The following is a 144,179-nucleotide window of genomic DNA, read 5'->3' as shown; positions in this document are numbered from 1 at the left end:
CTGACACCTGCGGGCATGATCTTCAAATTGTGTAGCTGTGGTGAAGCATATGCGGCACCAGTGCTTAATTTGTAAAATATTAAGTGTCAGGGCTCTGACCAGGAGGCAACTGCAGCTTGCACGACCCGTCGCCCTTGTCATTGCTGCCAAAACAACTACTAACCATCTCTCTCGTATGTAAATGCGACAGTTCAGATTATTCCAGGTCTCCAAAGCTAAAGGAGAAGCTGGGGAGACAGGTATTAGCAATTTTAATGTATATTGTGGTCCTAAACTACTGATGTTCTGCTTATCTCTAAATTATACGAGCAGGGCCACCATGTGGTGGACTGTTCTAAGTATGGTGTTGACATTTAGGTGCCAGTGCCGAGCACCGGAAACCAATTAAGTACGGGTGCTGAGCACCGGAAAGCACCGGCTCAAATTAAGCACTGTGTGGCACTCTCAGGCAAATGGCAGGAGTGTGTAAATGAAGCCAGAGGAAGAACAAATGCCATGCTCAGTTCCTGTATGTTCCGATGCCTATTTGGGGAGAGAAGGTTTATCAAGGTATTTTATTTGAGACAAACTGAACGAGGTAAAATCCCGGCACTGCCATTTGGGGGTTAATCAAACTAACAACACGCTAACATGGCTGCCAATGACAATTAAATTCAGTGAAGAATGGCTGCAGTCCTGTGTCGCTGCCAATGATGTGATATTGTAGTAATGATTGTGACTTTTAAAGATTGTGAATCATGTGTGCTATTTCATTTCAAATCTACTAACGCGGGAGAAGGCACCATTGCCGAAATACATCTGCTTATATTAAAGAAATCTTTTATGGTTACCCAGTGAGTGCTCCACATTTTCCTGGACAATGCAGATTACATGAGTCCTAGCCTCACGCTTTTCAGATGCACCCGCCCTGAGTTCGGCACTACAGGTGGGACCTGTTTCAAATATATATATATATATATATATATATATATATATATATATATATATGAGAGGAACTTCGGCTACTGCTTTCACATTCCCAGGAAAAGACGAACACAGACCCAAAACAATTCAGTGCAAGGTGATATTTATTCCATAAATGCACCTCGAACCACCATGACGCGTTTCGGCCTCGACACAGAGGCCTTGATCACATATATATATATATATATATATATATATATATATATTCACTGAAAAAACTATAGGTTTCACACACGTTATAGTTAGGAATTAGCATTTAAAATACCTTGCAAATTCACTGAAAAAACCATAGGTTTCACACACGTTATAGTTAGGAATTAGCATTTCAAAAACCTTGCAAATTCACTGAAAAAACCATACATGTAATATGTAATATGTGACGTCATCAGCAGTGGATTGCGGGCGCGCAAGTTATAGTTAGCTGAACTAACTATAACAGGGGAATTTTAATGGTTTTTCATGAGTGAAATGTCCAGCTAACTATAACATGTGTTAAACCTATGGTTTTTTCAGTGAATTTGCAAGGTTTTTGAAATGCTAATTCCTAACTATAACGTGTGTGAAACCTATGGTTTTTTCAGTGAATTTGCAAGGTTTTTTAAATGCTAATTCCTAACTATAACGTGTGTGAAACCTATGGTTTTTTCAGTGAATTTGCAAGGTTTTTTAAATGCTAATTCCTAACTATAACGTGTGTGAAACCTATGTTTTTTTAAGTGAATTTGCAAGGTTTTTTAAATGCTAATTTCTAACTATAACGTGTGTGAAACCTATGTTTTTTTAGTGAATTTGTAAGGTTTTTTAAATGCTAATTTATGTATGTATTATTATATTTTTTATATACTTATTTTACAATAAACTACCTATGTATATAGTCATAGATTGACTGTATCCTGTAATATGGAATGGCTCAGCTCTTTTTTTTTTATTTGGATAAAGTTGAACAGCATAGTTAATATCTTCTATAAACTTATAAACAGTTTAAAATGTTTTTTTTTAAGTGTTTTTCACGGTGCGCACACCCCGCGATTTTTTGAAAAAAAATAAAATGTTTTTTTTACCCTTCAGGGTCCTTCAGGGACCCCCTGACAAAGGCTAGGGGGTCAGGAACTCTCTACCCTGCCACCTTTTCACGTTCTCCACCTTTCTTTTTCACTGTCACACACAAAATGGCGTCCGACACTTCCTGATTTCGACCAATTGGAATGTTGACTGACATCTAACCACCAATCAGAATTACGCTCGCAGACATTTGGTGCGCGCACCGTGCGCGCACGGTGCGTGCATATAGATATTTATGTACTTTTAACTGCAATTTTCTCAGGAACTACTGAACAGGTTGACACCATATATGCAAAAGGCACATGCCTGACCTGAGGACTACCTCTTTGCCAAATTTCAAGTAATTCTGTTCAGCCGTTCGGGTTGTACCTTCGACTAAAGGTCCTATGGGAAAATGCATGGGGAAAACGTGTTTTGGGACCCCCCTTTTTTCTCAGCCCCCGCTTGACGGATCACCCCGAGACGTTCAGGGTAGGAGCTGAGCGGGACACTGTAGTTTGCTATGGCAGGGCGGGAGCTGAGCGGCTTTCGCCCTGCCATAGCAAACTTGGTTTGGATTTTGAAAGAGAGAGCAGGGAAACTTGCTCTCTCTTTCAAAATGCAAACCAAATAGCTTTTTCACACGGGGAGCTGCATCTTAGCAGCTTCCCATGTGGAAAAGCAATGCTGGCTCCCGAGGGATGCGGGGAGCCGGCGGGACCGTGGGGGGATTGGGAACCCCTCCACAGTCCCCAACAGAGGGGGCCAGCCCCGGGGGATGGGGTCCCCAGGGCTACAAGTGGCCCGGGAGGGGGACCACACGGCCCCCCTCCCCAAAATTTGAGTTAAAAAAAAAACCAAAGGCCGGTCCCGGGAGATGGGGTCCCCGGGCCATAAGTGGCTTGAGGAGGGGGGCAATGCAGCCCCCCTCCAAAAATGTATAATAGGGAGGGGGGGAGGCCTGAGGTGACATGTGTGCAAACACGCCCTGTGGCGCGTTTTAAGTTGAAGAATTAATACCTCTGCAATCCTGAGGGTCCCTGGGGGCCAACTAGCCCACCAGGTACATCCAGTAAGCACCACGGAGCTGCGTTGCAGAGTGTTGTAAAAAGGGGCATGGCCTCTGAACATTTCTCTGAAACGCAGCTCTCTGGCACATACTGGAGGTACCTGGTGGGCTAGTTGGCCCCCAGGGACACTCAGGATTGAGGAGGAATTAATTCTCCAACTTAAAACGCGCCACAGGGCGTGTTTGCAGACATGTCACCTCAGGCCATGCCCCCTTCCTTCACCATTGTGCAAACAACCCCTGCCGCGAGTTGTAAGTTGGGGAATTAATTCTCTTTCAATACTGAGGGTTCCTGAGGGTCAACTAGCCCAACAGGTATCTCCAGAATGCGCCAGGGAGCTGCGTTGCAGACAGGTGTTCAGAGGCCACGCCCCTTTTGACACATCTCTGCAACGCAGCTCTGTGGCGCTTACTGGAGGTACCTAGTGGGCTAGTTTGAACCTAGTGACCCTTAGGATTCAAGGGGACTTAATCTCTCAACTTAGAACGGCCACAGGGTGCGTTTAGACAGTGGTGAGGAGAGGGGATGGGGCCTGAGGTGATATGTGTGAAAACACACCCTGTGGCGCGTTTTAAGTTGGGGAAATAATTCCCCTTCAATCCTGAGGGACCCTGAGGGCCACTTAGCCCACCAGGTGCTTCCAGTAAGCGCCACTGCGCTGCGTTGCAGAGAGGTGGTGGAGGCCGTGCCCCTTTTTACACCTCTCTGCAATGGTGCTTACTGGAGGTACCTAGTGGGCTAATTTGCCCCTAGGGACCCTCAGGATTCAAAGGGACTTCATCTCCCAACTTAAAACGACCACAGGGAATGTTCACACAGTGGGGAAGGGAGGGGATGGGGCCTGAGGTCCCGTGTGCAAACACACCCTATGGCGCGTTTTAAGTTGGGGAAATAACTCCCCTTCAATCCTGAGGGGCCATGGGGGCCAACTAGTCCACCAGGTGCTTCCAATAAGCGCCACTGTGCTGCGTTGCAGAGAGGTCGTCCAGGCCGTGCCACTTTTTACACCTCTCTGCAACGCAGCTCTGTGGCGCTAACTGAAGAGACCTGGTGGACGAGTTGTACCCAAGGGACACTCAGGATTCAAGGGGACTTTATCCACCAAATTAAAACGGCCACAGGGCGTGTTTGCACACATCAGCTCAGCCCCCCCTCCCTTCACCAGTGTGCAAACGCGCCCAGTGGTGTATTTTAAGAGGTAGTTTTAATCCCCCTGCCCTATTATATGCTAGGGGCTTACAGAGGAGGTCATGCTAATAACAGGGGTACCCCAACGCATAGTGTTCCCTAGCGTATGTAGATGTTTTAACTGTATTCTAAGTGTCTTTTAGCATAGCACTGGCTCTAGGACTGGCTAGTCAGAGTCAGTTACCACCAGTACCCATCTGAAAAAGTTGAGGGTACAGGATGATTTTGAAACTTTTTCTGCTCTTTCTGCTCCTCTGTTTGTTCTTTCTGCATGTCTCCCTTCTTCCTGCACTTTTCTTCGTCTTTGAGGACTTCTGTTGCTTCTTTCTGCATTTCTTTTTGTTCTTTATGTGTGTTTTTCTTCTTTCTTCACATGTCCTACCTCTGTAAGCATAGTTAGAAACTAGCATTTAAAACACCTTAGAAATTAACTGAAAAAAACATAGGTTTCAGGCACGTTATAGTTACAAATTAGCATTTAAAAAACCATTGAAATTCACTGAAAAAACCATAGGTTTCAGGCACGTTATAGTTAAGAATTAGCATTTAAAAACCTTAGAAATTCACTGAAAAACCATAGGTTTCAGGGGCGCTATACTTAGTTGGACATTTCACTCGTACAAAACCATTGAAATTCCCCCGTTATAGTTAGTTCAGCTAACTATAACTTGCGCGCCCGCAATGCACTGCTGATGACGTCACATATTACATCACTCATGACATGGTCAGTGACATCACTCATGACATCACTGATGACATCTCAAATGACATCACTGATGACATCACTGATGACATCATCCTTGTGATAGAGTGGCAGACCTCCTCTCACCCTAATATAACCTTTGATACACATACTCAAAAATAGAAACTAACATTTTCAAAACAATGGACATACCAATACCACTTACAACACACCTATTTAGTAATTCCAAGATCTACACATACATCCACTCATTCACCAACAGTCCCTATACAGTCACTCAGACATGTACTTACTCATCATATGTACTCATACACCTATACATCCTGTTACACACCGCCACTCATCCATAGTGTTACTTACACACATAGTCACTCATGCTAATAAAGAATCAAACATCCATTTACTTGCACATACAGTTATACACACACCTCCACACTTAGGGCCAGATGCATCAAAGATTTTTGCCCATTCCGTGTCTATGGGAAAATGTGTTCATGCATATGGCCCTTACTTCTACAGAAACTTACACATACTTACTCTCTTAAACAATCACTTATAGAAACATCTACTTATTTGTACAGGAACTCTTCCACTCTCTCACTCTCACACATACTCACTTATATACACCAATTCTCACATAAACTAGTTTAAAACATATGTAGTTACTCATAAAGACACTATTGACACAGTCATTCACTCACTAACACACCCATACACACACTCATCCACCTATACAGTCCTGCACACATGCTGTCTTCAACATATACAAACAGTGAGTCACTCATTCAGGCATCTATGCACTACGTAATACCCTCCACAGAACCATACAGACACTCAGACATTCATACTGATACTCAAAAAACCAAATAATAATAACCCATATAGACACTCATGTAGCTACTCACCAACCCATGCAGCCACTTATACACAAAGTGAGAGACTGATACAGATATTTACATATTTAAACATTACTCACTAACCCATGTATTCACTAAGATACACTTAATCAGTCAGTTATACAATCAATTTTTCAAAAACAAAATCATCCATTTAGACACTTATATACCTATTTATTCTTTCATCAACCTTAAGATATACATATATAAAACATATTTCATTTTCAGAAAAACACTCATTCACTGGATGATGTCATCAGTGATGTCATTTGAGATGTCATCAGTGATGTCATGAGTGATGTCAATGACCATGTCATGAGTGATGTAATATGTGACGTCATCAGCAGTGCATTGCGGGCGCGCGAGTTCTAGTTAGCGGAACTAACTATAACGGGGGAATTTCAATGGTTTTGTACGAGTGAAATGTCCAACTAACTATAACACCCCTGAAACCTATGTTTTTTTTAGTGCATATATATATATATATATATATATATATATGTGTGTGTGTGGGCGTGTGTGACCCACACTGTGGGGTCCGGTCCGGTCCTCATAGCATGGGTAAATCATGAAAAAACCTGACAAACACTTACTTTGTGAGGACCGGTGCGTTATGATGACCAGTCCCCGTAGTGTGTTTAGGTACTTTTGAGCGAGTGTATCAAAAAACTAAAAGTGCAGTTAGGTTTGCTTCAGTCTGCTTTATAACCTTCCCTACTATCAAAGCGCGCGTGGAGAATAGTAATTACACACTTCATTACGATCAATGGCCGGTCCTCATAGTGATATATAAACAATGTCTGTGTGTGTGTGTTCGTGTGTGTATATATATATCCATCAACAAAGAAGACTTCTTGGACACACTATCCAATACAGCTCCATCACTTGGCAGTGATGTCAATACGATGGAAAAGAATGTATTTGAATGGCTATACAATGCCAGTAATAAGCATGCACCCTTAAAAAAAATTAAAGTAGCACGTCGTGCGGATGTACAAAGATAGTTCTCCAATGAACTCAAGATCCAGAAACTGGCCTTGCGCCAATTGGAGAGGCAGTGGCATCTGGAGTATTCTCCTGAGAAAAACCTACTCTATATTACTGCCTGGAAAGATTACAAGAAGAGCATTCTCACTGTCAAAGATGCCCACTTTTCATCATGCATTCTTAACTTCAATAAAAACTCTAAAAAAATGTTCACCATAATTGATGAACTATCTAACCCTGAGCGAATTCTTCTGAAAGCCATGCCGTCCCAAGCATTATGCAATTCATTAAATGACAATTTTATTGATATAATCACTACTATTAAGGCCTGTATTCCCAATCACCCGTTCACCCCTGACCCTTCTGCTGTGCATAGAAACAACAGCATTTACAGTTGCTTCCCCACTATCAGCAATGAGACTTTCCAAGATTTACTAGTGAAAGTCAAATCAGGTGTCCCGCCTGACTGCTGTCCTCCTCATACACTTAAGGACTGCCTCGCAATTCATTCTGGCCCTGCACTTGCCCTCCTGAATGAGTCACTTTTATCTGTCATAGCCCCTTCGGCTTTTAAGAAAGCCGTAGTGGTACCCCTCTTGAAAAAATCGGGAGCTGATCCTGCGCTCCTATCTAACTATCGTCCGATTTCCTTGCTCCCTTTTTTGGCAAAGGTACTAGAGGGCCACGTAGCTAAATGCCTTTCAAACTTTTTAGAGGAGTCGAAATATCTGGATTCTCATCAGGCCGGTTTCCGGCCAGCCCATTCAACTGAATCCGTGATCCTCGCTGTCATGGATACTCTACGGTACAACGCTGATAGAAGCTCCCCTCAGGCACTGGTTTTATTGGATCTCTCCGCCGCCTTTGACACGGTCGACCATACCATCCTGGCCGACCGTGTCAAACAGGCGGGTGTTCAAGGGTCGGCGGCTCGTTGGCTTACTTCCTTTCTGGAGGATCGTTCACAGGCTGTCCGTCAAGGACATTTCTTGGCGCCCCCACACAATACTACCTGTGGTGTCCCACAGGGCTCAGCTCTCTCTCCCCACCTATTTAATCTTTATATGGCGCCCCTGATTCAGTTTCTTAAAGACAGGAAGGTGTCGGTTTTTAACTATGCAGATGACCTCCAACTTGTCTTTAAGATTGACAACCTGCACAGCTCTGTCACCGATTTCCAGGCCACCATGTTGCATATCCAAAGTTGGATGGATCATAACCAACTTAAATTAAATCCTGGTAAGACAGAGATCGTTCTCACTGGGGATAGCCATAAGTTCTGGGGCTCACACTATTGGCCATCTGAGCTTGGATCCCCTCCCCTCCCCTCCGCGTCGGCTAAAACATTAGGAGTCTCCCTCGACAGTGACCTTTCATTGAAAACTCAGGTTGGCGAGGTTGTGTCCAAGTGTTTTTTTTAAATGCGTAAGATTAGGAAAATACATCGCTTTCTCACTCAGGATGCACTGATTCAGGTAATAATAGCCACTGTTCTATCTCACCTGGATTATGCCAACTCTGTGTATTTAGGCATGCCACATTACCTGCTTAAAGGACTGCAGATGGCTCAGAACCATGCAGCCCGATTGGTCTTTCGACAACCTAGATGGCAACCAGCAACCCCTTTGCTGAGGAAACTGCACTGGCTCCCCATTTCCCAGCACTGTGCTTTTAAAACGGGGTGCCTCATTTTTAAATTCCTGCACGGCATCAGCCCTTCGTTTATTAACAGTCTGAAACTCAGGCCCACCCCCACGTGCAACCTAAGGTCTGCGCATCTCTCACTTCTCTCCACCCCGGTGTTCAAACGGGTACGTCAAGGAGGCCGCAGATTTGCTACCCTCGCCCCCAAACTGTGGAACTCCCTCCTGTTGGAAATACGGTCTTGCACAGACCTTTTGCAATTCAGGAAATCCCCGAAAACCTGGCAATTTGCACAAAGTTAGATTCTATGTTCCTGTTCGACAGCATTTGGAGCCTTTTAGCGCCATGAAGCCACCCGGCGTATGTGCACTCTACAAATTCTTATTAACATTAACATACACACACATATTATACACATATATATGTGTGTATATATATATGTGTGTGTGTGCTTATATATATATATATACCTGGCTAGGAGTGCAGCCCTCTTTACAATTGGGGGCGGGGTCTATTTGCAGTGCTGGCTGTCCCCTGCCGGGGTTCCTGCTGGCACAAGCATTGGCTGCGCATGGGGAAGGGCGGGGGAAACGGGTCACGGCAGCGGTTGGTTCCATGGAGAAGCGGGATGGGCGAGGTAATAGAGCGCTGTACATTACTTGAGCACCAGTTACTTAAGCACAACTTACTTTAAACAAGGTAATGTTATCTTTAGGGCCTAGCAATATACTGATTTGCCCAGAGTCACAGGATGTTGAGCCTACACTGGAAATCGAATCTTCATGGCTGCCACTGCACCTAGTTTTTTCCCCCACCTACCCCACATTGTACTGTTTGTTTACGTTTAGATTTCCTTTCCAGGGAAGCATAAGGCATAATCCTTCCTCCTTCTTTGTCATACGTTCTCCTGCTGTCCCCCACGCTCCTTTATTCAATTTGCTAAAGTCACTTTAGTAATGTAATTACATCTGATATTTGATTTTTTCTGCTGCTTGTACGTACTTTGTATAAATGTGTCGCTTTGTATCAAGGGGGTCTGGCTAGTGGTGCAGTCCTCTGTGTGATTGGGGGCGGGGTCATATTCGCAGTGCTGGTTGTCCTCTGCCATGGTTCCTGCTGCCACGTTGTCCTCTGCCCCTCGATAAGGGAAGCATTTTCCACGCATTACATTTACAACGATACACTTACCTCGTAAACGTCTTCACAACGTTTAATGCTTCAACGACCATCTTCACCACGCAAGCAACGTCATCACGGAACAACGTCATCCTAATCCGAAAAAAAGCATCAGTCCGTTTTCAGTGCCGGCGGAGACCTGCAGAAAAATGAAAAAAAAGAAGAAAGGGGGCTTGGGGGGGTCTCCCCCCCCCCAAAAAAGAAAAAGCGGAGTAAAGGTAAAATCGCGGTAACGGCAAAGCGTGGAAAACACATTCCGTTGTAACGCATGCGTGGTAAAGGCATGCGTTGCAACGGAATGCGTAGTAACGACATATATTCCTCGATAAGAGATATGAATCACCTATGATGTATTTTTATGATTTTTCTTGTTAATTAAAAGCATTGAATGTGGATGGCTGAGACTGCAGCTAGCATCGTCGGTGCCCTGATGGCTGATCTAACAGCACCATCTGTCACTGACACTGAGGAGCTTTGAGTGCCCCGCTGCTGCTCCTGCGAAGTGTATCTTTCATGTGTCCGCCTCCCGCATGTTTCATACACCACACCCACCCCGCACAAACTAAAACTGTCTCTTCTGCCCTCTGTACTGCACTTTCAGTCTCTTTCCACTGTTTTCCAACCTTTCTCATCTTCAGTTTGTCTTCTTTTCTCTCCTTTTTCTGTCCCTTTTCTTTAGTCCGGATGTCTCACCATTTCCTCTATCTTCTTGTCTGTCTCTTTTCCAACTGCCTCATCCCTTTTCCTCTGTTATCCTGTCTGCCCCTTTCCTTTCTCCTCCTGTCTGTCCTTTTCTCACATTCATTATTTTTTCTGTACTCATGTCTGCCCTTCTATTCTGACCCACTGCCCGTTCCTTCAATGCTGCCCTCCTCCCCATCCCTTTCATCTCATCCTTCTGGTTACTCCGTGTTTAATGCGCATTCGTTGGTATTTCTACGCCTAAAATGGAATAAAAGAGAAATGCATTTCGATCATTACAAACGCAAACATATAAACAGTAGCTCTCCCTGCCTGTTGCCTGGTCAATTGGCCCATAACAACTATATTTCTCCAGACCATGTTTTGTTCTATTTTCTCATTTCTACTTATGTTGTTTGGACAGCTATAGGTGTTTGGTGTGTCCAGGAGTTGAGTGTTTGTGCTCGGTTGAGAGGCTGGGCAGAGAAAGCCAGCTTAACACAGATGTTACCTCTACACATCTTTATTCCTGTAACTGCCCCTCACACATGGACGATTCTGGCCTGGAGTAACTAGGGTATGGGTTCCACTACCAAGCTATATGCCATACATTCCATACTTCTTAGGCGCAATGCACACATCATATTCCAGCCACTATAAATGCGCAAAAGATGTGGTATTTTATATGTGCGAATAGGTCTCTGTGACAATGTCTGTATGCATGCATAGTTCTTAGACCCTTTTTCCGTGCGCATCTGCAGTAGACAGCACGGTGGCCACCTAGCAGACGAGAGCTTCTTACAGGTAAGCACACGGTACATGCTGACAGCGGACTGGATGCTTACATAACGATGCATCGACAACAGAGGCCAGCGCCGGTGAGTACTGCGATGCGGCAAAGCTGGAGAGGGTGAGTATCCCCATTGGCCAATTTTAGATAGATAAAAAGTCAGTTAGCGCAGGTGCTAGTTCTCAGAAAGATGTGGAAAGGCTCTGAAATGTTTACGTTTCTCATCCTTTCACCTCTGCACAACGCATCTCAGCTACTCTTCTGGTTAAACTTGGTAACACACTCCACACACATACACTCCACATCATGCCACATAATTCCAACCAGCAAAATGTCACTCACACTTCCACGCCACTCAATTAAACTCTCCACATTTCCATTCCACATCACATAATTTGTCAACAAACCACATAATTCAACTCAACAACACAAGTACACAACACACCACATACATCCAATCCACACCACAGAATTCTACATCATGCCACAAAATTCAACACACAATATAATTAAATTCCACTACATGCCACTCTACAACACAAAATACCATTCCACAGAATTACACTCCGAGGTGCACAATCCCATGCCACATTATTCCAGTACACTCAATAAACCACATAATGCCACTACAAACCATGCCACATAATTCCACTACAGAAATCCACCCCACACCACACAATTCCACAACTAACAATTCCAATCAAATCCACACAATCCCACTCCACACCAAATACACCCAGTCTACTCTAAACCAAAACACATAGGTAAAAGAGATTGTCATTTACAACGCCAATAGCTCTAACTCTCCCAACTGTGAGACCCATAGCATTACAAATGCTTGTTTCGCATGCAATATTTTACTCTTGGCAGCCAGACATTGATCTTTCATTCAGGGGGATGGTTGTATCGCTTCACTGACACAGCAGGCAGGACAGGACACGCACGTGGATTTTACACATCCTCCAAATCTGGCTCAACGGGAAAATGTGCCATAATCGTTTTTAGCACAAATGTCTAAAATACAGGGATAGCGGTGTTAGTTTGTTGAAAAAAACTGCGTTGCCTATACCTCGAGTTTTGCTAAGCGGTCTCCTAAACTCTTGACTGATTTTGCAAGTGTCCTGACCACTAGAAACCTGTCACCGGCTCTTGTTTCAGCGGATACACACCACAGAACACAATGAAATGGATTTCCGGGCTGCAAGATACAAGAGATCATTCAAGGTTCAGCTTGAGGAAATAACGAATCACTTCTGTCACCAGAGGACAACTTTCCGACTTACGCACTTGGTCGTCATTAAAAGCAAGCATCCACAATATGTCAGGAAGGATGACGCAGGCATGAACTTTTATTGTTCTTTTGGACCATTATGTAGATGCACAGGAATTATTGCTTCAAATCTGTCCGCCAAGCGTGATATGTAGTTTAGAAAGCACTGGCTAAGTCATTATGGTTCGAATCGGCAAGCCTTCGTTTTTCTTTCTTTTCTTTCAAACATATGCAAATGGCATTAAAAGTATAATAAAAAGTAATTAAAATTTAAAAATCAACACTATCAAAAGGTGGTACGCATATCTTTGCAAAAAAAGCTAATAAAAAATGTCCCATCACTAAAATGCTCCTTTGCAATATTTAATAAAAAGTGAAATGAAAGTCGAAATTGGCCTACCAGCCCTGATGTTGAAATGGATGACTTTTTAAGTGCATGTTTACACCTGCAAGAGCAAAATGCTCTCATTCACAGTGAGGAGAATCAGTGGCTTGGGGGCTAACCCACTGCCCAAAGCTGTAGACTGTGGAGGGCGGAAGCTAGGCGCAGCCTGCATAGCTAAGAGCGGTGGGGTGGGGAGGGGGAAGTTGACAGACGACAGGATAGGTACGATTAAATTGAAAAAAAAAACACTTACCTTGCGCTCGCCGCATCACCAACTCAGCAAGCGCAAGGTGAGCAGTTTTATTCATTTTTTTATCCAATTTTACCTATCCCGTTGTCTGTCAACTCCCCTCGCCACCACCCCACCCACCCCACCGCTCTTACCTGTGCTGGCCACGTCTGGTGGAAGTTAATAGTGAATTACACATGAAACAATGACAAACCAAAGGTTTAAGATTAGTTGTAGTTAGGGAAACTTATATTTTTTATTTCTTTACAAAGCCAACTTAAACTATAAAAATCATAGAAACTCAAAAGTTATAATTGGAACTTAAAGTTAGAGTTTGCGCCCCCCCCCCAAAACTTACTATGACTTGCGCACCTCCGTACAGAGTGTTCCCAGTGCCCTAGCTAGATTAAATTAACTATATCTTGGCCTACTGTCATGCACAGTCTTCTCCTGAATGATGTCATTTGAGATGGCATGAGTGTTATGAATGCTATGAGTGATGTAATATGAAAGGGTATAAGCAGTGCAATGGAAACGCATGAGTTATAGTTCATTTAGTTTAACTAGCTAGTTGATAACACTCTGTACAGAGTTCGAGTTATAGTAAGTTTTCAGCAGGGTGCAAATTCTAACTTTAAGTAGTAACTATAACTTATGAATTTCTAACGTTGGTGCAGTTTAAGTTGGTTTTGCATAGACATAATAAAATAAGCTTTCCTATCTATAACTAATTTTATCCGCCACGTGAGGCTGTGGGGAATTGGCTAAAGGGTCTGGCCGAAGACCAGGCTTTGCAGCCAACACCTCCCCATACAGCCAACCCCACACTGGCCACGGGGACCCCATCTCCCAGGGGAGTGGAGCCTTGTGACCCCCCCTCCAAGCCTTGTTGGACCATGGGGACCCGATCCCCCAGGGCCACTCTTTTATCCTCAACCCCAGGGCCCGCTTGCTTGTTTCCGGGGGGGGGGGGGGTGCACACACCCTCCTCCCTGGGCTGATTGTGGCCCTGGGGGCTGCATCCCCTGGGGCCAGCGTGCTTGTTTGGGGTGAAGTTATATAGGAAAAACAACGGTTCCTGTGGAATAATATATTATGAGGTTATGATACATAAGCACAATCACAATATAGAGGGTTAGATAATGGCAGAGCGCGAAGGAACCACTAATACACCGATTACTGTGTAGTATATTTTATGGATTTTTTAAACAATAAAGTTAGGAGTAAACATTATACATCAAAACAACATTTGTGCATAGTGTTCCAAGTGACAAAGGGAACCTAAACCTAAGTGACAATGTGAACATTACATACAAGGTTTCCACAGTTTGTACAAGTCGACCATTATCATAATAATTCCATGTGAACAGCAGCTATATACAGTGATATGTGCTGGGGAAATGGTTCGCTTCTTCTGTATGTCAACGGCGTTTTGACCCTCAACACAATGTGGGGTCTCTTCAGGACTATTGATGAAGGGACATCTGAATATATGGTTGCGCAGCCTTGTGAAAATGATGTGCCACACGTGAAGAAAAGAGGAAAAAGGTTTACTCACATGAAGACCCGTCCGGGTACTCAAAGTGAGGACAGGCTGTCAATCCAATGGGGTATGTAGGTGGGCCAGAGGGGCTCAATTAATTATACGCAACAGCCTTAGCATTGTAGAATCCCTTTGTGGATTAGCAGTGACAATGCACTGAGAGTATTTCTCGGTACAAGAATGGAAAAGTGGGACAGCGCTCTGCGTGTAGATTCAGAAAAAGCAGCGTCAGTCAGCTTGATCGGGTAAACTATTACCCTGATTCCTTAGTGAGTAGGGTTCCCCTGTTTTTCATGAACTGTTTGGGGTGAAGGGCATGCAATCCTCCTGCTTGGGCCGTGTGGGAGCCGGCCTCGTGGCGTGGTCCTGTTCCCCCTCGCTAAGCCGCACGAGGTCCCATGCACCTCGGGGCTCCTCCATTTTGGATTATACGTCACTCCACGTGACCACCTGCGCGACCCCGCTTCACCCGGCCTCTGTCCCAGCGAGGCCCGACATCGAGACGCCAACCCCTGGCCCGGGGGATACCACGTGAACCCTTCCCACTCCCGGCGGAGGGCAGAATTGATGGGACCCCCAACCGTCCTTCCACACCTAGGTGCGATCACCCCACAGCTCTCTGGGGCCTGGCGCCTCTCCTGCTGGGCGTCTGGCCACTCCCTACCCGGCCTCTCCGCCCCCTCCGGGCGCAAGGGTCCGGACATCAAAGGGCTCCAGTCCTATATCTGGGGCGACCGACAACAGGACAACAGTTGTATCCCGGAGTCAAGAGCCCTGCTGATTGGATCGCGGCTGACCCTACGGAAGAAGACTCATCCTGAACCCACACTCTGAGCCCTGCTGATGACGTCGCGGCTCCACCGCGCTTAAAGACGTTCACGAACCTTTGGGGCCCTGCTGACGCTGTCGCGGCCTGACCTTGTTGAACCTTACTACCAGAGCCCAGTTGACCTCGTCGCGGCTCGACCGAAGCGGATCTACCACCGGAGCCCTGCTGACTGCGTCGCGGCTCGACCCAAGCGGAACTACCACCCGAGCCCTGCAGACGCCGTCGCGGCTCCCCTCGTCCGAGCCGCTCTGAGACCAGCACCCAAGGTCTGGCGCAGAGCCCTCACGTACCTGGTTGGTACTAAGACGGTCCCGCTACCCTATCCCTCTAACAGACATTGAGACTCTTACTGGATCCCTCGATCCCTCTGTAAATATTGAACGTACTACTGCTGATAAAGAACCAAGTCAAGCAACTGATATTGAGTCCTGTGTGGTGGTGTTACTGGGCCTAGTACGATCATAGGAGAAAGACCTCCCCGAAGGAGGCTTCTCAGCGGCGCTCGGCTATAACTTTGCGGTAGGAAGGTGCCCCGGAATAGTCTCCCCGACTCCCCGGTGGTCCTCCCTCCAACATTTGGTGGCCAGCGACGGGATCCGAGCCAGACGCAATCGTACAGGCAAGTAACGCACCCACTACCTAACCAGACGGAAAAAGAAAAGGGAACCATGGAAGGCCAAGAGGCAACCGTGGCCGCAACCTTCCAGCCGGAAAGGTTGGAAGAATACACCCACAAAGAACTGAAACAATTCTGCAAGGACAAAGGGATCCCAACCACGGGATTGGGCACCAAGGAAGAAATGCAGAAAGCCCTGAAAGCCTGGACAGAACCCGAGACCACTCCGCCCCGAGCCGAAGGAACCTCGGCCCGGGACGGAAACCTGCCGACCCCAACCCCGACAGATGGGGGGCGAACCGTCCCAGAAACCAGCCTTTCCCACGAAGAAATGCGAGAACGGGAGAGGGTCCGGACACACGAAATGGACCTCGCCCGACTCCGGCTGGACGGTGAGCTCCTACTGGCGGAGAAGAAAATAGCCTTGGAGCAACTACGGCTGCAGGAGGAAATCGAGGAAAAGAAGCGGCATCGGGAACTAGAGGAGAGACGGCTAACCCTCGACCACGAGAGGAGCCTCAAGGAACTTGAACTAAAATCTAAAACGGGGGAGACCAGCACCCCCGGAGCCCGGGACGCTCTGCCACTGACCGAGCCAAAGGTTCACATCCCCAAGGATGTCGTCAAGGAGTACTATAAAAATGACGACATCCAGCAATGGTTCTGAGCGTACGAAGTAGCCATGACCTCCCATCGGGTACCCCGGAAGGATTGGGGTGCCGGCCTATGGGGGAGGTTCCTCAGCGAGGGCCGGGATACCCTGCTGCAACTCCCCGACGCGGTGATGACCTCATACGACCACATGAAAGAAGCCCTACTCACAGGCTACGGACTATCAGCCGAGATGTACCGGCAGCACTTCCGGGACTGCAAGAAGCTCCCCGGTACCACGTGGGTCGAATACGTGGACTTCTTCAGCCGAGCATTGGAAGGATGGATAAAAGGAAGCAAGGTCACCTCATACAATGAACTGTTCGACCTCATTGTCTGGGAGCACCTCGCCAACAACTGCTTTGTTGAACTAAGGCAACACCTCCTGGACAGTAAACTGACCGAGCCCCGGAAGCTCGCCGCCGAAGCGGACCGATGGGTCAACACCCGGGTCCCCCGGAACCCAGTGGGGGACTACCAACGGAGTACCACGGGACCTCCCCGCCAGCGAGGCGGAGGAGGGGGGTCCCACCGCAGTCGAGAATTCCCGGCCGGGCCACCCAGAAGCCCGCCACGAGGCCAAGCCACCAACCACACATCCCCGACCATGGGCCGAAGGGGGACCCCTATCGCACGGCCTGGACCACGACCGACAGTGACCTGCTTCGGCTGCCAGCAGACCGGCCACTATGCGAGCGACCCGGCCTGCCCCGTGAACAGACGGAACGGGACCGCTGGGCCCCCTCCCCGGCAAATAGCCGCCGCAGCCCTGGTGGAGGGAGAAGACGAGGAGGAAAACCACGACGACGGGTCCCCCGAGTGGGAACCAGCTGCCATGTCGCTTGTATGCCTGGGCTCCCGAGAAATGGTGCCCCGATCTGCCATCCCAAGCAACACCCAGAAGTACCAACAGTGGGTCACCATCAATGGGCGACGGGCCGAGGCCCTCCGGGACACTGGGGCCAGTGTGACCGCTGTCCGCTGCCACCTGGTGACCCCCGAACAAATCCTGCCGCATGTCCTGTGCCCTGTCCGGACCGCGGACAATACCGAGAGCATGTGCCGGATGGCCAGGATCCCCTTCGAGTGGGGAGGAGTGTCCGGCACCCTAAAAGTAACTGTCCGTGACGACGCCCCCGTAGACTGCCTCCTGGGGAATGACCTAGAGAGCTCCCCCTGGGCCCAGGTGGAACGCCGAGAGCATCTGGGGATGCTAGGACTGCCCGAGTGGGCCTGCGCCACCACCCGGTCCATGACCGCCCAACCAGCCGCTGCCACGGCCCCCGACAAGCCGACGGGCCCCGAACTATCCCCCTCCTCCGGCACGGAGGAACCTGACGAGGAGGCCGGGCCATCCGAACTTTCTCCCGACGAGGCCGCCTCCCTCGGCGAGATCCCCGAGCTGGCCCAGTGGCGCCACGACGGGGGCCCCACCCGCGAACAATTCCAGCAAGAGCAGAAGGCCTGCCCGTCACTCGAGGGGGCCCGACAGCAAGCGGCCGCCCAGGCTGCGGGGGACCCCACGGGAACCCACTGGGTCTATTGGGACAATGACTTATTATGCAGCGATCAGAAAGTCGCCGAACTAGGGGCCAGCCGTGTGTTGGTGGTCCCCCTCCGATTTCGAGAGTTCCTCCTGAACCTGGCACATGACGTGCCCCTCGCCGGACACCTCGGGCGGGACAAGACTTACAGCCGCCTAGTGACCCATTTCTATTGGCCCCGGATGAGAAGAGACGTGGACCATCACTGCCGGTCCTGCCCGACCTGCCAAGCTAGTGGGAAGACTGGGGGTCGAGTGAAAGCCCCCCTGCAACCATTTCCAACCGTCAACACCCCGTTCGAACGAGTGGGGATCGACATCGTGGGGCCCCTCGACCCCCGAACCGCCCTGGGACACCGCTTCATCCTGGTACTGGTCGACCACGCCACCCGATACCCCGAGGCCATCCCACTCCGCACCGTGACAGCTCCAGTGGTGGGCCGGGCCCTGATGGGCATCTTCTCCAGGGTGGGGTTCCCCCGAGAAGTGGTGAGCGACAGGGGTACGAACTTTATCTCAAAGTACATGAGATCCCTCTGGCAACAATGTGGGGTCACCTATAAATTCACCACCCCTTACCACCCCCAGGGGAACGGACTGGTCGAGCGGTTCAACAGAGCCCTGAAGGGGATGATCAAGGGCCTGGAAGAGCCCCTGAGGAGGAGATGGGATGTCCTGCTGCCCTGCCTCCTGTTCGCCTATCGAGAGGTACCACAGAAATCCCTTGGCTTCAGCCCCTTCGAACTATTGTATGGGCACCCCGTCCGAGGGCCCCTCAGCCTGGTCAAAGAGGGCTGGGAGGCGCAAGTCCAAGATGCCCCTCCCGATGTCTACCGGTACCTCCTGACCCTGCGGAACCAGACTCGGAAGTTCCGGGCCCTGGCAGAAGCCAACCTCGAAGCCAGCCAAGAAGACATGAAACGCTGGTATGACGAAAATGCCTCAACCATCGAGTTCGAGCCGGGCCAGCAAGTCTGGGTCATGTCACCCGTGGACCCCTGCGCCCTGCAGGACAAGTGGACCGGGCCCTTCAAGGTAGTTGAGAGGAAGAGCCCCGTCACGTACCTGGTTGACATGGAGTCCCCGAGGAACCCCCTCCGGGTCCTGCACGCCAACCGGCTCAAGCCCCACTTTGCCCGAACTGAACTAAGCCTGCTGCTGGCTACCGACGATGGGGGCGAGAGTGACTCCGAGCCCCTACCAGACCTCCTGGGGTCCTCGGGCCAAGACGGCTCCTTGGAGGGCGTCCGCCTCTCCGCCACCCTGACCCCAGAACAGCGCCATGACTGCCAGAAGCTGCTGCAACCCTTCGCTGCCCTCTTCTCTCTCACGCCCGGGGTGACCCCCTGGTGCGTCCACGACGTGGACACTGGGGACAGCCCCCCTGTGCGACACCGCGCTTACAGAGTACCTGACCGGGTCCGAGCCTGCATACAGACCGAGGTCGCCAAGATGCTCGCCCTCGGAGTCATCGAGCCTTCCGACAGCCCGTGGGCCAGCCCGGTGGTCTTGGTGCCGAAGGCCCCCGCCCCCGGCACCCCCCCCGGAACTCAGATTTTGTGTCGACTACCGGGGCCTGAACGCAGTCACCAAGACCGATGCCCACCCCTTGCCACGAGCAGACGAGCTGATCGATCGCTTAGGGGCCGCCGGCTACCTGAGCACCTTTGATCTCACCGCTGGGTACTGGCAGATCAAGCTCACTCCCGGCGCCCAGGAACGATCCGCCTTTTCCACCCCCGATGGGCACTACCACTTTCGGGTAATGCCCTTCGGAATGAAGAACGCCCCAGCGACCTTTCAGAGGCTAGTGAACAAGGTCCTGGCCGGACTAGAAGCCTTCAACGCGGCCTACCTCGACGACATTGCAGTCTTCAGCGACCACTGGGCCGTGCACCTAGGACACCTCGGGGAAGTCCTGGCCGCTCTCCAAAGAGCCGGGCTCACCATTAAGGCCAGTAAATGCCAGATCGGTCAAGGATCTGTGACCTATCTGGGCCACCAGGTGGGGAGTGGCCAGGTGGCGCCCCTCCAGTTAAAGGTCGACGCCATCCAGGCGTGGGAGCCCCCCGCAACCCAGACCGCTGTCCGGGCCTTCCTAGGCCTCACAGGCTACTACCGACGATTCATCAAGGATTATGGCAGCATTGTGGGCCCCCTCACGGAGCTCACTTCCAAGAAACAGCCCAAGGCGGTGCACTGGACGCCCCGCTGTCAGACCGCTTTTGAGGCCCTCAAGGCGGCCATGTGCGCTGCCCCTGTGCTACAGGCCCCTGACTACAGCAAGGAATTTGTAGTCCAGACCGATGCCTCGGAGTACGGGGCCGGGGCGGTCCTCTCCCAGATGGACGCCAAGGGCCTCGACCGACCTGTGGCCTTTATCAGCTGCCGACTGCTGCAGCGAGAACAGAGGTGGAGCACCATCGAGCGGGAGGCCTTCGCCGTGGTATGGGCTCTCAAGAAGCTCCGGCCCTACCTTTTCGGCACCCACTTCAGAGTCCAAACTGACCACCGGCCCTTGCGGTGGCTCATGCAAATGCGGGGCGAGAACCCCAAGCTGTTGCGATGGTCCATCTCGCTGCAAGGGATGGACTTCACTGTGGAACACAGGCCCGGCAACGACCACGCCAATGCTGACGGCCTGTCCCAATTCTTCCGCCTCGGCGAGGAGAACCCCCAAGGACATGGGTGACTCTCCCTGCCTTCAGCTGGGGGGGACGCATGTGGGAGCCGGCCTCGTGGCGTGGTCCTGTTCCCCCTCGCTAAGCCGCACGAGGTCCCATGCACCTCGGGGCTCCTCCATTTTGGATTATACGTCACTCCACGTGACCACCTGCGCGACCCCGCTTCACCCGGCCTCTGTCCCAGCGAGGCCCGACATCGAGACGCCAACCCCTGGCCCAGGGGATACCACGTGAACCCTTCCCACTCCCGGCGGAGGGCAGTATCGATGGGACCCCCAACCGTCCTTCCACACCTAGGTGCGATCACCCCACAGCTCTCTGGGGCCTGGCGCCTCTCCTGCTGGGCGTCTGGCCGCTCCCTACCCGGCCTCTCCGACCCCTCCGGGCGCAAGGGTCCGGACATCAAAGGGCTCCAGTCCTATATCTGGGGCGACCCGACAACAGGACAACAGTTGTATCCCGGAGTCAAGAGCCCTGCTGATCGGATCGCGGCTGACCCTACGGAAGAAGACTCATCCTGAACCCACACTCTGAGCCCTGCTGACGACGTCGCGGCTCCACCGTGCTTAAAGACCTTCACAAACCTTTGGGGCCCTGCTGACGCTGTCGCGGCCTGACCTTGTTGAACCTTACTACCAGAGCCCAGCTGACCTCGTCGCGGCTCGACCGAAGCGGATCTACCACCAGAGCCCTGCTGACTGCGTCGCGGCTCGACCCAAGCGGAACTACCACCCGAGCCCTGCAGACGCCGTCGCGGCTCCCCTCGTCCGAGCCGCTCTGAGACCAGCACCCAAGGTCTGGCGCAGAGCCCTCCCGTACCTGGTTGGTACTAAGACGGTCCCGCTACCCTATCCCTCTAACAGACATTGAGACTCTTACTGGATCCCTCGATCCCTCTGTAAATATTGAACGTACTACTGCTGATAAAGAACCAAGTCAAGCAACTGATATTGAGTCCTGTGTGGTGGTGTTACTGGGCCTAGTACGATCATAGGAGAAAGACCTCCCCGAAGGAGGCTTCTCAGCGGCGCTCGGCTATAACTTTGCGGTAGGAAGGTGCCCCGGAATAGTCTCCCCGACTCCCCGGTGGTCCTCCCTCCAACAGGCCGATTTTACCCCAGGACCCCATCCCGTAGAGCCGGCGAAATCTTTATGGGGGGGCACACAGCCTCCCTCACCACGCCGATTCGGGCCCCGGGGACCCCATCCTTCCGGGTCCAGTACCATATTGAAGGGAGAGAGAGGCACACAGCCCCCCTCCGGGCCAATTTTAGGGGCACGTGGCCCACCTACTGGGCCGATTTTGACCCTGGGGACCCATCACCCAGGGCCCAGCATAATAAAAGTTGGATGCCTTGTTGCCCACTCAGGGCATCCACCACACTGCTGTTGGGGGCCGCGGGAGGAGTACCTATGGCCCCTGAAGCCGACCCCCCGCATCCAGCGGGAGTCGGCATTGCTCCCGTCCACAGGGAACAGCTAATAATGCTGCTCCCTGCGGGCAGGAGAAATATTTAGTTTTCTCTCACTGCCTACATCACCGCGAGCAGGGAAACAGATCTAAACTCCACTCCCGGTGGGTGGGAGCATTTTTCAAGCACCTGCCAGCTCGGAGTCCAGTTGGTGTTTGCTTCCTCTTGGTGCGAGATTTAAAAATGCTTCTGCTAAGCAAGAGTAAACACAGGTTTTCTTGCCCTCACTGATGTGGCCAGGGAAACCACTATGTCCTGGCGGTGAGCTCCCCGAGACATAGTGGCTGAGGTGGTCCCGGGCCATTCATTGTTTAAGGAGGGGGGCCACATGGTCCCCCTTCCCATAAATAATAAGATCGGCCCAGGGGGAGGGCTCCTCGGGGCCTGTAATGGCTTAGAGGGGGGGGATGTGCATCCCCTCCCCCCATAAAAATTGTTTTTGGCCCAGGGGGAGCCTCTGTAGGCTTGGGGAGGGGGCCTACAGAGCACCCTCTTTATAAACAAAGCACCAGGGGTAGGCTCCCTTGGGTTTATAGTGAACAAAAGCAATCCGGCCACCATTTTGTTTTAGTTTATTACTGATCTCGTAAGAGTCTTGCGGGATTGCGCCATTTCTTTTTTTCTTTTTTGGCCCCAGTGGAGGGCCCTCTGTGTTTCCACTATGGAGCATAGGTCATCAGGATATCCCTAACCTGCCACCATATATCTTTTTTTTTTTACAACTTCGGTACAAGGGACTAGGTCCCCAAATTCTGTAATTGCTGTCAGCAACATGGTTCTCATGTTGCTGCCAGCCAATCAAAGTCTGACTCCAGTGGGAGCAAGACAGCCCAAGGCAAATAAAGCTACCTGGGCCAATCAGAATGCTCTATTTTTAAATTGGTGCTCCCGTGAGAGTCTCGGAGGCTCTGGCGAGCCCAACTGTCAAAATATGCAATTATTTTTTATCCTTAATTTCTCAAAAATGACTTAAATGAATTACATCAAATCACAAAAAGCGCAATCTGATCAAGATCTAGCTTCCTGCTGAATTTGGTGTAATTCCAATCAGCAGTTTTTGCTTTAAACAGTATTAAAGAAGCCTATGGAAAATGCATGGGAATTTTCAATTTTGGGGCTTTTTTCTTGGCGTCCACTTGATGGATCAATCTGAAACTTTTCAGAAAAGGAGCTGGGGCGAATGACCTTTTTTTAAAAAAAAAGTTTTGTGAAGATTTGTCAAATGGGGCCAACGTTATTAGCAAACTAAAAAATGCTCTTTTTTAAGGAAAAGCAGACCTAACTATAAATAGTTAGTGGTGACCGCCACTAGGTAATATATAAATGTGAGAACCCAGGGCTTTTTGTAGTGTCCCCTACACTTTTTGCCCCCATTTTCACTACAAGATGTTGGTTTTCTGATTCTGATTGTGCCCTGGGCTCTGCTAACCAGACCCAGGGCCTGAGCTCTGTGTAAAAGACACATGGTAGTTAGGTATAAAAGCAGTTGGTACTGACAACCTACCTGTAAGTCCCTAGTATACGGTAGGGCATGTAGGTTTAGAGGCTTTGTAGATTTAATGAACTTAAGCGTGCACTGCTGCGTTGCCTACTGTCATTTGAAAGGTTAGTCCTGCCTTGTGTCATGCACACACCTGGTTCCAACTGCCGAGACAATACTAGAGCTGATGCTGGACCTCCTCTCCCTGCAGGGCCTGACCCATTCAAGGAATAGATTCCCCTTAACAAAGCGCGGCCCTTGGGGGGAAAGTGGGTTGGGACAAAATAAGGAAAGAGAGACTTGCGTACTGGTGCAGGTCAGCAACTGTGGAGGCCCTTTGAGTCTGCTAGTTAGATGTGCACATGACCATGACCTCTGATTTTCTTAAGATGCAATTCACTAGAAATAACAAGAAGAGCAATTTACCATCAATAGATTCATGTTGGAGGGAGCCCTTTTCATCCCACACCCCAGGAAGTGGTGCTGAAGAAGCCCAGGTAGCCCAAATCCAAAACTTGGAATTTAACACACTTACTGCCAAAAAGTGTTCTGAGAAACGAGAGGAGACCAGGTCCTACTTGCTTGCCAATCTGCTTATTTTGCATTGTCGGTCTGCCTGACTTTGCAGCAGCTGTAGCTACTTTCTTCTCAGCAGCAGCAATTCCTGTTCAGCTGCTGCTCAAAGAAGGGGTATCCAGCCTCGTGGACCCTAGTCAACTAGAGCCTGCAGCTTCGCCTCACTGAAGATTATTGATTTCCATAAACGAAACTAAGTCCGAACATAGAAATCTTGAATATGATATCCTCCAGCAGCTCCCCAACGATGACCCTCCTGCTCAGATACCACTGGCTCTCTTGGACCACTGAACCTTACCTTGTCAGACATTTTTGTCAAAAATACTTCTAACTCAGAAGGTAGCAGAGACTGAGCCCAATCCACTTCATGTATCTGAACCATGCTCCACATCAGTCGGCCAAACATTTCGACTTCGTCCTGGTATCGCATGACTAGATGTCTGCGGTTGGCGCTTTTATCTTTAAAGCATATAGTTTTCACTTTAAACTTTAAATTTTCATAGCCCCAGTTCTACTGATTGGATTTTTTGTTGTTTAGGTTTCAAATAATTTAATAAAATGTGATCTGTTTTTCTAAACTAGTGTGGTATTTTACTTATGTTGTGTTTTGACTTTATTACTGTTTAAGTAATGCATAAATACTTTACACATTGCCTCTAGGTCAAGCCTGACTAATGGTGAGCCAATCTACCAATATGTTAAGCAAAGGTTGATTTAGTGAGTTTTTGTGGTTCAACCTGACAAGCATTGTGTGCGTTGCTTGAGTAGGGATTCACCTCCCTCAAACAACTACCCAATTTCTCACAGTGGGCCTCTGTCTAGAGTGGCACAATTGGTGAAAAACAATGGATTAGAACGCTACCCTGAGATATTGCCACTGGGTAGACTATTTGCAAGCATTTATCCCATCACCTATTGAGTGTTTTTTATCTCTGGAAACCTGAGACTCCTGCAGCATACTAACCCTAATAGTGCCAATACTTTTGAAATCACTAAATTAGTAATTTTGCACCCTTCAAGGACTACTTGTGTGGGCACAGATTTACTATTTTTTTGGAAAACCAGTCACTATACATTTAAGTATCTGCTCCAAAAATTAACAAGTTAAAAGTTCTTAGGGAAATGAGAATGGCGAGAAAAATAAACACAAACATAGCAAACCCCACTCAAGGCCCTCAGACCCAACTACCAAGAAAAAAATACATGTAGAGGGTGCCACACCCCAAAACACCTATTGAACCTAGGCCCCTCGCTTGTCCCACCTGGGCCTGGTAGTTCCCCCTGGGAGCTCATGACTATGGTGACGTACAACACAACGGCCTGGAGTCTCTGCAATGAGATCACTTTTTTAAATGTATTTTTTACACCGAAATGAGAAAAACAGTCACCCAGGCCCTCATCACCAGCAGGCTGGACTACGTAAACGCCCTCTACGCAGGAACATCGGCCAAGCTCCTGAGATGGCTGCAACGCATCCAGAACTCCTCGGCACGCCTGATCCTCGACATCCCCCGCCGCAGCCACATCACCCCCCACCTGAGAGACCTGCACGGGCTCCCCGTCAACAAGAGGGTCACCCTCAAGCTCCTCCTCCACGCGCACAAAGCTCTCCACAACACCGGCCCAGCATACCTCAACAGACGGCTCAGCTTCTACACCCCCACCCGCCAGCTCTGCTCCGCAGGCCTCGCCCTCGCCACAGTCCATCGCATCCAAAGGACGACCGCCGGTGGCAGATCCTTCTCCCACCTCGCCGCCAAGACCTGGAACACCCTCCCCACAAAACTACGGCAGACACGAGAACTACTGGCCTTCAGAAGACTCCTCAAGACCTGGCTCCTCGATCAGTAGCAGCACCCCTCCCCCCACCCAGCGCCTTGAGACCCTAACTGGTGTGTAGTGCGCTTTATAAGTGATTGATTGATTGACTCTCTTTTTGATCTCTGCTATTAGAATCCTTAATGGTAGCGTTGACAAATGAGTGCATGTAGGCAGGGCTCCACATTTTCAGTCCTCCCCTTCTCCAAATCATTTTATCAAGTGACTGATGGCCCCAAGTACAAAGCCCAAGTTGCAACTAGAGATGGCCACTCAAGCAAATTAATAGGGCGAGCCAACCCGAGGGTATTGTGTGGCTCTAAGAGCCAAGCCAAGAAAATATTTCACATGTAATTGTGCAACAAACATAATAGAAAAATTTGAAACTGACTCTTCAAAATTCCCAAAAATGTATTTCTTTCACATACGGAAGCACTTCACCTTAGTACATCAAATTATATCACTGGGTAGACAGACATTTATTAAAAGTGATAGTTTGTAAACATGAACCTAGAAACATTAATATCTATCTCCCCAACAGCAATGCCATTAGTGAACTAAGAGTCAGGTCAGTAGTCATGTAAACTGTAAATGTGGCCTAGATTCTTAAAATACATGAAGCAACATTATAGTTTATTAAATCAAACATAGCGTAACGGGTGCTTGTAAAGCGCACATCCTGAACACAAATTTATAAAAACGCTCTCATATGTGATCATAAACAAAAAGGAGGCTCTGCGAAATTAAAGGCAAGATGTGCTATGATTTTTCATCAGGGTTGTGTCACGTTTTTGTTGCAGCCCCATTCAAAATAATTTTTGGTGTTTATTGAGCCACGCAAAGCCACTATGTATGGCTTAGTGAAATACAAAGTAATGTGACGCAGTCCATAGCACTGCCTTGCATTATTTTGTGTCAGATAGGCGTTACATCGATTCACACATGCATTTGATGTAAACCCAGATTAAAAAAGACTTTTAAATAGGGTTTGTGCCAACATGGTGCGCCAAATCGCGAGAGGGATAACAAGGAGAAATATCTTTATTTCTCCTTTTCACTTCCTCTTTCCATTAATGCTGTATTGTGCATAAAAAGAGGAATATGCCTCTGGGGATAGTTTTGCGCAGGAAGGTATGACTGTCTGCACAAAATAATCCTGCCTATAACTCAGGCACTCTTGCACCACGGTGCATGGGCAGCTGCATTGGTGCTAAGCAGCCTTAAGTGCACCAGGTCTGGGAGAGAGCTGAAGAGTGCTATATCTTTATAGAGGAAAGCAAACACAAGGAGATGATGGACGAAGCGCTGAAACTTATCAGACACTCACCCCCATTCACAGATCTGGGTTGAATCCCATCATCATTCTTGAGCTCACTTCGCCACCCCAGTTAAGACACAGCTATATGCAAATCAGTCTTGACCGTGTCTCTCATGGGAACAACCTAGGCCAAACTGCCAAGCCAGGTCTTCCCTGGACCAGAAACAAGCATCCTGGGATCGGTTTCGGGGTAACACCCCCTCATCAGCCAGGCTAGCTTGAATCCAGTAGCAAAGGGAGCGTATTTTTGCGATTTCCTATTTGGGAATCATAAACACCCATGTACTAATGTGTTTTTGACACAATTTTTGATTCCCAGTGGGTCGCAAATAGACCTACCTCATTAATAATCATGAGGTAGGTCTTGGTTTGCGACCCATTGGGATTCGCTATTCTCACAGGGATGGTGGCCTGCTGGGGTCAGCAGACCACCATGTCTGTGATTGCTTTTCAATAAAGCATTTTTTTTGTGCAGCCTGTTTTCCTTAAAGAAAAGCGAGAAGTATTTAAAAAATAAAAATGAAAAGTTGGTGGTAAAATGCAAATGTTTTCTGACCGCATTTCGGTCACAAAACATTCACACATAACACTGCGAGTCAGTATTAGGAAGGAACGCTGTAAACATGCACCACCTAATACCAAATTGCAGTGGCGTAGCTAGGAGGGGCTGGGGTGGCGGTCCGCCCCTGGTAGCACAAGGTTTGGGGACGGCAGCATGCCCCCGCCATCACCTGCCGTGCCACGGCAAACAGAGAAAATACTCGCCAACACCCCCCGCTCTTCACTGCTGTTGCTGTAGTGCGGCAAACGCAGAGACCACCTCGGGTGCCCACAGGGCTAGCTACGCCACTGCCGAATTGCAAACCCTATTTACAATTCGGTAATATGTTACCGAATCGCAAATAGGGTTTGGTACATGTAAAAAATTATTTTTTCGTTCGCAAATGGTCCGATTCTGCGAATTAGGCCATTGCGACTGAAAATTCTCTTTGTACATCTTACCCTAATATACTAAGGATTCCAATACTTTTTTTAATTTCAACAAGATGTTATTGAAGAATTACAATAAATTGAAAATATGGTTGTGTAGTGCAAATAAGTCGAGTGTACACTACAGATGTATTAGTGATAAATCTGACCAATATTAGAAAGATCTAGCAGATATTGACCCTTAACTTTATTACACGTCATGACAGCACAGAAGGTCACAGCTCTGGTCCTCATATCTCACAACCCTGCCATGCCTTTTTTTAAATAATTCCTTTATTAACAGCTGGCTGTGCATAGACAATCGATGCAACAATTATCATCAACGATCGTGCATAGTGGGTAGAGTTGCAAGATAGGCACTTATAGTGGAATACAGTACAATGAGGCATATAGAGCACAATACCAGAGCATGTCCAGTATGTAGTGGGCTAAACTCCATAACTCTTAGTCTATGACACTGTAGTTATATTAGCAATGACCATTCGCTTGTAATGCACGTTGACCATGAGTTGAAACTTGCTGGATTACAAGGTGGCTCTCTAAGTGAGGGGGGAGCGTTCCATGTCAGTAGTGTGGACCATATCCCTACGGAGAAGAAAAGCAGTGAAGGAGTCCCAGATGTCACGAGGTTGATCTTGTGGTGGCATTAAGTCCCAGTACACAGAGAGCTGTTCATGACAATATATACGACAACAGTCTGCCAATTTTGGGGTGAGGGGGGCCTGCGGCCTGCCCCAGTGAATTGTCACTCTGCACTAGGCCAGAAGGAGCGTCAGGGCGGTCAATCTGAGAAATTCGCATGGTATGTCCTACACAAAGCCGAGTAGCCCAGTGATCAGGGATAAAGGAATGGACACACTAACAACGTCCTCTAATGTGCAAAAAACTTCAGTCCAGAGAACGGCAACCGCCTGATACATGAAATCTGCCTGGGGTGCATGGCAGCGCTGGCAGTGAGAGTCAGGGATGTGCCCCATTCGTACTAATTGTCTAGGTGTATGGTTTAGTCGATGCAGGAAATTGAAGTGTATGAGGTGGAGCCGATAGATGGGGTACAGCATTTCCAATTGCCCATAACAAAAGGACCAATGGGCGTCAGTCAGGGGAGCGTCGAGATCCGTGTTCTAGGCCTCCCTGACCCTAAGAAAATACGCTGGAACAGAGTGTTGCTTGTGTAGGTAAAGGTGTGTGATCAACTAAAGTTGTAATGTAGTAGTGTAGACAGATTCCAGTGTGGTGAGTGTCTGCGGGGGTGGGGAAGGTATCGTGAATAGCCCAGCAGGTGGCACGCAGATAGAAATTTAATACAGTGTCAAGCGCCACCGGGGCAGATGTGGTGATGGCAGCTGGGGGGCAAGGAAGTGGTTGTGGGGGGGGAGATCTGCAAATGTGTGAATGCCTAGTCTACTCGCACGGCCAATCGCGCCTTTATCATATAGGGGCGGTAATGAAAGGTGATTACCTACCGGGGATGAAGGGACATATAACAGTGGGATAGTGGTTTGTAAGGGAGGTATAGAGCCGTGGCAAAAGGTCAAGGGGAAGATTTGTCGAAGTCGATTGCAACGTGTGGCTGAAATGGTGCAGGATGAATCCAGTAGTGTAAAAATTGGGTCTGAGCGCACAGGGCATAGAGATACATGTCTAAGGCTCCCATCCCCCCCTGTGATTCCGGAATGTAAATAGTTCATATGTGATCCATGGCTGACGGTCAGCCCAGATTAGGGAGATCAAGTTAGATAACAGGCGCTTAAAGAAGATGACAGTGAGGGGGATTGGGATATTCACGAATAAATAAAGGAACTTGGGTAACACAATCATTTTTCAGCCTGCCATTGATAGGGGCAATTTAGACCATAGCGGAAAGTGATCTTCCAGCCAGTCCATAGTTCCCCCATAGTTGGCATGTCATAGCACCTCTGTATCCCCGCTAATCCAGATATCCAGATATATAATTGGACCAGTAGCCCATTTCAACGAATATGCTTTAGAGAAGGGAAGAGTTGCTTCCGTCAGAGGAAGCAGCGCCGACTTGGTCCACTTTACTTGTATGCTGGAGTAGCCACCAAATCACACCACACATATGAAAGGTACCAGGTTGACCCAGGGGTCACACATATAGAGAGTAATATCGTCTGCATATAGTGATATAACGAGACCACAGGACATGATCCCTATGCCGCTGTCCATGTGATGTTGCCAGAGTCGTTCAGCAAGAGGCTCCATAACCATTGCAAACAGTAGAGGGAAAAGTGGACACCCCTGTCTCGTTGATGAGCCCATTGAGGCGCACTCGAGCAGCCAGGAGGGTATGCAAGAGTTGGATTTGTGCGATGAACCTGGTGCCAAGACCCAGCCTTGTAGCAGTGGAAAGAGATATGCTCACTCCAACGAATTGAACGCCTTTGTGGCATCTAGTCGTGCAGTTGCGGCTGCAGTTTGTGGATGCAAATACTGCATTACTGCTAACAAGTGTCGGAGATAATGGGGCATCGACATCCCAGCGATAAAACCAGACTGGTCAGGTCGTACCATCACAGGCAGCAAAAATTGCAATCGGTTAGCCAAAATCTTGACAAAGATCTTGTTGTCAGTGTCTAAGAAACAAGCGGCTGTACGAATTGCACTGATCAGCCGGCTTGTCAGGTTTGAGAAGTGTGACTATGACGGCCTCTCTCAGAGAAGGTGGAAAGATATCCTGGTCCATGTCAAGATGTCTGGGGGCCAGGAGCTGAGAATACTCTTTGTAAAATGCCGCAGTAAGCCCATCAAGGCCCGGGGCCTTGTCCGAGGACAAGCCAGTGATTACCTGATGTATTTCTGCCACAGTGATGAGGGAATCCAAAAATTCCTGATGAGTGTCAGATAGCCAAACTAATTGGATGGTATCCAGGCACAACTGGAGATTTATGGCATCCACTACTGGGGCGGCATAGTAGAGGCGGGTAAAGAAGTCAGACATGGTATGCAGGAGATCGGATGAGTCTGGAGGTCCGATATATAGGCTGAGGCATCAGGCTTCACAAGCAGTTGAGCTAGGGTCCTGCCAGGGTGGTCTCCCTCCCCATATCTACGCGCCCGGGCCTCCCTGCTCAAGAAGTTCGTAGCACGCATCACATCTTCCTGGTAATCAGACTTTGTGTTATGGATACCAGCCATAGTGACCAGATCATTGGAGTGAAAGAGGTCTGATTCCAGAGCTCCAGTATCAGTTTTCAGTCTAGCAAGTATCCCACGGATAGCTCTGAGGATACCATTTTGCATGGCCATGCATATGCACCATATAACCACTTTGAAGGCTTTTCGGAGGTTGGAAGGGGAACTAACAGAGGCCGTATTCAGTTCAAAATACTCCAGGATGGGCGGACGGATCTCCTCCCTGAAGACTGTGTCTTGTAGAGCACCCTGTGACAACCGCTAAGCGAAGGCGCAAGGAAGAGTGAGTGGCATTTGTAGGACCAGTTGCAAAGGGGCATGGTCGGAGAGGGTGTGAGGGAGGTGAGTGACAGACATTGGCAACTTCTGTGCATCTTTAGTGGTTAGCCAATACTCAATTCTAGACCATGTGTTGTGGTGTACGGAGAGGCAAGTGCCCTCTTGGCTTGCGCCATGCGTGGCATGCCAGATGTCCGTAAGATGGTTGACTGAGAGTAATGTGTGTAGTGTTTTGGCTGCTTGGGGGTGAGGACGACGAGAGCTGACGGACCTGTCAAGTGAGTCATCTAGTGGGACATTAAAGTCACTGCCCCATAGTTTCGTCCGTGGACCAATATTTGTAATTAGATGCAGTATCTTGGCAAAGTAGTCCGGGTCATCAGTGTTGGGCCCATAGATTGCAGTAATTATTGGTACCTCTACCAAGGTACTAGTAAACGGAGATAAGAGTGATTTTAAGGTTCAGGTGTGGGTAGAGGTAAAGGATGGTAAGGATGATTTTAGGGTGTATGAATGGGTAGAGGTAAAGAGAGGTAAGGATTATTTAAGGTTTCAGGGCTGGGTAGTGGTAAAGCAAGGAGAAGGGTGGTTTTAGAATTTTGTGGTGGGCTGAGATAAAGAGAGATAAGGCTGATTTTAGTGTTCAGGGGTGGGTAGAGGTAAAGGGAGGTACGAGAGATTGTATGTTTCAGGGATAGAAGTAAAGGGAGATATGGGTGACTTTAGGGGCATATCTGAGCTCCTATATTGCTAATGCCGCGCTCCGTCACTTTCAAAACGCAGGGATGCACCGTATTTACAATAATATGGCGCACCCCTGCTTTTCTAACTGTGCTGGCACATTATTCAGCTGCCTAGAGCCAACACAGGCACCCTTTCACCATAATGCAAGGGGCCTGCCTTGAGGAAATTATTGTTTATGTGTAGGAAGGTGTCTCTTACTGCACATAAACAATCCAGAATGGTGATTTGTAACGTCTTAAGTGTGCTGCATTGTGCAGCACACATAAAAGTTGCAAATCGTCATTTTTTTAAATTATTGTTTATGTGTAGGAAAGGACATCTTCCTCCACAAAACAATCATTCATGGCACTTTGCTGTTTCTATGTGTGCTGCACAATGCAGCACACATAGAAACAGCAAAAACGAGGAGAAATAAAGCATTTCTCCTCATTTCGCCATGGTAAGACCAGGTTTTCCCTGGTCTTAATTTTGACACTGCCTCCAATTCATGCCACCCTTGTAAATAGGGAACAGTGTCAACATCAATGGGTGTTGTTGCGGAACGCTCACCACAACACCCATTGCACACCCCATTCGCAATAAAGCCCCCTTTCACGCTTATTTACAAGGTGGCGTTAAGCCACGTCAAGTGGCTAAACACCACCTTGTAAATAAGCCGAAGGGTTTATCGCCACAGGAACGTTACTAAAAGTGATGTTCCTGTGGCAATAGGGGCTTGTAGATATGCCCCTTAGTGTTTAGGGGTGGGTACAGGTAAAGGGAAGTAAGGGTGAATCTATGGTTCAGGGATGCATAGAGGTAAAGGGAGGTAAGGGTGATTTTAGGGTGCAAGGTGGGCAGAGGTAGAAGGAGGTAAAGGTGATGCTACAAGTTCTCACCAACCGATAATCAAGTTGTCTGGCAGCAAAAAAAAAAAATTAGGTTGTCTTGGAAGTAGAACAAAAAAATGGACCACAATTCAAGCGCAAGCCGCACGGAAGAGCACTAATCAAGAAATCAATCAGTACTTGGTACATGCTCCAGGGAAGAAAAAACCTGAGACAAACTGAGAGCCGATTACACGATGGGGCCTCCCTCTGTACACAGAGGTTGCGACTCCCTTATGCACTGCAAGGTAAATAAACAAAGTCAATTCTTTTCTCTTGATTTGTACAATTTTAAGTTTTTATCCATGCTTTTTCATTGTTTGTTTCATCCAACCTTAACATTTGTTATTGCTTCATAACAATGTGTGTGAAGAACAAAGGTTTATCTATGCCCAATGCATTTCGGGCGGACTGCCCTTCAGGGGCTGTATAACTGAAAAATAGAGGAGTGCATAAGGGAGTGCAACCTCTGTGTACAAAGAGAGGCGCCATTGTGTAATCTGCATTTCATCCTCATACTCAGGAGGGTTTACCCTACTGCACCACCTTCCTTTCTTACTACGTGGATACCATTGCTAACACAACAGGAGTGCCCTCCGCTGTCAAAAGTCCTAACAAACTGAGAGCCAACACACGCTAACACACTCACCCATGAAAAGCAGGAAATAAAGTTGACAATTAATCCAACGAATTTCAGGTAGTGGGCAGCCGCAAAACCCTTATTATTTTTTTTAACTAACAAAAGATTGTCTCAAGCAAGAGCATGTGCACTGTCTCAGGCAAAACCTAAACATTTGCCTTTGCTAAAACTATATCACATTTGTGTGGCGGAAAAAAGACTTCCAGTTTTCTCAAATTTGTTTTCTTTTTTAATGAAACCCATTCTATGATTTTAAATATGAAATTTCCCAGGCCAATGAATCAAAACCCTAAAACAAGCATTCCCCTAGACTGTGAGATGCTATCCTAAACCACATCAAACAAAATCCAGATCTTTTAGCATTTAGAAAAGACTTGACGACTCCCATTTTCAGATTACCTTTCCCAGAAACCGTGTCTCTTTTCTTACACTTTATGCTTTGGCGACTTTAAAGATTGTTGCATTTTTGCTCTTGTTATTTGTAAATCCCTATTCTGACCCACTGGCTAATTTTTTGCTCTGATAAATAAAAATAAATAAATACATGCATACATAAATTTTATAGGACTATTTTTCCAAAAGCCACCCTATTCTATGCGCACACATGGATTTCTCAAATGAAGAGTTGGAAGTTAGCCAAGCTCAGAAAAGACCCATCATCCATATTGTATAGTAGACCAACATATTTGTGCAGTTTTAAATTTGCACTATGTGTGCGCATATGCGTTGCAGGCAGAGCACCATGGCCCTTTGGTCTTAGTGAAGATCTAATACCCGGGTCTAATGCAGATTTGTAACGTTTGAAGATACCAGTTTACTCCAGATCGCAGGGGACGTAAGGATTCATTGCTTCCCGTTCAAGTATCGTACATTGGCTACCACTCCAGTGGTTGTCTGTACCATGGGCTCATCACTACAATTCCTACAGTGGTGGGGACGTTACTTCGTTTGTGTGTTGATGGTGGGCCCCTGCTCTTCTCCTTGCAGGGAGAGTCTGATTTGGGGGTACATTGGTGTTTGGGGTGTAATTTTACATATTGCCTATTACCAAAAGCTGGAGTATCTAGTGGCACTTGTGTGCACTTGTCTAAGCTGCAGAATCCAGAGTGGGCTAGGGACCAAATGTGACCACTTACACAACAAACAGCAGCCCACCTTCCTGGCCACTCCTGTCAGACATTTTGCAATATGGCACAACAATTATTTATACTTATGTTCATTGCATTAGTTCTGCACAACATTTAGTGAATTCACACTTTATCAACTATAATCCAGTCTTCAAAGGGTAATATGAAAGTTAAAAGACCCAAGAGGATAATGGATTCAAGGCTTTGCTGTACCACATTACTGTTAAGTTGTTAAATAAACACTGGTAGTATTTTTATGATGTAAAAATGTATGAGAATTTCAATAGATGCTTCAAGTAATGATGCCCTATGACACAGGTGCATATGAATTCACATGGGCAATTGAGTCAAGGGGCAGGAACCTGATGGAGGAGGGATTTGAGAAAATAAAACCTGCTCGGATTGAACCCTCAATAACATTTATTAACAGTGTGCTGTGAAAATATCAATAACAATGCTAAAATAAGGGGAAATGCTTTTGCACATGCCTGGACTTATGCATGTACTAATGCATGAAAAACTAGGCCGCATTTTGTTTTGCCTTTAAGAAAATAATGACTAATGCTGCTTTTGTGCACATTAATAATACAGTGCTAGGAATAATACGGGTTGTGTATGGGTTAGTGCAATGCTGGGATGGTGTGCAATAATAATGTTATGTGTTTTTTTTCTGTAGAAAAAGCAAGCATGGGCCTACTTTCCTGCATGCCAGTTTGGGGTTAATATTTGCTTGAAAATAAAAATGACAAAAAAGGCTTTTTTAAATAAGAAGAGAGAATACAAAGCTTCTGAGAGAAGTGACCTTTGTGATGTGCTGAATGACTGCCAAGCTACGGAACAGAAGTTTAATAAGCAAGTGGAAGCGTGCAACTTCCTTACGAGAATGGCAGAGGCTGACAAAGGAAGCACAGTGATTTGCAACATGCAATGACTGAAAAAAAATATGAAATACGATTGTGTGCAGAGTTTTTCATGGGACGAAACTGTCGTAATGCTGAAAGCATAAAACAAAGAACATTTATTAAAGAGATCAAGCTGAAAGTGGTGTGACAGAACACCCCCGTTCTTAGCCAATGAGAGTTGGAGTTTATACAAATATCGAAACAAATGTGGATTGGACATTCAGGGTTTAGGGTATTATTGGGGTGCCCTGCGGGGTGTAGTTAGGAGTAGGTGCTGGTGTTAGTTAGCGGGAGATCGTCGCAGTCGTCGGTTTGCTGTTTCTAGATAGAGGCCTACCTGTTTCCTGACTTAATCTTTGCCACTCGACTCTTCTCGAGGGCCCTACTGCCCTTTTTGGCCAAGAGGGTAGATTTCCTGATTCCTACTTGGGTTAGTATAGATGATATTTCGAATTTCCATAATCATTTGCAAATGTGTTTTCTCTCTGAAACTTTTCTCTTTTCGCCTATCCACTCCTTCAATGCATTGTTATTTCGTTATGAGTTTGTTTCTGTACTTTTGCTAATATATTTCACTGTGATAATCTATGATTTGCATGGTGTGGCAAGTACTTGATGAGCATTTTACTTCACATTATTTACAATAAATATTATAAAATTTACACTGAGTCTGTTGATTATTTTGTAGTTATAGATAGGTACATATGATTGTCAGCAACTTCTCAACTACATATAAATCCATCGCCACAAATAACACATGTTGTAAGGAGAAATGCAGGTTCTATTTAGTAATTGGTAAGTTGGGCTATCTACTTGCATCACACTGACACCCAGCGTGACACCCAGCGTGAAGGGATCAGTTGGGTAGTCATCATCATAAGTCTTTATTCGAATTAAAAATAATTCATACAAGACACAACAAATCACAAATATATAAAAAATCACAATCACTAATTCAATAAATACATTCCAATAAATAGATAAAAACATTTTTGATAAGAAAATATTAAACATACAGCAGACAAATGATGTGCAATACACATGAATTAAAAAGGGTAATTAAGGCAAAAGTGACAGCAGTACATTTAAAATCTTTAAGCCTGCCCAAATACATTCTCTAAAGAATGAAGGGTTTTTAATCTAAGTGACCATGCCCACCCCAAATATTTAGCTAGGCCTAATGAATGGACTGGTAAGGTGCTCGTGCATAAAATTCGAATAGCTACAGCAGAGCTCCTAGTACCCAACAATTTGCATAAAGGGGAGAGCCAGTGACGTCTAGGGGCGGCATATACAGGGCACACAAAAAGGAAATGGCCAGTGGTTTCTCTTTTGACTCCACAAGCAGGACAGGTACATGTACTTCCACCAAACCACCCAGAAGTTAAAGCCCTTAATGGGAGGGAGCCTGCTCTAAGTTGAAAGTAGAGTTTCCTATCCTTTGGTGATGTTATCAAATCCCAATAGGGTTCCAGAAGGGGTGTAACCTTTGCCTCTAGGAAGCGGCTAGTCATAGAAGGGGAAGTAGAGGCTGCCCACACCCTGTGATTTACCTTGTCCCAATAAAGTTTTTTCAAAAGCTTTTTTATAGGAAAGTCAGCAGCCGCTGGATCATTCCATAGGTTTTCCAGTCCCAAAGCATTTAATGATTCTCGGAGGTTCCTTAGCCACTTAATTTTGTGAAACTTATCAACCTGAATTACGTCCATGATACCCACTGCGTAAGATCGAAGCTCCGGAGTAGTCCATAATCTCCTCCAGTATAAAACTGGGCGGAGATTGGCCAAATCTTTGATGGACTTCCTGCCTAGGTCATAACGCAGTGGGACCATTGGCGTACTTTGTGGCAAGCCTGTAATGGAGCGGAAAAATTTATTTTCAACTACCGTGAGGGGTGTTAATGTATCAAAGCCCCATAACTCAGCTCCATACAGAACCGAGTTTAAGGCCTTTGCCTCGTAGACTTGTAACACTGGTTTAAGAGGTTTGGTAAGGGATTTTTTAAACTCTTTAACCAGCGTTCCCGATATTTGGGTAAGTTTCAATGTTGACATTTCCAGATGCCTATTCCACCGATTATTGTGGGACATGTGAATGCCTAAGTATGTAAAGTTAGTTACCTCCTCGAGAATTTGGCCATTCATCATAAGCTTACCAGCTCTATAGCTAGTGTGTGGGTTAAAGGTCATAAGCTTTGTCTTTGCCACGTTGACCTCCAGTCCATGGTCTTTACAAAAGTTTTCAAAAATTGCCAATGCTTTCTGCATGCCGCTCGGGGTTTTTGACACTATAAGAGTGTCGTCGGCAAACATTAATATTGGTGTGGTAACACCTGCCAGTTTTGGAGCATCAGTGTTGGTCTGGAGCATATAGTCCACTATTCCATTAATATACAAAGAGAATAGTGTTGGGGCCATTGCACATCCTTGGCGGACACCCCGCTCTACTGGGAACTCGGTGGTTGATTCCCCCAGGCCACCCCATTGAATTTTTGCAAAGTTGGACTCATGCAATCTTCTAATTAAGGTCAGGAGTTCCAGGGATAAACCTAGCTTTTCTAGGACCCTCCAGAGCTGTTCACGAGGGACGAGGTCAAAGGCAGCTCTTAAGTCCACAAAGGTGACATAGAGACTGCCTTTGCCCAGTTCGACAACTTTCCATAACAATTGCTTAAAGCGAAACACCTGGTCAATGGTGCTAATGGATTTGCGTAAACCCGCCTGAAGACTAGAAAGAATCTCATTCGCTTCAATCCAAATAAGTACCTCATTCAGAACCATCCTCCCAATGACTTTTTGGATTGTGTCAATTAGGCTGATGGGTCTGTAGTTCCCCGGGAGGCTTTTATCGCCCTTTTTATAGATTGGAATTATGACGGCGCCCCCCCAAGATGTAGGTACTGGCGCGCCTTCAGCCACGGCGTTCGCTATAAGAGCGATATACTTGCTCCATGGGTCTTTATTCTCTAGAAAGAGATCAGAAGGAATACCATCCAACCCAGGGGCCCGTCCTGCAGCTACACAGGACAGTGCAGCTAGAGAGTCTTCGGGGGTAAAGGGCCCGGACAGATAAAAGGCATAAGGCATTGTGCCCTGACTTATATAGTGGGGGTCACGCGCATATTGGGGCTTAAAATAGCCCAGCCAATCCTCTTGTGAGACATGATTTGAAGGATTTTCTGATAGACCTCCTCTGCCCCACTTCAGAACATTCCAAAACAGTCTAGCATCCCGGGAATCGCTGGCCTCCTTTAGGTCCTGCCAAAACATTTCTTCCCACTTTATTTTAGCTTGTGTGATGCTTTTCCTGTAAGCAAATCTTGCTAATTGAATAAGTGGGGTGCTACCACTGGATAAGGCTTTAGCCAGGGTGGATCTTGCATTTTTACAGTGTTTGTCATACCACCTTGGTTGCTTGGGCGGCTGCTTAGTACCCTGTCTTATTTACTTAAAGAAAAAGGGACGTAATCCCTCAAAAAACGACTCATGCAACCTAATTACTTGGTCTCGGGTTTGCGAGATATCCTCAAGATTTACAATAATTGCAGAGAGATTAGTATTAATCTGGGCTATTACTGAATCATTAGACTTTACTGATGCCCATTTTAGCCTTCGAAGGTCATTGGTTGGCACACTTGCGGGGGGGCCAAAATTGGTTCTTTTGTCAATGAACATGATTTGCCCCACCAGCTATGAGAGACACAAATGGGATTGTGATCGCTCTCCAATCTTTGCACCACCTCCATGTCTATGGGGAGGGACCACAGCCTCATGCAGCAGAGGACATAATCAATCCTACTGCTTGAGCGGCCGTTGTCGAAGGTAGGTGCTCCAAGCTTATCTCCTTTAACTCTTCCGTTCAATGCCCGGAGTCCAAATTCTAGGCAGAGTGCGTTGACCTGTGTTGCCACCATAGACCACCGTTTGATGGGAGGTAGCGCGAGGGCTGGAATGCCCCAGCGTAGGTCCTCATCGGGGTCAAGCCCCCATTCAGAATCGCTGTCTAGGAGGGGTTCGAAGGTGACATTAAAGTCCCCAGCTACAATCAGGTCCCTACTACTCGATTTAGATTCTATGAGTGCAGTAAGGGTTTCCAACACGCTTGGCTTCTTCCCCTTCGTGCCCCGAAGATAGATGTTATATATATCCACAGTCCTCTTGGGGCCGAACGTGAGCCTCACCAGTTGGATATCCTGGGACCCAGTATCAATCCCAGTAGCACGTGAGAACAAATCCTGGCGAGCCCATATAGTTAGTCCGCCAGAAGGGCGGCCTTTGGGGCCTTTGGTTGCTGGGACATGAAAATTCAGATAACCCGGCATGTACCGGGCCTCGAGGGACCATGTTTCCTGGAATAGGCAGACATCGTAATCATTAATAAATCTCACCCATTCAGGTGTGTCAATTTTGGTAGTAATGCTAGCCAGGTTCCAAGACAAAAGGGTGCCCAAGTTTTTACCCGGACATATGACATGGGGCTCAGCAAGGCTTCCAGATACATTTGCCCTCACTTCCGACATATGCGATGACGACAATGAGATCTCAGACGTGATTGCCAATCCATCCATTGTTAGATTATCAGTAGCCCCTGATACCATAGGAATTAAGGGGGTATTAGTACTATAAAATTGTCAATGACAAGTGGGTGAGGTGTAGAAGTAGTTTAGGTCGTGCACCTTAATTCCAGATCTAGGACCATAGGGATTGTTTTCCGTAATAAACCTTGAAAGGCGCACATCTTTGAAATTAACAATGACACAATTGCCCTGAGTATTTTTAGGTTGGGATCCTACCCATTGGACCCTTCTAACAAATAGAATTCGACCATTCAGTTCATTTGGAATTGGTCTATGAATGTTGAGCCAATGACTAACTTTGTTTTTTAATTGCTCATAAGATTCATTTTTGTTAGTGGGAAGTTCGGGAACACCCGTTAAAACTACAACATAGGGGAAGGATTCACGAGGGAGATGGAGTTGGATCGAGGATGGCCTGGAGTCATTACCTTGGGGAGCAACGTTTAGGCTGTGTAAGTTAGTGCTCGAACCACCTAAGTGCATAGTGTTTGTATTGGTGTCCTGTGTAGCTTTACTTAACCTACCCTCACGCCTCGGAGATTTACAGTTTTGTGTCATTCCCGCCTGCCGTAATGGCTGGTTGCTGTTTAAGGTTGAAGTATCTACAGCAATTGGAGCAGGGGCGGGGACAGGCGGTATAACAGATGTAGGTGGAACAGGACCAGCAGAACCAACAGAGTAATTAATTTTAGGTATGTCCTTGGTGCATAATTTAACGACATTCTTCAACGAGCAAAAATTATCCAGAATGGTTTGTTCCAATTTATCTACTTTAGATACAACCATTTCGATCCTTTCCATTAGAGGGGAAATTAAGGTGCGAACAATGCATTCTAACTGAAGAGCAAAGTTACTTGGATCAAATGGAGGTAACTCAAGTCTACCAGCATCCTCCATAGAAGTGCCGGGGCTAATATTTGGTAAATCAAGAGGAACAGTGTTTTTAGGTACTTTGGAAACTTTTGCTGGCCTAGAGCGATCCGTCATCCCCCCCCTTTTCCTTTTCTGTGCAACTAGTCTAGTGGATGTGGAAGATCTGGCCCCTGCTCTAGTCTGGGGGCGAGGGGTTTTAGGTGCAAGTATGGATACTACTTCCTCTACTGGCGATGCAGCCACTGAGTCAGTTGTGTCTAATGTGAATCGTGGTGCCTCCTCTCGTGGCTGCTCTCCGTTATTACTTGGTGAACTTGCATGAGCTAGGGGGCCCAGTGATGAACGCCTAATAAATGAGGGGTCTGTCGAGAGGCGTCTTTCAGTAATGGCAATTTCATGTTCCAAGACCGAGACAGCACGGGTGATGAATTGGTCCATGGTCCCTGCAATTGTGGAGGGAGCTACGGGACGTTTCCCCTTCCCTGCCATTTTCACAGAACCAAACGTGAAATAATAGACAGTGTGTAAGTAATAATCAAATGTCCAGGTTTTGGGACTGGCAGCGGCTTACTTCCAATGCCGGACGAAAAGGGTGTGGCCCAGCCCGGCCTCTTCCGGCCCCTGACGGCCACAGACGGTCCCGCCCTTGTCCCGGGCTTCTCCCGGCGCCGACCCGCGCGCGATCCCGCGACGCGGGGGGCGGGATCAGTTAAGTAGCGCCTCCGGGCGCGCAAAATGCGTTTGTTCCGCTTCCGGGTCACAAGGGGACCTGAGTATTGTAGTCCCGTCCCGTCGAGCACTCCCCCCACACAGCGGTCGCGATGTCGGGCGACGGCGGGGGGGAGAGACGTGAAAGCCAGTGGAAGAACAGGTAGCCCCAAGGATCAGAGGGCCACACAGGTAGGCAGCAGGGATCTGGCAAACGCAGTCAGTTGTCAGGAAACAGCCCCCGCTCTGCCGGGGGCGGGATCAGTTAAGTAGCGCCTCCGGGCGCGCAAAATGCGTTTGTTCCGCTTCCGGGTCGCAAGGGGACCTGTGTATTGTAGTCCCGTCCCGTCGAGCACTCCCCCCACACAGCGGTCGCGATGTCGGGCGACGGCGGGGGGGAGACGTGAAAGCCAGTGGAAGAACAGGTAGCCCCAAGGATCAGAGGGCCACACAGGTAGGCAGCAGGGATCTGGCAAACGCAGTCAGTTGTCAGGAAACAGCCCCCGCTCTGCCGGGGGCGGGATCAGTTAAGTAGCGCCTCCGGGCGCGCAAAATGCGTTTGTTCCGCTTCCGGGTCGCAAGGGGACCTGGGTATTGTAGTCCCGTCCCGTCGAGCACTCCCCCCACACAGCGGTCGCGATGTCGGGCGACGGCGGGGGGGAGACGTGAAAGCCAGTGGAAGAACAGGTAGCCCCAAGGATCAGAGGGCCACACAGGTAGGCAGCAGGGATCTGGCAAACGCAGTCAGTTGTCAGGAAACAGGGCTTTTGTTAAAGAAAATTTATCGATCCATGATCGCTGGATCAAGCCTGTATTCATTGATAAATAATGGAAAAATAGATAGTGAACAAGTCATTAGACCCTCTCAAATCTCTACAGTAAATCTAGATAGTTTTACAAGCAAAGCCTTATCAGTCTGTGGAAGTATTTATCACTAACTAAAACATCCAACTAGGACGATGGTATATTACCAGAATCAGACCTGCCAACTTTAAAAAGAATTTCACAGTGTGAGGAAGGGGTGGGGTCTCAGAGGGGGAAGGTCTTCATGCTGAGTACTGCCTCTGAGGCACTTCTGCCTCCTACCCTCACCAGCCTCCCCTATCCAAAGAAAAGTGAAAAAAAGCTTGCTGAGAGTTGCCACCAATGACCTGGGGTGTTTTTACATCCATTAATGGACATTGGATGTTTAAAGCCTCCAAAGAAGAGCTGAAACTTCACTCAGTGTAAGGGGTTCCAGCTTGCCTTCTCTGCTACAGTGTGATATCAGCTCTTTAGCAGGTGACTATGTGAAGGGAGCAGATATCGTGTGACACACAGTGGCATCGTGGGATTTGACAGGTCTGCAGAATATCGCTGGCAAAATATTGTACTGTAGCCTATATGTACGACAATGTTGTGAAGGAAAATATATGTAGACATATGTTTATCTACACTTACCTATAATTTACTTACCTTCATGTTATTGTGATCCTCAATATTCGTGCTACAATATTTTTGCAGAGTGATATTTTCCAACGATATTCTGACATACAACAAGATATGCGGATAGCACATTACAAAGCTTGGTGCTCAACCCAAGAATATGAGGAAGGTACACTAAAATAGAGCAAAAGGAAGGAATACAAAGTACCTTGTCGACATAGAATCCCCTCACACCTGACCTGAGGTCTGAGCATGTTTAATAAGCACAGATCAGTAAAAAGTAATATCATGAGATAAAACTACAAAGGTTTCTCCTTTCACCACAGTGAGCATCCAATGCTAATTCATTTCCCTCCAGCAACTGGAGCTTTTATAGGCTTTTACATACAGGCAGCATTGGAACGCCTGTGACAGAAACTCAAACAATCAGCTCTCTGCAGGCGTACCAAGTTCTGCAGGCATACCAAGTGCTGTAGGCATACCAAGTTCTGCAGGCGTACCAAGTTCTGCAGGCGTACCAAGAACAATGAAAAATCTCGCCGGAAGGTCAATTTTCCTCGCTCTGCAACTTGATGTTGACGAGCGTGGGCGAGGAGTGGAGTTTTTCAGACCTCTACGAACTCTGCAAACTCCATGAGTGGAGCAGAGTTTAACGCCCAAGTTCAGTTAATATTAAGGGAGGAAAAAATGTATGAGCCTGGCTTTTGCCTGCTTGTACCTGCAGATACCACCACAACCTCAGGTAGATGACTAGGTTCGCTTGATTAACGCATACAATGCATTACTCAACAAGTACCCTAAGCAATACACCAATAATTGCCGACTATGACACCGCAGGTACTGCAGTGCTAAATTCATGTTGGCTCTTGCTGCTGGTGGGAGAATTTCACCGGAAATAACGCTGGATGAAATTCAATTTCATATATCTATGGACCTGAAATTATTTAGCCTGGAGACATTGGACCTCCCTCTGATGCTGCACAGGTATGCGCTGCGGGCAACAGCACGGGCTCGACCGCACAGCACCCCTACAGCAGCAAGAAGGTAGCAGAATAAGATCCAGAACTGTTCAATGACATAACAAATTGTTTCTCAAATCCCAGACTGGTGCAGGTTATAATACTGTCAGCATAAACTCTGATTTGCTTTCTTGTGTTGTTTAGTTCATTTTTAGGTGCCTACAAGTAAAAAACATAATTTCAACATACACACTGTTTTTTAGTAACAGGTCTGCTTTCTTGCCCTTTTGTTACTGCTCAGTATTTACCTTATTTTGACTTATGAAGAGTGAGAATACAAATAAGAAAAGTACAACTCAAAGAAAAAACAGCACCCCCTTCTGTTTTTGGGCTAAGCAGTATCTCTCTTCCCCAGCCCTGCAAGGCTGGAGTCAGCATTACTTCTCTTCCTGACAGACATCCATGAAAAGGAGGGAAAGAACAGAGGCCTTGGCACGCCATTCATTTCCACCCAGTGACCTGCATGCACTCTGCAGGGCGAGGGAGGATCCGTGAACTGAGCACAGACCTCACTCGGCCGTGCCTGTCATGAAGCAGTGTCGCGCGCAGCCGGGTCCATCACGGAAGCAACTGTACATATCTGAGCACAAGGGCGGAGGGCTGCCAACCTCATCTTTAACACCCAGGACAAAGGCAACGAGACCCTCTTTGCTGGTGCCATCCGAGCAGAATGGCGTCGCCGCTCGGGCCAGTCCTGTTGTTTATTTCCGTTGGGATTGTCATTGCAGAGCAACGTTCTTTCCGTACTGAAGGTAGGCGACTTACTCTAAAGAGATTTCTAATGATATTTGAAGATTTGTATTTACTAAGCAGATAATTAGTTAAAATGGCTACGTGGGAGCATTTACGATTTTCAAAGCTATCATCCAATGCGGTTTTTTTTAAATCTAGAAAATTGATTTAATAGGGTGGTGTCAAAGTCTCTAAAAATCACCTAGGGGTTTAAAGTGGTAAATTAGTTAACTAATGGACAATAGCGATATATTTCGTAATGCAATGATCCTTTAATATCATTTTCACGAGTGTGCTTTTTGTTTTTACAAATTTTGTTTAAATTAGTTTTTATTTTTAACTGAAATAAAATATCTTCACATTTAAAATTTAATTCCAGCTGATGCTTGTTTGTGACGGTTGGTATACTTGGAGGCATTTCATATTACTTAAAAAAATAACATGAAGACAGATAGACAGATAGACAGATAGACAGACAGACAGACAGACAGCTAGCTAGATAGATAGATAGATAGATAGATAGACAGACAGACAGACAGACAGACAGACAGACAGACAGACAGATAGATAGATAGATAGATAGATAGATAGATAGATAGATAGATAGATAGATAGATAGATAGATAGATAGTGGCACCTGTATAATATTGGTCATTTTGTCCAATTTTGCCATCAGGGTATTCTGGTGACATCATTCACAAACCACGACGCTGAAAGCAGAGTTGTGTGCAAATATTACCAGAACCCTGAGATAGTAATATTATTATTATTGTTACTCAATATGTATATTTTATATTACATGTTTATTTTGGGGCACCTAGATTAAAAAGGCGTTTTTTTCCAAAGTGCAGCTAACAATGGAAACTGATTAGAATTGAAATGTTTCGTTTTTTTTTCATGAATACATTGTTAATAAAAAAAATGAATGAACATTGGTGAGGGCCAGTGCTTTCAATCAATTCTGTGTGTGGCTGAATGCTTTTTATCACGTAATTTTGGATTTTCATATGCCACATATTTTTGCCACATACTGTGCTTAAGTTCCAGATTTCGAAAAACTGCTGTTTCTAGCTCAAATGGATGACAGTAATACTGCTAGAGAATGTTCCACCTAGTTTGCATATTGCAGCGTAGTTGAGACAATCTTGCTGCTTTAGATTAACTTTTTGCATAAACCTAGTGGTCCTGACAATGGTCAAACTCTGCAATGTAGTTTGGTGTCTGTCATTTGTAAAGTAAACTCTTATTTTACAGGGAACTGTGACATATTTCCCATCTATGAGTCTTTATAGCATTACATTTTGGGCAATGGAAGCATGGGCCAGGTGTCAGACCTACCAGTCTTACTACCCTGTATAGCAACTAACAGGATGTCAAAAATGAATTACCAGAGTAAAAGGATAACAGTAGCCTGCCCCTGAACCTCTCAGAGGAGACATTAAACCTGTTCACGAAATATGTCCCGGATGCCTGAACATCCATAGGATTTCAGCAATTCAGGAAGCAGTAATAGGTTATGAATGGGAGAATCGTATTTTTAGACTTGTGGAAAATGTTTGGCACATACATTTTTTAAAGGGCCCAGTTCTAAGTCATAGGGGCATATTTACAAGGGATTATCACCACCAGAACGTCACTTTTTATGGCGTTCTGGCGGCGCTAAGCCCTTCATCTTATTTACAAGGCGGCGTTAAGTCACTTAACGTGGCTTAATCGCACCTTGTAAATAAGGCCCCTTTTCACGCAGCCCTTAGTGTGAACGTGGCAGGCAATGGTTGTTGCGGTGGGCGTTCCGCCGCAACAACCATTGCTTTCGACACCGCCCCCTATTTACAAGGGTGGCGTAAATATGGGGCAGCGCCAAAAATAAGATAAGAGAAAACCTGGTCCTAACCTGACGAAACGAGGAGAAATGATCAATTTCTTTTCGTTTTCGCTGTTTCTATGCGTGCTGCATTAGCCATTAGTGATTGTTCATGTGCAGGAAGGTATCCCTTTCTGCACATGAACAATCATTAGATAATGACGAGTTGTAACTTCTACGTGTGCTGCACCAAGGGAAGAGACGCCTTTCTGCACATGAAAAATCATTCCCTACAACGCAGACACCCTGGCACTATGGTGCAAGGGTGCCTGTGTTGGCACTAGGCAGCTAGATTTAACACCAGCGCTATGGGAAACGTCGGGGTGAGCTGCATTCTTGTGAATACGGTGCATCCCTACGTTTTTAAACTGACGGACCGCGGCATTAGCAATTTTGGAGCTACTCCGTCAGTTTATTGTAAATATGCCTCATAGTTTCATAAACAGAATCGTTTTGCGTACCTTACATCCATACTGGATGGATTAGGTGATTTGGTACAGCCGTAACATTTTTGAGTGCTGTTTCTCAGTCAGTAGTTAACCTTATAATACATATAATTTACCTGCACCAACCTAGGGAAGGATCAGATAGAATGCACTGGGGACTTGGCAATTTTGCTTCAAAGTTTCCACCAACCTTTTATCTGACCGATCAATGCAAATTGTAATTTTAATTTCAGGCAATTCATTCATGTCTTTCTATAGTCATGTCAGGCAGTGTTATTGGTGGTACTAAATTCTAGTGTAATCTATGTATCTCAGAAATGTTGGTGAAGAGTTTCACTGGCACTGTAGTAGTCAAGTGATATGTCTGCTCAGTATTTTCCAAACTGAGGGCCGCATTTATGGCCAAGTCACGCAGCGCAGCAAGTCACCTTGCTGCGCTGCATTGCATGACAAGGAAAGGGCAGGAATGCGCTGTATTTAAGTCAATATGGTACATTACTGCCTTTTCCTTTGCGCTCCCCTGTTTGACTGCCTAGCACAAACACAGGCACCCTTGCACCATGGTGCAAGCGTGTCTGTTGTAAGGAGGATTGTTTTTGTGCAGGGAGGGGGACCTTCCTGCACAAAAACAATCCCCTAAGGCTGTTTCTTCTTTCTACGTGTGCTGCAGAATGGAAAGGAAAATACAAGGAGAAATAGACATATTTATCCTCATTACACCTCACCTGGTGAGGCATAGGTTTGTTGGCGCCTTCCCAGGTCTAACACTTTTGGTAAATCTGGGAATGCGTCAAAATCCATAGATGTTGCGTGGTGCAAGAGAGACTCAAAGGGGTTCATAAATTTGCTCCTGAGTCCAAATGAAGGAGAATGGTAATACCCTAAACTTTTTTTATTATAAAATGCTTTTCTATTCAGACAACAAGTCAGAAACAATACACACATGCAGTGCTTAATCTGACCCGGTGGGTGCCGTTGGGGGGTCACTGACAATCATTTTTGGGGACCTGAGCTTATTTTTTCACATGAGACGTTTACCAAAAGCAACAGAGACAAAAATGCACAAAGCGGGAAGACCATCAAAAAGGGTGAAAACAGGAACTGACAAGTGAGAGTTAAAGGAGTAGGAAGTGTTAGGTAGTGAATAAAAGAGGTGTGAGGTCGATTTCAGACTACCCAATCTTGGTATTCAGTGTGCCACATTTAATTGCACAGGCTTCGGGCTTCTAAGCAGAGCTGTGGGCACCGGCACTTATAATTTTAAAAATTAAGCACTGCACATATAAGCTAAGATAAGTAGGTAAAAAGCAATATAACATTTACATAAATAAGCATGATATCTTAATCTTATGAAACAGTAGAACATATTAGATGATATTTACTTCTAAAGAGCCAGATATTTCTTCAAAGGGAGCCAATCCCGGTAGGATTTATTAACCTGAGACAACTGGCCTTTTCCATGTGACACAAAGTGCTGAAAGTCAATCAGAGTGTCAATCCATTGACTCTAGCTTGATACATAAGTGTGCCACAATTGTGGTCACAAAAACCAAAGCAGCAGCCTTTTGATATTTGCATTGACTAATCATCCCAGCCTAATAGATCATAAACTGGGAGCTATGTCACCATTACATATCCGAAGCAAACAATTACACATGTTGTCCCAGGAACACCTTGGGCCCTACTGAGAGTTTAGTAGGTGGGATACTCTGTAACAAACGTGGTGTATGTCCTGCCCATCGTATTACAAGTGCCTTACGGAATAAGACACTTGTAATATGGCAGACGGTACATGTGTTTCATTTTGTCGGAGTATCCTTCCCCCAAAGCCTAAATAAGGCCCTAAGTAACAGGCTGAATGCAGGCACATGTACACTGTTACGTCATTGGAAAAACAACCAGGACACCATGAATCAGCCCTACCAACCCTAAACCTGCATGTGTAGAGACACACATGCAAACCAGGTACTACACATCACAAATTGGAGACGAACTGGAAGAGAACCAGGCATAGGCCCAATGGCAGTATTGAGAGACACAAGCAAAATGCTACTTTTGTTTTTTTGTTGTTGTTGCATATTTATATAGCGCGAACTCGACCCGAAGGTATTGGAGCGCTTTACATAGCACCGTATTTACATTACACATTCAGGCACGGGGAGATAAAGTGATTTGCCCAGAATCACAGGATGGGGACGCGACCTCGAGGCTCGAACCCTGGTTTCCTGCACCAGAGGCGGCAGAGCAGCCGACGGACCACATCCTCTCCCCTACTCTTCAAAGGCTGAAGAACTAAACATGTTGTACGACAGTACATGGGTTGTAACAATAACAAGAAAGTGAGTGGTGGCTGATGTGTACAATGGGACGTCTTAGCACTTTGTGGCACTGCACTGTCAGTATGTCCCTTCTGACTGATCAGTTGTACTGAACTACACAAAAAGTAATGGATGGAGAGCTTGAACTAATCTCACTGGTAATTACTAGGGCGCATGCCAGTCCATTGTTATTTTGCACACCATGTCACTTCAGTTTAGACCCAGACATATGCAAATCATTCTTGACCCTGCTGTTATGATCATCACTTTATGCTAGCATTATTTTAAAGTGTAAAGATACACTCACACTTTAGTTTTAATCGAAGATTGGCCATATCTGGATTCTCAGTGATGTGTCACTAAGCTTCCATGAATTTTGCCAAATGTTATCTTGCGAAATTAATAAATATGGTGTCCTCCTTACGATCTGCCCGTTGTAGGCAGGGCATGTTTTTAAAATATAGTCCTCCAGACTTCTTCTGCAATTCGGGTCTCAGAGGAAGACTCTTTTTTATGGCGGAAGAACACTGAGGACCTCATCCCAAAACACAGATCAGTCTAGACTAAGGCTTCAGAGGGGAGATGGCAGCCTTTGTGTTGAAGTGGAGGGGAATGGGGCTGGCAGTAGGGTTGTTCACTAAATGAACCCACCTGGAAATATGGTAGTTCTTTAGAAGACAGTTCAAATTATGTGCATGGTGTATTTCTTCACTGACATGAGAGAACTCAATTGAAACTTGGAAAAGGCAAAACATACTTTCTGTATTTGCAACTGTAGTCCAAAACCTCTACTGGAAATAAGAGAGGAAGTCAGATACACTGGCATGTGCTCTCTGTACTGCCCTTGACATTCCTATTTGTTAAAGCATTTTGGGCCCTCCTGTGAGGCTAAAAACAGAGGCAAGGAGGACAAAGGTATTTTAAATTGGAAACAGAAGGATTCCTCACAGGTAACAGTCTGCAGTTCATGAAGAGAAGGAACCACTGAAGACTGAGACAAGTGATGTGAGAGTCCGATGTGGTTTCTGCAAAGCCTTCTGAAGAGAAAACGTGGCCATCAACAAAAGGGGGAGCTGGTGTGAAGGCAGGCTTAGTCCACGATGAAGTGAGAGTAACACCATAACGCATCATCCTTACCAAAACTATGCGACACCATCGAATACCATCTTGCACACTATTGCCCTGTTAGACCATTCCATTGACCTGTAAGAAGCTGGCAGAGCTTCACATTCTACTAACTTCCTCTGAGCCATGTGAGAGATAATGGATTCTGATCTTATCCTAGAAATGTAATGACCCATGTACTGCAAAATTTATGTCTTATATTTTGGTTAAATAATTGTTTTGAGGCTGTCTTATTTATTCGTTTCATTATAGTATTGGTGCATACATTGAAACACGATTCATGTTCTGGAAAATTCATGCTCATGTTGGCATATATGTGTCTCTTGCATACTGGAAAATCAAGGATCCATTTGCTAAAGAACACGTGTTTGATGCTATGGCAAAATCATTGCTAACAAGCTAGCAACTGTGTCCCTACAACTCTGTAAACCTATTCATCACATTCCAGGAAATCAATGGGTTGCTTCTAAGCACCCTCCTGTCTCGAATATGACACTTTACAATGCACGCGTTACAACGCGTCATTAGAACTAATTTTTTACATCGCAAAATCCATTACAACGCATGTTGTTACAATGCATGTTGTTACAATGCATAATCCATTACAAAGCAATTACTATTCTAACTCCACCGGGACGTTACTTTGGGGAATGCGTTGTAATGGATTTCAGTTTTAAAGTTTCAAGTGAAAATAACAGCAAAAGTACAAAGCGACAACCTTTTTTTTTTCTGGTCACGCCGGGCCGCGACAGAGTCAGAAGTTCAGACCAACTGCGATGGAGCACGGGCTTCATACAGGTTCCTTGATGTGAATCTGTGTGTCACTCGGCATTGGTTCCAATCAGGAGCTGTGCGTTCCTGCGATGCTAAGTCCTGTGCCGAATTGCATCTCGATTGCATTGATTCTGATCAGGAGCTTCTTGGACTGCAATGCAATGTACTGCATCAAGTTGCATCGTGCTCTGTCAGTTTCGATCAGGAGCTGTGAGGGCTGCATTGCACATCCTGCACCGAGCTGCATCCTGATGTGTCAGATATGATTGTACCCACAGTTAGGTAGAGAGGAGTACACTCTGATCTCACCCAAGGTTCCAAGACCTGAGGGCACCACTTGGGTATCAGGGCTCACTCCAGGCAGAGGTCAGTAACAAGAACTCGGGCAGCTCCAGTTACAGGTCCAGTGTAGCAGGTCAGCTGGGCAGTTGCAGGGAGGTCTCTAAAGCTCAGTGTGTTCCTGTAGCTCACACTGAAGGTCCCTGTAGCTCACACTGAAGGTCAGCCAACTGACCTTTGTAGTCACTTTGGGTAGCCCGGAATAAAGACAAGCCGGTCCAATCTTCCTTCTTAGACGGCAAGGCAGTCCTTCAAGCAGCAGGGCAGTTCTTTTTCTGTAACCTCCACAGGTCCCGGATTGTTCTGAAGAGTGTAACGGGATGTTCAATATTTAGACCTAGTGCCAGCCTTTGTGTGGGGCTACTCCCGGTTCTGCACCCACATCTGGCACTGGAAAGTCCATCTCCTTCTGCTATCAATGCTCCAAACTGTCTGAGGGTGATGAAAGGCAGGCAGGCCTGGAGGCAGATTCATTTGGGTGTGCAAGAAACAAAACCCTTTGAAATGTAGGAGGGGCTTGTAGGAAAGTTCCCCTGTTTTGCATGGTTACCTGCCCACTTTTTGCCTGACATATGATGCAACCTGACTTGATGTGCCCTGGGCCCTTGCCAATCAGGTTCCCAGGTCCTGTGTTCTTTCCCAAAATGGTACCTTTGTACCCACAATTGGCACATCTCTGACCACAGGTAAGCCCCTTGTAAAAGGTACCATGGGTACCAAGGGTACTGTGACCAGGGACTGCCTCTAAGGGCAGCAGCACCTATTGTGCCACCATTAGAGACACTGTGCTATAACACCCAAACCCTGCCATTGCAGGCTGCATGTTTTGGTGCAGAGAAAAAGAAAAAGTCAACATGGCACAGATCCCTTTTGTGCCACACCTGCAACCCACTGCCTAAGGCCTAGGTTAGTCACCCCTCTAGCAGGGTGCACTAGCCCCTTTGTTGAGGGTACAGTGGCATGATCCCTGTAACCTTATGGTGTCTAAGTGTCTTCTTAGACATTGTAAGTGTAGTAAAGTCATAAAGATTATATGGTCTGGGAGTTGGTCATTACAAACTGCACAGCTCCATAATGGCTTTACTAAAACCTTGGTAGTTTGTTAGCAAACGTCTCAGCACATTAAACCCACACTGATGCAAGTGTGGGATTTAATGTAAAATGCACTCAGATGGTATCTTAGAGATGCCCCCTGAAAAACGACCAGCCCTGGTGTGGTTCCTGAATAGCTGCCTGCCTTTTGCCACCACCAGGCAGGTTTCTGGGCCCCTGGTTAGAGACTCTCCGCTCTCTGGATCTGGAATCAAAGCCCATCCTGGGCATTGGTGTCATGCCTGCTCCCCCAGGATGGGCTGGGTCCACGAAGGGGAAGCTTCAAAAGCCTGCCGCCTTTGAAAGCTGTCCCTGCCTTTAGCTGCCCCTAGCAACTGCCTCCCGACGCTTCTGTCTCCACTTTGGGCAGGAAAATCAGCGGATAAATCAAGCTAGGAGGAGAGTTGTGCCCACCTTTGCAAACCCCACCCCTCAGGTTGGGGATACAAGGTGAAGCACACATCTCAGTCCCCTCCATCTTCAAGATGGGGTACTCAACCAATTTGGAAGAGGGTCATGCCCTCTCCCACTGGAGGGTGGCATAATACGGGGTGTACCCATTCCAAGGAAGGGACCCATTGGTCCTGACATGCACACTCATTTTAATGCCCCTAAGTGTAGTATTTAGACATGCATCCTCAGATTCTAGGTATAAAGAGGAAGGACCGAAGAGCCATGCTGACCCAGGAAGAAGAGGACACCTACTGCCTTGGCCCCAGCCCTACAGGCCTGTACAGCCTTCAACCTGCCAACAGCAAGAACACGGCGAGTCCAGCAGCCAGCAACCCCCAGAACCCGGAGGACCTGCCCTGCACTCATCTAACAGACTCTATCTCCCATGAGCACCGGATCTGCTCAAGCCAAGGCTCACCCACAGAATCCGGATCCAAGCAGCTCCGCAATTCTACACCACTCTGCACCTGATGCCCACGGTCCAAGTTCGAGTAACCCAACACCACAAGGAGGTCTCCCTTGTGATCCTCACCTGGGATCTGGTGATCCCTGGCCTCCCTCAAGCCTCAAGCTGACCCCTGCGGCCTCATCTGAAGGGTCCCCCTGACCGTGACCGGAACTGGAAAGGAAACCCTATGCCAAAAGACACCTCTGCACACAACCAAAGGTGTCCAGGAATCCCCCACAAACCCAACTTACCTCTCCAGCCAGTGGTCGCCTTCAGGAAGTCTCCCTGCCCGAGCCTACCGCTACTTTGCAGAATCTTAGGTCTCCATTGGAAATCACAGGGTCCCCGACGTCTTCTTGGCACACTGCCGCCCCTGTGCCGCTGGTGGTGCTGATCCTTTGCCAATCGTTGACCTCTGAAGTGCTGACCTGAACCCCAGGAGCTTTGCTCCCACACCCGAGTGGCCTGCTCGTAAGCAGTCCCTGATCGAAGGCCCACTTAGCCCCCTTGACTAACATTGGGCTCCTGCACTCTGCACCCAGCCGCCCCAGTGCCACTGGTGGGGCAAATTGAGTGCCGCCCTAGACCTTGGGGAACCATTGTCCTAACCCCCAAAACTCCCACTCAGAGGTCCAGTACTTACCTGTAAAACCAATAACCATTTTTCTCCCATAGGAACCAATGTTATGAGTTTTTGTTCCAAAAATGCTCTGTGTTGAACTACTGTTTTGTATGGAAGAAAAGTAACTGTACCTTAAAACTTAAAAGTCTTACCTGGTATTGTGAGATACCCAGTGTTGCATCTAGGCATTCCACCCTAAGTAGTCAATGGAATCTGAAAGTAATCAAAATGTATTCCAAAAGTAATTACTGTATAATTTAAACAGCTTTTTGAACCAATACAAGCCTGTAGCAATTGCAAATCCATCCTCAATTGCATTTCTCTGTAAAGTTTTACAATTGAAAGTACATTTTACTTACCTGTACCAAGTCCTGCTTGGTTATAAAAATAAAACATATGTATACCTTTTTTATACTTACATAATTGGTCCAGCCCAAACTGCCAAGCTCTCCCTGGACCAGAAACAAGCACCCTGGGACCGGTTTCGGGGCATCAGTCCCCATCAGCCAGGCTAGCTTAAATCCAGTGGCAGAGTGAGCACTTACTAAATGTCATAAGGGGCGTGGCCAGGAGCGTCAAGATGGCGGTCGCACTTTAGAAGTGCTCCGGACCCCTCCGTCATCCGCTCCTTAATCCGCCACCATCGTTGAGTGTCCTCCTCGAAATCCGGCTGCTTGGCTGTCCTGGGCCCCGGATCCCTTCCTGGAAGCAGTGTGGATGGCATCTGGATGCCGCAGGCAGCCCTTGCAAAGGAGCCCCGACTGGCGGCGACTCCATGATGGTGGCCCCGGCCGGAGCGGTCTCCCGGCTCTTCCTGACGCCCCGAGCTCAGGGGTTGCTCGCTGTGTTGTGTGTAGAGGGGTGACCCCGGGGGACTGCTGGTGCTGCCCCGGCTGGATACTGCGGTACCGACCTTCACTCAGCTGTGGATCGCACCCGGCTGGGCTGGGAGTGCTGAGAGCGGCCTGGGGAGGCCCGCCCGCCACACAGTCATAGGCTGACGTGCCAGAGGGCTGGAAAGTGGGATCAGCCGTTGATCGGGCAGTGAGAGGGATGATCTTCTGCCCAACACCCCTCTGGAGCTCCAAGCTGCTGGAGCCCAGACTTGCCCTAGTTTGTTGATCAGACGCCGGGCCCTGGAATCTGGGCCTGCGGCATGGGGGTGGTGCGGCCGGACCGGCCCACCTTCCGGGTGCCGCGACGAGTGCGGGGAGCCCTCCCGCCACATCGCACTGGGGACCGCGTGCAGAAGAGACCCCGTGCTGGGTGCTGGCCTCCCCTAAGATGGATCCGGGCACCTGATTGGGGGATGAGACCCTGAGGAGCCTGCTGCGTAGACCTAACAGTGAGCCAGGAGGCCATCCCTCTACCATGGGGCCTGATTTCATGGAGGTGAGGAGCTAGGGTGCTGCCTGGGTCTGACCCGCCTGTGGTGCTTGGTCGTGGTCCCTGGGGTGGGTGGGGTTCGGCCATCGGCTCAGTTGGCAAAGGGATCCGGGCCGGCCGCAGCCACATGGAGCAGCTCTTGCAGCACACGCTCTCCCCCCCAGTGTAACGGCGGTGTGAGGGGTGTGCCTCAGCTGTTAATCACTCCCTCTCTTGTGGATCATTGTGGCCCCGAGGTGGACAAGTATCTTCTGTAGGGATTCGGCCATTGCATCGGGTGGTGGGGCGTGCGGGGCCTTCCGTCTTTGCCCCCCCAGCTGCCCTGCCCCCTGCATCTCCTCTGAACAGTGCCCTGACCTTTATCCTGGGCCGGCCCTGCCCCCCGGCCCCGGTGTTGATTCCGGCCCACCCGTGGGACCTGCGCGCCTAAATTCTCACCTGGGGGGGGTCTGCTGGGGGCAGATAGGGTCTAGCGAACAGCGGTCTTGCAATATGCACATCGCCACAATATTGATGTACTGCCACTCCAAGAAAACCACCTGGTAGGCAATAACTGCCCCTTCCTGGTGCATTACGGCTACGATCGGTCCTGCAATATGCACAGTGCCACAATATTGATGTACTGCTACTCCAAGAAATCCACCTGGTAGGCAGTAATTTCCCCTTCCTGGCGCGTTACGGCTACGATCGAGTCTGGAACGCTGGCTTTACTAGGGGATCGAGAGGTGTCGACGTTCTTGTGCACCGCGCCCTCCCATTCGCTCTCTGTAAGGTTATGGTGGATCCTCAGGGTACCTATGTCGCCCTTGAGGGGACTGTGGGGGACCGGGTCCTGAACCTGATGTCTGTATATTCTCCACCGTCGCTGATGGCTCCCACACTCAGAAGACTTGCGGGGTTAATAGCCGCCCTACCTCCAGGCATGACCATTATAGGGGGAGACTTTAACACCGTCATGGACCCTGCCCTCGATGCGGCTGGGGACTCCTCGAACTCTAGGATTTCCCAGGCCAAGCTCTTATCGAATTGGGTGACCGCCCTGGGGGTCTACGATGCCTGGAGACTGTGGCACCCCATGGCCCGACACTACACCCAAACCTCGGCAGCTCACCACACACATGCATGACTCGACAACATCTTTATGCCAGCCCTAGATTGCTGCATGATCGCAGAGGTGACCATACTCCCCAGAGGTATATCCGACCACTCTCTGGTGACGATGCGAGTGGGTGATCTCCCGGAGTCCTTGCGCCCGATTTGGAGACTGAATGCCTGGTTTCTCCAGGACCAAGACTTTCGTGACTCAGTGGGCAGCGAGCTCCGTCACTACTTCCCTGCCAACCACGGCTCCGTTCCCATCCCTCGTATCCTGTGGGAGGCCGGTAAGGTCACCATTCTCGGTTTCGCCAAGGGCCAGCTTAAACTTAAACGAACCGCACAGGAATCCCGGCTCACTCTCCTAGAAGCTCCTAGAAGCTCTCCTAGGACCTCAAGCCACCCTTGAGGCCCTGGACACGAGACTGGCATTCCTGCGGGATGAGATCCGACAGACCTCCCTGGAGGCTGCCAGATTGTTATGGCAGTCCTTGGTGGCGCAAGTTTATGGGTGGGGGGACAAGAATGGGAAGCTCCTCCATAGGCTGGCCACATGCCCGATGGCCAACCGCATCATTCCTGAAGTGCTATCCCCTGATGGTGAGGTCCAGCAGTACCGGTGGCTGAGGCCCAATGCTTCGCTGCATATTACGCCGCCCTCTATACCGAGCAGCCCCCCACTCTCTCACTTTCAGACCTGCTCCGTCAAGAGCAGATTCATCTCCCGTGACTTAGTGAACCTGAGGCAAAGGTGGTGGATCTCCCGATCACCCCGGAGGAGGTCCATGAGGCAATTTCTCGCATGGCTTCCGGTAAGATCCTGGAGTCAGATGGAATCCCACAGGAGTTTTACTCAAACTATCGGGAGACGCTGGTCCCACACCTCCTTGAGCTGTATGCGGAGGCGGCTGAGAAAGGCTTGTTCCGCACCGAAACTGACATGGCCACCATTGTGGTGATTCCCAAGTCTCAACCCCCATCGAAACACTGCTCTGATTACCATCCTTTTTCGCTCATCAGTTCAGAGCTCAAGGTGTGTGCCTCCGTCTTGGCCAATCGCATACGACCGTGCCTGGCCACACTAGTTCACCCTGACCAATGCGGCTTTATGCCATCGCGGGGCACCAGGCATTGCCTAAGGCACCTCCACCTTGCCCTGACGAACCGCCAGCGCTTGACTCCATATTTGTCCCTTCTTCTCGTTGACTTCAAAAAGGCATTTGATTCAGTGGACTGGCAGTGCCTAGATGCAGTGTTGACAGAAATGGGATTTGGGGCACCCTTCTGCAAATTAGTGAAGACACTGTATTGCCGGCCGAGGGCCTCAGTGTTGGTCAAAGGAGCACTATTGCAGTCCTTCCCCATCAAAAGGGGTACGTGGCAGGAATGTCCGCTCTTGCCCCTCCTCTTTGCTTTGGCAATGGAGCCCATGGCGTGTCTCATACGCTCGGACGAGCAGATTATGGGGTGGAAATGGCCTGGACTAGAGGAGGACAAAATCGCTCTCTATGCGGATGACGTCCTCTTATACCTGGCAGAGCCCACGCAACTGGGACCCCGGTGCCTCCGGGCACTGGGCGTCTTCGAACAGACCTCCGGCCTTTGGTTGAACTCCACCAAGTCCGTCCTGGTCCCACTGCATCTCTCGAGGGAGTGCTTTGAATGGCAGTCCACGATACCCCTTTGCTGACAGTCCTTCATGTATCTCGGGATCTGGGTTGCCCTCCTCCCAGACCTTGCCTCGGCGCTCAACATCACTCCCCTAGTAAAGAAGGCTCGGGCTGACCTCCTCCGATGGCAATCATTGCCGCTGAATCCAATGGACAGAATAGCCCTCTTCAAAATGATGATTTTACCTAGGTTCCTCTACATGCTTCAGAACACACCCCTTCCCTTCTCGCGTGCGTGGCTCCAGGAGATGGACAGCCTGGCCGTCAAGTTCCTTTTGGGGGGTCGGAGGCCCTGTCTGCCCTCACTCAGTGCCAGATCCCGCCCTTTGACGGTGGTCCGAGGATGATGAACCTGTATCTTTATTATTTAGCCACTCTGCTCTTTACTCTGCATGATTGGTTCAACGGTGGCTGGTCGGACCCGGCATAGAGTTGGAACTACACACCCTAGGTCTGCCCACCGTTCAGGGGATGCTATACAGAAACACTGTCCCCAGAACCCTGCCCGGGGCCACACATGGGGTACTCCTGGCCTGGCGGGCCTCTCTGCACCACACTCACTGGTCGGGTAAACTAACTCAGTACACCCCACTATGGCCACGCGCCCAGCTCCGGGAGGTCGCCTGCCTCTCTGGTTTTAGAGCGTGGGATATAATTGGGATCTCGCAGCTGGGGGATGTTTGGAAGAAGGACAACTTACGTACCTTTCAGGACCTTCAACACACATACTCCCTGCATACCACTACCTGCATTTGTGCCACGCTCTTCACTCGCATGTCCCAGTGGGTACGTCTATACCCAAATACAGCCTGCTGAAAACCCAGGTTATGATTGGCAACTTGGGGAAAGGGGGATTTCCAGGATCTACCGCTCCCTCACGAATAATACCCCCAATACATTATCACGGCTCAGAGACAGATGGGAGGGATGGCTTGGGTCCTTGGATGATGATGATTGGAGGGATGCACTAATGGCCCCCAGAACAATTACAGCCTCAGCGCGGCTTCGCCTGGTTCAAATATACTACTTATATGCCGCTTTTCTCACACCGCTGCGCCTCCACCGCGCCGGGCTCCGCCTCCACCGCGCCGGGCTCCGCCCCGGGGCATCTTGTCCACGCTGTAACCATCCACAGGCCAATTTCTTTCACATGGTATGGCTTTGATCTGTGATCAAACGCTTTTGGGAATAGGTGTTGGGGGAACTTACCGAGGTCCTAGGCTTGGAAGTACCTCCGAACCCAACGAATGTACTCCTGGGAATCACTGAAGGGCTGGATGGCTCTAGAGCCGACAAACCTTTTCTGAATACAGCCATGATGGTGGCTAAGAGAGACATTGCAGCGAATTGGCTGAGCTTGACCGCCTCCGCCATGTCACGGTGGCGTAGGGGAGTTGACCGTTGCGTGGCGCAGGAGCAGCCCCTGTACGAGGCCAGGGGCTGTCCGAGGAAATATCGCAAGGTGTGGGGTAAATGGGTGGGGGTGATAGAGGACTAATGCTCTCTTCGGTCACTTGTGGGGTATGGTGGATGCTACGCTGCTTCTTATTGTTCATCAAGTTCATGTATACTGCCGGACACTGTGTTTCTCATATGCGCTGAGCTCTGAACTTGCGGCTGGTCTCCTGTTTTTTCACAAATGTCTCTTACAAAAATCAATAAAGTTGGTTATCAAAAAAATTAAATGTCATATGGTGAGCCAGTGTTAGTCAATGGGAGGGATAGACCTTACAAAAGTGAAAAATGAGGTGTTTTTCACTGGCAGGACATGTACAACTTACATACACATGTCCTACTTTTTAAATACAATGCACCCTATCCAATGAACCTTTAGGGCCTACCTTAGTGTGGCCATATAATTATTAAAAAGAAATGTTTAGGCATGGCAACAGGCTTATTTTGCCAGGTCAAAATGGCAGTTTGAAACTGCACTACAGGCTGCAGTGGCAGGCCTGAGACATGTTTTAAAACGCTATTTTAGTGGGTGGCACAGTGGGTGCTGCAGTCCCACTAGTTGCATTTAATTAACATGCCCTTGATACATTTAGTACCATTTACCAGAGACTTATATGTAAATTAAATGTCCCTCTCCGGTAGATGCAAATCGTACGATGTTGAAGGGAGCGAGCACAAGCACTTTACCACTGGTTAGCAGGGAAAAGTGCAAAGAGTCTTAATGGCAACAAAAACGGATTTAGCAACAGAACATGAAAAGCTGGTGATAACCCAGACAAAGGGCCAGTCCAATATTGACCTATATAACTGAAAAGGCCATGGCTCACATGAGGGGAATCTTAATCATATTCTGAATATGAAAAGGGTCATTCATATCTTGGAAAGCCTCCACCTCAAATCCTATTGAATTCATAACACAAACAATGATAAGGTTTTAGCTCATGTATTGTCAAATACGATTAATTTTTTAATTCACTTATAATTAAGATGGGCACAACAGTGTACTTATACATTCTGAAGGAATATTCTTGACTTGCGTATGAACCTTTTCACAGTTTACGTGGACCTATTTTCATTGTGTGAAGATTGTCTGGATAGTTTATGTTGAATTGGTCAGTATTTCCCACACTATATGTCGCAGCCCACTGGTGAGTCGCAAGCTTGTTTTTTGTGGGTCACCAAAATCCAGGCAATTAAATAAGGTGCCTTTAAATTCTGTATTTATCAGGGCACATTTTCTGTGGTTCAAAGGCAGAGGTCAAATGTCAGGCTCTGTCTTCTGCTGCTTTGTTTTTAACAGGTAGACTTGTGTTTATGAACTTCTCTCACTTTGCAGTCAGAGAAAGAAAGATAAAGTGAATTATGTGACAGCCACACTGGGGTTCAGGAAGTGTAAAAGCAAAGCAGGAGAGTAATTTTTCCTAACACAACAAAATGTAAATACCTGTAAATGAACTGTACACATTCAGCAGTTAGGAAAGCAGAATGAAGCAATTTTGTTTTGTAATTCTGAAGTGTGATGGACACAAAGACTTTAGTTGGATCAAAACAAATCAAAACACTTTGCTTGCTGATACAAAATTAGTAAATATTCACTGAAACCCAATATAGATACGTTATCATTTGTGAGCAAAAGAGTTTTATCTATAAAACTGCATGTCTGTGCAAATGTATTGACAATTTCAATGAAAAATGTGCTGTCTTCTAAAAACAATGCGCTACCACATAATGCTTTGTTAGATTAAAAAATTGCCTGCATCATGTCCATTAAAGCTAGGTAGGTCACAAACGTTAGTCAAACTAAAAAGTGGGTTGTGGTTCTTAACCATTTAGGAAGCACTGGAATAGGTTATGAGGTTATGATGTTAAGAGTGTACCTATTGTCATTTTTAAAGATTCAGCGGACATTTCAGACATTGACAGGAACCGCTGTCACAGAGGTTCCTGTCAATGCATTGGAAATTTCATGGATGGCTCTGTCAACACTTACAATTTTATTTTATTTTCGAAAAGAAATTCCCAAAATGGAATTTTCTTTTTAGAAATAAAAAAACAATGCCCTTTGAGCACTTTTCAGTGTCCCTTACAGCCTGAGCATTGAAAAACGGCTATATGTTCACCCATCTAAATTTGGTGGGCGGACATACAGAAAAACCTCAGATGGCCTTTACTCCATCGGACCATCAGAGAAGTTTGACCATTTGGCAAGTTTGGCATAGACAAAGTAGTCTCCACCATTGTCAAACTCTGGTCTGCTCAAATTCAAGTTGGGCTGGTGGAATATTATATTGCTATGCTTTGCATATCAGGCTATACCTCGGCATGATTACACATGCAAGATCCATCAATGGACAGACAGACAGAAATATGAGTTGGAATCAAAAGGACAATAGGCTAATAAAGTGTATGGACCCGATTCTCGAGTATTACATAAGTAAGTCACATCAAAATCTTTGTGAATTGGGCCCTGTGTGTTACTATCATAGGAATGAGCTTGGATCAAGCCCAGAGAATCTCCTGATGAAATAACAAGGATAGAAGAGCATTGACTGTTCCAAGAGGATAATTTAAATGAATAAAAAAAAAAATCCCTGAATATTTCTAGTTCCTTATTTAAAACAGCAGAAATATCAAGATATGTAGGAATAGGGGAAAGGTGCTATGATCAAGTATGATAATTAGAGGCAGAAAGAAATTAAGCAGCAGATTCTGTTTACCCACCCTGGTGAAAACCAACTCAGTAAACGTAAGACATTTTTGGTAACAGATAATTGTGGAAAAACAATGGTTTTCACAATTTTAGATAGGATAGGAATACATGGGATTGGCCAATCAGCAGAGGAAACATATTACCCATGATCAGGGTTTTCAGCAGTGAAAAACCATGTGCTGATTTGAAATCACTTTAGAAGAATTTCATTCATGGGTGATATCCTATCACCCAGCTGCAGAGGATGCGACATCACTGGATTTCTTAACATCCAGCTGCACAAGAATTAGCATCTATGGTTTCCTGCCAAAAACGTATTTTAAAGAAGAAGCTAAACAAAGGGACTTCGTTTAACATTTTCCATCTGCTTTGGAAGTGACATCACTGGACTTCCCATCATTTATGTGCACAGAAAGGGACATCACTAGATTTCCCCTTATTCATTTGCACAGGAAATGACAACACTGGTTTCCCGCCAAAACCATTTAAAGACGTCAAGCAAGAGGATTTAATTTCCCATCACCCATCTACACAAGAAGCGACAGCACTGGATTTCCCATCGTCCAATTGGCACAGGAAGTGGCATCACTGGTTTCCTGCTCACAGCACCTTGTGAGCCTCCCCTTCCCAAGACCTACTTAATGGCGTCTGCATTGTGGACATGCAATGAACGCAAGCAGTGGGTGTGCTGATGACGCTCCATAGGCAAGCCCGTATGAGCCCATCCATGCATGGACCACACCCAGCGCCAGGAACCCTGGTTCTTTCCATACCTACCAGTACCCTACTGTGCTCCTCCCTGCTCTCAACCCTGGTCGCCACGCACCGCTGCCACACCATACATCACGGATGGAGCATTTACATGTGCCTCCTGCAATTTCTCATGCACTCTCCCACACCCTACACACAACACTTCTGCACCAACAGCACCTAGCACCCCACTTGCTCACACTAACCAGCCCCCTGCTCATGGTTACACAGACTAATCACCACCCACACAATACACCATACTTGCAAGCATGCTGCTCAACACATGCTTACTCACCAAACAAACCACAGAGACATGGAGCCTCATTTACAAGCCCCTTGCGCTGCCACTGTGTCACTTTTCTTTTTACACAGAGGCAGCGCAATCAGTGCGCCACACTGCATCATATCTACAAACTGATGCATTGGGTCCAATGTGTCAGTTTGTAGAGCCCTGCTTCACAATATACCTGTGCCAGGCATAATTTATGCAGTGTAGGCATTCCCACACACAAAACCATGCAGAACTGTTGCAGTGAAATTTACATTTCACTGCGTCACTCTACAACTTCACTGAGTCAAAATCCTTACACATGCTCAGAACGGGAAACAGCGTTTACAACGCTTGTATTATCATGCGGGTAGGTTACAATGCGGACGTTACATCGTCCGCGTTGTTACCACGCATGGTATTACAACGCAAGTCGTTTAAACGACTTGCGCTAGATGGCGTGCAACACCAGGGAATGTGTTTGATTTTAAATCCAACACATTCCCTGCTGTTGCGCTAACTGGAGTAGGAATAGTAATTTATACTATTCCTAAGTCCAGCGCGCCATCTAGCGCAAGTCGTAGAAACGACTTGCGATGTAATGCCATGGATTCTATGGATGCCATGGATGCTTGCTGGATGTAAATAATCCTGACTGCCGAGTGCAGTGTATATCTTTCATAAGATATTAGAGCAATGCTGCGAGCTTTTTTTCTACATTGCTGGAGAAATACCTTTAACTATGTTGCTCTCCAAAACGTCATGTCAGCTGTCTTTCTGTTCCTTTTTTCTCTAGCTTTTTATTTGTTTCTCTGAAACTGTTATATTGGGTTTTCTCACCAGGCCTTGGGGCTTAAACGACGAAATTATGCCAGATGGAATTCCATCAGGGCTTCACCAAATGTCATGATTATTTTATGTTTTAATTAAATATTGAAAAGTTCTCTAGGGTAGTTTTTGACTGTGGTAAGTACCATCTGCCCAGTCACAAGACCTTCATGGACGTCATTCAAGGATTGAAGTTGCACCCCCTAGCTTGACGCTTGCAACACCTGGCATGCCTTTTGCGACCCCTGGCCTCAGAGGTGACAAAATCAGTGCCTGGTCTTGCCTTATTACCCTCAGGCTCCAAACTCCTTGTTTGCTGCTCATTGTTTATTAAATTGATAGTGAATAATCGTCTATCATTCGGTATTAGTGCAATAAAAATTCGAGCAGCAAGATCTGGAACAGAACCTTCATTGGCATCTTAGGTAAGTAACATAAAAAGTAAAATAAAAAGCTTTTAAATGTATGTTGTATGCGTGCATGTGGGTGAGAGTGAGTTTGTGTGAGGGCATTTGTACGCATGAGCATGTATGCTTTTATGTGGGATTGTGTGAGTGAAAGTAAGTGACTGAAAAAGTATAAGTGAGTAAGAGTGAGTGAAAGAGTGTGAATCACTGAACCACGGTAAGAGTGAGTGCAAGAGACTGTGAGGCTCATTTATGAGCCCGACCGGCAGCTTTGCGCCACCGGAATGTCACTTTTTTTATGTTCCGGTGGCGCAATGTGCCACCAGCATATTTTTAAGGCCAAGTAAAGCCATGTTACGTGGCTTTTCATGACCTTATAAATATGTGCCCCTTTCACACAGAAAACTGCGTGAAAGGGGCTTTCCATGGGTGTTCCTGGGGGCGTTTCCAGCAACATCCATGGCTTTTTGACATTGCCCCAGATTTATGAGAAATCGTAAGTCTGAGGCAGTGCCAAGAACGTACGCCTCCCCAGGGGCAGGGTAAGGGAGGCACAATGAGGAGAAATATCTTTATTTCTCCTAGTTTTTCCTCTTTCTATGTCTGCAGCACACATAGAAAGAGGAAAAGCCTCATGTGATTGTTTTTGTGCAGGAAGTTGTTTTTCTGCAGGAGTTGGCGCACAGCAGCCCATAACACACCGGCGCAGGGGAAAAGGACAGGAATGCACCGTATCTAATAGATACACTACATTCCTTCCCTTTTCTTTTGCCGTAGGGCAGCGCTGCAGCAAGGCCTGCTGCGCTGCCCTATGGCAAAAAACCCATAAATGAGGCCCGGAGTAAAAACGAATGAGTGCAAGTATGTGCAAATGGGTGAGCAAGACTGAATGAGAGTTGTGAGAATGAGTGGGAATAAGTGAATGTATGTGAGTATGAGTGAGAACGTGTCAATATGCATGCATGTCTACTGTTGTACCTGGCATGTTTCGTGACTTATAGAGCCACCTCTTCAAAATGCTGGCACTGGCATATTGGAGATAATATTTGCATATGGGATTCCCACAGCAAAATGCTGGCACTGGCCCTGGATGTAAATCTTGGCATGCGGCACTGGCATACTGGAGGAAATGCATGGTTGGCACCAGTGGCAGAATGCTAGAGCTGGCAAGTGGAGGACATTTTTGGAATAAGAGAGGACAGCCATGGCATATGTCAGGGGACAGTCATGACAAATGCTGTCCCCGATATGCTAAGTGTAATTTCTGGTGCAAGGGTCATCCATAGGACATGGGCGTCATTAATCCCAAAGCTCAGCACATTTTATTTCATGTTTAGGAAAAAGCAGCACCCTTGACAAAATTCTGGTCCTGGCAATGGAGGTAGTTTTTGACATTCAAGTGCACCCATATGACATTTTAAAAACAAAATGAGGTCACCACATGGGACTGTCAAAACTCATTAGTTTTGCACCCCATGAAGAGACATGAATATTTCATTAGTGTCTTTTCAGAGCCTATGGCTTTTTAGCAAATTTTCATGAAAATTATGTTTTGAAATGCACTTGTACAGCCCATTACTGTCACTATTTTGTCAGGGGAGAGAATCCCACCCACCCTGCAACCCCGTCTATAAGATGTCAGACTCACTTATGTCACTCACTTACTACAATTCAGGAAAATGTTTCCTTGACATACCATGGGTCGAAGGTCATATGATGTCAGTTCCTATGATGTCATTGAGGTCAAAGGATGTATGATGTCACCTCCGCTACCCCTGGCAATTTGGTGGATTAACGTCTAAGAAGACCTTTGATACCACAAAAAGTAAAACTTATGGGAGAGACTACCAATTACTGATTCACAGGATGAGAAACTGCAGTTTCTTTCAGCTGAAAATTTCAATTACAACTCTGGAAAATTCCACCAACTTTATCACAGGAACAAGGAGAAAGTATATATTTCAGTGGAAGTAGACATTGAGAATGTTGGCAAAATTTCTCAAAGTCATAACTTTGGGAACATTCATAACAAAATGTATTATTGACAAAATTGCAGTTAGTTTGAAAATAGAGTGGGAAAGTGACCCAAAAACTCCAGTATTTACAGTGGGCAAGAGACATCTTTTAAGGAAAAATGATTCCCACGTGTGATAAAAATGAATGAATTGATCCAGCCTACGTACTACTGTGGTTTATTGGCACTGCTTACTATCTGCAATTATAGTAGGCAGGTATGAGTAAAGCCAGAAAACACACTTTGCATACATTTTTGAGTCCTACCTTCTGAGGCTATGTAAATCCTGATAAATGATCAAATCTATTTTAGTATCTGTGAGAAATATGTGATGAGGAGCTTTGCTGAATCTGCCCAATGTTCATGCAATAGCATTAAGAACGGCAGTAGTGTTGTGTGTGTTGTGTTTATGTTGTAATGAATAACTACAGGCTGTTTTACCATTTCAATGAAATTCGTTCTTATTTTATGACATTCCCAGTAGGAATATTAGTGACACCAAAGCCTTATTCACTACCCCTTCAGCGCCTTGAGACACTCGCGGGTGAGTAGTTGCGCTATATAAACCTTGATTGATTGATTAACCCCTTGCAATCATCGACATATGTAACTGCTCAAGCATCCGCCATGCACTTTCTGGACTATTTATTTATTTGCTTGTGCACATATCTTAGAAGAGGAAAGGCCGGGCACCTAAGCTGAAACCTACCTAGAACTCCTGTTGAGGTATAGGCCAGGCCTGAGAGGGGCTTGTTGTAGTATTTATCGTCGAAGCAGTACTCATCATTCATTCTAACAGAAACTAGCCCTGAGACAGCACAGAAACACGATTTACAGTGGAACACGATTTACAGAGGAGTTGGCCTAACGGCTAGGGAGCTCGACCTCGGACCTGGGGAACTGGGTTCGAGTCTCGGTAATGACGCTGAATATCCTGTGATTCTGGTCAAATCACAAATCTCCCGAGTGCCTAACAAATAACGAATGTGTGTCCTAATGTAACGTAACCGGTGCTATGTAAAGCGCTCTGATGCCTGATTGGATTCGGATCAAGTTCGCGCTATATAAAACTCTGCAAAAAAAATAAAAAACTGTGGGCGACAGTGTTTGTTTTTAGGAGCCAAAATATAATACATAGAAAAGCCAACCTTTTTGGTGCTTGAAAAAATACTCCTGTAAAATTAATGTTTGTAAATCTTATCTGTGAGCTCACCATTTCGTTTCCAGATCTAGCCTTTGAAGAGTGTCGAATTAAGGGGGTGACCTTGGTGAAGTCTAAAGATGGCAAATACAGCTTCGACTATGCCACAGCGGCAACTGTCTGCGAACAACTGGGATTCATTCTGGCAAATAAAAGTCACATAGAGGAGGCCCACACCCATGGCTTTGAAACTTGCAGGTACTCGCCTTTCCGTTTAATTTGTAGTCTATGGTTTAAGAATGCAATTTACATCATAATGTATGGTTGTGTTTTTTGCAGTTTTGGATGGGTGGCAGACGGCTTTGGAGTCATTTCTCGAATTCATGCAAATGAGAAATGCGGACAGAGCAAGACAGGAACTTTGACGTGGTCTCTGGACTTTTCAAAGCATTTCAACGCTTATTGTTTTAATGCATCAGGTAAGAAAATGTGAAGACTTGTTCTAGAAGGTTATTCCCTGCAGCTTACATACACATTTTTCTTCTAGGCACATACATGATTTGCAGCCTCATAAAAATAAATATGGGTGGGTGAAATTTGAAAGCTGCACACTAGTGGCTCCCTACCATAGGAAGGCCTGTCCCTCACAGGCAGGACCTGTGGGAATGCAGTAAAAAGCTGGAAATTGTGCCTGTCCAACAACCACCACTCAACACTAGGAATGCTTCCTGCTACTGCGCAGGGCTGCTAAAGCAACCTCTCTTCTAGTCTTGCACACAAATCAGAGAACTGTGCCTTATGGGAGGGGACAAAACTCCAGGGGCCTCATTTACAAGCCACTTGCACCGCCACTGTTTTGCTATTTTTTTGCCACAGTGCCAGCGCAATTAGTGCCCCATACTGCACAATATCTACAAACTCACACATTGGGTCCAATGCATCAGTTTGTAAAGCTCTGCATCACAATATACCTGCGCCAAGTATAATGTATACAAGGTACGCGCTCCCATGCAAAAAAGCCATGTAGAACGTGCGCAGTGATATTTACATTTCACCGCGTCGCTCTTCGACTTCACTGCGTCGAAATCCTTACGCCAGACCAGGTGTAAGGAATGACACAGGGCTTTTACAATAGGACTCGTCTATATGTTCTGAAGCATTGCTGGAGTTGCGTCAGTTTTATGACCAACTCCAGCAATCCGTCACTTTTGCGCCAACAGATGTGTCAGAATTTCTGACGCATCGGTTAATCCTTGCGCTATGGAGCCCTGTATTGTAAATATAGCGCAACCTTGGCGTCGCAAGGAGATTTGGCACAGGCGCAAGAAAACTGACGCATCAATGCCAATGCATAGTTTCTTGTAAATGAAGCCCCAGGTGTGTCTGGAACATTAATATGTGGATCCAGAATCATTTATAGTACTCACCTCTAACACAGATACACAGAACAGCAATGGAGAATCAAGAACGGGGGAGTACTGAAGGAAAATAATAAAGGACATGAGAACGGGGCTTGTGAAAGGGTAAAGACAGGAGGGAGCTTTGGATGGGCAGCAACCATTACTGCATCTCTATGACCCAGAAAAATGGCTTCTACCATACTGACAGAAGCAACTACAGGAGATAACCCTGATTGCAAAGACAGAGAACTCAAAATTGTGCAGTCCATATCATGATAGTACGGCAGAAACAGTGCCTCTGCTATACCAGAGGTTTGGGTATAAGACCATCTAAGAGGCCCATTTCAAGTTGACTGGAATTTGCCATGTGTTCCAGCTTCTGAAAGAGCCTCGTAGCAATCCTCCAGCGGCTTATGGGGTGTTGTCAAGCAATGAAACTTGCTACTCCCTCACAAAGAGGGCCCTTTCTTGTGTGGCCATCTATTCTTCTGATGTTTGCCTGATTGCCTGGCTCTCCCTCGCGGTTCGCCTCCACCACTATGATGTGTCTTGGGAGGTTGCTCCGCTTCCTAACCGGACAACCTGTTTCTTTTGTGCTCCCAATGTGGTAGTCCCGCTGGCTCGCTGGATGTCTGCTGTTCTTGTGAAGCAAGTAGCACCACTTGCCATCTGAATTGCCTTGCTTTGCAGTTTTGGGAAAGATTTACAATACTTCTTGCAGCTGCTCCAAACCAGGGAAGCATAAGTAATTGTGAGTCAAATAATAGCATGGTGTGCACACACCTTGCTCCACTTCGGCATTTACTTGGTCTTCAGAGCAGGTGCAATTCACCCAGTGTGTTTCATACTTTCTGGTGAGTTTTTTCAATGTGGATTCTCCAGCTGTGGTTGGGAGTCGAGTGTCACCCTGGGGTAGGAGCTGCTGTTTTCCCGCTTTAACGCCTTTCTGTTGAGGCGGATTTGTTAATGCTTTTGGATCCTCTTTCTGGTGAATAATATTGCCGTGGTTTTGCTCGTGTTGAGGTTTATCTACCAGCCGCGAAACCATCCAGGGAGTCTGCTGAGTGATGTCCTTAGCAACTTCCTCTTTACTGGGAGATGACCGCAACATCATCAGAGTAAAGAGCATGATTTGTCTTCCTCATGTCTGTGGCAATATAGTTTGTAGATAGATTGATGAGAAATTGATCCCTGACGAACTCCAAGAAGAATATGCCGTGCTGTTGAACACTCCTCTTGTACATTAACATGAAGGGTGTATTCCTTCAGGTAGCTAGTCAGCAGGTTTACCGGGTAACTTGGAAACTTGAGCTTTACGAACTTGTAGATCAGTCCTGTGTGCCATACTTAGTCAAATGCTTTGACTACATCCAGAAAGACTACTCCAGTTGATTTATTGATGTTAAAACCATTGCTTATAATATCCACCTCTCTGAGAAGTTGATTATGTGTTGAATGCCTTTTCCGGAACCCTACACTGTTCTTGTTCTTTGACGCAACATTGTTTGCTAGAAGCAAAGTCTCTGAGATGGGCAAGAAGGACCTTTTCAAAGAGCATTGGTAGGCCAGAAAACAGACTTGTAGGATGATAGTGTGTAGGATCTCTTAGTCATTTACCAGGCTTAGTAAATACGATGACTCTTGCTTCCTTCCGGGCTTTAGGGAAGTACTGGTGCTGAATACATGTGTTGAAAATCTCAACAAGGGTTTTTCAACATTGCTGTTTTGGGGAACATCTTGATTGCCTGGTTAATTATTCTATCTCTTTCTGGTCCCTTGCCATTTTTCAGTTCCTTTATAAAACTAAGCATTTCATCTCTTGAGCATTCCTCAATGTTTGCAGCTTCTTTTTCCGGTGGGTGCTCCAAGTGATGGTAGGCGATTTATTGATCTACTTCTGTTGTCAATTTGCTGGCCTGGTTAGAATTTAAGGAATCCACTATTGTGTCAGTGTGTCAGTAAGGACTTCTGCCTTGCCTCTGTTGCTGCATGCCAGGTGAGTCTTGCCTTGTATTGGTGGGTTTGGTTCCTTTTTTCCAGTTAAACAACGGGTCATTCTCCAGAGAGAGTTGTCAGGGTCTTTCAGTTTAGCTCTAGCACCTTCCCATTTTTCACTTTTGTGCTGGCTTCTTTGTGTCTTCAGCAGTTTTGTGAACATGCTGTACTCCTTCAGCATTTCAGGGTGTGATACTTCTGCCACTGTCTTTGTGCTTTGTTTTCCGTTAGCTATTGTTTTCTTGATGCCTTTAGGGTGGTCATAGACAGAAAAGCGTTGGGGATTCTGTTGAGAAACGATGCATTCACTGGCATTGTTGACTACTGCTGCTGTGAGGTGGTCGTCAGCTTGGCCACTCTCCTCAGTGTTTTACCCAGGTTTCTCTTGTAGAGACTCTAATCTGCCTTCTTCAAGTTGTACCTGAGGCCTTGTTGATGGTTTTCTATTTCACCTCCAAAAGTGTTCAATAGAGAGTGATGGTCGGACGTCAGAGCTGTAAAAGTATCCAACTTCATAGACTGGGTTCTTCATGACAACGATATCCAAGACATCTGGTTTCTGACTTGCTGTGTTGGGCTAGTGTGTTGGATGAGTTGGGTCGGCAAATACAAAGTCCTTCTTTCTTGAGTGGGTGAGAAGAGCATGTCCTTTACTGTTTGCAGTCTGAGAGTTACAGCACTGATGCTTGACATTAAGGTACCCCCAATTATGGTTGGGGTTCTGGAGTCCAGCAAAGCATCCATGTTGCCTGGGAATAGCTTTGTTAGGGGGAGTAAGGAGCAGTCAAACAAAGTAGGCCTACTGATATCTGGACCTCTATACCAGTTGCTTCAATGTTCCCCGTTGGTGGTAGTACAAACTCGTAATGATTTACTTTTGCGTAGATCACCAATCTGCCAATTGGCTGAAGTTGCCACCTTAGGAGCACCTTTTGAAATACGTGCCCTTCCCAGCTCTGAGTCAACTCCCTTTTATCATACACATTCAATCCATCCTTGACCCTGCTTCTGGGACAGTGAAAAATTATCTGCCATTTCATGCTCAACAATAGCCTGAGGGGGGCCTAGGCCTAAGTTATGGCTCTGGCGGTCTGAGTACACCTGCATTCCTCCAACCTCACTTGATTTTTTAAAACTTAATTTAGGTGAAGCATGACTTACATTCATAGGTGTTCAAACGATTGTTGCTTCTTTAAAGTCTAAGACATGAATTAAATATATGGAGTCATTAGCAAGCAACCTCCTGCTCTATTAGATACATCTTTTTGGAATGTTATGATAGCATAGAATTTCCTACCAAGTTATGTCCTTATTGAAGTAATAAGCATGTTTAAAAGATGGCCAAGATGTGGTCACATAGCTGTACTTCCAAGTAATTTATTATTACCTTCTCAACCCCAGATCTAAGTTCTGAAGGTGTTTTATCGAGAGATCTTATACCTGTATGCATTTTATTATTACATAATCATAAATGCCCCCCAAATCTTTGTTAAACGGTTCTGGGAGTTTCTGGGGAATGAACGTTGCTACTTTATAAACTGGCCTGGTGCTAAATGACTACCCGTTTTTCTTGAAATGTTTTTAGGAGTGAAGTTGCACATTTACACTAACATTTTCAACCTCTGTCCCCTTAGAAGCGTAGGTTTTGCTTGTCGATTTATTTACCTTATAGATATATATCATCAAGGTAATATATGTGCGGTGGAAAGCACATGATCCACCACATATATGCGCATGGAGGTACTCGCTCTTGGCTTGGGCCAAAGCAGAAGAACTAGCCATATTGCCAGAAGAAACGATGGGACTAAGGAAGGAGCCCATAGCTACCCAATGGGGGGGGGGATCGCTCCAGGCCCTGCAACAGGCAGGGAGGGACAGCCCTGGGGGTCAGCCCGTGGAAAGCTGATGCATACATGCTGGGAGGGTCGGACACCCCGCCAATAGTCAGCAGTCATATCAGGCGCATGCATATACCTCACTTAACACCCGGGGAGAGCATAGCCGCAGCTAATAGAGAGGGAGCTACTGTCAGGCTGATGCCATGAGGTGGGAGACAGGGGTGGGGCTGGGGGAGGGGTCATGGGGAGAGATACTTGCATAGACATCGGTTAACGCTGCCATGGTTAGTTTGGTTTTGATAGTTTTGACCACAACAACTGTTCAATTGTATCTGTTGAGAGATCGGAAAGGACTCTGGCATACGCACTAATGAGACCAAGCAATTAATGTACTGTACCTTTATCCTCTGTGAAATGAACTGTTTGGGGGGTTAACCTCGAATCTGTACCAGCAAAGTTGCAGAAATGTATGTCCTGTTTAACACTCAAGTTATATGGTACACTTCTAGCATGAATAGACGGAGTAATGTACAGATGGCTCTTGATGTGACACATTGCTTTTCATTGCTATGTAATACCAAGTACAATAAAATAAAAACAGATTTGAACAAAAAAAGAAATCAAGGTAATATATGTGCAGTTAAGTACAGCAAGTGTATGCTTACCTGTATAGACTTACCTTCATGATACTTTTGTAGTCAATATTCTCTCTACAATATTTTTGTAGCACAATTGCTGCAACTCGATAGTTCAATGATATACTGATGATACAGTGGCCTCCTGATGGTTCAATGAAATGCTCCTCCAGATCAGCTAAAACAAATAGTTATCATGTGTCTCTTTGTGGAGGCATTTGAAATCATGTCTCATAAATACCTTTGTATATATATTTTACAATGTTTTCTCTTTGACTGAGTAACATGCAGTGGATCAGGGGTGTCACATGCTGGTCCATAAACTCAGGATCCATGTCATTTTTATATATCCATTTATCCAACGTGGATATGCTGAAAATCTGGTCTGCATCGCAATGATGAACATATGTGGACTGAATCAGCCGTATGCTTTGAACTGGTAAACTCTACGAGTTACTCATTTATCTCATCTTATATTTCTCTATCTCCATCATCTGTTTGGATATCAGTTTTCAAACATAAAATAGCCACAACCTCTAGAAATACCTCCACCCATCAATGGTGCAGTTAAATGTGTTTAGCCTCAAAAAATGACATAAGCAAAAGATATACAATTACATTTCCAATATTTTTCTAATCAGTCAATCAAACCATTTATTTCTGACACCAATTTACTATCTTGCTTACTGTTGAGATCCCTGATGAATCCCTGATTGTTTGCCTTTTATTTAACATTTAAATACATTTTCCTTCCTTCCCTTTCCACACACTCCAGACTTTTTTATTGATTCAGTTATTATACATAACATTTTTTAAATGTGTGTGTTGTTTGCAGAGGCATAGAAGCACCAATTCATCAATGAACACTTTTTCCTCTTCTACATGTATGCTCCAAACACAGCCCATTGTCTTCCATTCAGAACATAAGTGCAATTTACAGGAAATTCTATAGAGAGACACTATAATCATACTGTGAGCTGTGACTGAGCACCCACTGCTCCGCTCTCCTGAAGAGATGGCAACAGTACCTTGAGACCAAGTGAGGCTGACCCGTGAGTGCACATGCTCAGACAGAAGTTACCAATAGGCAGGCTAAGGATTTTACCCACTGACATAGAGATTTTTGCTTAGGAAAACACTGTAGTTTGGTTTGAACAACAAAGCTGTGTCTGGAAAGTCAGCTTTAAAGACTGGTAGCTGAGTCTTGGAGGGCAAGGCACATTTAGGAAGAAATGCTGCAGCTAGGAGAAGGTGATTTTTGACTTCTGGCACTGGATACAAGGCTGTCAGATGTCTGCAGATCCTTTCACTCTTTTGTTAATCTTTTGCCTGATAACTCAAACATTCACAGGTCAGGTGCACACTGTTCATGTGATGTATCTGACCTGGAATCTATAAGGTCACCTGTGCACAATAAAGATCTTTTGCAGAGATATGTTTTATCTGAGTGATTGGAATAAGGCACTTCTCCAACTAGACAATGCCAAGGGGACCACTTGATTAAAGTATGCCAAATGTCATGGTTTCCTAATAGCAGATAATACCTGGCAGTAATGGAAGGGTGGCAGCAGAGCTTCATTATTTGTTCCTTGCCGTTCTTCAGGTTGTGTTTCCAGAGACAGCTATCAGGGATGCACCACAAGCAGAAACAATGGTCCTAGAGTTCTGCAGTCGACAAATCAGAAATAATTCATCCTATTTGGGTTGTTGACTTCTGTCTTTCAGACACCTTCTGCTCCTGGTGCTGCTAGGCTCAGATGGAAGCCTTATGTAGGATGCAGAACCACAAAAGACAAGAGAGTCCAGTGCTGTTGTGATCCTGGAACACTGTCAGTAGACTGTCATCTGAGTCCTGGTTTGAAGTCATTTCAGACAGAGATTCAGGTTAAGACTAGGGTAGCTCTCCTGTAGCTGTACAAACACATGTTATCCTTTTGTCTCTTCTTCATGCTTGCACTGGGAATGACGATTCTTATAGGTTAACTGAATAAAGAATCAAGATTTTATTAAAGACAAGTAGGCTAGCATAATGCATATAACTTTTATTCACTCCTACTGAGCAGCAAGCCATTAAAAGCTTCCAAACAGAACTTAAAACATCACAATGAATAAAAGAATACTCAGTCCTTGCTTAACCTCCATCGTCCTCCTCTTTTGTTTGTTTTCCTCTTGACCTGTATTAATATTCACATCCTACCTATCCCTGTTTTATTATTTGCAAACCAAAACCAAAACATGAAACCAATAATATACTCTTAACAACAGCATAAAAAAAAATCCAATTTACAATCAGTAAACATCACCATTATATCAACATATTACTCCTTAACCCTTAATCCATTCTCAAGGGAAGGGTGGGCGGGATAATGCTAGTCTCCTTGTCTTTATTAAAATCTCAATTCTTTATTCAGTGAACCTATAAGAATCATCAATGTATGTTAAAACAGGAGGCTAGCATTATGGATGTTCAAAAGTCTTTCACAACACATTTTGAAACATGATCTATAGCCTGAAACTAAAACCTCCTAAATGTCTCTGCAAATGATCAATCAGTTGCCGACAAAATATCCTCTAAACGTCCACGGATCATACAAACATTACTTCCCATAGCTCCCCTCGCTGAATGAGCAGTATATTTTGACTTATCCACATCTGCCTCATTCATAGAAGCTTTCACCCATCTAGCAATTTGTTACTGCTTTAAAAAGCTTCTCATATGAGATTAAAAGCTGATATACTGCAACACCTCTCTTATCCAACATCCTTGTCTCATAATCCGTCAAACATCGTACCACACATAAATTAGGTGAATTATCAAACCTTGGATAAAAAAGAGACCCAAACATCGTCTTATTCCTTCTACAAATCTAAAAAACTTCACCATCTGGATGAAAAGAATCGACGGGACACCTCCAAAGCTCTAACATCAGAAGTCCTTCAAAAAGAAATAAGACAAAGCAATGTAGCCAACTACCAAGTCAAGTCTCTCACCTCCAAATATCTGTTGCTTGGCCAACCCTCAAATAACTGTAATCCAAATCCACATTACTTAAAGTCTGATACTTTGCATTAGGTGGTCTTTTTGATCAAATTCCTTTCATCACCCAGCAGACTAAAGGACTCCTACCTACAGACACGCCCTGTAACCAAGAATTTCCTGCTGCCACAGCCGATCTATAACAATTTACAGTCCTGTAAGACTGTCCTTTCTCAAACAATTCTGCTGAGAAATTTGCCACCTCTACATAATCTGCTTCCACTGGATCCAAATCCCTTTCCATGCACCAACAAAACCACACCTTCCATGCTTCTCTATACCTCTTCCTTGTACCCGGAGCCCATGATTCATCGAGCAAGCTTGAAGCTGACTCCGAAAGCCCTGTGAATCTTCCTGAATGCCTGATATCCTCCAAACTAGAAGGTTTGGAAAAAACAACTCTACCAAAGGATGCTTCTCTTTGTCTATGCCTAATAACAGACTGCAATTATAGAAAAAAGCAGCTAGGTTATGCGTGAATGCACAGCTTGGACCTGTCACTGAACAGTAGTGAAAGTATTGCCCACCTCAAATGGCCAGCTGCTTAAACGGCCATGGATAAGACATATGTTCACACAGATATGAGAGGCAACACAAAAACAGATTCACTGTGTTAATACAGTTGAGCACTGGTTGTTGAGTCCACACAAAATGTATGTAAGATTCAAGTGTTCTTTATTCCACACTTCGGCACAGTTATATTCACAGCCAACGCGTTTCGCCCAAACATGGGCTTCTTCATCTCAACACGACGGTGACTAAAGCATTACAGACCCCCTTTGGATAATCCTTTACATAGGATACCCAAGATTTGAATAGCCAGTTATTGACGCACTTCGCTAGACGCATCTCTTTTGCTCACATGCTACTTTCTAGCAAGGTCTTACCTATTCTAAGCTACCATTTTAACACGTCTAAGAATACCATTGTGTATCTTCGTCTTATAAATCCGTGCCTTGAAGAAGCCCATGTTTGGGCGAAACGCGTAGGCTGTGAATATAACTGTGCCGAAGTGTGGAATAAAGAACACTTGAATCTTAAATACATTTTGTGTGGACTCAACAACCAGTGCTCAACTGTATTAACACAGTGAATCTGTTTTTGTGTTGCCTCTCATATCTGTGTGAGCCTAATAACAGACCTCTGCTTGACATTATCTAATACGGCTCTCCCACCGCCAATTCCATCACTGTTGGAAACCAAGGTTGAGTTTTCCAAAAAGGAGTAACTAGTACCAATTAACATCTCTGTCTCCTCACCTGTACCAACACTCTCTGAATCACTACCACTATTGCTCCCAGATTTAGTCTCCAACTCACATAACTTGGTAACTGAAGAGTCAGTCTGGAAGCAAACACGTCTACCTCCAAAGGACCCATCAACCTGAAAATCCTGTGGAAAACATCCTCTCAATTTCCAATGGCTGTAACCCATCCCATTCCTTGAATTACAATCCTCTATCACATTATGTTTCCAGGCAGATACTCTGCTTTCAGGTCGATTTTGTGTTCCAAACAGAATTTCCACATTCCCTTTGCTAATTCCAGCAATCGCTTCAACCTTCTTCCTCCCAACTTGTTTATATATACAATCGCTGTCACATTGTCGATCTTCAAAAGCATTGAACTGTCCTTCAAGTCTCTCCTAAAACTTTGTAACATAAACAAACCTGCTTGCATCTCTAAAAAATGTATTTGTGCTTCCCTCTCTTCCCGTGTCCAAACTCCACCTGTTTCCTGACCTAAGCAGGAAGCTTCCCATCCTTAATTGCTTGCATTGGTCTCTAAAACAAATTCTGGCTTCATCACAAATATAGCCCGTCCATTCCAGGCTTCCACATTTTTCTTCCACCACACTGACTCCTCTCTTGCATCTCTGGTCAGACACACCATATCTCTTTACCATAAACTCTTCATTAGACCAAGAGTCTTTAACCACTAAAGGGCCCTGTAATGCAATGGCCCAAGAAATACTGCTCAAATCGACAATGACAAGAGATCAATCACTCGAGCCAACTCTCTTACTCCTTCTTCGACAATGAGTTGACCTCCTGCCTTATTCTCCTCACTTTCTTATCTGGTAATCGCAATTGACTTGATACTGTGTCCACCACAAAACCTAGAAACTCCATTGACTGAGATGGAACCATCACAGATTTGTCCAAATTTATCACAAAACTTAGGCTCTGTAGCAAACTTACCACCATCTTGATTCATTATTAATATATTATCCAAATAGATATTCATTCTTATCCTTCATTCTTTTAAAAAACCTACCACTGGTCTTAGTACGTTCGTGAAGCATGAAGGTGCTGCCGAAAACCAGAACGGGAGACTGGAACTGATACAACTGTCCCTTTCATCTGAACTGTAAATATTCCTGACTCTCCTTCGCTATCAGAATCATGAAATAAGCATCCTTGAGGTCTATTTTCACCATTCAATTTAAATCCTAAACTAAATCCCTTAATAAATGAATTTCTTCCATTTTAAAATGTGGATAGGTCACATACTGATTCAAGTTCCTTTAAGTTTATTACAGGTCTCCAACCCTTGTCTTTATTCTCCACTAGGAATATAGTACTTACAAACTTATTTTACTTTTCCTCCCACCTTTACTATCGCATTCTTCTCTACATTTTTCGCACCTCTTCCTGAACCACTTTCTCTAGATCTCTCTGGAACACTAACTCATTTGGCTCTCTCTCTCAACTTGCATGGTTTGAATTCAAACTCTATTTGCTAACACTCTATAGTTTGTAACACCCATGCCTCCTTTGGTATTAACTCCCATTTCTCTCCTGAAATACCTTAATCTTCCTCCCACACTTGTTGGGATGAAACCAGCAACAGTCCTCATACTCACCTTGTCCTTGACCTTGATTAGGGTTCTGCCCCCTTCCTCTATTACTTCATCCTTGATTTCTGTCCCTCTGTGGATAGAATTGACCTTCTCTGTAGGTCCATACCCTTGGTAGGTTGAGTTTTGATAATGGTCTCTGAAACCTGCCTGGCCGGTAGGGTGCCCTCTGCTACCAGCCCTGCCATAAAAACTATTGTTTGCGAAAACCCTGCACATAGATTACTGTGCCTTGTCTAAATTCATGAAAGTATTCAAATATTTGGTTAGGAACTTCACCAAGCCATCCCCAAATAGCAGACTTTTTGCATCATCTGATGGCTCTCTTAAACCAACTCACTCAGCTTCAGATAAATATGCGTAAGTAGCATCTTACGTCTCTCTGCCAATAGGGCCACATTTCGAACGCTGTTTCCACAACGCATGGCTTTACAATGCGGTCGTTACATTGACCGCGTTGTTACCACGCATGCCATTACATTGCAAGTTGTATCAACAACTTGCTGTAGGGGGCGTGCAACACCAGGGAATGTGTTGGATTTGAATTCCAACACCTTCCCTGCTGTTGCACAAACTGGAGTAGGAATAGTAATTAATACTATTCCTAAGTCCAGCGTGCCCCCTACAGCAAATTGTTGCTACGACTTGCGTTGTAATGGCACACGTGGTAGCAACGCGGTCATTGTAACGACCGCATTGTAAAGCCATGCGTTGTGAATGTATGTGTTGAAACGTCATACATTCCATTTGCATTGCCTAGAAAGCAAATCACAATTTGACACCACCCTCTTAAAAGAGTTAGATCCAAATTAGTGCCCTTTAAAAAGGCTTCCTCCACAGAATCAAAAAAAATTGCCAAAGGCCCTGAGATGTCCAACACTTTATCCTGACAGATTTTTAGGGAATTTTCCAACCTCTTTCTGGGTGTTATCCTTACCCATTTTAAACAAATATGTAATTAAATCGGGGTCCATATTTGGTGCCAGAGTCACCTTTTTATTTAATACGGGCCTAGAGCACTCAGCCCACATTTTATTTATTTCTTCTTCCTCCAAGGACTTATGCAATCTGGTCCTAATATATTCCAAGACATGGTCTATGGGCCACCAATCTTTGGCCCTGGAATGTCTAATTTCCAGAGGGTCAAATAATTTTTCTCCAAATAGCTCAACCGCTGTTGCAATTACCTTTACTCTTGAACTACTACCTTCTTCACTTTCTCCATCCAACCTGTCCTTATATTCTAAATCTAGAATATATTAATCCAGCTTGATCTGTCTTTTTGCATTTCCAAATCATCTTGAAATTTCCTCCTTTCTCGGTGTAAAACTAACACTTTTGAGTGCTGCTTCAGACACCTGCTCTCTGCGACCTGCTCTGGGCCCTTTTATCAGTGGATGAACTATCCATGTGTCTCTTCTTCTCGAGGCACTTACCACTAGGACCCCTATTCAAATCATCATCATCTAAAACAAAAAACTATTGTCTCCTCATCCACATTCCTCCAATCGCTTTTGCCTAAACTCTGCTCAATTGCTTAGTTACCTGTACTTTCTCACTCACCATTTTTCTCAATAACTCCTCCTGGTTGGGTCCCTTATTCTGTTTTTCAGTCATATTATTTTTCTAATATATTTAAACTCCTTAACCCCTTCCTTGCTTAATCCTCACTAGTGCTCTAAAGTATTTACCTCAAATAATTACTTTCCCAAGATTTTTGTTATACCTTCAGTAATAACTCTGCATAATAAACCGTTCACAAGCTAGTGTTTTGTTGCCAAGAAAATGGCCCTGAACACCTATTTCCCAAAGAAACAGGCCGCAATGTTTTAGAAAGTCCAACTTACTCTAAATAACAGCCTAGTCACCAACCAAGAAGAGCGTGAACAAACCTACCCGTTGAACACCCTGTCGTCACCACAGCAGCCTTCCTCCAGCTGTCTTTCATGGGCTGAGGAAAAACGTGGGGAGCTGCCGTGTCTCACTCCAAAGGAGAAATTTTACGGTTCTACACACTCGAGCAATTGCTGCCCATTCGCGTTTGCAAATCTACCCATAACCAGTACGTTTCTTTTACAAGTCAAAGAAATTACTTGTTTCAAACCAATCTTGATTTAACTGAGAATTATGTTGAATCTTTTTTTTAACAAAGTTATATTTTTCAAATTAACTGAAACATACGTTTATTAAAAGATTCATACTGACAGACAATTAATATCCATAAATTGGGTAATACTACTCAGATTCATAAATTCATAAACATACCAATCATTTAAAAACCTTAAATAAACTCTATATACTTATCTGCTCCACAGCAGCAAACAAAAGAAGAGCAAATGGAGGTCAACCAGTATGTATGGTACTAAGCATTCTGTTATTCATTGGGATGTTTTAAGTTCTATTGGAAGCTTTTAATGGTTTAATGCTCAGAAGAAGTGAATAAAGGTTATATGCATAGTGCTAGCCTCCTGTCTTGACATACAATTAGTGGGTACAATCAAGGGTTTTAAAAGGATAGGCTGGTATGCCATTGGTAGGTGCACATGAACTAGTTCTTAGCTATTCAAGATCCTTTGTCCAATTGAATAATGTAGCTAACGTCTGTAAGAATCAGTAAGTGGTCAGGAAAATGCAACAGGTCACAACCTGTCCAAAGCAAGAAGGCTACCCCATCTAGGTAGCTCAGTGTAACTAAGGCTCCCCACTATGCAAAGACAGACTGGAAGTTTTCATGTATCCTTTGTCCACCGATTGTTCTGATGCAGTACAGATATAATTTAATTGCAGTGGCAAGAGCCAGGATTCTCATTCCACTGGCCCAGTATTTTCTATAATTCCTTTTAGGCCAGAAAACAAAATGAATGAATGAATACACACTTATATAGCGCATGGCTACCCAAGGGCATCCCAGCGCTTTCTGTGACATCTTATCATTCACCACTGATCATGGAAAGAGAAAGGTCTTCAACTGCTTCCTGAACCTAAGATAGTCAGGTTCAAGACGAATAGGGTCTGGAAGCTGGTTCCAGACCTTAGCTGCGTTGTATGGGAACTGCCGACAGCCCGTCTGTGCCCGTTTAATCCTAGGAACTACAAGAGGTTGTTTATTATTGGATCCAAGGGTTCTAAGGTTCTCAGGAAAGCTCATATCCATGCATTAGTGTGTTACACTTTGTTACTCCTTGAAGCTTAGGAGCAAAATTAACTACTGTAAGAAATGAAATTCAAAAAAGCAAAATTCAGTTTGCATAACATATTAGAATTGCACCTTAGAATGCTTTTAAATATTGCAAAAATGTTTTCACAAAGAAAATAACAGGTAGGAAAAATGTGCCTGCTTTAAAAGTGTAGAAAATCATTGTAAAGTGCACTTTAACTCTACTAAAAATGAATGCATAAGTAAAACAGATATATGCTCACTTTAAATATGTAGGAAAAATAATGTAAGAGAAAACAAAATGCACTAGGCTATTATCATTAATGTACTTTTGTGGCCCAAGCTGTGTTTTCTTTCGACTCTTGCACAGAGCTAAATAGACATTTATTTAGACTTTTGCCTAGCACCAGCATCCTGCTAAAGAATGCGCTGACTTCAAGATTATGTTCCTTTGCTTCATCACGCCATATTAGATCACCAATAACAATGAACCTTGCTGTGATTTCATAATGCCCTAGGAGACATCACATTTCAGTATTCGAATTTCACCCTCTTAGGAGACTTTAATCTCCACTTGGAATGCCGAAGCAATCCAGGGGTAGATAACTTCATAGAAAGGCTATAAACCCTTGGGATTCACCAATTGGTCTCAACCCCTACACACTCGGCCGGGCACACTATTGAGGGAGTGTGCTCCAATTTCTCCTCTCTAACAGTTAGCAGCCCCATGGCTCAATTCTGGTCTGATCACACGTTAATACCATTTAAAATTAACTTCCCAGGATTAATTCACCCACCTATACAAAAGTCAGCCTCATTGCTAAGCCGCAAATGGGCGAAGATGTTAGCTAACCCTGTATTAACCCAACTGGCAAGGGACACCCCACCAACTCTATCAGGTAGCACCTAAGAGGACACTCACTGCTTTAATATATGGATAACAGAAATCAGTGACAAACTAGCTCCTGTAGAGCAAGTGGAAAGCAAATATAGAGTTAAAACCTCAGCACCCTGGTATACACCTATCCTAGCAGGACTCTACCTCCAGTGCAAACTAGAACGCAGATGGAGAAGAACCGAACCTCTTTAGACTAAGCAGAAAAAAATATCACCCACAAATCAGGCTAGCAAAAAAGGAGTAGTTCTCCAATAAAATCTTAGAGGCCTGTAATGATCAAGAAATTATTTTTACAGTGGTAAAATCCTTCACTGACCCAAAAGTGTTAGCCAAGGAGATCCCACCATCACGGATGCTATGTGACCAGATCTCAGTCTTTCTTTATGAGAAAATTCTTAATACTCAAAAATATTTTATTATGCTACACACACAGTCGATAGACCTAAACCCCGATCCTACCTTCATAGGACCGTCCTTTCAGGCTTTTGAGGAAATCTCACTAGAACAATCACACCAAGCCATTATTGCTTGTGAATCAGGATCCCCATTTGGAGCATGTCCCCCTGCGGTTCTTCACAAGATCTTGGACATTGTTAATCCTGTAGTTAACAAGATAATTAATTCATCTTTAACCACAGTGATAATTCCGGAATAATGGAAAACAGTAGCTGTCAAACCACTGCAAAGAAAAACAGAATTTAGACCCCCTCCACTCTCCGTCCTATATCACTACTGCCCATTCTTGGCAAAATTACTGGAAAACATGTCAATAGACAACTTACTGACTTACTTGAGAAAGCCAAGATACTTCATCCCAGCCAATCTGGCTTTCCCCGTAAACATTCAGCGGAGTCTGCACTGTTGGAAGTATGAGACACACTAAAACTAATGCTAGACAAAGGAAAAAAAGCAGTACTGATCCTATTAGACCTGTCGGCCATATTTGACACCCTCTCGCACAGCATCCTTTTGTCCAGAATCATACAAAGCAGTGTATCCTCAGCAGATCTGGCCTGGCTACAATTCTTCCTTATCAACCGTAAACAAACAGTTGCCCTAGGACAGTTCCTCTCAACTGAAAGCCAGATTACCTCAGGCGTTCCAAAAGACGTATTTAATAGCTACATGGCTCAGCTAATCTCGTTAATATCCTCCTTCAATATCGTTACAACCTCATACGCAGATGACAAACAATTGATCTGGGCCCTCGATAAAGACACAACAAAACAGAGCCTAATTTTAAGCAATGCATGACAGAGGTCATCCGCTAGATGAGACTAAACAACCTTAAATGTAGCACAGATAAAACCAAGATGTTATTGAAAGGAAAATGTAATTTTTTCAACCCGATTCAATGATGGCTAGAAGATGCACCTGCACCACCCAATACAGTGGAAATCGTCAAGAATCTGGGAGTAAATTTTGACACTTCTCTCTCATTTCGGCCACAGGCTCTTGCAGTGGCAGGAATGTGCTTTAACCTCATAAAAACCCTCAAAAGTTTTTCCAATTACATTCCTTGCTCTGCAAGGAAGACAGTGGCAGTGGCTCTGATCCTTTCAAGATTAGACTACTGCAATAGCCTTTTTGCAGGAACCAACAAACTAGTAGTAAAAAAGCTACAGATTGTACAGAATGCAGCAGCTCACCTAGTGCTGAAATTGCCTCGTTATTCATCGGCCACTTCAGCTCTTAAGACGCTGATTTGGCTGCCTATACAGAAAATAATTTTATTTAAGAACCTGCTGATTACATTCAGAGCCTTTAGAGACACTGGACCTAATTACCTGGCGCCAAGTTCACTCATTATGTCACAGCTAGTACCCTCAGATCCTCCTCAGCAAACTTTCTTAGACCCTCCACCTTTATGTATAGTACCAAAAGAGGGAAATTCATTGCATTTTTGGGAACAACAACATGGAATCTCATGCCTGCACACCTAAGGGCGATGGAATCAGAAACTCAATTTAGAATATCATTGAAAACATGGATTTTTGGGCTCACAGATGATTTCTGCTCCTCACTGGTTTAGTAGGATCTCTCGCATACGTACCCAGCTAATCTGGTTTCTTCTGTGTAGCGCCAGGATGCTCCGTCTGGAGCAATAGCTGCGCTTTACAAATATCTAAATCAAATCAAATAAAAAGGCTGCTAGAATGAATAATAATTTAGACATATTTTATGCATGCTTAACCAGGACATCGTGGATAGAATAGTTTCATTACATTTGACTAGCCCTTTGTATTCACAACGGGACACTAATGTAGCTATTAGCTTAGGTAAGAAGGTTCTCATAAGAACTTTCTTTCATGTATCAATGTTCATACAAAATGTTTAGCTATGTATTGGCGTGAATGTTTACTGTGGGAATCAGAAGGAGAAGCAATAGATTTTTGACAACACCATTGGATGGGCAGTTTTCTTTTAAGAAGCGCATCATACACCTACTAATTTTGGTTACATTATTGCATGATTTACTTTATAATTGTGTTCCTAGTGAGAGAGGAGAGAGAGACCCCTTATGGCTCTACTACAGGAAAGGAGCTCTATTGTTGCTGTTAACAGTGAATTTACTTTCCTTTGTCTTGATTCACTTTGATCAATGCTACTGCAACAATCATTTCACTACCACAATTATGGGGAACTTGGCTGAGTTTACAGAAAGACTCTTAATGAGAAGTTCTAGTTTTTAACTATCCCCCGAAATCTTGCTCTTTTCTAGAAGGAACCCTTCATGGGTTTTCTTTGTTAAGGGTAGGTTAGGTCTTTTAGTTAGCTTAGTGACAAATCTCCTTTATGGAACACTTTGTTTGATTTATGCTGTCACTAATTAATCTTTTACTCAGCATTGCTGTAATCTGGACTAACTGGAATAAAGATGACAAAACCATACAAATCCTTTAAGATAAATTAGGGTTTTAGAAACTTCTACAACTTCTTGTCATTGACTGCAAATATGCAACCTGACAGTTGATTATGTTTATGGCATATTCTTTTGTTCCTTGCTCCATTTGCATCTCAGTGGAAAAGATCCATCTGACCTGTCATGCACCATCAGGATTCTTGGGTCCAAGTTACAAGTTGGGGTGTTTGGTTTAATACGCAATTTTTGCCAATTCATTGGGTGCTAACATTTACTGGTAGCAGAGGATACCGTTCAGATCCCGAATGGAGTAACAAAAGTAATACCTAATCTTTATTAAAATAATCCCCAACTCCAGTTTCCAGTGCCCATATCCTGACGGTGTGGCGAAGCCGAATATGAAGGCAGTTGCAGCACTGGCGGTTGCAGTTTTGAAGGTGTGGGTTTTAATGGGGTGAATGTCATGACAGTGAACGATTGCAGTTGTGAGTGCATTTTCTTTGGGATGTTCGAGTGTGTGGTAGTGGAGTCGAGAAGATTAAGAAGAAGAAGTTGATTTCAGGCTCGTTGAAGTGGAAAGTTCCCAGGATAATAACAATGTTTTAACCTTGTTTGCAGAGATTTTAGACGTGGAGTGCAAGGTACCATCACTTCCATCTGTAATAATAGAGACAAATTGTTGTGTTTCAACTTATTTAACCTTATTGCTAAATGGGGGAAATGCATTGATCTGTGTGATTTTTCGCTGGTTGAGAACTCCCTTGCTAGTGTAGCAAACTCTTCAGTGGTTATAATACTTTATTTCTTTCTGTAGAGCAAACAAGAACTGGTTTAAAGAAGTTATTTGAAAGTGGAGTGTGAATGCGAGGAAAATTGTGAAGGAGGGTGACTTCTGGGAGGAGTTAGAATATACGTCATAGTGTTTCCCGTTGGGATTGGATGGTTGGCGTACTTTCGGGCTGCTATTGGCTAGTGGGTTTTCAGTGCCCCCATTGTGATTGGGTCTTGTAAAACTTGAGTACTGGGTTTGGGTTTGGGAAGGAGTTGCGTGGTATAAAAGCTGACTTTTGATTGGGTAATTAAAATTTGACGTGTTTCAAAAACAGAATCAAAACATTTGGCTTAACATGAAATAGTTTTATTAAATTGTCAACATTAAATGTTTTAAGGATTTTAAGAAATTGGTAACAGGGGATGTCACTATTCCTGCATGCAAAGGGGAGGAGGCACCTCCCGAGGGTACTCGGCATACATTATGACTACCGAATATGGTTTATGTTGGATTTGCTCCATGTCCATCCGCATATGCGGGCGGGGCAGGCGGGGTGGAGCAAGTCTGGAATAAAGAGTACAGACTAGAGAGGAAGAGCGTTTCACGTTCTTGTGCACACATGCTTGTCTTCTGTCCTTGCCCTTTGAACCTTCCTGTCACTTCTGGGTCCAGTTGGCAGTTGAAGTTGGCATTCGGCATCGGCTGGCTCCTCGTCGCGTTGCCTTCTTTCATGAGGGTTTCTACATCACGACTGGCATTACTTCCCCTCAGGTCCTCATCAAAAACCTGAAAATACAAAGAAAACAAAGAAAAGAAAGACAACAGTTATAGAGCCAGCATTTCTACCGGCTATCACGTGAGGCTATTATTAGCTCAGTGTCTTAACGGTGTTGGAGGTTCTGTTTTCGTTTGTACACAACTGCAAGCTGTAAAAGAAAGTAAGATTAATTACTACCAAGCACAACCTGAAGCTAAGGAGTTGTTCTTGAATAGTATTTATCCCTGCCTATTTTTTTGGCATACTTTTCTTGTTTCTCTCATTTACATTAGTTCATTCTATACTATTGGGAAATATGTTTTTTGTTTTTTTCCAGTGGGACTGTTATTATATTTTGGGGCAATTCTCCTTAGTTTATATTTCTCTACAAAGTTAGTACATTGATTATTCACTTAAACATTTATTTCCTATTATATTGACACCACATAATACGCATATTCTTTAATGTAAAAAGTGCTTCTCTGATATTTCTACCGTAAACAGAAGAGGGGAAATTCACAGGTAGTTATGGCATAATAATGAAAACACTGCCTTTCTGGAGTACAGTTGGTATGTATTAGTTCTCTGCAGTTATACGCATCCCCTTGTCTTGTTAGAGGCATTTCTTTGATCCTGAAGATTCCTGGGCAGCCCTGAGTATATTGGACGTGTGTCTTTTGTTCTCTTTTTTCCCCCTCTTCCCTGTGTCACCATTGTAGACTTTGACCTTGTTGGGCCTCTGTGGTGATTAGGGGAGTTGGGACCTTGCTACTGGTTTCTATCTTGCCCCTGCAGAAAGACCCAAAGTGAGAGGTACAGTTTAAGTTCATGTTTGTGGCTTCAACATTGGAGTAGGATTACGGAAAGCGATAGTACTTTGAGTTTTCCTAGGTATGGAACATTTGATACCAGAATCCTAGATCATTTGGAGATGAGCTGAAGCCACCACCTCGACCCATGGAGTATGAGGCTTTTAATGCCTGGGAAAGATTTGCGAGGGAAAGGGAAAAGAAGAAATATCAGAGAAGTACTGGAAAAGCAATGTAGAATTATGCAAACGCTGGATGGGATAAAGAACAGCATAGAAGAAGGAAGGGAATTATTTAAGGAGCCAGATTATATTTGGTTCTTACATCAGAATGTGCAAAAAGGATAAGGCTACAGTGAGACAAGAGGGGGATGCGTCAGATACGGATTTGGAAGAAGAAATATTAGAACAGATATTGTCTGCCCGACCACCACCACCTACTGGTTTCTCTGTCCCAGGAGAGATAAGTGCAAGTGCTAAACAGACACTAGCTTCTGCCCTAGTTGAGCCAGGTCTACTTTCTATTAAACAACCTTAGAGGTTCTACAGATTTCTCTGCCGGTTGTGAGACAACCACTTGCTTTAGCTCCAAATGAGAATGTTCCAGTTGCACCTTGAGTGGTTGCTAGCGCCTCACTCTAGGTTGAGGGAAGGCCAAATGTCTTAATGACATCCGTGGTTGGAAATGTATCAACAACGCAGAATTCACAATTGGTTTTGTAGAGACCTCCACAAACTTTTCTGGCTTTGGTAAATGAAGGAGGGACCCTAGTCTCTACGACTCCCTTAGTATCCAGTAACTTGAGTGTAAATGATAAGGGTTATTTATCAGTATTGCTTGAGGAAATCACAAGTGAGAAGAAGATAGAAGTCACAGAACCCCCAAAGGAACTAGAAACCATGAAAGATAGATCATTGGGCATTCCTAAATTGTAGATAGAATTAGAGGTTGTAATTAAAGAATGCCTGGAGTTTGATCACATAGATCAATAGCAGATACATTAGTTTATCTACCTGTGCAAGGAGATTACTTGAAAAGCTGATAATGCACATGACAGATTGACAGAGATAGCAAAGAAGTACAATGTGGATCTTTCCAGCAAACAGCAGGGACATCTTAAGGTTTTGGGGGCCCTGGTTCAAACATATTTTTGGGGCCTGTGTTCGGAACAGCTATGCATTTATGATCCAATTTCATCTCTTTCATACCCTCTTTGGCCAGCTCACTGAAAATGCAATGTCCAGATTCTAAATGTGTATATCTACTCTTCAACGATAGTAACATGTGTTTTCAATATTGTAACACAGCAGCAGCAGCGCATTAATATTACTGCAAATAATCTCTGTGACAACCTCCCATTTCTCATATGGGAGATCCTGTTTTGATCTAAAACAACTTTTTTATGGATGTTGCATGAGACATAAACACAACATTTCTTTACAAAATGTCTTTAATATGTGATAGACTCATACTCATCACCCACATTAAAAATAAATTAAAGGAAAATAGAATTTAAAACAATCTGTTTATGTTTTTTCAAGATCACCAGGGCAAGACTCTCTGCAGAACAGGCTGGCTCTATCAGGGGGCCCCCTAAAAGGCTGGGACCCTGGACCAGAGCCCACTTTGCCCATGCCTTAAAACGGCTCTGGCAATGTGAATTTGCATTGGAGCTATGGGGTTGAGTTGGATGATCAGGCTATAGAAAATATGAGAGTAACAGGGATGCATTGCCACCTAATTGAACTGACAAAATGCATATGAAGATGGAAGGATGTGGAAAAGCTAGAACATAGCTGGGCAAGAAGACATGAAAAGAAAAAGAGGCAAGCAACTGTTACGGGAAAATATTATGACTCCAATGAGGATGAGGGAACAGCCTATCCTCTGAGAGAAATAGCGGGAAGAACTTCTGTACATGTGCCATGAAATAAAGGTGACTTTACAGCATTTGCCAAATGTTTGCCAAGGTTAGAGATAAACCAGTGCAGTGATATGCACAAGTGGAGAGGTTAATAAAGATTTCAAAGGTGTTATGAGTTGATCAGAAGACATTGTAGTACCAGCTGATTTAGGGGCAAAATGTAAGACTGCAGTACAATGGCTAAAAGGAGAACCATCTAGAGAGAATATTCATTTCAATCCCTGTATATTTCATCAAATCTTCACAGAGTTTTATTTAACAATAGTTTTAAGTCAAACTATCACTAAGCATAGGTGATTTTTCCAAAAGGGATTTCTTTTTTAATATCTTAATAACAAAAAATAAAATTCTATATTTCCTCTAGGGTATTCACAATTGCATCTTCCCTGAAGATTTGATGAAATATACAAGAATTGAAATGAATAAAGTCTATAATGGGGAAATATTGGATCAAATATTGGCTGCTGAATCCTGGATTCTAGAATAAAAATTGTTTTGAATAAATAATGGCATTGGCATTCGCATCTATAAGAAAACACAATAGGAGAATATGCAATAGAGTATACACTGTTAAACACTGTAATTGATGAAATGGTAACAACTGAGAATTATTACTAAAGCTAACTCGGTCTTCTATTTTGTTTTCCATATGATCTTTATTGTAATTCTTGATTTATCACATTAATAGAATACATATCAGTTTGTAAATTGACTCTCAGTTAATACCACAGTGTATTTAATATGTATTATGGTTAATTACACAGATCACTGTTATCCATCCAAAACAGAATGGACAATTTCCCTTTTCTTTCTTCTTTGAAAGGGGAAGGTGCATCAGATGTAATTTATGCATTGATTTTTGATGTGGTTTTTTTTTTTTTTTAGATTTATAATTCATGTTAATTTTTCTAATACATGTTGAATAAGAGTATGTCTTTTGTCTTAATTGAAAGGTAGAGGTGCCTTTAAAAATACGTATCAACAGCTATAGGTCACGTGATCAAGACCGAGTGCGGTTAAAACGCGCTGTGTTGTCTCTGTTTAGTGGCAAGTAAATATTTGCAAAACAATCAGTCGGTGTGGCTCATCTTTATGAAACCTGAGTAAGAGGGTCTGGATACGGAGAATATATATATATATAGATATATGTACATGAATATATATATATATTATCTACTGGCGGTCGCCAGTAGATAGTTATAGTTAGGACCGAGTTCCCATAGGAAATCTGAAAATTCTATTTTGAATAACTTTGGCGCTGGTTGACGAATCCTCGCAAAACTTTCAAAACTAATGGGGCGCTCCGCTCAGCTCCTACCCTGAAAGTCTCGGGGTGATTCGTCAAGCGGGGGCTGAGAAAAAAGGGGGTCCCAAAACGCGTTTTCCCCATGCATTTTCCCATCGGACCTTTAGTCGAAGGTACAGCCCGAACTGCTGAACAGAATTACTTGAAATTTGGCAAAGAGGTAGTCCTCAGGTCAGGGATGTGCCTTTTGCATATATGGTGTCAATCTGTTCAGCAGTTCCTGAGAAAATTGCAGTTAAAAGTACATAAATATCTATATGCGCGCACAGTGCCGTGCGCGAGCGTAATTCTGATTCTGATTCGAATCGGTCGAAATCAGGAAGTGTCGGACGCCATTTTGTGTGTGGCAGTGAAAAAGAAAGGTGGAGAACGTGAAAAGGGGGCAGGGTAGAGAGTTGCTGACGCCCTAGCCTTTGTCAGGGGGTCCCTGAAGGACCCCGAAGGGTGAAAAAAACATTTTATTTTTTTTCAAAAAATCGCGGGGTGCGCGCACGGTGAAAAACCCTTAAAAAAAAAAAAAAAATGTAAACGAGCCATTCCATATTACAGGATACAGTCAATCTATAACTATATACATAGGTAGTTTATTGTAAAATAAATATATAAAAAATATAATAATACATGTTTGAGCGTTCTCACTGCATGGGCAACCTTTTCTTTATATATATATATATATATATATATATATATATATATATATATATATATATATATATATATATATATATATATATATATATATATATTAGTTATAGTTAGGACCGAGTTTCCATAGGAAATCTGAAAATTCTATTTTAAATAACTTTGGCGCTGTTTGACGAATCCATGCGAAATTTTCAAAACTAATGGGACGCTCCGCTCAGCTCCTACCCTGAAAGTCTCGGGGTGATTCGTCAAGCGGGGGCTGAGAAAAAAGGGGGTACCAAAACGCGTTTTCCCCATGCATTTTCCCATAGGACCTTTAGTCGAAGGTACAGCCCGAACGGCTGAACAGAATTACTTGAAATTTGGCAGAGAGGTAGTCCTCAGGTCAGGCATGTGCCTTTTGCATATATGGTGTCAATCTGTTCAGTAGTTCCTGAGAAAATTGCAGTTAAAAGCACATAAATATCTATAAGCGCGCACCGTGCGCGCACTTTGTGCACATGGTGTGCGCACCCTAACGTGCGCGAGCGTAATTCTGATTGGTGGTTACATGTCAGTCAACGTTCGAATCGGTCGAAATCAGGAAGTGTCGGCCGCCATTTTCTGTGTTTTGGTTGTGTGACAGTGAAAAAGAAAGGTGGAGATGGTGAAAAGGGGGCAGGGTAGAGAGTTCCTGACCCCCTAGACTTTGTCAGGGGGTCCCTGAAGGACCCCAAGGATGAAAAAACATTTTATTTTTTTATGAAAAAATCGCGGAGTGCGCGCACGGTGCGCACACCGTGCGCGCATGGTAAAAAACCTCAAAAAAATATATATATATTTTAAACAAGCCATTCCATATTACAGGATACAGTCAATGTATAACTATATACATAGGTAGTTTATTGTAAAATAAACATATAAAAAATATAATAATATATACATAACTTACCATTTAAAAAACCTTACAAATTCACTTAAAAAACCATAGGTTTCACACACGTTATAGTTAGGAATTAGCATTTAAAAAACCTTGAAAATTCACTTAAAAAACCATAGGTTTCACACATGTTATAGTTAGCTGGACATTTCACTCGTAAAAAACCAATGAAATTCCCCCGTTATAGTTAATTCAGATAACTATAACTCACGCAACCGCCACTCTATCACAAGGATGATGTCATCAGTGATGTCATGAGTGATGCCACTGACCATGTCATGAGTGATGTAATATGTGACGTCATGAGCAGTGGATTGCGGGCGCGTGATTTATAGTTATCTGAACTAACTATAACGGGGGAATTTCATTGGTTTTTTACGAGTGAAATGTCCAACTATCTATAACATGTGTGAAACCTATGGTTTTTTAAGTGAATATATATATATATATAATATATCTCAATTATAGTACCACATTCCCATGCTTTGTACGTGTTCCTTTTGCTGACTTCACATTTCAATTTCAAATTCAGACAGTAAATCTATTTTACAGATTACATTTTGTTACACCACTACATAATTAAAAACTATCTGTAAGACATCCATATACACATATTTCAGAATTGAAACAAACGTATCTTCAGTCCTTACTGGTCTAAATCACATTTGGTTTAAAAATTCTTAAAAGCAAATGTATGTAAAATGATCCAGATTCATCACAAAGCAGCAATTAAAACATGTTTTATTGATATGACTGTGAGTAGAACAGATGTTTCGAGAAACTGGACGACCGTCCATTAATAATTAATGTGCCTGCACCCTCTCATTTTTATTTGGGCTCAATGTTTTGTAAATTGACCTGAATTTGGTCTATGTCTTTCCTCAAACATAAAGCTGTTAGGAAAGCAAATCACTGCTTCTATGAGCAGAGTGCCCACCTGATTTGCATTGCCTGGGAAGCTGCAAAGCACGGGGTCTTGGAACAATGTGACTCTGAACTTCTGGCGCTGCACAGTCCAAGCATGCCAGCGCTAATTAACATATTTGACTTTATGTTCTATTGCCAACTAAGCCTTTTTCCAACCAAGCATCTGAGCACCATATTCCTCGGGGGATACTATCCATCTATTTTTTATAGTAAGGCTATTAGCACACACATTTTGACATACTATGAGCATAATTACAGGAAGATTGCCTGAGACGGAGTTCATACAAACTATTTATTATTGTTCCCTGAGCAGCAGTTATAGGGTGGGTACGAATAATATTGAATATATTCATATATTTGATCTCTTTAATAGATCCTCCAAAACTGATGCATACTGAATCTCCAGTTATATAGCATGTAACATCACAAACAAGGCTGAACATCTAAAATTAATTTCCTTCCAAATATGAACATAGAATTTATAAAAGCTATGAAAGTTTGAGTGTCAAGATTCTTATGTTGAGTTAGCAGCTCAGACTAAATGAAGATTTGGGAAGCAGCAAATGACGCATGAAGTGTAGGCCAGTTCTCCACAGGGGTACAGTGTTCTTAGGTGGTACCTTCAAGAACTTCTGTACAGCACTGACACATGTTTTTGCTTTTGTATTGTGATCTACTTCATTAATGAACCATTATTACCATTCATTTGACTATAGTTGAGTCTGTATCGAATCTTGTGCTTCAATGGGAAGCACTGTTTTTGGTGCCTGATCCAATGTAAGTCCAAGGGTTCTTGAGCATGGTTCTACTGGAGCGGGAATCAGTTTAAATAATGTGGTTTATCGTCTATCTCTTGCTCACAAAAGGCTGATCCACGCTTAGGTTCTTTATTCATTGTTTGTCAAAAGCATATGCGACAGATCTTGGCCATTGTATATGAGAAGATTAGGAGCTAAAGTACGTAAGTGACATAAAGTACTATCACAACTTCTGTTTCTAAGTTCAGTCAATAATTAGAGTTTGAGTTGGTTTTATGGATTTTATTTTCATTTCAGTTTCATTAAAATATCTTTTTATTTGATTAGTTGAATATCTCAGCCAAATAACAGAATTGATAATAAAAGTATGGTTAGATCAAAATTACAATAATAATGAATCAAGCATGTTCCATAAATGAAAGAATCCGTATTCTAAGATTGGGGCGAGAACTGTGTAAGTTAGAACCCATTAAGAGTTCAAGTCCGAGAGAAAAGAGTGAGATAGAGCATAAAGCTCAAATTCACTTAATAATAGCAGAAGATAGAGCATAAATTCACTTCCCATGAAGAAAAGTTCATGAAACTTATTAGAGTCTCAAGCAAATAAGATAACAATAAGTATGCAGTAGCAAACCACAATCAACAATAAGTTCAAAAGGGTGGCAAAACAGAATTGAGCCTTCAGCATTAAGCCTTCGGCATTCACCTTGATTTGAATAGGTAAGGGTAGTGGCTAAAGGGGTAAAGGCGTATAGGTATAGAGTGAGTGGATCTACTCTAGGAACATGCACTAATATAAACAGTCGAAAAGAAATGTTGCATCTTCTTCTCATCTCGTCCAATCAGTTTTCAGTATTCTTCTGAGAACAGGCTCTCTTCTCCCTCTCCCACCTACAATGAACTGCAGACAGTTATTGTGAAGTATGAAACTAAATTGTAATTATGACTACATAAGAGGCCTTTTAATTCCAGACCTCCTTTCCCAGAAGCATAACAACATTTCTAACCTTCTATTAAGACAAATTGTATGTTAGCTAAACAATGAACTATGTAAAGTAAAAATATCAGCTGTAACAAGAAATTATTTTGCACTGCACCTTTTGCTATAAAATGAGGAAAGAATATGTTAAAAGGTCAGCATTTCTACTCAAGGTTTACATTCTTATTTCATATTATTTCATCCAAGAATAAAGTTTCTTACCAAACATTTCAAAACATTAATATTAATCAGAAACACTTTGCATTGTTATGTAAAGATTAAATTAAAGGCATTGTCATGGAAAAGTCTACTTTTAAACATTTTATGCATGTTTCTGCATATCTAGTCAAGCCATTTGTGAAGCAAAGCTGCTTTCGGCATTTTGAGGTTTAGCACTAATAAGTATACCTGCTTATTGTACTTTGCACATTTTAAACATCTTTTGAGTTCAATATACACTGCACAATAATACTGAACATCTGATTTTAACTATATTATTTTGCATTATTAATAAAACTCCTTATCAGTTCCCCCATGTGATGCTTAAGAGCAGGCTTACCCAATGAAAGAGTTGAATATGGCCAAATACATTCAATATGTTAAAAATAGATCAAGGAGGACAAGAAACTTTTCAGATATCCATTCCGGATAAAAGTATCCTCAGTGTGAGTCCTGAAAATCAGGAGTCCTCAACATCCAAAATGCCAATCCAGAAGTCCTCAATAAGTGATGTTAAGCTATTCACAAGCCTTAACTTAGACCACAGTCCCATCCTTATGTGAAAAATTCACCATTCGATTGGACGAGGAAGGAATTGTCAGGGAACTTCCTGGTTGACTCCAGAATATAAGATCTGATTGAAATATCCACTATGGCAATTAAATGTGCATTTTCAGTGGATTGGATGCTATAGTTAAATAGATTGATTTGGTGATTAAAAAAATGGTATACTCCTCCCTGTTTGGCACTTCTGATCAGTGCTACTGGGCCATTTGCTTTATAGACCTTAATAAAGATTTTTAACCCTTATTCTTAAAGCGACAGAATGGACTGAGTATTTCAACATTTGTGTTATGATGTAAAGTCAGGTAAAACTGTGATATAGAAGTTGAAGATAAAAATAAAAATGCCGGGGGGCGTGGCCAACTGTCGATGGGAATGGTCACAGAGTAGCTGAGCTCCTCTGCGCCACTCCCGACAAAATCCGTTTAACATCATCCGCCCTGGCCAAACTCTTCTTCTGAGGGGCCGACTGCAGCTCATGGTGTGTGGTCTAACAGTGAATGAAGTTTAAGCACCATCGGAGGAGGCCGGTAGAGGCTTGAACCAGCGCTGGCTCTGACTGCTGGGGCCAGGATGGCAGAGAGTGGCACCTCCCGACGAAAGAACTTCACCGAGGCCGCGGCTGCAGCCTGGGTTGCGACGCACTCGCTATTTAGCCGTCGCCTGTATTGTGACCGGGGATCCAGCGTTGCAGCTGATTTCCTCAGGGCCTTTCTTCCTCGCAGCTGATTTTTCCTGTTGGGCCTGTCGAGTGCCGTGAATGGACCAGAGGGCCTGGGGGACGACCGGCTGCCCGCTGGTCAGATCGGGTGACTCACGTGGAGGCGGGCGGAACATAAGGAGAGTAATATAGACACCGAAGTGCTAGGAGGCCTTGGGGGAGTTGCGTGATCCGATTGGTGGCCCTGACTGAGTTGACCCCCCTAGATGGGGGCACCGGAGAGACTTTGGGCCCGTTTTGTCCTCCTGTGGTGAGAACCAATGTGCGGCGATCTCCAGCCCCAGAGCAGGTGGGAATCCGAAGTGGGCCACGCAAGGCTTGTCGGCCCCTGGTGGCTCTTCTTGGCCACTCCCCAAACTCGTCTATCCTGGGGCTATTACGTCCAGTAGTCTCCGCCGCACCTGGATCGAGGCAAATACATCCAGATCTGGGCGAATATCACTATCCTAATCCCCCTACGATTGCCTGGTGAACATACTGGACCCCACGATCCTCGCTTGAGCACCACCGGGAGTGGCGTTGATTAAGCGGTTTGGGGCTGTACCTGCCAAACCCGACAGGCCGGGTGGAGGAATTCACTGCTGGCGGCAGTGAGTAGTGGTTGCAGCTGGATCACCCCCCTGTAACCCTCTGCGAGAGGCAACATGAGGAACGATGACACAGGCCAAGCTAGACAAGTTCGCCTGGCAGAAACCGCAGGGTGATGACCGCGGAGAGGCCGTGGTCCACAGTGGAAACACTGAGCCCATGAACAAAGACCTTCTTGCAGCGATCACCGCAGTGCGTACCTCCCTAGAGACTCAGATTGATACGGTTGCCACGGAGTTGACCCTGATAATGGAGGACGTGAGGCGGATGGCGGAGCGTGTAAGTACTGTCAAGGCCACTACAGCTGAACTGGGGACTGACACCACCCTCCTAAAACAACAGGTTTCCGAACTACGCACCTCACATGAAGCAATGGCTCTGCAACTGGATGATTACGAAGGTAGGATGAGGTGTAACAATGTATGTATTCTTGGAATTCTGGAACGTGCGGAGGGGCAAGCAGCAGACCTCTTCGTGGAGGAGCTCATCTTGAAACAGTTTCAGCCACGTGGACTCTCTAAGTGCTTCTCCACCGAGCGAACTCATCGTATACCTGGGGGAAGGCCGAAACCGGGTGCTCCCCCCCGACCACTCCTGGCTCGGGTATTTATTTTTCGTGACCGAGATGTGATCCTCCAGACTGCTCGAGCGGCCCCCCCATTGACAATCGAAAACAGCCGGGTCACATTCTTTCCAGACTTCACCCTGAGGGTCCAGAAGCAAAGGCGCAGCTTCTTGGAAGTGAAACAAGCCCTCACAGAGCCGGAGATCAAATACGCCATGATGTTCCCAGCAAAACTCCGAGTTGAAGCTGACGGTAAACTATGGTTCTTTACAAAGCCAGAGGACACCTGGGACTGGATCCAAGGCTGGCGGACCGTTGACAAGAAGCAGCTCGAGTCTCCGTCTGCAACAACGGAACACGGCGACTGGCGGCAGCAGCGGTGCTCCCCTCCACACTCGGATTCCGACTCTCAGGGACCAGTGGGGTGACTATGAACTTTGATCTGTGCTGATAGAGTGTTTGGTGGCCCGCTGTTTCTTTATGTTTAATTGGGTATTATTGCGGCTTTGTCTGTATTGAGTTTTACACTCGTGCCTGTCTAGGACCTCTGGTGGCCCAGCACTTTTGAGCTGTGGGTAACACAGTCTATATATGTTTTTAGTTTAATGTTTCCAAACTGTGCCCCTAAAACATTGTATTATATAAGTTACGCCCTATGGGCCTAGTGGCCGGGGCGGATCCTACATATTGTGCAAAGTGGTTTCTGGGAGTGGGGTTGCTCACATTCCCGAAGTTGACAAAGTGGGCGACAGGCACTCTGCAAGTTGGGGGGGTGGCGAGCGGTTTTAGGTTCGCTGTGCAGGGAGGCAGGGTGGGGGGGTCCCAGTGTGGATGGGGAGAGGGGTTTGTTTAACATGTTACTTTTGTTTTTCGCATTGGTACATCACAACTCTTGGCATTCTAATACCATACATGTTCTTACAATTTGCTATACAAGTGGACATTATTGGTGCTGCCTTTGGCACATTATTGATTCCGGTCGTGCCCGGTGGGGGGATCCCTGCAATCCTTACGGGGTGGGCCCATCCGAGGATATGATCTCTTTAACGAGAGTGTTTGATGGCACCCGGAACAGGACTTAGAGTGGCCACTTGGAATGTGAATGGACTGGGGGACAAGATTAAGTGAGGTATTGTTTTACGCTATGTTAAAAGGCAAGAACTTGATTTGGTAATGTTATAAGAGACCCATTTGGTTGGAAATTCATGCATGGCCCTGAATAGGAAGGGGTACACTATGGTGGTACATTCGGGGTTCTCATCGGGATCCAGAGGGGTGGGGGTTCTTCTCCGAAAAGGTTGCCCATACATTATACATAACACATGGACCGATACTCTGGGCTGGTACTCAGCCGTTATGGGCACATGGGAGGGACGCACCCTGAATATAGTCTCAGTCTATGCCCCCCTAGGACTACAGCAATTGACACTATGTGACGTTGGGACATTGTTGATGGAACTACCCATGGGGACATAGATACTGGGAGGTGACTTCAATTTGACGATGGATAGATCTAGGGATTGTCTCCCACCCAGAGTGGACCCGCCACGAGGCTCACAGCTCCAGGAGTTTGCCAACGCCCTAAGTCTGGTGGACATATGGAGATGGTTTAACCCCATACAGACACACTACACCTTTCAATCGGGAGCGCACGGAAGTCAATCCCGCATTGATTACATGTTCACCCATGCCCAGGACATACATACTTTCAACGAGGCCCATTGTCTGGCATGGGGAATCTCTGATCACTCTCCTCTTTTAACGACTTTTGGCATTTCACGGGCCAGGCAATTTGGCTCAATCAGGATACAGCCCTGGGCACTTAAAATACCTCATATTAGAGAGACTCTCTTGCAGGACACTGACTATTATTTTGAAGAAAACGTAGGGACAGTGGCCTCAGCAGTGACGCCATGGGGGGCGTTTGCTTCAGTAATAAAGGGCAGGGCACTATTCTTGATGGTGGGACATCAGCCGGGGTGCTCATGACGGGTGGTCAAAATAGAAATGGACAAACTAGCCTTGGAGGCAACCCTCTCACAGGCCCCTGATCCCACTATACAACACACTCTCAAAATCAAACGGCAAGATTATAGACAGCTCCTTTTGGAGGAAGCCACAATGCGCTCCTTAAATACCAGACATCTAATCTATGAACATGGCGAGTGTACAGGCAAGCTCCTGGCTTGGCTGGAGCGTAAAGAGCAGGTGACGCACTGGGTCCATGCAATAGCTGGCCCCGACAATGTGCTCCTTACCGATCCTCAGGAAATCGCAAATACATTTACTCTTATTTTGAAGATGTTTATGGGGTCTCCAATGCTTCTCAAGCTCCACTATCGGCTGATCTCCTTGCCACAGTCAATATGGTGTGCATTTCCTCGCAAAATAGGGACCCCTTAGAGGCAGACCTTACCGTGCCGGAGATTCAAAAAACCATAATGGAGGTTCGCTCTGGCAAAGCGATGGGCCCAAACGGACTTCCCATAGAGCTCTTCAAGCCCATGTCTGCAAAACTAGCACCCCATCTTTTGAGCCTATATAACGAATGCTACCAGACAGGGCTCCTGCCTGCTGATATCCGTACTGCCACTATAGTGGTTGTACACAAGCCCAATAAACCCGCGTAAGAATGCAAATCATACCACCCGATATCCCTACTCGCAGTAGAAGCTAAAATCCTAGCCAAGCTCCTGGCTAATCGACTCCTCCTTTATATCACCGATTTAATTCACCTAGACGAATCCGGCTTTATGCCGGGTAGGAATACGGCCAGAAATCTGAGACGGGTACATGGAGGCCTGGGTAGACTCGGTACTATTGAGGAGGAAGCACTCCTGTTATCCCTAGATGCCACCATGGCATTTGATACCATTGAATGTGACTTCCTCTTTGCTATGTTGAGTCGCATAGGATTTGGTCCCCAGCTGATTGGCTGGATCAAACTATTATACACACAACCCACCGCATTTTTGTCACTGTCAATAACCATCGCTCTGCCACTTTCCCCCTCCACTGGGGCAAACGACAAGGTTGCCGTTGTCCCCGCTCCTTTTTGCCCTAGTATTAGAGCCGCTCGCCATTTGGGTCAGGGGTGACCCAGAAGTGCGGGGCCTCAAATGGACAATCATGAAGATCGCATTTCCCTATACGCGGACGATATCCTCCTCTACCTAGGTTCTCCAGCACGTTCGCTGCGGAGGATACTCCATACATTTCATATATTCGGAGAGCATTCTTGATATCGGAAAATTTGGTCCAAGTCCCAGATGTACATACTGTGGGGTGACCCCCCACCTAACCCGAGGGGATACGAGATACCGGTTGCCACTCAAGGCTTTCGATATTTGGGAATGTTTATAACCGCAGATATTAATACTTTTTTTGAGCAAAATCTGTTGGAGCCTCTCCAGCGTCTAAAATCGGACGTCCGACATTGGCGTTCCCTCCCACTCACCCATTTGGGACGAGCGTCCCTGTTTAAAATTCTCATGCTCCCGCGCTTTCTTTATGCACTCCAGAATGCTCCATATCCCATCCCAGATTCATATTTTGCCGGGATTGACGCTGTGGTGCGGGGATTACTCTGGGAGGACCGCCCACCTCGGATCGCTATGAACAAGCTCACCATGGGATGGTACAACGGGGGGATAGGGTTGCCTGACATACGTCTTTATTACCAGGCATCCCAATTGACAGCAATTAATAGTTGGGTGTTCGGCCCCCACGGTGATCCCAATTTCCGCACCGACCACTGGCTCATGGTACAAGGTGGCTACAATAGGGCATTGTATACCAACCCCGTAGACCTAACTTAACAGGTCCCATGGCCCGCACCGTTGAAATATGGCACGGCATTACGAGAAGGCTGGGGTGGCATAACCGCCTAACAAAAGGAACCCCGCTATGGGAACCAGATATCCTGGGTCGTCTCAGTAAGTGCCCCGGGTTCGATAAGTTGGACACTATCGGTATCTCAACTGTGGGGGACATGTGGGTGAAGGGGAAATTGGCCACATTCTCCGACCTCCTGACTAAATAACACCTCGCGCCCTCGGAGGCATTTAGATATCTTCAAATCAGGCACGCTATCTCTACTGCCCTACCAAGGGGCGCCCCTCTCCCTGACTCTTCTCCATTGGAGGATCGGCTGTTATTGGACCCAATGGAGCACAAGGCTATCTTCCTAATGTATAAAAAATTGGTAAATAATCGCACTGATCCTATGCAGAAGGTCGGTGTGAACTGAGAATCTGATTTAGAAGCTATGGAGGATGAAGACTGGAGAGACGCTCTCGCCTCTCCCAGAGAGATAGCAATCCCCATGCGTCTCCGCCTCCTACAGCTTAAAATATTGCACCGGACATGTTTTGATGCTAAGCTACTGTTTTGACTGAGGAGCCGACCAGATCCGCTCTGTCTATTGCGAAAGGGTGACACGCCAAATGGGCAGGACATGCGACAAACCTCTGCATCCCTCTCCCAAACTCTGCCTCCTTAACATTTGGGAGGCTACCGACCTTTCTCAGTGTCAAGAATTCCTGTCATACGAGGGAAGGAAAACGGTAACCAGCGAAAACGGACTACATCTCCCAGGATGCTTAGCGGTTGAGAGGTTATGTAAACAGGAGAGCTGTTACATAACTCAAGGGAAACACGCCCTTATGTAAACAGGAGAGCTGTTACATAACTCAAGGGAAACACGCCCTTATGTAAACAGGAGAGCTGTTACATAACTCAAGGAAAACACGCCCTTATGTAAACAGGAGAGCTGTTACATAACTCAAGGAAAACACGCCCTATAAAGGGAGGAACCGGGAGGTACAAGGCTGTCGGATATTGTGTTTACACCGACGTACCTGCTTCGTGAAGAGCAGTGTTCCGGAGTGGTGCTCCAGTAAGGCAAGAACGGAGGTAGGTCGAGTCGTTACTCCCTGGGCCGTGTCTTGCCCCATCGTCACCTGTGAAGGACCCGGAAGCTCTACCGGTCAACCATTGAGCTTCGCTTTTTGACTCGGCTGAGTCCAAGCGCAGTGGCGCTTTTGCTGGTTGGAGTCGTAACTCCCAGCCCGACCAGAGACACAGGGACTGCCAGCTGTAACGCACACCAGGAGGTGTTTGCCGCGTTACAGACTCGGAAGTCCACAGGATCGATCGAGCGGCTGCTCTCGGTTCAGTCTTCTTGCTTGTGATTGGGGTATCGGTGACGCATCACCAGGAGGTGACTCCGCGTCCCGGTGCAGTCTGAGGAAGAGGTTGAGCGGCTGCTCCCTTCAGGTAGAGACCCCGGCTGGGTGTTTCCCTGACTCCTCGATTCTCCCCAACACTCTTCGTGCCCCTCACAGCCTACCGATTGGCATTGTCGGCCATTTCATTTCTGCCCTCTGTTGGCATACGCCGGGATCGGCGTATATGCAGAGGACGGTTAGGACCATCCGTGCTGTGGGCTGGTAACGTACTTAGCCTGGAGGATTCCAGTGACTATAACTTTTGTTTGTTCTTTGTATTTTATTTGCCTTCATTAAAAGAACTAACCCTTCACAAGTGGTTGCGTCCTCATTGTCGTGTCTGTTAAACGATCCTGAGACGTTCAGGGCGTTACACTCAGATGGAGCAGGAGTGGGCTGCAATGAGGTGGATGATCACAAAGCGTAATATAGCACAGAAGTGGGGATAGGACACTAGCCTGCAGGTTACAGACTGGGCAAAAGACATGGACTGTGCTATGATAGCTGAGAAAACGGTCTTCACGGGCCGGGTATGCCCTAGGAAATGGGATCAGAAATTAGGAAAATGGAACAAATACAGAGGGGACATTTGCATCTCCCCAACAGTGGAACTACGGCGTGAGAGGCAAGACCTGATGGCCCTTCTCACAATTGACGCTGGATCCCCTCCACCGGCGATATGACACGTGGGTATGTACAGGACCCCTATATAGTATTCTAGTATGGCAAGTACGGTTTTGGTCCCTCCGAGTGGGGTATAACAGGGGCCCCCCGGGGTAGCGAACGGCTGTAGTTTTTGCTACCTGTATGTAATGTGTTGCTGCCAATGTCTTTTTTCAGTGGACATGTTAATACGAATGTAAATCACTTGTACCGATGCACTTTCTTATTAATAAAAACTGTTTAAAAAATAAAAAAATAAAAATGTCTTTTATGTATCTGGCTGGAGGATCAATGAAAGTCAGATGACTCCCCTGCCATTTTTGGGACTGAAATGATTAGGCTCAAGGAGACAAACTGGTAAAAACCTGTTTCCTTTAAGGAAAACGGGCTGCATTAAAAAAAACTGCTTTATTTAAAAGCAGTCCCAAGATATGGAGGTCTGCTGAGCCAAGCAGGCCACCATATCACAGCAGACCTCCATACCTGTGAGGGCCAGCCATTCCTAATGTGTTCGCAAATTGTGAGTGCCTCATTAATATGAATGAGGCATGCAATTTGCGACCCCATTAGGAATCGCTAACAGTGTCTCAGACACTGGTGTACATTGTGATTTGTCACTCGCAAATTGCGACTCGCAATTTGTAGCAATTTGTAAGTCGCAAATCACAATGGTATACTTCTGGCCCTAGATATCTTTGCTCCACAGGGGGAATGTGATGTTGTCAAGGTTCAGCACCTATACTTTGTATCCTCAGGCACTAGGGACAGACGTGCTATCCTTCAGTTAAGTATTTCTTCCAATTTCTATCATTCAGTAGGTTCCAGATAGACTCTGAGCTTATTCTCCTGGTTTTGCCTGCTTTAGCATTTGGAAGTGGGTCCCAATCCCATTTTGGAAATATCACTATCTTCCTTCAGGTTTTCTGTAGTCTGGTTGTTGTCCTCACTTGACTTCATCTGTTAGGGCCTCATTTAAAAGGTTTGGTAGACAAAGTAAGGTAGACGAGGTGGCAGATGACTTTACTCTAAATTGTGAGATGTCTGCCAGCCCATGGCCATGGCCATGGCCGTCATGGCGGTTCACGTACATGTGGAAAAGTTTGATGGATGGTTCCGTCAAACATGATGGCCAACCATCAAAGTTTTTCAAAGTTTGACATTTTTCAAAAAGAAACTCCCACATCGGGCCCTCACATCATGGGAGTTTCCTCCATGGTGTAGGGGTCATTTTAATATTTTTACTGACACTAACTGCCAGGTTTTTCCTGGTAGTGACAGACAGCAAAATAATGAGGAGCATGTAGGTGACTAAGTTGCAGTAGGCTTAATCGTCAACAAACTGTTTGTTTGCCTTACCCTGAATCAGGCTTGGGAGTTTGATGGAGAGTGTAATTCATCCCTGTTGTTGGTCCGGAGATTGATAAGACTGGCAATCTGCTGTTTGGGATGTCTATAGAGATTAAAAATGTAGTTCAAAAGTCAAGATGACTGTTTACACTTTGAGATTATGTTTTATTTTATTTTTCAGTCCTCATGCCACAAAATGATTTAGAATCTAGAAGCACTCTCTTTGCACCTTAAAAAACAATATGAACTACTCAGAATGCTGTGAACTCTTCAAGGTCTGCAACTTTATTGGGATAAAATCATAAGTCTTTCAAAATAAGAATTTGCTAAGGGTGATCCAGAGGCTATAAGGGGAGGAAATCAGCCAGAGCAGAGTAAACCATGCATACACTTGATTATTGTTAGACCTGGCACAATTGGCGCGGGTCTCTCCTGCATTTTTTGCCTTTGCCTCCTGTGTTTTTGCTGTTTGTTGGACTCCGTTTTGCTGGTCTAGATGCTTGGGCACTTTGCCACTGTTGTTCAGTGCCAAAGTGCAAGTGCTCCCTTTGTAAATTGTTGTTATGGATTAGTGATTCCATGATTGGCATATTTGATTTACTTGTCAGACCCTAGTATAGTGCACCGTGTGTGTCCAGGGCCTGTAAATCAAATGCTGCTAGTGGGCTGCAGCACTGATTGTGCCACCCGCAGAGCCAGCCTGTAAAATGTAACTCTGGCCTGTCATTGCAGAGCTTGTGTGCAGTCTGGGACTGCCATGTCGACTTAGCAAGTGCACACACCTGCCAGTCCATAAAGCTTCTCTCCTCTACATATTAGTCACCCCTAAGGTAGGCCCAAGGTACCCCTGTAGGCAGGGTGCATTGTATGTGAAAGGTAGGACATGCCCTGTTGTGTGTGCCAGTTTCGTTTTTCACTATTGCAAGGCTACCTGTTCCCATAGGACAGAATTGGGAGTTTTTTTATAACATCTTATAAACATAACTGGCCCTGAGGACAAGGTAGAAAAATAAAGTTTTGTATTTCTGAACTTAGAATGTTAAAATGCATCTTTTAGTGAGGGTGATTTTTACAGTCTGTGGTTGAAAATACCACTTTTAGAAAGTAGGTATTTTCTTGCCTAACCATCCAGTGTGCCTCTGCTAGGTTTGTGTATTGCATGTCTGGCTTTTGCATGACAGGGGGTGTAGAGGGGCAGCGGCTCCAGAGGTCTGATGAGTCAGGGCTGGGCTGAATAGAGCTGGCCTGCATTTAGAGTAGGGGGAGGAGATTGCCCTTCAACTGAATGGTCCTGGTCTGCCTTCAACAATGCTGTCTCCACCTCCTGCCAGGAAGCTGCACCAGTGAGGACAGAACTGGTTTTGGCTGGGTACAGATACTCTCTGCCTTCAGAGAACAAAGGATTCTTGTGTATAAAAAGAGGGCCCAGACCCCAGACTTTTAGGTCACTTCTGGGAATCAAGAGTAACCTTTGCCAAGGAGTAGAGAGGAGGAATACTGTCCCTGTGATGTTTGCTGTCTGGGGTTGGCCTGCAGTGGCTACTTGCTGCCAAGGACAGGAGAAAAGGACTTTTGCTGTTTGCTTTGTCACCTGCTTGAAATCTCCAAGGGCCTGAAACTGAGCTTGCCTCCTGTTCTGAAGACTCAGGTACACAAAGACTTCACCACCAGCTCCCCTGGGTATTCCCCTGGGAATTCTAATCTTCAAAGAGGTGCCTGCTGCTGTTCTGGACCTCGAGAGACTGTTTTCTGCTGGGAGCTGGAAAATCAACGCAACTACGAAGAAGTGAGATGCATCCACACCTGTTTTCGACGCATCGCAAAAGATACTGTCGCAGCGCCTGCCACGGCTCGAGAAATCGCCACACGCTGCATCAAGTGCACCGATCTCCAAAGTCACAGATCACCGCACCCAGTCTAACGCAAGGCCTGCTGTGCAGCTGCATGAGTTCACGCATCGTCACCGGATCGTCGCATCGCATCGTGGTGCCAAGTCTGTCGCATCGCTGTAAGAAACCAACGCATCACCGCCTCTTTGGTAAGGAACTGACGCATCACCTCCTCTGCGCTGCAGCAAGGAACCGACGCATCACCTTCCATGAGTGTAAGGAACCGATGCACACCTTCCCTACAGCCCGTTTTGTTTGTTTGCGTGACGCATCCCAGGTACTTTGTGAGAAAATTGTTGCATCTTCGATTTTGCGTAAACTGAACTGTTTCTACCATCTGAAAGTCATATATTTAATACTGTATTGTGGATTTTTGTTGTTTGGTCTTGTTTTGGTTTAGATAAAGATTACTCAAAACTGGTGTGGTGTCCATTTGTAGTGTTTTCAGTGTATTACTGTATGTGTTCACAAATGCTTTACACACTGCCTATGAGATAAGCCTGTCTGCTCGTACCAAGCTACCAAGGGGGTGAGCAGGGTTTATTTTAGGAGTGTATCCCCCTTACCCTGACTAGAAGCAAGGGTCCCTATATGGACAAAGGTACCTACCTCTGCCAACCAGAGACCCCCATTTCTAACAATTAGATTGTTGTTTTGATGTGTTATGTGATGCATCGTGTATATTGAGCTGCCATACTGCACTTGGCTTCCCTCCATTACTGTGGAGTATTGTTGTTGTATACAATCTGTGAATTAACCCCTTCAGTGCCCATGACGAGCTGGACTCGTCATGGGCTGCGGTGGCGCTGTGCCCATGACGAGTCCAGCTCGTCATGAACTCCGCCCGCTAATGGAAGGCGCGGCACTGGGCGGGGAAAGGGGCGGGCACGCAAGGGGTTAACTCTATACTTGGAAAATAAATTAGCACAGAAAAAAAGTAAAGATTATGGAGGATTGATTGATCTGTCAAACTGATACCAAATACCTTGACATTTTGCATTACAATATCAGATATTATGGTACTCATGCTACCAGAAAAGTCTGTAAGAAACACAAAATGAAAAATCACATGGAGATCATTGACACTATGGGTCACTATATGAGCAGTGGTTGCAGTCCTTTGGCAGCCAGACCAGCTGGTAAATTGTAAAAAAAAAGTGATTCTTCCACCGTGTATACAGTTTAACAGCTTAATATAATCAATCAATTCATATTTGCCACATTTAGTTGAATCCATCAGTAGAATCCATCACAGTTGTAATGTAATTGAAGAAATAAGCTCCACAATTTGTCACATATATACCAGTCACCCCTTAATGTTTTTAATATTGGATTCTTAAAAGTCACAACTTTGGAATGAATATTCTTAGACACATCTACATATCCATGACCCATCTTCTGCAGCCATAAAATGCCCATATGTGTTACAATTTAAATGAATAATAAAAAAAACGTTGGTCCAAAACAGCAGCGTGGTTAGTCTCCAGGCCTCAGTCAATTTACAAGCTGGCCACCATATTTTAATTATCTCTTAGTTATTTCTTTCACAATGTTTCCATTTTTCCATAGACTTCAGTTGTGTTCCATATAAACCTATGTTAACAGTTGCTCCCATTGACTTTGAGTGGAATGTTTAATCTTATTTTCTCAAGTTTCCCTTTAACATTGATTTTCAACTTGTATGCAGTTAGTAGCTGAAAAGATAACATTTTAAAGAAATTTAGTTCAATTCAGTGTGGACCTTGACATCTGTATACTTTAACTGTAATAATGAGGTGCATCTTTGTACCCATCTCTACACATTTTGTGGTTGTAATTATTTACTTCAGCCCGAAGTGTCACCCTCATCAGGTTGCAGTGGGAAATTAGAAACAGCAAAAGTACTAAAGCAACAGAAACATGTTTGTCACTTCACCCCTTCAGCCTGCCAGTTGGATTACTTAAGCATAACATAGATAGTCTTTGACAGTGGCTGCGAGATACTGTTACCTAGATTTAAGAATTATAGTTGCGAAATATGGAAGAAGCATTTTTCGAAAACATCAATGAATTTGACATTTTAGCCCATTTGATTATTATCCATTTTTCTGTTTTAGACATATGGATTAACTCCTGCATACCAGATGTTATTACAACTACCTTGCAGGGAACACCTGGATTATCATCAGTGTTTGACTCAGTAACAGCTGCAGCTACCTCAAAATCAATTTGGAAAACATCTGCAGGGCCTAAACCATCTATACAAAATAGAAAAGAGATTCATACTAGCATTCCTTCTATCACTGAACAACAAGCTAATGTGAAGACAGCAGTCGCCAAACCAACAACTTCATCCTCATTTTTGGAATCACTGACTACAGTAGAAGTGATGGAAGAAACAACAGCACCTCCAAGCAAAGGACACCTTAAGTCTGAGCAAGTCATATTTGGAGGTAAAACAAATGAATAGTAATTTTGATGAGGAGTATGACTGTAGCACGCTGCACGTATGTTAGAAAACATGCTTGCTCTGCCTTTGCCAAGCCCAGGAGTTAGGATTATCTGTCCTTGACAGAAGTGGAGTTTCAAGAGGAGCACCTGCAATGTTTATAATTTTAAGTGTCTCCTGTTGAGGTTTAGTTTCTGTAAAATGAGCATCTGGGTTAGACAGCCCCAGGGACCCCAACCCTTGGGCCTGGCTGTGCGATCCTCCTCCCCGGGCTGATTTTGGCCCCAGGGACCCGATCTCCTGGGGCCTGGCTGCAATTTAATGGGGAAGGGGGCCGTGCAGCTACCCTGCCTGGGCTGAGTTTGCCCCGGGGGACCCCTCCCCCGGGCCTAGCCATGTCTCCCTGGGTCACCTGGTCCCACCCAGGGCACCCAGTGTGCAATGAGAGCCGGCATTGCTCTTGCATGCAGAGAGCTGCTCGCAATGCAGCTCCCTGCAAGCGAGAGCAATAGTTTCATCTCTTTCCCTGCCTACATGTCTGCAATCAGGGAAAGAGATGCAAACTCAGCTTCCAGCAAGCAGTTTGAGATCTCCCGCTTGCTGGAAGTGGAGTGTTTGCTTTTGCTTGGTGGTAGCTGTCAGCACTCACCAAGCAAAATCAAACAGCTATGTTCCAGGGGTGGTCACCCTGGGACATGATTGGAGCCGTCCCTGAGGGGTTTTGGTTTCCAGGGCCATTATTGGGTTCAGGAAGGGGGGGAATGTGGCCCCCTCCATTGTTGGGCATGGGCTGGCCCGGGGAGGTGGTGGTCAGCGTCCATGTTTTATTTATGCATTTGCTCCGGAAATGTGGTGGGCCCCAGGGCTGGGGGTCCTCGAGGACCTCCTCTATATTCTTTAACTATTCCATATAAAAAACCATGCTAAGGATCTAGCTTTCATCTAAATTTCGTATAATTCTGTTCAGACGTTTTATTCGTATCGGTTCCCAAAATACCATTTAAAATTAACATGGGTAAATGTTTTGATGCATGATTTGGTATATACATATATCTATGTCTGCCAGTGAAAGTAAATGTGTCCCAATAAAACATGGAATGAGTACATCCATTTATTGTAAATTATCATTGTTTATCTTTAGGTCTCCCTACTGCCCTGCTTGTGTTGGCGTTGATCTTCTTTGCCGCAGCAGTCGCTCTTGCAGTTTGCTATATTAGAAAGTAAGTGTGGTTCTGATTTAAATTGCTTGCTAAACATGTGTAGCTTTTTCTATAAGCCTTTGGTACACACATTTATCCTTTAAGACTTGCTGTCCTTAAATGAAAAGAGTTTTCAGTGGTTACCCCTTGGCTTTATTGACTTACATTTTTTCAGACTTTGCGTTTACATTACACTGCACATAACACATCCTTTTCTGTTTGCTTTTTATTAGTGAATCCAGACAAATAAGTTTTGATATCATCATTCTCGACTTCAATTTGTTTTTCTCATCTCTTGTTCCATTGTTCTTTAAAGCCTTTTGCTTCATTCCTTTACACCCATTAACATCTCACTATGACAGACTCCTCAGGGTCCAGCCGAACGAATTATTGCACACGTTTACTTAAGGCAACCAGTTCCGGACAAGTATTACATGTAGTGCAGTATCAGAACTAATCAGATGATCCTAATCATAACCTCTCCAATACAGAGCACAACTCAACCTCTCCTATGTGTTTGTGCCTTATTTAAATGGGCACCATTCACTCTTTAAAAGGGACATGCAATGCTGTGTGCTAGAACAACACTGCCAAATATATGTTGATAAACTGTAATTTTTACTTATGTTGGAGAATTATTTTTGCCCATTTCAGCCATCACTGCTTATGGTTTGGTCCAGAGACTGACAGCTTTCCATAAATACTCAAACCTCTAGCTTCTCTCAAACAGCCTTCGCTCAGACTTGTTGAAATTCTCTGTCTTTCTAAACCCTGCCATGCCACAAGCAGTTTTATCCCAATGTTTGTTAAAGAACAGCAGGCCGTCTTTAAGTCTAAGGAAAAACCAACTAATTGAAACAAAAATTATAGATTTCTGTGGAAAAGTTATAGGATCATAAACTGCAAATGCTGATCCTGACAAAAAAAAGTGTCTTTTGTATAGCTGAGAATAGGTCTGTGTTTTTGGTTGAGTGTATACCCCATTGTTCTCCACGTGATAGGGAAATGTTTATATTTATGTTTAGGGAATTTGTAAAGCGCACGTATACCAACGGTCTCTTGGCGCTGTGGGGAGAGGGAAGCTGTCCTCCAGGGCTCTAGCAGTAGGCTTAAGTAAATAGCCATGTTTTAAGTATTTTCCTAAAACTGGTGTATTACGGAATTAGTCTGATTTCTGTTGGTAGGGAATTCCAGAGTGTGGGGCCCAGTACCGAAAAGAATGATCCGCCAGTTCTCTTTCGCTTAAATCTCGGGATAGTCAGCATATTCATGGTAGCTGATCTAAGGTTCCTTCTGGGTAAATATCTTGAGATCTTAGTGGAGATGAACTTAAGGCCTGTTTCGTGAAGTGCGTTAAAGACCATACAACCGGTCTTGAACATAGACCTCTGGATCACAGGCAGCCAATGGAGCTGTTTCATGAGAGGTTTAGCGTGGCAGTGTCTTGGTTGCTGAAAGACTAGCCTGGCAGCTTGATTTTGGATGAGCTGTAACCTGTGAGTTTGGTAAGCAGGGAGTCCCAGATAAATGGAATTGGCATAATCCAGCCGGGACATTATCAGGGCAAGCAAAATAGCTATGCTTGACTCCCTAGAGAAAAGTGTCCTGATTTTCTTGAAGGTCCTCAATTGATAAACGCATGAGGACGAGACCAGGTTAATCTGTTCCTGCATGGCAAGATTAGCATTTATCTTGATTCCCAAACTTTTGACAGAATTTTTGGGTATGGGAGGAGAGCCCCATGCAGCAGGCCAGTGTACAGGTGTCCACCGTTCTATTCTGTCATTAGAAATAATTATCTCTGTTTTGTCCGAGTTTAGTTTGAGATAATTATTATCCACTCATTGATGAAAAGCATGGTGTGTTGGAATAGTTCGTTGGTGTCATTTGTTTCATTAAGCGGGAAAATCAGCTGCATGTCATCTGCTTAGTTGTATACCTTCACTCCCCTTTCTTGAAGAGCATGAATCAGAGGGCAGATATATATATTGAACAAGTGAGGGGAAAGGGATGACCCTTGAGGTACCCCACAAGTGGTATTGACCTGAGAGGAATTAAAGGGTGCCAGTCTAATGTACTGGGTGCGTTCTTCTAGGAATGAGAGCATGCAATCCAGAGCTGTGCCTCTCAGACCTTCCGCTGCCAATCTGTCCGCTAGGATGGAGTGATCTACGGTATCGAATGCAGCGGACAGGTCTAATAATACCAGGGCCTGTGTACACCCCCTGTCTGCTCCTTCCTTCAGATCGTCCATGACACTTAGGATAACTGATTCGGTAGAGTGCAATGGATTAAACCCTGCCTGGTGGGGATCTAGAAAATTAGATTCTTCGATGAAGGTGCACAGGAGTTTTGCCACATGCGCCTCCAGTAATTTGGCCAGGTAAGGAAGGAGCGAGATAGGCCTATAATTACTCAGGAGGTTGAGGTCTACTCCTGTTTTCTTTTGTAATAGCACTATCACTACCTCTTTAAAGGCGAGTGGGACTACCCCTTGCTCCAGAGAGGTGTTTAGAAGGGAGAGAAAGGTAGCCGAGAAGTGAGAGAGCAGTTCTTTTTCTATCCTTACAGGGCAATGGTCATTGGGGGAGCCAGACTTAATCTTATTTCTAAGTTCTTCTAGCCGATCTGGGGTGATTTTTTGAAAGCTGGACATTGTTATGGCGTTTTCATATTGCTTGTATGATTTCCATTGCTGATGGCTAGTAGAGAGTCCTGGATAGCCTTGATTTTGTTAATAAAGAAGGTGTTCAACTCATCACACAGGACCTGGGAGGGGGTAATGGCCAGAGCAATTCGGTCAGGGCTGGAGAGCTCTCTGACAATTTTAAAAATGTCTTTAGATTTGTTACTAGAACTAAGTACCCAGGTAGAGTAGAAGGCCTTTTTTGCCTCCACTATAGCAACCTTATACTCAGTAAGTGCTATTTCATACCTTTCTGTCGGAGAGTAACATCTCCGCCATTTCCGTTCTGCCTGGCGCGTTTTGAGTTTTACAAGTTTTAACTCCTTAGTAAACCAATTTGAGGTTTCATGTCGCCTCAGGGACCTATCTTCCCGCTGAAAGGGGGCATGTACCTCAAATGCTTGTAATTGCCAATTGGAGATGGCTCTCTCCATCTCATTGACATTGTTTGTTATGAGCGGCAGAGTAGATTGCAACATGTGGAGGAGCTCAGGTAGTCGAGCGCGGTTCCAATCTCTGGTCATAGGTTTCGTGTCTCTCGGTGATTTAACTATGGATAGAACATTTATAGAGAAATAAATGAGATAGTGATCCGACCATGCGCAGGGCTGTACCTGTAGGTCGTGGTCCCAGAAATTAGAGGTCCATAATTCATCTAATATATGTCCTTTAATGTGAGTGGGTACCATTATATGTCCTTCTAGATTTAAATTATGCAATAGGTCGGTGAGCTCTTTAGAACCCCGACTCTACCCTTCCTCTGAAGGCCAACAATTCAAGTCACCAATTAGCAATATTTTTGCATAATCTATAGTAAGAGGAAAACATCACATGTTCACATTTGACCAGTAAATTGCATTTGCCCATGCAGTTTTCTCCTGTGACCCAATTTTCAAACAGGCACATGCATGATTTGGTACTGTGTGGATACGTTGCCCCTGAGTACAGTACGAGACCTACATGTGTATGAATATTTGATCAATTTGGTCCTGGTTTAAATCCTGGCAGATGGCCTGTGGGTCTGCCAGGGCAACAGAGTAAATTACTCCGTTGCCCTGGTGAAAGGAACACCCCCCAGATTTATAAATGACCACCAGGCCAGCAGTCACTTATAAAAGCACTGACAGGAATTACCGTCAAGGCACCACAGCAGTTCCTGTCATTGCTTTTTACTCTCTGCTACGGGCTGCATCAGGAGGATGAAGCCATGTAGCACAGAGTATTTAATTTTTCTTTTCAAATGAAAACAATATAATGCTCCCATCACCAAAGGAGTATTCTCCCATGGCAGAGGGAGCATTATAATGATTTTACTGTTCCTTACCACCAGGTACAGCAACATTTAATTTATTTTGTATTTATGTATCAGGGGAAGGAGACTGCATGCCCCCCTCTTTCCTGGGCCGATTTCGGCCACAGGGACCCCATCCCCCAAGGCCTTTATTTATATATTTGATTTTAACAAAGGGGAACGGAGGCCCCACGGTTCCCCCTACCTGGGCCTATTTCAGCCCCGGGGTCCCCTAGTCGGAGGCCCGGCCTTTCAAAAAACTTTTCTTCAAACTTAAAGGGAGGGGGGCCTGGCCTTTTGTTATATTATTTGGAAAAAAAGGTGGAGGGGGCTGCATAGCCCCCCTCCCCTGGACAGAATTTGGCCCTGGGGACCCAATCCCCCTGGGCCTGGCCTCTCCATTGGGGCCCGCGGGGGAAGCTTCAAGGCCTACTGCGGGAACTGGCATTGAATTGAGACACAAGGAGCTGCTAAACATGCAGCTGCCTGGATCTCCAAGCAATTTTCTGTTTCCCTGCTCACTTAACAGCAGGCAGGGAAACAGACAAATGCTCCGCTTTCAGAAAGCAAGAGCATTTGTGAGCTCTCACTTGCTGAAAGTGGAGTGTTTGCTGTGGCTTGGTGGGAAGCTCCCAGCAAGCCACAGCAAACTGCAATGTTCCGGGGTGGGCACACTGGGCATTGCAGATGCCAGTCCTGGGGTGTGGCGGACCCCAGGGCCATGTATGGCTCCACTAGGGGAGGCCGTGCAGCTCCCCTCCAGTATTTGCTTTAGCCCCAGGAAAGTGGTATTATTTACCCGTGGGGAGGTGGCAGTCAATGCGCCCCCCGCACTGTATTAAATGAAAGCTTCGGGCAGAAGAGGTCCCTGGGGCTGCTGGTTGGTCTGTGTGGCCCCCTGCACTTATTTGTATTAAAGCCCCAGGGAGGAGGCGGCCGGGGGGTCCACTCACCCCCACTGCATTCATTAAACGTAAAGCCCCGGGGAGGTTGCATCAATGTGCCCCAGATTGACCCACCCGGGGTCGATTCAAAATAAAGTGCAGGAGCCGGCACTTTGTTTTAAAAATTTTTGTTTTAAATGCTTGTTTTTGTGCTGGGGGGGTCAATTTCGGACCCCCCTTCCCTAGAGGCCTAAGAAGACAAAGAATTTGTACCCTTCCCTCTCTTCTTTTTTGAAAATTTTTTTGTGGGACTCGGCTTCAAGCCAAATCCCAAGATGGCTGCCAACACTTCATGGTTGAAGTGTTGGTAGCCAGTCAAATTCCAATAGAATTTCAGTTAGATTTTGGGCTCCCAGATATCTATATTTTTTTTATATTTATTTTTATTAACAAACTTGGCGATACATTTAAATCTCATTCGACAGATTACGGTCTTAAAATATATATATATATAAGGATAGCATCCACTCTCATCATACTGATAATCCGTTATTACAGTAAAAAATTATTCAATGTCATCCACACCACTCCTTCTTTTCTTGACTTGAGGAAGGAACATTTTGTGCATTACAAATAATGATTCATGTAGGCTTCAATGTCCCCTGTGCATGGTCCAGCAGCTCCAAATGTTATCCCATTTCGTAAGGCAACTTAGATATCTATATTTTTAAAACTTAAATATCTAAAATCTTTTGAACAGATTTACACTAATTTACAAAAAGCACACTTTCTGGACCAACATCTAGCTTTCTGCCAAATTTGGTGTAATTCCATTCAACGGTTCGGGCTGTAGTCATATTCAAAAAATTGAAAGTCCATATAGACACAGCATGGGGAAAACACATTTTGGACCCCTCCTTTTTTTCTCAGCCCCCTGCTTGACGGATCACTCCAAAACTTTCAACACAGCAGCTGAACCAAAAAGTGGAAGTTTTGTGAAAAGTTTGTGAAGATTCGTCAAGCGGTGCAAAAGATATAGGCAAAACAAAAAACGCTTTTCCTATGGGAACTTTGATAGGGGTTTAACTTACCTTGAATAAACTTACCAGGCATAGTAAAGGCACATGTGGTAAAGGCGTTGTGTGGTTAATACTTTGGGGTGGTAAAGGATGTGTGATAAAGGCATGCTTTGTATAGTCATACCACCAGATACAATAGGGTAATTTGTTTCTTTTTCCAGCAGTGGCATGTTAATGAATGGTGTAATTTATTCTAGACTGGTGCAAATAAGGCATTGTGTTGGAGAACAACTGTCTGTAAAAATTAAATAATAAAATATCTCAGATAAACATAATATTAAACTATTAGACTATTCCATAAAAACCCTACCATCTATGGCCTCTGCCACATTGCTTGGCTGTATCACTGACCTTTCTTTAACACCAGGAACCAAGCGCAAGAGAGAACATATGGAGCAGCAGAGTAGAATGTAAACTGGAGCAGAATACGAAGGTTGGCAATGTAAGATGTTCTTCACTATCCCAACACAGCAATTAAGAACAACTTTAATAGACAATTGTTCTGGCAACTTCTGTGACAATACTCACAATCAGCACCAACACAGGGCACTGGAATTCACAGAGTAAACTGGTTATGCTTCATTTAGTATAAAGTAGTCCTCCAGATGGCTGCAAATAAATGGCTCATCAATGTATACAAGTGTATTGCTGCTCTCTTGATCATCTGCTGCTGACATTGCGCTGCGAATTATTAGTCATTATATTGAGCTTGTGTTTTTTTGTTATTCCTTAAAGGTACAAAGCAACCCTTCAAATTACAAGCGAGCCGAAAAATGATGACAATGTTGAAGTAAAGGCATTGAAGGAAACTGAAAATAATTCCAAAAATGATGAAAATTCTCAATTAATTATATTGAAGGAAACTAAAAACAATGCTAAGCCTTCCAACGGGGAGCAAAAGCAGAATGGTAAACCTGCTGCTGAAAACAATGAGGCCAAGCCACCTGCTGCAGAAAAGAGTGCGGAAGCAGAAGTGTAAAAGACGTTTCCGTTTTTTAATTCCACAAAAAAAGAAAGCAAAACAGAGGGGATTAATTGGGTCATAAAAGGACTGTGACCACTGACTTTCACAGTGCACTTGTCTTTGTAGTGTGTGGAAATCTTTCCAGTCTGCAAAGATTTAAGAACACTATCATAGCTCTTGTTTTCTTTCCTGGCATACATTCTCTAAAACCAATGTTTCCTATCATCGTTGAAATAAAAATTTGAGTTAGGAAATCAACAATGCAATGGATTTGTATTAGGAAGATTTGAGCTCCTCCCTGCTTAAGTATCTGGGGTTCTATGTCAATAAGGGTCTTGAGCGCATGTGGCGGACAACTTGGACTGTGGCTTGACTTTGTGAAATGGACAAACATGAACCTGTTGTTGTGGAGAAGATCACAGGCAGTGAAGATGATGACTCGTCCATGATTTACTTATGTGCTGGGCATGCTCCATCTGTTAACGCCCCTTAAGATCCTGCGGCAGGCTGACAGGGGTATTCATTTCTTTATCAGGGGATGATGCGGCCCCGCCTGACCATTGGGAAACTTATTGTTCATAGATCCTCCAGTGGCCCTGGTCTCCCCTCTACTGAGCACTATTGTATGGCCTTACATCTGGCGCAACTGGCCTATTTGCACCCTCATGCTCGAGATCCCCTGCTGTGTGGCACGAAAGAGAACTGTATCATGGGCAGACCTGCAGGGCTGCATGCCCTGTATATGCCCACCCCACCACCCCTCCGGGTAGGTGAATTCCTTGATCCAGGCGATGTTCAGAATATGGGGCCATAGTCACCTTTCAGTGGACGCTCATCTTCATGAAAATGCGCCCATATGGCACAATGCCAATATTCGCATAGGAGGAGGACTGCTCAATCAGGGCCCCTGGCACAAAACATGGATTTACAATCTGAGTCACCTGATCTCCCAGGGAGAGCTCAAATCCTTTGTGATACTTCTAGATGAATGTGGCCTCCCCTCAGCCAGCAATGGAGGTATATACAACTATGCCATTGTCTTACACATGGATGGGGTCCTCAACCATGAACTTTCCTCTCTTCTCCGGTGCTCACTTATCTCAACACCTGGGGTCCATTTAAAGGCGTGATGTCCGGCATGTATCATCTTCTGATTCGTCATCTTACTCCCTGCCATAGGCAGTGCACCTGTAAGAGAGGTGAAAGGGTGCCTCCAGGTGGAGTACAAGGTGGTGGACTGGGCTGAGATCCTGGACAACCTTAGCCGGGATGCGTGGGAGACTCGGATGACATTTTGATTTTCCAAAGTTCTGCAGGAGTGGCACTAGATATTGACGAGACTCGAATCTGCGGGGCTGCTGCTGCTACACTTGCTGGAGATGTAGATATGTCCACTGTGACATTGTTCACATACTCGACTGTTGTCCTGGCATCCACACCTTCTGGGACGCAGTAGAGCCATGTTGATGGGGACAACAGTTCTATCTGCTCAGCTGCTACGCCACCTGACCCTGCTTCACGACACTGCAGCTTCTTTTCAGTGATCCCATCATGACGTAGACTAGTCACCACTGCCCTGACGGCGGCCAAGCTCTGCATTTTGCACCACTGGCACTCCACACAGCTGCTGTTGCGTGAGGAATGGCTCATTGAAATGTAAAAAAAAACACCTCCTATGAGAGAATCATTGATACTATGCAGGATAAGGCGATACATTTCTTCTCATATAGTCTCCCTTCCTGAAGGAGGGTGGCTGATATGTTCTCGATGTGGAACTGGTGGCCTCGGTCTGCTGTACCCTCCACCCCCCTCCACTGTGTTGTGGGGTACACTGGCTTTGTGGCCGCCTCAGTCTTGCCCTTCATCTAAACAATAAACAATTGCAACACAAAAAAGCAAGCTTCAAGCTCTGCAAAGAAATGTCTACGGAAATTGTTTAGAATAATTATCCTTATAAATATAACCACATAAAATGTATCATGTCCTAATCAACAATGATTTCTATCCATATGGTAAAGTTTCTTTACAATAAACTGATGTTGAGCTTCAGTATCTTTCTTGATGATTAATAGCAGGATGGAACTAGCAATGTCATGAGGTAAATACACATGCTTATGACAAAATTAAGCCACAGGGGCTTCTGATGTAGAAAAGGTTTTTAGACTGCAAACTCTTCAGGAATTCCTCAGGTAATTTTAATGTTAGTAGACATGTGTTGAAAATACATTGAGTCCCACGAAGTGTGCTCCTGGGAGGACCTGCACCTAAAATGTCAATGTTTCAAGACTCACGCTTGAACTGATTTAGTTTTCCACTTTGATGTTGTCTCTTATTTTTGTTGCTTTGTAAAATTCATGATTCTATTTGTAAGATTAAAACTTCTAATGGTTATAAATAATTTACCGCTCTGAATTTAACTGAGATTAAGAAAGAAGCGTTGCTCAAAAATGAAGGATTCTTGTCTGTCTGTTGTTTGTTACTTGATTACTCATTATGAGAAACTGCTGTTTAGTAAAAACACTATAAATTGATTTTTGTTGGGATTGGCATTCAAAAATTCCATTTTGGGAAGGCTACATTTCTAAAAATATCGACAGGCACTCTCGACATCACCCTCATTCCTACCTAGCTACTTACATCCATATTTAAAAGATAATCTAAAACACTGTACAAGAATAATGATTTTACTTATTGCCATGTACTTTCTAGCTTTAAAATAATGTCTATACGCCCTGCATAGAATAGGGGCCTAGAAGATTAGAGTTGATTATAAAGTAATGTTCTAGTAGCAGCTTAGAAGAACAACCACCATCCTATGTGGAAACCGAACTGCCCATCGATGCCTTGCCGCATTCCTCCAGTGTCCTGGATGTAGGAGAGGTGTAGTATGGGATAGCAAGAATCTAATGGCATCCGTAATTCGCACAGGGATTAAAGCAAGACATTGAAATCCATGACCAGGACTTCAGTGGCAACATTTATCAATATTGGTGGGGTCAGTGGAATTGATATACACACTTTTTGAACTCTCTATGACATTACTGTAAGCAACGCCATACAGTCTTTTACCTTGACTTATTACAAAGAGGTGTGAAAAATATTACACAATAAGTGAAAAGCGAATAAGTCCTACAGAAAAAAGGTAGAAAAGAGTCTGCGCAAGATAAGCACAATCCGCGTGGCAGTGGGTACAACCCCTAAACGCCCATAAACCATGCTCCCATCATCAGGTATTTGTCACAAAATGGCTGGACATCAGTAAACGAGGCCATTGGGAGAGGGACTGAAAAATAAAAAAGGCGTAGAAAAGAGTAGTTGCAGGTAAGAGATGGAGACAGCAAAATGGTAAAGTTTACCGATAGTATGAAAGACAAATGACTTAATACTCACTGTTTGAATTCCCTTTGTTTACCCACCACCTGATGTGCGTGCACCAGGGTCTACTTTAACATGGCTACGGGCATATATGGGCAATAAGATTTTATTTCAATGCACATATTTAACAATTTATGATCATTAATTTTTTTAATACTTATTGATCATGGAGCATCAGTGTGCGTGGAATCAACTTCTTATGTGAATGTTTTCTTAAAATAAATTATGCCTTGGTCAGCATAGAACAGAAGTTTCTCCCGAAAGGCAGCATTTTCTGAATCACCTCAAATAAATGCCTTTTTGGCATCCCAGTTTTACAATCTGCATTGTAGGTAGTCAGAGGCAGATGTGTTAAACCATTGAGAAGGAGAAGAAATGTTCAGGTCTGACACCAAATGCAGAGAGACGTTTGCCTTCAATTGCGCCCCTAATGATAACATCACCACGGAGAAGTGACAACATTCGTCTGGACTGGACTCCCTCCCCTCTCCCTGAGGAGTACATCAGCCCAAATCCAACACAAAAGAAAACTCTAGTAAGAAAGCCTGTCCATAGTCTGTATTGGAATTGAAAAAAAGGCATATGTGCAATCTCTCAGTATCTAAAACATCCACTTTATTAAACAAGCTCATGCATTTGTGTAACATCTATAATGCATTTTCAATAGCACTACAGTCAATATTTGTATATTTACAATATCCCCAAAAAAGGTCAGTGCGCAAAAGTTTGGCCATCCACACCTGCTCAAGGCTCTCAAATGTAATGTGTTATACACCACTTAATTTAATTAGCTTGAACTATACAAAAATCACAAGCTACGTCACTATGTCCCGACACTGACCATTTTATTAATAACAACATTTTACTTTTTACAATCCATTTCGTTTAAAGCTTCATCTAGTTTTCAGTTCTGACAAACGAAACAGTGAACTCCAACCATGTTTTCAAGGTGTCCCTGGCGAATATGCATGCAGTGGTTTACAAAGAACGAATCATTCCAGTGGCAATCATTTGCACTGTTGTTTGCCATTCTGAAAAACCAATTGTCTTTCGTCATTCTGTGAGCAAAAACAGCACAGTTCTCGGGCAGATATTAATAGACAAGACCTCATATTAAATGCGTTATTTTCCTTCTAACAGTTAATGGTAGATAGAGTGACAAGTGACAATAAACTCCCAACGGCTTGACAACACTCAGCTCAAAGTGGCAGTTATGAGTGAGTTAATTAAAGAGAAAAAAGTAACATCAGATTACAGATTGGGATGGGTGAATTTTGCAGTGTAGCATTACGGATTGTACGCCAAATTTTGGGCCTTTGTTTGATACTGTTTCCAATTTTTCTCATATATCACTCAGCTGTCTCTTTATGATTGTCTTGACCTCAATTGCTGGCAAAACTCACCAGCATGGCTTCAAATGCTGTAAGTGTTTCTCTGGCTGAACACAGTGCGCGAGTGTGTTCCCAAATACATGTACAGATGCTGGTTAATGGTTTTGCTAAACATTTGCCATGAACTTGAAGTGAATTAACACCAGATTACCCAAATGTTGTTCATCATGCCTAACAAAAAAAGCATAACATAATATTACAATCTATGAACAATATGAACTCAAACATAACTACAGAAACTTAACATACTTTGGAAGTTCAAAGTGCGGGATTTGGTATGCCCCTACGTGACAAAATTGACATTGTTACATTTTAGACATATTACAATGCAGGTACTTACCTGTCCTTAAGCCTGCAGTCACATGCGTCTGATACAGGTCATGTGACATTACATTCTGATAGGCGATGTCACTGTATAGCAAGCGTGCAGACTTTCTTTGAGCCTATGGTAATGGTCATCTTTAGGTTCCCTGAACTGATATATCTTCAGCGGTAATGTCTCATTTATATGTTGACATAGTGTCCATTCACTTTACATGTTCACATTCATATTGAGCTGGTGTTTTGGAAGAGGGCCCATACATTTGTCTCTGTAACAAAATGTTCTGTATGCATTGGAGTCTCTTTTGGAGTTTGGCCGTGGTTCCTGCGTAGAGGGCGTTGCCGTAGTCCAGTCTGCTGCTGACGAGGGCCTGTGTCACTGTCCTTCTGGTTCCGGTGGGGATCCATCTGTAGATCCGGCGGAGCATGAGGAGGGTGTTGAAGCAGGAGGAGGAGACGGCGTAGAATTGCTGGGTCATTGAAGGCGATGAGCCCAGGATGACCCCAGGTTGCGTGCGTGCGTGCGTGGTCGGTGGGTGCAGGTGCGACTCTCAGGGCAGCTGGCCACCAAGAGTCATCCCAGACAGTGGGGGTGGATCCGAGGATGAAGACCTCTGTCTTGTCTGAGTTAAGTTTCAGGCTGTTGGTCTGCATCCAGCTGGCGACGGCCTTCATTCCTTTGTGGAGGTTGGTTTTGGCGGTGGCTGGGTTTTTGGCGAGTGAGAGGATCTGTTGAGTGTCGTCGGCGTAGGAGACGATGTTGAGGTTGTGCGAGCGGACGATGTTGGTGAGAGGCGCCATGTAGATGTTGAAGAGGGTGGGGCTAAGGGATGATCCTTGGGGCACGCCGCAGATGATCTTGGTGGCTTCAGAATGGAATGGGGACAGTCGAACCCTCTGGGTTCTGTCGGTGAGGAAGGAGGTGGTCCAGTCCAGGGCTTTGTTGTGTATTCCTGCGTCGTGTAGGCGTGTGCGTAGGATGTGGTGGCAGATGGTGTTGAAGGCGGACGAGAGGTCCAGGAGGATGAGGGCCGCGGTGTCGCCGTTGTCCAGTAGGGTCCTGATGTCGTCTGTGGCAGCGATGAGGGTGGTTTCGGTGCTGTGATTGCTGCAGAATCCAGATTGGGACGGGTCGAGGATGTTGTTCTCCTTAAGCAAGTGGGTCAGTTGCCTGTTGACGATCTTTTCGAAGACTTTCTCCGGGAACGGGAGCAGGGAGATGGGCCCGAAGTTCTTGAGGTCCTTTGGGTCCGCTGTGGGTTTATTGAGTAGGGCGTTGATCTCGGCGTGCTTCCAGCTTTCCAGGAAGGCGGCGGTCTCGAAGGAGCTGTTGATGAACTTCCGGAGTTGGGATGCGATGATGCGGTTTGCTTTGTTGAAGATGTGGTGAGGACAGGGGTCGGATGGTGAGCCGGAGTGGATGGTGATCGTGGTCTTGATGGTGCGGTCGTTGATGTGGGTCAAGGAGAGCAGGTGGTTGGTGAAGCTGGGAGGCGGTGGGTCTGCAGTGTTTGCAGCTGTAGGGAGGGTCTGGGTGTTGAAGTTGTCGTGGATGTCTGCGATCTTGCGGTGAAAGCTTTCCAGGTCATATTTAAATTTTCAGTCAGGTCACAATTCTAGCCACCATACTCAAACTGATGAAACAATGGGAACTGAAACTGTCAGTACTAGCAGGTGAGGGTCGGAGGACACAGAAAGAAACAAGCAATGGCTGCTTTCAATTGAAGGCCCCAGTAGGAGATCCATTTACTGAAGGAACATAAAATAAATGGATAAGAAAATCAAAGTACGTGTTCAGCTTAGGCATAGTAGCTGTTTTATAGATGGTAAATGGTACCTGGTAATCTTAAGCATTCTAGGAAGTTGAAATTGGTCTCTGCAAGAGAGGATGAGGAAGGGTAGTAACATTCTTGCACATCTGCCTTATGAGTGAGGTTTGTCTAGTCTGCTGTGGTAACCTATAATGCCCCTCAGATTCACCCAAGCAAGCAAAGATACTAGCAAGGTGGCGACTCATTCGAACAAAGTGCCCAATGGAAATAGCAAAAATCAGCTGCAACCTAGTTAATATACAAATTCCACCCAACAGAAACGACAGTCTTGTTACATCAATCCCTTCCAGATGAAGGCCTACCAAATAACAAATGGGGTTAAAACACATTCATGCGGCATGTACTACACTGAAAGAAATTAAAATAATAAAAAAGAGTTGAATAACCAGATTCCCTATTGGACTAAACCTGTACCCGCAGGATTAATGCTTATTCATTAGAAATGAACTGTTTAAGTGTTCTGTACCTCCTGAAATTAGTGTTGTACTAGAACACAATTTCAGTATATTTTTGACTCACCCTCTTAATGGTTTTTCTACTTTTGTGGTAAAACAATACACACCATTTCACTTGAGTATATAAAGGTAATTTTGAATTGACTTGGGTATCATATTGTTAAATTCACTGCAACAGGTTCAAATTAACAATATCAACAAATGAGCATGATATGTTGGCTTACCAAATAAAACTTTATGCTTGTTCAAATAATGTATAAAAAAGAATTTTCTAAACTATGTATTCCTCTTAATATTAAATTCTTCTCTGTCAAATGTTCATAACAGACCAAGGTCCAGACGGGCACCCTCGAATATATATATGTATATAGCTAAAATAAATACAAAAGTCGTGGGGAATGTATTGGTTAAAGGCAGTCAGTTTAAAAAGGTTAAAGGATCTACAGTAATATATACTGCTTATGATCATAATTGCTTTTCTTCAGTGCAGTAGGCTAGATATAAATGTGTACATCTCAATACCAAGGAAGATTATTTTTCTCGGCTACCAATTCTGCCAAAAGAAGTGGGCATTTTCAACAGTGTTTTTGTTATTGCAAGACCCACAGAGAGAATAAACGCAGACTAACCCTTTGTCTAGATATTTTTATTAAATCAAATCCAGACACATGCAATGTGTTTCATATTTTAGGAATAATTTGATTGTAAAAGTACATAACTTACTGTATAGTTATTCAGATGTACCTAGATGTATATAGGTTGTTTTGTGCATAGTTTTAACAATCCCGGTTTATTGCCTTGAGGTAGAGATGTGATTTATTTGAATTACCTAGTTATTGTGCTCTTATTCTCACATTATAGTTAAATGTTTTAATGTCAGCTTACTGTGGAAATCCATTCAGTCCACAGTAGCACTTCTAGTTTTTGAGCAGTAGAGTCACTAAATGTATATATTACCACTGAGTTTACCATTTTCAGGGCAAACCATCATTTAGAATCATTTAGAGATATTTTTTCAGAGGTTTAGGGGCCAGATGTACGACCACTTTTAGCATGCGCAAACAGGATAGCGACCTGTTTGCGCATGCTAAAATTGGTATGGCCATGTACTAACACAATTTTGCGAGTTGCAAATGAGTTGCGACTCTCAAGAAAGTGTTTAGTGACTCGCTATTTGGAAGGGGCGTTCCCTTCCAAATAGCGAGTCTCTAACCCATGTACTAATGTTTTGCGACTGCAATTGCGGTCGCAAAACACTCGCAATTACCTCCTACTTCAAGTAGGTAGTAATACATTTGCAAATGGGAAGGGGTCCCCAAGGGACCCCTTCCCTTTTCCAAATGCATGCAAAATTATTTTTAAGGGCTGGCAGTGGTCCCAGGGACCACTGCATGCCCTTAAAAAATGAAACAAAAAAGTTTCATTTTTATTTTTTAAAATGCATCCCATTTAAAAAAAGCTGCTTTGGACTTCTCAGACACCAGGTGTCTGGCCCGGGGCATCTCGGACCACTCCCCGGTGGGAACGGTCCTGGGGGGGTGACTCCCGCCGCAGTCGGGCCCCATACGGATACCACCTTGGGTGTTTAAGGTCCCTAGGATCAGGGAGACTCGACGGGCAGACACGGAACACTATTTCGCAGAAAATACCGGTTCAGTTACGTCAGCGGTTACATTGTGGGGAGCTTATGGTGCGGTAATCAAGGGAAGAGCGCTGTCGGTAATGACTGGCCTCAGAGATGAGAGCCGTGGGAAGGTGCGGGAGTTGGAGGCAGACATCCTGGGGCTCGAGGGTGGGAACTCCCTGGATTCAGGGGAGGACGCGCAACACATATTAAACATAAAACGGCAGGAATACAAACAGCTGTTATTGGAGGAAGCGAGTAGGAGACTGTTGGCCAGCCGTCATAGAATCTATGAGCAGGGGGAGCGCACTGGCAAGCTTTTGGCCTGGTTGGAGCGGAGGGAGAAAGCATCGCGGTGGGTGCGAGCGCTCAATGGGATCGGTGGTGCCATGATCACAGATCCGCGAGAGATTGCGGAAGCATTCGCCCGATACTACAAATCAGTCTATGCTGCACCATAGGCCTCCCAGGCAGCCTGGGCGGCTGATCTCCTGGCCACTAAAGACGTTCGGGGTCTGTCTGAGGAGGATGTTAGGGCACTGGAGGCGGAGTTGACCACGGAGGAGGTCCACAAGGCCATACTAGACGTCCGGTCCGGGAAGGCGGCTGGCCCCAACGGCATCACGGTGGAATTACTAAAGCCGATGGCCTCATTGCTGTCACCCCACCTGCTCGGCCTTTATAAGGAAAGCCGTGAGCTTGCACTACTGCCGGAGGACGTCCGAGAGGCCACCATCGTGGTTATCCACAAACCCGGTAAGCCGGTGGATGAGTGCCAATCATATAGGCCTATCTCTCTGATAGCTATTGAGGCAAAGATTTTGGCCAAGCTATTGGCGAATCGGCTACTCCCCTTCTTGCCAGACTTGATTCATCCGGACCAGTCTGGATTCATGCCGGGAAGGAATACCGTGCGTAATCTGCGTCGCGTTAACGGAGTCATTGGGCGGGTGCATACCCTTGAGGAGGAGGCCATACTGCTGGCACTTGATGCGCGTATGGCATTTGATACCGTGGCATGGGATTACTTATTTGCTGTTCTCGATCGCATGGGATTTGGCCTCAAATATAAGGGATGGATTCAGCTGTTATATGCGCAGCCCAGGGCACATGTGGTGGTGAACAACTACCGATCTTCCTCCTTCCCCATCGGTCGCGGCACCAGGCAGGGCTGCCCACTGTCGCCCCTGCTCTTTGCTATGGTCCTCGAGCCACTGGCTGTGTGGATACGGGGAGACCCCGAGATCAGAGGCCTGAGGTGGACGGACGAGCACGAGGACCGTATATCGCTGTATGCTGACGATATCTTGCTATACCTGGCTTCCCCCGCTCTGTCACTCCGTCGGGTTCTCCATATTTTGCACATTTTCAGGGAGCACTCAGGGTACCAAATAAACTGGGCTAAATCCCAGATGTATTCCCTCTGGGGCGATCCCCCCTTGAGTCCTAGAGGCTACACCATCCCGATGACCCGTCAGGGGTTCCTCTATTTGGGGATGTTCATCACCACAGACGTTGGGTTGTTTCAGGAGAGGAATCTCCAGGGGGTATTAAGGCGATTTCCCGCGGACGTGGCACACTGGAAAACCCTTCCTCTCACGTTGTTGGGGAAGGCGTCTTTATATAAGATGCTCGTGCTGCCCCGCTTTTTATACGCATTACAGAACACGCCCAACCCGGTTCCCAACTCCTATTTTTCGCAGATCGAGGCCACGGTACGTGAATTGCTCTGGGACAATAAGCCGCCCCGTATCGCAATGGCGAAGCTAACAATGGGATGGTACAATGGGGCAATAGGACTGCCTGACTTGCGACGGTATTATCAAGCCTCGCAACTGACGGCCATAAACAGTTGGGTGTTCGGGAGACACGACGACCCGAGCTTCCGCACTGACCATTGGCTGTTGGGAAAAGGGGGTTACAACAGAGCCCTATACACCAATCACAGGAAGTTGAGATTGACAGGCTCAACGGCGCGCGCGGTGGAAGTGTGGCATGGGGTACAGAATCAGATGGGATGGAGGGGTCGCCTGACGAAGGCCACCCCACTTTGGGAGCCGGATATACTGGGGAGACTCAGCTCATACACAGGATTTGATAAATGGGACTTGATCGGAATCTCTAGGGTGGGCGACTTGTGGGTAAAAGGGAGAAAGGCATCATTCTCGGGAAATTCAGACCAAGTACCAGTTAGCCGCGTCGGAGGGATTTCTCTACTTACAGATTAGCCACGCCATAGAATCGGCCCGGCCCAAAGACGCACCCCTCCCGGACTCCTCTCCCTTGGAGGATAGACTCCTGTTGGATCCCATGAACTGTAAGGCCATATCGCTCACGTACAAGAAGCTGATCAATAATAGAGGTGACCCAATGACTAAGCTTAGAGCGGCCTGGGAGGCCGACCTGGGGGACATGCCCGACGAAGATTGGAGGAAGGCATTGGCCCTGCCCAGAGAGGTGGCTATCCCTATGCGTCTACGGTTGGTGCAACTTCAAGTCCTCCATAGGGTGTATTTTGACGCCAGATTATTGCACAGACTCAACAGGCGACCAGACTCGCAATGCCTCCGGCAGTGTGCACTGACTGGCACATTTTTCATATACTATGGGAATGCCCCCGCATACAGGAATACTGGGTCAATGTCACCAGACAAATGGCCAGGGCCTGCGACAAGACTATTCACCCGACACCTGCGCTGTGCCTGCTGAACATCTGGGTAGCGACGGACCTCACACAAATTGAGCAAGAATGGGCCTCGGGGGGATGGGGGATAGCCAAGAGGAACATCGCTCAGCGATGGGGAGTAGGTACCCCACCGAGATTAGCGGATTGGGCCAAGGATATGGACTATGCCACGCTGTTCAAGGAGAGGGGGTGCCCGCGCAAATGGGATCACAAATGGGGAAAGTGGAACAAACATAGAGGCAACATCTGTATCTCTCTGACAATTGAACTCAGGAATGAGAGGGGGCGGGTGCTGGGAGGGGCAGCGCCGGATCAGCATAACACTGAGTAAAGGGTCCCGGGAGTCCGCTTGTCAGGAGGATACCAGGCTAAATAGATAGTGTAACAACACAGAAGCCTCGGGGGTGTTACTTATAATGGGGACTGCAACGATGCTGGTGGGCGGTGTGGTGAAGGGGGCGGGGAAATGGATGAACTGGTAATGGTAGACATTGGCACATTGTCAATATATCTGTTATGCTCGCTGTCTTTGTTATCAATAAAAAGTGTTTAAAAAAAAAAATTCTCCCAAAAAAAGCTGCTTTACTTGAAGCAGTTCCAGACATTGTGGTCTGCTGAGCCCAGCAGGCCACCATGCCTGGGAGGGCCAGCCATTCTAAATGGGGTCGCAAAATGCAAGTGTCTCATTAATATTCATGAGCCAAACATTTTGCGACCCCCATTGGGAATCGCAATCAGTGTCTCTGACACTGCCGTACATACTAAATTGCGACTCGCAAATTGTGAGTCGCAATTTAGTGTGGTCGTACATCTGGCCCTTAGATCAGTGCTGTAGATCCGAGGGTTTCTCATAGACTCAGGTCCATATTCCCAAGTGCACTCCCACTGCTGATTCAGTGTCTAAATCATGTATTTACATTTTGTCAGTACAACTCTACGCAAAGCGCGAGTTATATTGTTCTGATATTGTGGTCAAAACTTTTCTCCTTCTTTAAACCAGATTGATGAAGATTCAAATCCAAATGGAGAGAATCAAAACAAGATTTAATCACAAACAAATCAAACACTATGCAAAGATCTTCAAAGCAAACCAGCCTTTCTTTTCCAGAAAAATCTCTTGAGAGTTTAACAGCTAACAGTTTTCTTGAAGCCCTGTTCGAAAGCTTATTTTTCTTGGTTAATTCAGTAAAAAACTAAAAATGTCCAAGAACGTTTGCATCAACATCACCAATTTCTTTCTTACTAAAATCATCCCTTCGAGGAATAGCTCTAACAGAACAGTGAGCACTCATAATTCATTATGTCTTTACTTTCATCTTCAACTTAAATGCCATATAACAGGGATTCTCCACTATGGATTCAGGATTTTATTTTGGCTTCTTAAAAACACAATGCTTAAAACACTGGTCTTAACTTTGCCCAACATAACATAATAGTGGCTATAACTGTCTCACCCTCTGACCCTTGTTAATGAACTACTATACCATGCAGCACTAAAATACCACATAGCAATCACAACCAACTTTGTTTCACATAATCGTGTCTGCCCTCATTTTTCATACCGTAGAGCAGCAGCACATTCAAAAATATAGGAAATTTATATTCTTTCTAGTTTCCCAGTAAGTAGTTCAGAAACCTCACGCAAATATCAATAAAGTGTTCATGCATTCTCAAGAGCAGATTCCTTTTAATGTATTACGGTATCCTTATTTTTAACAATTATTTCCTTGGCCACATGCTTTAATTTCTTGAATTCTGCAATTGTTACATAGGCTGCTACTAATTTCAGGACTTTAATTTATTCTCGGTTTCGTCACAATATAAAATATTTATTCACCACTGCATCAAGACCTACTGCCTTATGTTCCACCACTAGCAAAATTAATGATTTCAAAAAATCACATTTGTCACTTCCTCACAGGCTATAACTAAATATATGCATTGTGACCAGATGGGCAAGATTGTTACCAGCCTTCCTCATCCTCACCAGCAGAGACCAGATTCAACTTCCTCGAGGAGCTTAAGTTTGTCATGTACCATGTGCCTTCTGGATACAGACTGAATACCTTCTCTCCGAGATTTTCCTCAAAATCTCTTCATTCATTTATGCCTAAATCCTTATGCCCTGGCTTTAAATATGCCAACAAGACCCCCTTATTTTGTAACTTAATCAGATTTAACAGGTCTGGTAGTGAGTACCTAAAGAAGAAACGTTAAGCCTCTTGAATCAAGTTAACACATTACATCGTATGTCTTCGCTCTCGCAGAGCCTGTGGGGACAGAAGATGTGAGGGGAACCTGATGAGAGGGAGTAAAAAAATATAGACAGCAGCTGCATCCATTTTATCCAACGCGGCGTTTTCTACTAGTTCATTATTTTCATATTGACTCCAACATAAAAATCATTAACATTCAATATTATTTGTTGCACAAATAATATGAACTTTCAAAATACCCACAAACAACTTTATTAGTCAGTAAATCAGTCAGTCAGCATCCATCTCTGCTTCTTTATGGAACCCTCCTCTGTCATCTTTAGCTGATTGTAGACATAATACTTGAGATTCTCCATCGCATGCTCCTCGAGTCTCTTTTTCTTTAAACTACTCCCTTTCTTTTCGCACTTTTTCTAGAGAACATTTGAAAATATGGAACATGACATTTGCAGAAATTATTATGATTACAGGGGTTGAGATTAGACATAAAGTGCTTCCTCTTACACTATCTATCCATTCACAAACTTTACTAAAACCCTTTCTTATCCCACTAAACCAAGAGCCTAAAGATTCCTATAAGCCATGCTCTTCAAAAGGTTGAACTTCATGTGAAACATTAGTTAGGTTAGTAATGAAAGAATCAATAACCTTACTGTTATCAGGTATATATGTACAACACATCCTGAACTTTAATACCTTACAAACTCCCCCCTCTTTTGCCAGGGGGATATCGAATGCTAAACACTTCTCCAGTGCCAGAAGCTCTAAAAGTCAACATCAGTTCATTTACTTGCTGTATCTGCTGCAAGCTTATCTATAAGGAAACACAGACATCTAATTTTCACATCATTCATTGCCAAACCCACAGAAGGAATTATAGCACCTAACATACCTAAAACTACTTGTTCAAAATTCTGTTTCACCCTTCTCATGCCAAATTCACTATCTATTTCACAAATGTGTTTAAACTCTAGGAAACACGAAAGAGAAATAACAAGACCCAACCCAGTTCTGCGGCAAATTTGAAAAAAGCAGCAGTCGTCCTACAAACATACAAAATCCCTCTCAGAATTGGTTCTCCACTCAGCAAATAGTTTCCACTTCATAAATTCTGTCACACTCACTTACTCCAAATAATTCAGCCCTTTTTTCTTTGAAAGGACTATGCCTCATGATACACAACATACCCATTCGTTCCTGCTCCATCCTTAACCTAGGATGCAAACTTGAGAGCCTAAATTCTTCCTCGTCCTTTGTCTGCTCTATTACAGCATTTGCTCCCTCTTAATTCCTTACAATCTTGCCCCCTCATTATATTCTCTAATGACATTATGTTCTTCACTACTCATAACACATACATGACCCAGATTAGTAATTTTAGTTTCTTATTTGTTGTGCAATGTCCCTTAACTAAAATTATATTTAATAGCTGTGTTATCTTCCTTTCTATATAAATCTTCTAAAACACATTGAAATCAGTAAAGAAAGGAGAAAGACATTCATCATTCTTAAATATGCCAACATATATATTACAAGAAAGAGCATATGAAATCCGAATTGTGCATATGTTTTACCCACCCCAGCAGAGGTAGGAAGGAAAGCACACACAAAGCATCCCCTAATCTTCATTATGTCTATATACTTGTGAATCATTTTAGTATGAATATTATCCTGAAAACCACTAACTGAATTCTCTTTATGCTCAGGTAGATCATGTTTTAAATTATTTCTAACAGAAGTAAATTCAACGTGATTAGAAGGGCATGTCACCGGAGTCAGTAACCTCAACAATAGTCCCACTAAAACTAATAATATTGTTAATATTATCACTAACACTACAATTTTACAGCATTCGCTTCATTCCATTTTCTGGTGAAGACAAAAAAAAATGTTGTGATACTTCATAAATTCAAAGGCAACAACAGTTTCTTTAAAACATTAGCAGATTTCTTCTTTTTTATTTATTTCTTTAAAACAATAATTAAAACAGAATTCCAAATAATATTCCTTGGTTGTTTTTCAAAAGTTGATTTTTCTTCTGTTTCAATTTCACTTTCAGATTCACTCTCAAACTTGTATTGACATTGGTTCATTGGTTTGTAACTTTGCAGCTCTGGTTCTTTCCCTTCTTCCAAGACTTTTGCTAGATATACCCACTCAGGTGCAGCATATTGTCTATTTGGGGCTCTTCTCCTAGTTGAACTTTAGGCCATAGGCGTTTCACTTCCACTGGTTTCATAATCTCTCAAACATTTCTGGTTTACAATGCTTCTTTTTACAAGTTATTTTTCTTGGGATATCTTCTTAAACTTTTTTATGTTCACCAATAGTTTTCTTTATAGAACTTAAGCTTTTTCACGATTTGGATCAGTGACTACTTCTTCTTGCTACCATTCATGCTTTTGGATTTTACATGGCAACAGCCCTTCACTCTAATCACTGTTTGGAAACTAGACTTTAGGCTTTTCAGGTTCTTCATCAAAGCTTTCACTGACCTGAAACTTTATAATTCCATGTCTTTCTTCAACAGTTCCAAACTTTTCATCCCCCTGTGGATTCACACTGTAAACCTGAGCTTGAGGTTGTACTCCACTTTCTTGTGCTTGACCTTGATGCTTTGTAGCTGATTCAGTGTTTTTCTCCACTACTTCTTCTGCTTTTCGTACTCTCTTTGTGGAGCAGCATGGATTCACTGTGGCACTCCAGCAGGGGCGGCTGGTGACATTTGAAATTGGTGAGCCGTAAAAGTTGAGGATAAGTTTTATGTCGATAGCGAGCGAGACGACTATCGTAGGAGGGACTCGAGGGGAGAGGGACTTGCAAGAAGTGAGGATAAGTTTTATGTCGATAGCGAGCGAGCCGACTATCGTAGGAGGGACTCGAGGGGAGAGGGACTTGCAAAGTGTGTGCAAATGGAGCATTTTACAGCAAATTTGAGAGGGCAAGAATGTTTATAAAGCAATTCCGAAGGTGTAGACTTGAAATATGCAAATACATTACAAAATACCCCATATCTTACAGCACTAAACATATCCACCTTTGACTGTAGTGTACACATAGGAGTGCAACATGTAAGCTTTTAATTATCTTACCAGGTAAATACTATACCCTTACCACATTCCTGATGAACAAGTGTAGTGCATTTGTGACACTTGTCTTGTGCTACCTTTGGATTTTACACAATCCCTATGATTTCAGTCACAGCATTGATGGCAGCACCCCCACTCTGAAAATTGTTCCAGCACCCCTGCAGCCTTCAATTACCACAGACCAGATCAATAGACCTTGAGCCGATGCACTTTCATTGTGGGCCAGTCTATCACCAGCAACGTGTGCGTTCTTTTAACCATAGATGGTTTCGTTTGATTCAGACAAAACTTACAAATACTTACAAAACTTACAAATACTTACCAAAGAAAACCTCATGATGTCAGTATTGCATGCTCTTCGCAATTTAAAAAATGTGATAAGGTGTTCAGCAGTATCACGAGTGGCTATCAAAGGTTGGAAAGCAAAGGATCACGGAAAACGGCTCCAATGAGCTAGTTTAAACGGGAATGTAAAACAGAATGATGACCAGTCAAAGCCAGACTAAACGTTTCAGTGTTGTTTCACTTCTGGCGAAATATATTAGTCTCTGATCATAATTAAAACGCAAGTGTTCAGTCACAATGTACACAGATCGCTGCACGTGTACTTTTAATGGGCCATTATTTCCCCCAAAACTACAACAAAAATATAAAAGACCAAAGGAAATGTGGTAAGAGCAGGCACTTTCATCTGTCAATTCCACTCTAAAGCTGGTCTTTTTGTGTATATGTGACTTCTTACATTTCTTTCCTTGATTTCTCTAAGCTGAAGTAAGGTCACTAAAGGCCACGCCTCCCCTGCCCCCAACTCCCCGAAAAAATACAATCAAAAAAGGCAAAAGGCAAACTCCCAAACCTTGAGTGTGTAGGAGATGCTTAATCTGTTTTCTGCGGTTTCAATTGTGTTTGAGCGTATGTTTATCACTAGTTTTGGCGTGGTGAGATGAGTGTTTTTTAAGCATTATTTATTGGCTTCAAATTTGGCCTTACCTGTAGGGTTGTACAAGAACTACAAAGTGTGTATTCGGCCAGTCTGCCTCCAAGCAGATTGCAAACTGAACAGTAGCGCTCCCTGCCCCCACCAATCCCCCCTTTTTCACACCCGTTTTTGGTTAAGTGATTTGGCCAGTCACCGAACAGGCCAAACTAACTGGGTTCACACACGAGCCCACCCCAGAATCTGTGATCTGACATTTGATGTCATTGGGGTGTTGCTCTGGTGAGTGCGGGGGGCCCAGTCACAGGTCCCAGGAGTGCGAGGGCTCCACTGCACCTCGGTTATACCTGTCTTTTGCTACCTATCAGGGTTTCAAGAGGAAAGGCAATTTGCCTCACTTGCAATAGGGCCCATGCCAAAATAGCCAAGATGCTGCGGTACTCGAATTAAGTATGAGTCCGAAAAGAGTATGGGACAGAAAGCATATGACAATTACCGCGCGGGACGAAATCAAAGCGAAGGAGGCGGGGTGTTGCCTGCTCAAATCACTCCTTGCACTTTCTGAAACGGGACAAAGTGCCACAAGTTCATTATTGAACTTTTGTGAAACACAACACGAGGTAGAGCGAGTGTTGCCCGCTGTGCACGGTGAAGCCAGACTCTGCCACCGACAGATGGGCGCATCACTGCTCCTCCTTGTGCCACTGATCAGTGAAACCCGGAACCCTCCTCACTATGAAAATAATTTTAAAGCACACACATTTACACCTCTGGGTGTTACAGTTATCTCTGTGGTTGGCAGACTCCCGGGGCTGGTAAAAAGCTCACCTGTTTCTGGTGTGTGGAGGATGCCCAGGAGGTGCTGGCTCCTGGGGCAGGGTGCTGCTGCCCTGCGCTGCCAATCTCGTTGTCCTCATCTCCCTCCTCCTCGACCCTCAGCACTTCATCTTTGGCCCTGAGATCCTCCACTCAAACTCCTCGGTGGGATGGAGGCGTCCCGTCTTCCCAGTGCTCGTCGACTCTCTGATCTTTCTCTGCCCTCCGTGCGTCCTCTGCCCACCGTTCTTCGGGTCTCTTCAGCCCTGCGTGCCTCATCTGCCCTCCGTGCCTCATCTGCCTTACGAGCCTCCTCTGCTCTAGTGCCTCTTCTACCCTCTGTGCCTCCTCTGCCTTACGTGTCTCCACCGCCTTCCCGAACTGCACTGACTGGAGTAGACCGGCAACCCCTCTCAGCCAATCCTGGTGCTGCCAGCAGCGCCAGGATTGGCTTAGGGCACGGTTACTACTCGCCCACCTGCCCATTAGGAGACCGAGGTTTGAGCCTTTGCTCAACCCTCGCTCTCCTAATGGGCATGCGCCAGCCAGAGCAGACACTAGTGCGCATGAGTGGGCACGGTGGAAAAATTTACCCACCTTCCCCACTCATGCGCACTTGTGCTGCTGCCTGTTGCCCCTGGTCTGACAATCATGTCAGTCAACATGACACCGGACCGCCCACCCCCTTCAGACTATGAAGGGGGTGGGCGGTCCGACATCATGCTGACTGACATGATTGTCAGTTCTCCCTCGGCATCTTTGAAATTAAGTAAACTGATTACTTAAATTTAAAGATGCCGAGGGAGCTGCGGGCGGGGGGGCTACGCCCCAACGCCCCAATGGACGCACCGCGCCTGCACTCCAGCACATTTCACTGTAGTGTTGGCCATTATTATCACCTGGAAGAGTCCACGTCACCTTTTATCCAGACAATTCTTCCTGACATGTTTTCAGACCACTATCCAAAATCCTGAATTGATATTATGAAAACAAATGGCTTATGTTTCTTCTATTGCCACATTCATCTGGTGAGGGACAGATTTCGCAATATCAGCCAGACCTTTGCAGTAATTTATTACGATTTCATCAGTTATTGAAACTAGTATGCAACCCTCATTGCCCTACCCTTGATTACCTCATGAGGCGATAAACTACTCTTTTTGTCGGCAAGCTTATCAAAACAAGAGGACATGTATCAGACAACTTTATACCATTCAAAGCACATACTTTTGCCCGTTTGTTCTTGAGAGTACCGTTAGCCCTCTCAACTACTACTGATGATTGAGGTCAATAACTACAATGGAATTTCTCTTCTATCTGAAATGCTGTGCAGATGATTTCCAAACTTCATTCTTAAAAGGAGTACCACAATCCTACTGGGTATCAACTCCCTCAACAAAAGTGTGGCAACTATAAGATGATCTCATCTCCAAGTGGGATAAGCTTCCACCCATTACAAGAAAGAGCATATGAAATCGGAAGTTGTGCATATGTCTTACCCTCCCCAGCAGAGGTAGGAAGGAAAGCACACACAAAACATTCCCTAATCTTCATTATGTCTATATACTTGTGAATCATTTTAGTATGAATATTATCCTGAAAACCACTAACTGAATTCTCTTTATGCTCAGGTAGATCATGTTTTAAGTTATTTCTAACAGAAGTAAATTCAACGTGATTAGAAGTGCATGTCACCAGAGTCAGTAACCACAACAATAGTCCCACTAAAACTAATAATATTGTTAATATTATCACTATCACTACAATTTAACAGCATTTGCTTCACTCCATCTTCTGGTGGAGCCAAAAATAAATATTGTGATACTTCATAAATTCAAAGGCAACAACAGTTGCTTTAAAACAATAGCAGATTTATTCTTTTTTCTTATTTCTTTAAAGCAATAAGTAAAATAGAATTTCAAATAATATTCTTGGGTTGTTTTTCAAAAGTTCTTTCAGTCAAAAGTTCATTTCAATTCTGTGTTTCAGTCTTTTATCTTTGTTCAACAACTGTCTCTGAATGTATTCTTTTTCAAACGTTTCTTTTCACTAATTCAAGGTGATTTTTCTTCTGTTTCAATTTTACTTTCAGATTCACTCTCAAACTTGTACAGACATTGGTTTGTAACTTTGCAGCTCTGGTTCTTTCCCTTCTTCCAAGACTTTTGCTAGATATATCCACTCAGATGCAGCATCTTGTCTATTTGGGGCTCTTATCCTAGTTCATCTTTAGGCAATAGGCGTTTCACTTCCACTGGTTTCATAATCTCTCAAACATTTCTGGTTTACAATGCTTCCTTTTACAAGGTCTTTTTCTTGTGCTATCTTCTTAAACTTTATTTTGTTCACCAATAGTTTTCTTTATACAACTTAAGCTTTTTCAAAATTTGGATCAGAGACTACTTCTTCTTGCTGGCATTCATGCTTTTGGGTTTTACATGGTAACAGCCCTTCACTCTGATCACTGTTTGGAAACTAGACTTTAGGCTTTTCAGGTTCTTCATCAAAGCTTTCTCTGACCTGATAATTTATAATTCCATGTCTATCTTCACCAGTTCCAAACTTCTCACCCCCCTGTGGATCCACACTGTAAACCTGAGCTTGAGGTTGCACTCCAATTTCTTGTGCTTGACCTTTTTGCTTTGTAGCTGATTTAGTGTTTTTCTCCACTACTTCTTCTGCTTTTCGTACTCTCTTTGTGGAGCAGCATAGATTCACTGTGGCACTCTAGGACATTTCACTGTAGTGTTGGCCATTAGTATCACCTGGAAGAGTCCACACCACCTTTTATCCAGACAATTCTTCCTGACATGTTTTCAGACCACTAGCCAAAATCCTAAATTGAGATTATGACAACAAATGGCTTACGTTTCGTCTATTGCCACATTCACCTGGTGAGGGACAGATTTCGCCATATCAGCCAGACCTTTGCAGTAATGTATTACGATTTCATCAGTTATTGAAAATAGTGAGGTTGAAAGGGTGTATGCAAGCCTCATTGCCCTACCCATGATTACCTCATGAGGCGATAAACTACTCTTTTTGTTAGCAAGCTCATCAAAACAAGAGGACATGTATCAGACAATTATACCATTCAAAGCACATACTTTTGCCCGTTTGTTCTTGAGAGTACCATTAGCCGTCTCAACTACTCCTGATGATTGAGGTCAATCACTACAGTGGAATTTCTGTTCTATCTGAAATGCAGGACAGGTGATTTCCAAACTTCATTCTTAAAAGGAGTACCACGATCAATCTGGGTATCAACTCCCTCAACAAAAGTGTGGCAACTGTAAGGCTATCTGATCTCCAAGTGGGTAAGCTTCCACCCATTTTAAGAACAAGCTTACAATGACTAAGATGTACTTTAAACCATTGCATTGTCGCATCTCTATAACGTCTGCCTGAAGTCCCGTAAATGGGCCCTCTGATTTCCCAATATGGTCCATCACTGTTAATGTTTTCCTTCCTTAATTATTTCTCTGGAATACAAAACATGGATGTATATGTCCTCAGCTACATGCCCGAGTCCAGTATTTTCCCTGCATTTTCAAAGTGTATGCAACATACTATCTCTACCTGCATGTCTCCAATTATGCAAATATTAACTCATTGGATACAACATTTCATCAGGAAGGATGTAATTGTTCTCAGCATTAATCTACAGATCCGGGTAATATTTCTTGTAACCTATTTTGTTCCATTTCTTTTTTTCTTTGTCCTCCTACAAATCACTCAGCTCATTCAAAGAAGTCTGAATTAAATACATGGAGAAGCAATGTACATTTTCTACATTTTGTATCATCCTCGTTGTTAGACCTGGCACATTGGCGTGGGTCTCCCTTCCATTTTTTGCTGTTGCCTCATGTATTTTGCTGGTGTTAGTTGCTCAGGGCACTGTGCCACTGCTGTTCAGTGCCACAGTGCAAGTGCTCCCTATTGTAAATTGATGTATAATTTGTGATTCCATGGTTGGTTAATTTGGTTTACCTGTCAGACCCTAGTACAGTGCCCCAGGAGTGCCCAGGGCTTGTAAATCCGAATGCTGCTGGTGGGCTTGCAGCACTGGTTGTGCGACCCACAGAAGCAGCCCCAAAGGCACGGTGCATTGCAAGTATAAGTTAGGACATGCCCTGATGTGTGTGGCATGTTCTAATAGTGAATTACAGCCATTTTCGTATTTCACTATTGCAAGGCTACCTGTTCTCCATAGGCCAGAATGGGCAGTTTGGTTATTACATTTTATAATCCTAACTGACTCAGGAAACATCGTAGAAATTCGAATTTAGTATGCCTGAACTCAGAATGATAAAATACATCTTTTAGTGAAGTTGGTTTTAACATTCTGTGTTTGAAAATGCCACTTTTAGAAAGTAGGCATTTTCTTGTCTAACCATTCAAACCTGCCTCTGCTAGGCTGTGTATTCCCTGTCTGGAGTTGGAGTGACAGGGCTGGGGAATTCCAGGAGACAGGGTGAGGTGTCCCAGTGGTGAATACAGAGATTTGCATCTAGATGGGTGGGAGGAGTAGCACCTGGGACCTGAATAGGGCTGTGCCTTCCCTCTGCGTCTGATGTCTCTGCCCTGCGCTCTGAAAGGAAAGAAGGAGTCAGGTAAACAAAGTGCTCCAGGACTGACCAGAACCAGTTTGAACAAGGCAAAGGCCCCTCTGCCCTCAGAGGACAAAGGATTTTGGAGTATAAGTATTGGGACCCTGATCCCAAGAATTTAGATCACTTTGGGAAACAAGAAGAAACTCTGATGAGGAGAGGAACCAAGAAGAAGCTGAGGAGGAACTTTCCCTGAAACTCCCAGCTCCCCAGAGTTCTTTAGAAGTGCCTGCTGCTGTTGTTGGGCCTTCTGAGGGACTGCGTGTCGCAAGGAGCTGGAAGCGCGACTCACGAAGGAGAAGCGTGCCGCCGTCGGAGCTGTTGTCTTTGCATCTCGTAAAGTGTGTCGCCGCTGCAGCATCGCATCGAGCGGAAGCGTCTCACATCATCCAGGAAGTGTCTCGCAACGCCGAAGAAGCGTGTCACCATCACAGCCATCGTAGCTGACGCGTTGCACCGCATCAAGAGAGGAGTCTTGCATCGAGGAAGAAGCATGTCGCCATCGCAGCCATCGTAGTTGTCGCATTGCACCGCATCAAGAAAAGCGCCTCGCATCCACGGAGAAGCGTGCCGCCGTCAGAGCTGTTGTCGACGTATCGCGTAAAGGGGTGTCGCCGCTGCAGCATCGCATCAAGCGGAAGTGTCTCGCAACGTCGGAGAAGAGTGCCACGCCAAGGCCGCTGTCGTCGCATCGCGTAATGGGTGTCGCCGCTGCAGCTGAAGCATCGAATCGAGTCTTCTCGCAACATGGGAGAAGCGTGCCGCATCTGGACGATCTTCACGTCTTTATTTCTTTGCACCAAAATCTTCAACGCATCAACATCGTTGCAACACTTTCGTTGCCCTGCGTGTGGCATCTAAAAGGTACATTGACTTAAAGTGTCGCATTTAAGAACTAAAGAGAACTAAGCAAAATTCTACCATCTAAAGTAACAGTATTGTGTGTTTTTGTCGTTTAATGGTCTTGTGGTAAATCAATATAAAGAATACTTATTTTTTATATAAAACCTGTGCGGAGTCCATCTGTAGTGTTGTCACTTGATTACTGTATGTGTTCACAAATGCTTTACACACTGACTCTGAGATAAGCGGTTATTTTAGGAGTGTACCCCCTTACCCTGACTAGACGCGAGAGTCCCTATTTGTTACAAGTGCATACCTGTGCCAACTAGAGACCCCCAAGTCTAACACTCGTTTTCCTGCACCACTGTTGAATCTTGCAATGCACAGCATTTTGCC

General features: G+C 44.9%; 1 protein-coding gene across 1 annotated transcript; it reads left to right on the top strand.

The window, feature by feature from the left end:
- The first annotated feature begins 45,301 nt into the window (after window positions 1-45,301).
- LYVE1 (lymphatic vessel endothelial hyaluronan receptor 1) lies at window positions 45,302-121,986 on the top strand. The gene is made up of 6 exons (XM_085648177.1): window positions 45,302-45,610; window positions 68,882-69,053; window positions 69,135-69,274; window positions 111,154-111,489; window positions 112,627-112,705; window positions 119,360-121,986. Exons 1-6 carry the CDS (start codon window positions 45,529-45,531, stop codon window positions 119,601-119,603), a joined length of 1,053 nt encoding a protein of 350 aa, XP_085504303.1. The 5' UTR covers window positions 45,302-45,528; the 3' UTR covers window positions 119,604-121,986.
- Window positions 121,987-144,179: the final 22,193 nt, after the last annotated feature.

This window comes from Triturus cristatus, chromosome 3_2 (assembly GCF_964204655.1).
Source record: "Triturus cristatus chromosome 3_2, aTriCri1.1, whole genome shotgun sequence".
Taxonomy (NCBI): domain Eukaryota; kingdom Metazoa; phylum Chordata; class Amphibia; order Caudata; family Salamandridae; genus Triturus; species Triturus cristatus.
This window is presented reverse-complemented; position numbering and strand designations above follow the sequence as displayed.

Coding starts and splice junctions, on each gene's coding strand:
- LYVE1 (XM_085648177.1), top strand. CDS start 45,529: ATGGCGTCGCCGCTCGGGCCAGTCCTGTTGTTTATTTCCGTTGGGATT. Junction 69,275..111,153: donor TTATTGTTTTAATGCATCAG/GTAAGAAAATGT, acceptor TTTCTGTTTTAG/ACATATGGATTAACTCCTGC. Junction 112,706..119,359: donor GCAGTTTGCTATATTAGAAA/GTAAGTGTGGTT, acceptor TATTCCTTAAAG/GTACAAAGCAACCCTTCAAA.